Below are 128,239 nucleotides of genomic sequence, written 5' to 3'. Positions count from 1 at the left end.
CTCCTTGGGTGTTTAACTGAAATCTCAAACTTAACATGTCCCCAAGTGAATTCCTTATTTTTCCTCCAAAACCTGCCCCTCACTCTTCTCCCCTCCACAGCATATGGCAACTTCATGCTCCCACTTTCAGACTGAAAATCTTGGGACTCATCCTTAAGTCCTCTTTTTTTCCTCAGATCCCACATCTAATCCATCAGCAAACCCTGTCTGCTCTACTTTCAGCATCTGACCACTCCTCACCAGCACCCTGGTCCAAGCCAACATCATTTTCCTTGCTTGGCTAACAAATGAGCCACTCAGAAACTTACTGAGGTTGCAGCCTCGTTTTAATTTTTTATCTTTATGAAATTCTTCTGTGATGCAATATTGCAATAACCCCTAAGTAATCTCCCAGCACCCACCCTTTCTCCCTATATTTATTCTCTACACGGCAGCCGCAGCACTCGATCAAACCCTCCACTGACCAAACCCTCACGATGCCCTAGAAGGTCCTATGTAATCTGGGCCTGACTACGTTTCTAACTTGATCTCCTACTACTCTCTCCCTGGCCCACTCTGCTCCAGCGCACTGGCCTCCTGTGTACCCCTCACACTGGCCGCATGCACTCACCTCAGAGCCCTTGCATGGGCTGTTCCCACTGCTGGGGATGCTCTCCCCTAGACGTTCACACGGCCAGGCTCTCAAAGCCATCAGGTCTTTGCTGGAATCATTTAATAAGTGAGGCCTTTCCCAGCCCCCCTATCAAAACCTCCGCCATGCCTCCAGCCCCCCTGCCAATTTAATTTTTCTCATTGACGCTCAGCAATACCCAACGGACTACATATATACTCATTTATTGTCTGTCTCTTCTACTAAAATATGAGCCCCATGAGAGCAGGGATTTTATTCTGTTCTGTTCACTGTGGTGTCTCCAGCACCGAGAACCCTGTCTCAGCCACAGTGAGTGCTTAATAGATGCCTGTCATCAAATGAATGAATTCTAGGAGGTTAGCGATGTGAGGGGTGTGGAAGGGCACCAGGCTTGTCTCGGGAAGCCTTAGGCATCACCTTTGTTCTCTGGCTCCTTCATTTGCTGCTTTTACTCAGTCGCTCAGTAGAGGCACAGGGCTCTATGGAGGGTTAAGACATGAACACAGACAGATACTGCATAATTCCACTTCTATGAGAAACTCAGACTAGCCAAAGTCAGAGACAGGAAGCAGAATAGAATGGTGGCTTCCAGGAGGAGTGGGGAATGGGGGGTGATGCTAACAGGAATGGGGCTTCCTTCAGGGGTGATGAAAATGTTCCATGGGGACAGTTTCAGTATGAAATGATGAGAAAGTTCTGGAGATGGACAGTGGTGATGGTTGCACAACAATGTCAATGTAGTTCACACTGAACTTTACACTTAAAAATGGCTAAAATGGGGCTTCCCTGGTGGCGCAGTGGTTGAGAGTCCGCCTGCCAATGCAGGGGACACGGGTTTGTGCCCCGTCCCGGGAAGATCCTACATGCCGCGGAGTGGCTGGGCCCGTGAGCCTGGCCGCTGAGCCTGCGCGTCCGGGGCCTGTGCTCTGCAATGGGAGAGGCCACAACAGTGAGAGGCCCGCGTACCGCAAAAAAAAAAAAAAAAAAAAAAAGGCGAAAATGGTAAGTGTTATGTATATTTTGCCACAAAAAAAAGTTATGAACACAAATTACCATATGATCAATATTGTGGGTCATACAGGGTATCAGAAAAGTCCAGGGGAAGACAATTTTGGCTGAGGTAACTGAAGGAAACTTTCTAGAGTGAGAGACATTTGGGCTGGGCCTTGAAGGATAGGGAAAAGCTGGGTGGAAAAGGCTGGCAGGGGGCATGGGTGGGTGATGGGGACAGCTTGGGCCAAGGCCTGGAGGTAAGCTTGCCCCTGAGTGTGTATGCTTGGCTGGGGTACACAGGGTTCCGTGCTGGGAATCTTGAATCCCTGTCACTTCTCCCTTCCACCTGGCAGCCTGCGCATGAGCCCCCAGGAAGGCTTGTGGGGAAGCTTCTGACCAGAAGATGGGGGCAACCTGTGGAATCCAGGGGATCCTATCTCCTCAGGCCTCCTTAGTGGTGGGTTGAGGAACACCCCCCCCATAAACCTGGGGTTCTGGTCTCGATTGCTCAGCCAGCCAGCCAGGCCTCTCTCTGTTAGTGCTAAGGCCACAGCCTAACTAAGGTCAGGGGTGGAACTCCGAGCAGGACTCCGTCCTCCTGTTACCCTGTGGGCATCAGAGTCCAGACTATGAGGCACAGTCTCCTCCTGCAACAGCTGGCCTTTCTAGGGTCAGGTCCAGGGAAGCTAAGAATAACCACTTATGGAGTCCCTTCTCTGCCTGGCACATAAGGGCCTTCACGGGTGTAATTTTATAATCCTTAGAGGCAGGCGAGGACTATTATCCTTCCCATTTCATAGATAAGGACAGTAAGGGCTCAGAGAGGTTAAGTGCTTTGTCCGGAACCAGAGAGCTGGGCAGTGGCAGGGCTGACGTTAGACCACATGACTCCACGGCCCGGACTCTCAGCCCTTGGGCTACCCTAGGCCCTAGGCTTGCTTCAGACCAGGGCTCGCAGGGCCACTGTGCTGATGGCCTTCTAATCCTGGGGCAGCTCCTCCCCACAAGCTCCAGGAAATTTCCCTCTCCCAGGCCTAGATGCTTTTGTCGCCTGCTGTGCCGGCGGTGGGCGCGGCCCTTCCTACGGTGAGGAGAGGCAGGGCTGTACCAGCTGGATGGTGCCACAGGAGGCTCTCTTTGGTATAGCTCTTGGCACCTGCGCCAGTGTCTTGGCCCAAAGAGGACACGTTCCCCTTCTTCCAACTTCTCTTCCTTGAGAGCAGGGCGACAAGGTACTGCTGGGGGTTGGGCGTGCAGCCCCGAAGCCCATCAGGGCCTTCCCTGTGCACTCGCCACATGGCAGCCCCTTGCCCAGCTCAGGCCTCACAGCTCTGTGCGGGCAGCACCAGGACAGGTGAGGAACCAGAGGTTCAGAGGTAAGTCACACAATGTGAAAGCAGCGGGGTCAGGCCCAGATCCTGATTTCTCTACTACTTGTGCCATATAAGGAATCATAGAACACCGGAGAAGGGCCCTTAGAGGTCATCTAATCTACTCGCTGGGGTGGGGCTGAAGAGACCTGTCCAAGGTCACGCAGCTCGTGAGTGACAAGGAGTTTAGTTTCCCCATGACTCTCATTATAAACATGCTGGCATGTTGCCACATATCTTATTAGCTCCAAGATAAACAAAACTTGCATTTAGGATTGTGGTAGGCTTTTAAAAAAATGTGTTTGAGGCCAGTGCCTTCTACTACAATAGTTGTCAAAAAGCCACAGACACACAAAGGTGAGCCTGTCCCCCCAAAGCATGCTTGGCCCCTGCCGCCCCCCTCCTGGACAGTGGACAGTGGCTGGTGTCCAGGCAGTGTGCTCAGTGCAATGTCTTCTCAAGGACAGGACAGGGAGAGGGCTTCCTGGCTGCCTCCATGGCACCTTCTAACTTCAGTTTAGCTCTGGTCTAGAGCTGGAGAGAAACAGGAGCAAGAACTGGGCATTTTGTATTTATAGCAGCGTGACTCTTCCAGCAAGAGGTTACCCAGCTTGGACAAGTTTCTCTACCCTTTTGAGCATCAACGTGCTCGTCTGAAATGGGGTAACAGTGACGTCACTGTGGAGGAATTAGCAGGATCAGTCACGATGGAGGTAGAGCCCCTGGTACGATAAGCGGTGTAGACAACGACGGGGATGAAGACGGGGGGGCACAGAGCAGCGATGGCACTAACTGTACGAGTGTAAAGCGAGGGGCAGCCTCACTGAACGAAACTAAGTGTTCTGAGCCCCGCAGCCAATGTCTACCGCTCACTCACGTGCACCGCCCTCCTGACACGGCACCAGGGGAAAGGTCGTGGCTGTCGGAGTCTGACAGACCTGGGTTTGAATTTAGGCTCAGCCACTTCCCATACGACGCTCATCCCTGGGCCTCCAGCTAGTTGCCATCCAGACGGTAACCACTAGCCACACACGACTATTTAAATTAAAATGTAAAATTCGGCTTCTCAGTCACACTGGCCATGTCTCAAGTGCTCAAAGCCACATCTGACCAGTGGCTCCCGCATGGCACAGTGCAGAGTAGACCGCTTCCCTCATCACAGGGAGTCCTCTTGGACAGTGCTCACCTGTGCCCTGAATGTGGACGTGGCGCCTGCACGGGGGATGCTGCACACAGGGCCTGGCAGGGCAGAGGGCCACAAGGGGCGCTCAGCCCGTCCCTGCTGCGAGCACTCTGGCTGAGCCCTGAGTCTCCTCACTCCCCGGCCCCCGTTGTGCTCTTTCTTGCAGCGTGGATGTAATGCTGGGCCCAGCTGCTCTGACTGCATTTCTGCTGCTGACTCTCCATGTGACAAAGTGACGGCACCTCCTGGAACTTCAATTTCTTCATTTGCAAACTAATAATTCATACCCCTCCAGTCTCAGAGCAATGCTGCCAGTCAATCAAGTAAATGATGGCAAGTGCTCTGAAATGTGGGGACTATAGCGTCGCAGGGACAGCACAGTGAGATGGGGAAAGCCTCCATCTGGTGTCAAAACCGGATTGCAATCCCACCTATCACTAGCTGAGGACACTTAAGTCCTCAGAGGAGGCCGCGTCTAAATGCCTTCACTGTAAAAGGGTAACAATGAAGATACTGTAGACTTTCATGTTACTGAGAGGATCAATGATGTATCTGAAAGCAGCAGAGTGCTACTCAAGAGCAAGGCATCATGGGACCACTGCTCCTGTACAAAACGAGGGAGGCCCAGCTGAGCCAAGCATCTGCCACCTCCACTCCTTTCTGTGCTCCACTTGCCTGAGAGCCCTGCTCCCACCAGGTGAAACCTGTCCTGCTCCAGGCCAAGAGACCAGGTTGGGACAGAAATGGGGGCACCAAATGGGTCAAGACAGCCTGTTCTGCTGATGCCAGAACAAGACACCAAGCCTGCTTGGGCCACATGGCCAGGTCACATCTAGGAAGCCTGCTTCCATCTGTGACGTGTCCCTTGGGCTGCAGGATCTCGCTCCAGGTGGCTCCGAGGTCCCAGGCATCCAGAGCCCAGCGCTGCTCCTGGGTTTGCTGCTCACCAGTCACAGAGCAGGTGTTCCCTGGACACCAGACAGGTGCCAGACGCCAAGGAAATGGGGATGGAGAGATGGCTAATACCGGGCCCTGCCCTCCAGGGACTCTGTCCAGCTGGCCCTCTTTTTCATCTTCCACTCCCTCACAGAAGTCCACCCTACCTGAGCTTCAGCAGCACCCAGTGGGGTCTCTACACTGGGATAGGGACCACCTGAGGCTTTGGGTCCCTTGATAACATGAATGGTATTTTTATTGAGCACTTCCTACATGCTATGATCTACACGTGTCTTACACGTGTTCCTTTTTTTTTTTTTTTTTTTTTTTTTTGCGGTACGCGGGCCTCTCACTGTTGTGGCCTCTCCCGTTGTGGAGCACAGGCTCCGGACGCGCAGGCTCAGCGGCCATGGCTCACGGGCCCAGCCGCTTCGCGGCACGTGGGATCTTCCCGGACCCGGGCACGAACCCGTGTCCCCTGCATTGGCAGGCGGACTCTCAACCACTGCGCCACCAGGGAAGCCCCACGTGTTCCTTTTAATCTCCACAATTCTTGGAGTTTTTACTACCTCCAATTTACAGATAAGAAAAAAAAAATCAAGGTAAAGAAAAGTTAACGTGCCCAAGCACACATCTAACAAGGGACAGAGCAGGGATTTGAACTCAGATCTGAATACTCTAAAACAGGACCCTGAACCACTGCATTTTATATTGTCTTCTGATCCTGTATTCTCCAATGAAATGATTGCTGTTCTAGAAAACATTTTTTCCTTCAGGAGCCCAGGATAAGAGGAGAGATGGGGAAGGCAGAGAGGCCAAGATGCTTCCCTGAGCTGCCTGGTGGGGAACCACCCTCACCCACTTGGGCCAGGCCCAGTGCTGGGCTCAATGGGAGCCGAGGCAGGACCTGTAGCTGTCCTCTAAGGAAGAGCCCCACCCGAGCCGTCAAGGGTCGACTGAGGATGGGTGACACTGTGAGGGGCAGTGGGGCACCCAAAAGTGACAGTTCCTAGGCCACAAACAATCTAGTCCCCAAACAAGGCAAAGAACACGACTCTTGCTGCTACTGGACACATTTCCAGCTGAGAAAAGCAGAGTTTCAGGCCTGGCGGGCTGTTTCAGGCAGGATGGATAGAGGGGAAGAGGAAGGAGAGAGGAGCCTGGGAGACATGGTAGGTCCATGACAACAGTCCAGGTGGCACAGACCCGTGGCTGAAGGACTGGGAAGTACGGCTGCCTAGGTATTTTCCGGCTACCTGGGTATTAAGCAAGAAATGCTTGAATGTAGCTTGGTGTTTAAGAGCAAGCTCTGGAGTCAGGCAGCCTGGATCACATCCCAGCTGTGCAGCTCACTGGCCACTTAACTGTCAAGTGGCTTTTCTGGTGTAGGTTTCCTTGCCTGTAACGTGGGATAACAACAGTACCTACATCATGGTGCTGGTGAAATAAAAATTACATAAAGCTCTTTGCCCAGTATCCAACACGTAGTAAGCACCTAATAACAGTAATTATTAATTATGAGAGTATTTCTCAAAAATATTAATCCTCTCCCCAAAGAAAAAGACAAAAATAAAAAAGAAACACAGCATTTATAGATATTTAGGTCATGCGTTTGGACTGGCATGGTGTTTTTTTTTTTCTAATATTTATTTATTTGGTTGTGCCGGGTCTTAGTTGCGTTAGGCGGGCTCCTTAGTTGCGGCTCACCAACTCCTTAGTTGTGGCACACGGGCTCCTTAGTTGTGGCATGCGAACTCATAGTCGTGGCTTGCATGTGGGATCTAGTTCCCTGACTAGGATTGAACCTGGGCTCCCTGCATTGGGAGCATGGAGTCTTATCCATTGCGCCACCAGGGAAGTCCCTGGAATGGTGTTTTTGGTACTTGTTTCTCATATACAACCCTTGCCTGGCCAAACAGGTTAACAGTCCCCTAGAAGCAGACATCACACACTATTTTAGCTCAATATGGCCCCAACCTCTACAGCATTGGGCATGGGTCCATGCACATAATAGGACCTCAGAGACTCCAGAACTTCAGGACTAAAAGACACCTGCTGTGCCAGGCTAACTGTGTGTGTGTGTGTGTGTGTGTTAACTAAAAGGATAACGCACGGCTCTTGCCCTTGAAAGGGTCACAGTTTAGCGAGGGAGGATCTTAAATCATCCTGTGACAATCTAATAATCCCATGCTCCCAAATCCACACGCACTCTTACCTGACATCTCTCTCACCACCCCCCCAAGTCATGCATGCATGCACATTTCCCCTCAGTTCCCTGGGCTCACAGGTAGCTCTAGCCCTGGCCTCTCTGGAAATGCTAGCTTTGGTCTGGACCCTGCGTGGAGCACAGAGGTTTCAACCTTAAGTGGAGTGAAAAGCCATTTGGCCCCATGCCAGTCTCATGGGTCCCCTTCCCCACCCCTTGCCCATTTTTATCAGACACTCCTGATGGCAGGTCTATGAAATCTCCCCTGGAGAGGGCTGTGGGTCCCTGGACTGACGTGTTTGATCAGCTGTTTCTGGTCTGCGCTGGGGGAACCAGTGCAAGAGCCGGCAGGAGTGGTGTTTGATCAGAAAAGCTGGGAAGCTCTGGGCCCAGCTAGCTGCTGTTGGCCTTCTGCTATGCTCTCCTCAGAGGACAAAGAAAGGAGGATGTTCTGATGGACCAGCCCACAGGGAACTTGGGGAACCTGCTCGCTGGCCAGGGTGAGAGGTGGAAGTTGGGCTCTGCCTAAGCGCATGAGGGCTGGTGGGAGGAGCACTGCCCAATCCTGGCTGAACGGCAGCAACACCTACCAAGCTCCCCAGGCTCACTGTCTGGTGCCAGGTATGTCAGGGAGACAAGTGTCTAGTGGACGTGGGACCTCTGCTCTGGTAGCACTGTGTGACAGAGCAGAGGATGGGACAGATGCACAAGGAAAAGCCTGGAGAACATTCACCAGAAGGTGAGCGCAGCTTCCAAGCCCATGTCCTAGATCCTCTCTTCTCAGTGAAAGCGTGAGTCCTGGAGTGTTTCCCAACAAAGGTCTAGGACGAGTCCACACTGAGCCATAAGCTATTTCTCTTTTTTCACCCAAACACACGCCCGAGTACCAGCTCATGGAGGGGAAGATAAACAATGAATCTGAGAGCTCCAGAGGCAAGGTAGGAAGGCCGGAAATCGTCACAAACGTAGTGCTTCCATTTCCCTCGCTCTCACTGGATGTGCTCCTGCCTGACATCCAGTCTGTGTCTTTCCTCAGACGTGACCCCTCAGCTGTGGCACCAAGGAGCTCTGAGAGTCCGGCTCCAACCCAGGAGGTCCTGTCCCCCCTCATCCCCATCCACCCTGGCCTGGGACAGAGGCTCTGGGTTATTATATATGATGCAGCCCAGAGAGCTCCATGTGACCTTGGTCTGGGGCTCCCCTAGCCTCCACCCCAGGCCCTCTATCTTAGGGTACCTCAGGCATCCTCCTTTCCTGCCCTCTCTGCCCTCTTCCCTCAGGTTCTTTTAAAGTGTTAGAAACACTAACAGACACCATCTATGAAGCGTCTATACTGTTAGCCATTTTACAGATGTTGCCTATCCTCCTCACTGTCATCATTAGGGACGACTAACCCAAGGTCACAGTCTGCTTAAAGGGGGGCTGCGAAGCTCCCCAGCCCGTGCACTTTGCACCGCGCTGCTCTGCCCCTTGCAGCCAGCCCCCTGGCCCAGGCTTAGGATAACTACACCACCGGGGAATCGCTCGGCCCACTTCCTAACTCTGCTCAATTACTCCTGACCCACAGCAGCACTTCACCCTCTGAACACACACACTTTCATGGCCGGAGCCCAGCTGCCTGGGACACTCAGGATTATTGCTCCAGATATGACCGCTCCAGCCCCTCTCTCCAAAGACACCACTTAGACAGAAAGGCATAACTTCCTAAAGGCCCTGTGGGCTCTGGGCAAGGGTCAGGACTGTCCCAGGAGAAGTGAGCAGAGTCAACCCCAGCCCTGCCTCAGGGCGGACCTGAGCTTAGCGGCTGCAGTATATGATGCCCCCGCCCCTGGCCTTACCTGCAGGACTCTTACTGCAGAAAGTATGCACATCCTATCTGTGTGTCTGCCTCTCTTGTCTCCTTGTTGGCTGTCAGCAACATGACATTTTCAGCTGTTCACCATGAATAAGTTTCTGCTTATTTTATAGTTATCTGCTGAGCACTTTGTGCTTTGGGGGCAGTTGAGATTCAAGAGATAAATGAAAAGTGCTGTTATAAAGATCCCTAAGGATGCAGAGAGAGGAAGATGAAAGACACGTAAAGGTGCAGGAATGAACAAGACACGTAAAGGTGCAGGAATGAACAACCTTCCCAGTGCTAGAAAGTGTAGGGAATGGCTGACCTGTAGGTGAAGGACTTTGTTAATTACAACTAAAATTTTCAACACCAAATTTCAAACACCAAACATTAAACATTAAATCTAGGCTTTTAATACTACAATTCTGTGGGGTAAATACAATAATTTCCTCCATTTGTGAATGGGAGCTGGAAGGAGGGAGCTCAGAGAGGATAAGTATCTCACCAAGGTCACACAGTCATAAAGTGGCATAGTTGGGATGTACCGAGGTTGGACACCAAAGCCTGTCTCTGAAACCCTGCACCATACTTGCTCCCTGGGAACGAGGGTTTAGAAAAATGAGACTCCACACGACAGGAGAGTTTTTTTGTCCTTCCCAGGCCATGCTAACATGGCCCACAGGTACACAATAGCCCCTAGGAAACCAGGCCTATCAAGCCTGGTCCCATCTGACAGCTGCCCAGAACCAAAGAGAAAACAGGTTTATAGCATCACAGGCCATTTGAAACTCATGCGGCATAGTTTTTTTCAAAGTACATATTTTATTTACATATAGTGCAAGTTGAACACGAATAATGGTTTGTAATCCAATTTAAACAGCCACCGTGTGCTGGCTGACCTGGCCGGACATGTGCACCCTGTCCTGACCGCGGGTGGTAGCAGGTGTGACTGGCCTTTGTAAGGGAAATGATGCAACATTTCCATGATTTGGAAGCAATCTAAATTAGCCGATGGGATAAAATTTTTTTTTTTTCAACAATGTAATCCCCGAAGCACAGCAGCTTCTCCCTTCCTTACAGGCCAAGTCATAGGTGTAGCAAGTTTCTGAGTTCTGGCTGTGCTTCTGAGCTTTTGGCCCAAGTCCTACTAGCCCCAAGGTTTTCCATGGCAACAAAATACTCCTTTCAACCCCTAATTTTTCTTTCACTCCCACTTTCTCCCTACTTCCCAAGTATCCCTGCAATACACTAGGCCAAGCGGAGCAGGGCAGGGGCTGCTGAAGTCTTCCTTTGGGAGGACTGATTAAAGCATCCCAGGATTTTCTCCACCACTGTCCAACTTCCTAGTCCCAATTCAATAGAAATATTGCTTGTCCCCTAGAACCATGCTAGGTAAGGCTGGCAGTTCCTCCAACCCTTAGTCAATTCTTAGATCTCAGGCACATGAGAGTTAAATCCCCCACCCCATATTATTAATAAGTAATCAGCCTATGGTGACCGCAACATCACCTGGGGTAGAGAAACTCTTTGGGCCCATCTCATCTTTCTCCTCGATTTACACCATGAGCAGAGAACAGGGCCCTTGTCTCCCCCATTTACCCCTGTTTGACTGGATCTATTTCACCCTCAGTCCGCGACTCTCAGGGCTCTTCCCTGGGGGATGAAGCTGAAATACATTCCATGGCTGGTGGGAGGGGAGAGCCAGACAGCTTCCTCAGAGAGGACTTGAATGACCAGGGAACCTGGCATTCACACTGTAGACTGTGGCACTTGCTGGACTCAGGTTTTATAAAATAAACAAGTCTCTGCCCCTTTGCTGCACCTCAGGCTCTGCTCACACACTTGCAGTCCCATCTTCCCAGAGCGATCCTCGCTCTTGAGCCATCTACTCGCTGTCTGTCTCACTCACCAGGGATGGGCAAATGCCGTTCCGTAAGTGACCCCCACGGAATCAGACTCCAGCTTGGAATCTGTCTGCCCTTTCCTCCTCAACAGGTGTTTCATAGGCTCTGGGAGCAGAGAAGAGTTGGGGTCTTACCGGATAAATACGCGTTCCAACAAGTCCACAGACTCTACACCACTGCCAGCGCCCCCAGGGTTCAGCCCTGAGGCCACAAGGGCAGCACCATGGCAACAAGGCAGAGACCACCACTGCCACATGAGAGCAAGTGATGTGGCCAAGGGGACCCCGGTAACATGTCCTCCGCGGCAGCAATTCAGAAGGTCTCTTGGGCAGAAGTGGGAGAAGAGAATAAAATGGCCAAGTAGGGCTAGAAGAAGTCTTCCTACAATAAAATCCATGCTTGGGCGTCTCTAGGGAGCAGCACCGTAACAGCGCTGTTGATGCAGCAGCTTGCCGAGGTCCACTCAGAGCAGAGACGAAATTCAGGGCGGACCTTTCGCTCACGTTGACCAGAACCAGCACAGGCCTCGTGCTCCTGCTGGCTGTGCCACAGGGTGAGGGCGCAGCCAGCAGCATTATCTCACGGCTCTGTCTGCTCTTGGCAAAGTGAGTTGTGAGTCTGGTGATGCTGAAGAAAACGAGTGTCCCGCCACGATCTGGGTCTCCAGCGGAAACCAGAGAAAGGGTGCCTCAGTACTTGAAAGGATCTGGAAGTTGGGTTTAAAGCTTATAGCTTTCTTTATTCAGAAGACTTTTTAAAAAGAAAAATCACTTTCCCCTACAGGTCCTCAGCAATTAATTTTTAAAATTTTGTTTTTTTTGGCTGGAAGAAGTTCTGATAACACTGCTATTCCCACCCACCCATGCACTTTTTTTTTTTTTTTTTTTTTTTTTTTGCTGCACGCGGGCCTCTCACTGCTGTGCCCTCTGCCGTTGCAGAGCACAGGCTCTGGATGCGCAGGCTCTGGATGCGCAGGCTCTGGATGCGCAGGCTCTGCGGCCATGGCTCACGGGCCCAGCCGCTCGGCGGCATGTGGGATCTTCCCAGACTGGGGCATGAACCCGTGTCCCCTGCATTGGCAGGCGGACTCTCAACCACTGCGCCACCAGGGAAGCCCCACCCATGCACTCTTATCTGCCGGGCTTGGCCTCCATGCCCTGTAAGCAGGGCTGCTCCACTCTTTCAATGGGTTTTATCTGGTGCCAAGGGGAGATTCGGTGCCATCTCATCACTTGCTGATCAAGAGCAATCCTGGTCCAACAGCTCACAGAACTGAAAACCCTTAAGAAGACAGAGACGGCCGTGGCAGAAGCAGTGAGGGCCTCACAGGGAGGCAAAGTCTTAAAGGTTTGAGCACCATCTTCTGGTCAGTTATTGGCCTCTGAAAACTTCATTTACTTCAGAATGGGACAATCCCTGAGCTGACAAGCTCAAATGATTTGCACATAAAATGAGCACACAACTGGTGGCGGGGTGAGCTGGCCCAGCTGCCTGCACAGAGCAGGATGGACGCAGCAGACACACTGGCCAGTGTTAAGGTCCCACCTTCTGCCCTTCCAGCAACGTGTGATGGCAACAGAAGTAGCGACCATGACCCAGATCGACCCCTCCCCTGCTGGTACCTGGTGATGTGAAATGTGCTTAGAAAGAAGGGGTGGCCTTGTCTTCTGCCAGCCTGTATTTTGAGGGTGAGTGATCAAACTGGGCAGTACCTTCCGCAGGGGGTCAACCACACGAGGTGGCAGGGAGCCGTGCTGGGTGTGTGAACACGGCCCTAGCTGACTTCAACCTTCTGCCATCAGGGAAAGGAAGATAAATGCTAGTCATTCCCTCCATCTAATTACACTTCATAATGGATTCCATAAACCATTAATTATCAGATTATATTTTAGGAACTGAAGATAAAAAAGCTTTGTAAAATTCAGACTCCAAAGGATCACTGACCTGCACTCATAGTGGCAGCTGGAAAGAGCTCAGACAACAGGCTACTCACAGGCAAGGAAGACCCTGGCAGGAGGAAGACTCAGGGGCCACCATGGGCGCTACTCCACCTGGCGCTGGTTCACTGCTACGTTACATGTATCACGTGCTCCTCAGGGAGGGGATGAGGCCTCCAGGTTGGGTAGAAGCTTTAGGCTTTGATTAGGGAAAGGGGATTGAGGACACCACAGAAAAGCTATGGGAACCAGCCTCAGGTGCAGAATACCATGAAGAGTTTCCTGGAAAGGCAGAGACGGTTTGCAGCTAGATGGCCTCACACTGAACATTCCCAGAAGAAACACTCCAGAGGCTTCGTTTTGGGAATGGCTGACTATACTGACAAAGTGGGACTCAGCACGGAAATGAAGCCTTCCTGCGTCAGCATGCTGCCACCTGTCCTACCGCCACCATGAGAGGAGGCTGGAAGGGTGACAGACGTGAGGAAGGGGCTGAGTGTGCTCAAGGCTGGGAATCCCCAGATGGTCCGATGGTGCTTTTCTTTTTTTTTTTTTTTGCCGTACGCGGGCCTCTCACTGTTGTGGCCTCTCCCGTTGCGGAGCACAGGCCCTGGACGCGCAGGCTCAGCGGCCATGGCTCACGGGCCCAGCCGCTCTGCGGCATGTGGGAGGATCCTCCCGGACCGGGGCACGAACCCGCGTCCCCTGCATCGGCAGGCGGACTCTCAACCACTGCGCCACCGGGGAAGCCCCCTATTTTCTCTCATTTTTAAATGGCCAGAAGGCACTGGCAGTGCCTGCAGCCCCACTCTGTGGGCCACTGTCTTGCACTGAACTGCTGCTCTGCATGCTGAGGGCTGCCAGCACATCACATCGCTCTGGTTACTCTGGTCACCAGCTCTTATCTCACTGCTCTTTCAGGCTCCATTTCAGAAGCTATACTCCACTTGGGGATGGACAATGTCAGAGAAGCCACAGCAGCAGGCCTGCCTGCTACGGAGGGCGGTCGCGTTGGTGCTGATGACTCAGACTTGGTTTTATGAGAACCATGATGCTTCTGTCCGTTTCCCAAGTGAGACCACTTAGGTTGGTGCTAAGCTAAGATGCTCAATACTCAGGACATCGAGGGAGGAAGGGCAAAAGGCAAGTGCGGAGCATTCTCTCTACTGCAAACGTAGGACCCTCCACGATGAGCAGCCACTCACTTGGCCTCCCCACAGATTAGGGTCACGGTACCATCTAGCAAGTCCTCCACCGTCACTGCCACAAGCTCAGAGCTGGTCTGGGATGTCTGTGAATCTGGCAATGTCACAAACACCTGCGAACCAGCAAGCTGGGTCTCCTCCAAAGTGATCACCTGCTCCGTCTGGGCCACCGGCTCTGGGGTTTGGATCACCTGAAAGGGAAACACCGTGAGGCTGCTCTGGGCAGTGTCCACAGTTGGCTCCCCAGAATTTACATGGTTTTCATCTCACGCTGTAATGATATTTATGTTTTCACCTGAGGAGAGCAGTTACATGTGCTTAATGGGAAGAGGCAAGTCTCACACCAGTGATGCAAAAGAGAAGGCAGGCAAACAATTTAAGTAAGTCTGTGTGCCAAACTGCTATAATTTAGCTCAGTATGCCACCTCAGGGTGCCTGGACTCTGATTACACACCAGTGAACGCGGGCTCAGTTTCTCACACTGGGTTTTCCTGTCTTGAGGATTACACTGCAGAAGTAAGTGCCGTGCGAAAGGAATGCTACTGAATCAAAGTGGTTCGTGTCAAGCTTGAACCATGGAAATGGGAATGGTTTACCAGAAGCCTCGGGTTGCCAAAGGTGGCATGTCTGGACCTTGATCAGGCTAAGAGCCTTACTTGGAGGCTACGTGGCTACAGAGCTAATGGCTACAGGAAGAAGAACGGACAGACAAAATGTGGCTTCTGTCAGTTCCCTCACGCAGCTCACCAGGCTGGAGGGCACTGGCTTCTCTCCTCCACAGCCCACACACGCCCCTTCCAAATCTGCAGCATCTGTTAAAGATGCCTTTCCCATCTCAGGGAGAACTAGTCTGGTTAAGTACACCCAGTTCCTGCCTGAACCTCCGAGTTGATGTTTCTGAGCCATGGAGCTCGGAACAGCTGGATGTTTTCAATACAGAGCGCCCGCAGAGGGCACAGCAACCCTGGCTCTTGAGAGCTGCCGAGAGCAGCAAGCGCTTTCCACTAGACCCGAGTGGGCAGAAATGGAGACGCCAAGCTCAGCCACGTCTCTGCTGTAGGAGTGAAGAGACCAATTGTGATGTTCAATAAAAAAACACCTAGGATAGCAGTTTTCAAACTGTTTTTCTTTCTTTTTCTTTTAGCAATGGAATCTTTTTTATCGCCCCAAAGGACATCTTACCCAGAATCCTAATATATAAAAAAGATAAAAGCAGAGCTGTTCTCATTGAAATGGCAGCAGGATTGGCACCCAGAGGCCTGGCCGCCTGTCTTGCCCTCTGCTCCCCACAGAGGCCTGTAAGAACACGGCTATAAGGGGCTGCTCTACGGGACAGGACGGGGGGCAGCCCAGCCAGCTCACAGTTCCTCTCCCGTCCATTCACAAATTACTGTCAATCAACAGAATGGAGTTTCTTTTCCCTTCCTGCCCACCCTCTCTGGAGAAGACGGGAAGGCAGTAATAGAACTAGAGACACAAAGAGGGGCTGGAGCAAGCGTAGCCTTGAAATATCAGAAGAGGGGGGCTGTTCACCCAGGTAAAGGTGAGAAGCCCAGACGTTCAAATGTGCCCTGTGCCCAGCCCAGAGGAGCTACCAAAGCACTTCAGCTGAAGGTGGTCTCAACAAAGAGCTCATCTACCCTCCTCCGAGGTTTCCGGCAACTCTCACCACATCCCATGGTGTTCTGCAGAAGGTGAGGGAGTGTGTGAATTGGGAGGAGAGGCCAATGTCATTCTGCTTTTGAAAATTCTTGTTCCAGCTTCCCTCTACTCAGGGGCCATTTCACATGTAGTCACCAGGAGGCTAGAATTTTCTGTTCTGTTTGGAAAGAGGTCCAGAGACTCTTCTGCAAGATCCTCCTGGTCATGAATGCATCACTCACGGGGCCCTTTGAGAGCCCCGGGGAGAAAGGCTAGCTATCGTGATGGGACTGCCTCCAGAGAAGCCTTAGGAGCCCCGTGTCAGCACCCTCATATCTGATGGCCCCAGAATCACCTGCACCATCTGTGAGGCGGCCGCTTGGCTTTCAGTGCCCGTCACCTTTGGGTGTTCAGACTCCAAGTGACAGTCCAGCTGGGCCTGGGAGGTGAAGAGCTCCCCGCAGAGCTCACAGGGGAAGGTGCTCTCCGACTGCTTGAAGTGCTCAGTGGTGACGTGGTGCTGCAGCGCCCCGGGAAAGCGGAAAGTGGCTGCACAGTACAGACACCGGAATGGCTGTGACCCTGGAGGAGGGGGACAGAGGGAGTGACTGAGGGAAACGAGAGCAGGGAGGGGAGAGGAAGGTGCAAGGGGGGGCGAGGAGCACAGGCAGGTCCAGAGGCAGCTCTTCAGCTCCTGTGGGGCCTGGAGCGTGTACAGTTTGGGGAGCCCTCTCTAGGAAAACGGATACAAAATTACACATACAGGATGAGGGGCAGATCTTTGGAAGGGTCCCGCCAAGTGAAAGGCTCCAAGGCACAGCTTCATTAGCATCAGATTCAGGCTAAATCTGCCTCTGCCAAAGCCCATTATTCATTCAACTGTAATGATGCTGACAATGTTTATTTCGTCAGTTCTAAGAAGCACGTTTTAACGTCTCTGAAATGGGATCCGTGGCATCTTACTACTGTTACAGGCCACGGAGGTTGGGTGTAATTGTCAACAAGTGCACTTGCACGGACACCTAAAAGGGCAGCATTAAGACTTGCAGAACGCACGTCCACAGTCTGAAAGAAAAGCCCTAAGACAGGAGCACTGCATGTTTTAAACTCACAGGAAACGAATGGTTTAGGAGGGAGGAGGTGAGGGTTGGACGTTCAGCTACACTCCCAAAGCAGGAATCAGAAGACTAGTTTTGCTAATGCTCGAGACACCAAAGCCACCTTACCGTGCGCTCCATCACCAGTGCTCCTGACGGTGGAGGGCAGCACCACGTGGAATAACACTCACGCCAACAGTCTGAACTGAGAGCTACTTGGGAAGCTGAATTCTTACGTTAATCAACTTATTTCTTACGTTTCCTTTTTTTATGTATGCATACAAGAGTGCATAAAATCTACATCAAATTAAGTCCAAAGCAGCACTTAGGATAACCTGCAAACTCTAAGTGATAAGAAAGCATAGTTTAACTGGCAGCAGTTTTTCTTTCTTAACAGTTCATTAGAAGTGGTGCCTCTTATATACCTGGCATTTTAGATTTGGTAAGATATAGCAGGAACAATGATAATCATGGGTAACGCTTACGAGATGCTTACTGGCACCAGGCCTTAAGTGTTTTCTGTGTACTACCATATTCAACTCTCACGGTTACCCTATGAAGTAGGTACTGCAATCGTCCCTGTTTTGTAGATGAAGAAACTGAGGCACAAGTTAGTTGTTACTTAGCCTGGGCTGCACAGCTGCAGATGGTGGAGATGAGACCCATCCCTGGGCAGTGCAGCTCAGGAGCATCTTGGAAGGGGCACTGACCTGAATGCTGGCACTTGATGTGAACCTGCAGCAAAGCTGGCGTGGGGAAGAGCTCCTTGCACTGGTCGCATTCATGGAACTTCATATCTGCGAAACACACGAGGAAAGAAGTGGTGGGAAAGAACAAAAGGAAGATTCTCTGAGCCTGGGGAGTAACAGGGCTGGGGGCGGGGTGATGGCTCACACTTAGCGAGCATCTACGAAGTGCCAGGATCCTGATACCTATGCTACATTAGTGCAATCTGTGGTAAAGAGCGCCAGATCTGGATCCAAGTGCCCGGATGCAGAGGGTTTTTGTGAGAATTAAAGGAGAAAACACACACGGGTGCTGAGCATAGCGCCATGTACTCAGGAAACACTTCATAACTGCGAGCTGTTGTGATTATCCCCCAATTTATCTGTAACACAGGTATGAATAATTGACTTTCTGAAGAAAAGGAAACAGGTTCAGAAAGAGAAGTCACTTACCAAGGTCACACAGCTAGAGTTAGGAGTCCCACCCTGGCCTGTGTGCCACGCTTCCCATGTGACACGACCAATCACCACCGAGGCTGGCAGGAGTCACACTGCTCTACGTCTCCAGTTGCAAGAACTACTGCTACTCAAGCTAGTGTTACTGATGGACTGACGTGGCACCTGCCGGTGTGCTGGGGAGGAAGAGGCTGTCACTGCAGCACACCACACTCTAGCACTAGAAGTCGTGATTTAGGGCTGGAACCCAGGATGCTACGTCACCAAGCCCCTTCCACTCCTCAGCCCCCACTCCCAGTCCAGGGCACCCCAATTCACCTGCATGCTCTGCTTTGATGTGCTTCTTGTGTTCAATGGTGTTGGGAAAGGTTTTGTCACAGGAGCTGCACTGGAGTGACGAGAACTTGGAAGATCGATGGTTCTGAGCAGCAAACACGTCAGGGTGGTGGGTCCGATTGTGGTACCACAAACCAGACAATTGCTAAAAGGAATGTGGCAAATGTTAGGTCTTGGATGTTCTAGCAAGCTGGAGAGTTCACAAAGCCTCATGAGAGAAAAGCGCTCCCAGGGAAGCTTATGGACCTGGAGTCGCACCCTTACCCACCACAGTCAGTGCTGACACGCGAGGGGACGCTGGTGCTCATGGGAACAAGGCACCTGCGTATTTACTGAGGTCACCACAGGGCAGGGCCGGGGCCTTCAGAAACCCATTCCTCACAAGCTTAGGAGGGAGGTATTAGGCTCTTTCCAGTGACGTGGAAGCTGAGGCACAGAGGGGTGAAGTGACTTGCCCAAGGTCACACGATTAGTAAACAGGAGGACCAGGATTCACACCCTGGCCTTCTGAATGGAGAATCTGTGCTTCACCACCGAGCTGTCTTGCTGCCTGTCAGAGGCCCAGGGCACAGCAGGGAAACCCGCTGGAGAGGGGCAGTGCTGTCCCTACTCCATAAGCCCCTTCTTCCCGGGTTCCAGAGCAGCGCTGTAACACTCTCCGTACAATTCCATGGTTTCCTAGAGACCAAGCCCAGGTTTTACCCAGCTCTGTAACCCTAACGTCACAGCACAATGCTTGGAACAAAGTTAGCTCTCAATTTCTGTTGAGCTGAAATTAGCTGCTGGGTTTCTTTCTCTGTACCCAAATGCTATACATGCCAGCGAGGGCCATTCTTTTCTCTGTGGTCTTAGAGTTTCTCAAAGAAGTGGTTTCTTTTCAGATCTGTATGGGGTTTCCCTTCAATTACATAGCAAACTCTAAGGTAAAAAAGCAGAGCTCTTCCCCAGGAGTTTAAAAAAAAACCCCACAAAACACCAATAATTGTGCTAAACAAGATAATTCCAGGTAGCGTTACACACCCCAGTGTCATTCTCACATCCCTCAACACATGGGATCAATAGGTTCTAAAGAATGTAAATATCCAGGGAAAATGCAGGATTCAGTTCAGGACAAGGCTGAAATCTAAGAGAAGAAGTGCAAGAACTCTTGGCTCCAATTAAAGCTCCCCCACTGACCCCACTCTGACCAGGTCACCACAGAGGATCTGAATAACCTATCAGCTGCATTCTTCATGAGAACCAGCCAAATGGTCATATCCTGGAGACGAGGTGTTCTGCAAGCCACAAACACGGGGACCAAGGGAGACCAAAGGGAGACCAAAGGGAGAGTGGATGAGGGCCCAGGAAAGGTGCCCGCAGAAGCTGAGCTCACCTGGTAGGCCTTGTTGCAGATCCCACAGCTGAAGGGCTTCCCTCCGACGTGGGTCACCATGTGCCGCTCCAGCATCGAAGGGGCGCTGAAGATCTTCCCACACGTGGGGCAGGGGTGGTACTCCTTGGAGTGCACCTCGTGGATGTGCTTTCGGTGATCCTGCAGAGTGGGGAAGCTCATCCTGCATTTCTTGCAGTCATACGGATCTTCTATGTCTGGTTCCATGAGGGGAGGGAGGGGGACACCACAGGCAACAATCAGTGACAAGTGGTTTTCAGTGTGCAGCTCCAGAAGCAAGACTGTTTAGAGGTCATGCGGGGTGACAGACTCGAAGGGCCAGAAATCACCGCATCCATCACCTAACTACCTCCTACCTTCATCCTGGGAGGTGGGGTTCCTCTGAGGCTGCTGGATTAACCACCTCTGAGCATTAGTTTACCTCAATTCCTCATCTTACATCTTATAAGTTAAATTCCATCTTAGTACTTTCCAGGGAGTATCACCTTTGCTCTTCCCCTGCCTGCAGTGGGTGTTTTGGGGTTTTCTAATTCTCTATAGAGATTTCCCACATACTCCCCAAAGCATCACTATTTCCTTTTTTGTCAGTAGTACAATGCAGAGGATGAATGCTTCCTTGATCCCCACTTTAGATTCAACAACAAAAACATTTTCAGAAGTAATGTTTATTAAGTGCTATATGACATGCGTGTTTTAAGTGCCTACATATATTAAATCACTTAAAACTTCCAATAACCCTATGTGTAGGTTCTACTACCAGTCCTATTTTATAGATTAGGAAAATCAAGGTTTAGAGAGTGCCCAGTGGCACAAGTATGATATTGCTGAGCTGGGTAACAATCCCAGCTTTCACTCCCAAGGTCATGCCCTGAGCTGCATGCTGCATTGGACAAGGCAACTCCTCAGTGGGACCTCAAAAATAAGAACTAGCACTGATGAAGAATACATTTGCCATCCTGTGGCAGGAAAGTTCAGTCTTTTTCTGAAGGTAACAGAAAGTAAAATGTTTGAATAATAAAATCCTTTGCCCACAGAAAGGCCCAGCCCATCAGCCAATCTTATGTGTGCACTGATCCAGGTTAATTCAGGGATTCTGACACGCAGCAGCACTCGGCATCATTAACTAGTATCCCCGTGGACGTGAGCTCTTGAGATCTCAGTTTCACACTATCTTTTAAGATACTCTGAAGGAATTCTCCGTAAGCAATGATGTGATCCTATGAAACAGGCAAGGAACAGTCAATGAGAGAGGGGCCTGGATGCTGGGCCTGCTTTGGGTGATCCACTCCAAGTCATGGCAAAGTGTTTTGGGTCTTTTCTATTCTGAAAATTGATAATGTCTTCCCCTTTCCTGACTTCGTGTGATGCTACTGGGAAAAGGAGACTAAAGCGGAATGTCATTTAAAGAGATTGAGAGGACTTCAAAGTTGTGGCACTGGATCCAAGCCAAATCCCACTCACCTGGAAGTCTACTGCAACTGGATTTTCTGGACAACCTTGTAAACTCCTTGCGGGGAGTGGGGGGCAGCACTTTATGTTTTCCTGTATTGCCCAGTGCCCAGCCACATGCTGGGCACATACAAGCTCTGGCGAAGTGCCTCGTTGGCTGGCTGACAACAGGCTTGAATGTGTTGACAGAAAGCACATGTCTGTGAGATACTGTATTTGCCAACAGCTAGAAACTGGTGTGTGGGGAACAGAGGTAGGGAGGGGAAAAGGGAAGAAGGGTATGCAAGGTGCATGGCATGAAAAAAAAAGGCAGGCTCTTATGGTGACAGATGGCACTGGAGAAGGCTGCTCTTGTCACCAATACTCTCTGGCATTTATTGAGCATTTTCTATGTGGCAGGCATGGAGCTTCATGCTTTATGTGTGATATCTCTTTTATTCTCACAACAGCCCAATGTGGTAGTATTACTATTTTCTCTACCTTACAGAAGGGGCATAAGAGGCTTAAAAAGGTAAAGAAATTTGTCTAAGGCCTCAAAGAAGTAAATGGCAGAGTAATCAAGATTCAAGCCCAGGCCCGTGTGATTCCAGAGCCCAAGCTCTTAACCACCCTGCTGGGCTGTGCTGATCACACGACTGCTACAACAGAGCAGCTGAAGATGATGTGACGTGACCAGTGGACGCCTCCTTGGCGATTTCCTGATGATGTGATGAGGAATCACAAAATCTCTTCCTCCCCTGTGTGTGTTGAATGGAAGTGTGTTTTTGTCTGTATCAGTTCTAGTAGAAGGGGACAAAGATGGCGGCAGACACTACTAACTGAGTGAATACAAGGCATTTGGAAGAGAATGCTGGGCAGAAGGCTTTTTAAGGGAACATGACCAGGGACCACTCACAGTGGTACACATTAACTCAGAAAGTGTCCAGGCTACTCCTATGGGGAAAGGCAGGTTATGACCATAAGATGAGAGTGGGAGTAGGAAAAAGAAGCTCAGCGGACAAATGGAAATATGCTGGTGCTCTGCGAGCCTGTCTGTTATAGAGACGCTTTCCTTCAAACATAATGGGCCTCCGTCAGCCAAAAAGAGCCAGGTGGGCTAAAACGGAAGACAAGGAAACAGCCTGGACAGAGAATCACACAATGACACGTTAAAATGGGATTCTTCTTGAAATAGGAATGAGGGACTCTGGCTTTTGCAGGAAAATAGGAGAGGGGAAGGCATTGAACGGGGCCCAGCTCTGGTGGAGTGATGACTGTTACGACTGCTGCACGCCTTCCCAGCGCCAGGCCTGGTGCCGAGTGCCTAATACCCACAAACTCAGTACATACTGTGAAAGGTGTGCAGGTGGATGGAGAGGCCATTGGCTTGCCGGAAGCCCTTGCCACAATCTCTGCAGACATATGGCTTGTCCCCGGTGTGGGTCCTCACGTGGCGGGACAGCTCAATGGACTGGGCAAACACAGCATCACAGTACTGGCACGCATACATTTTTCCTGGAAATATACATGAGTTTCTTAGAGGCAGCACTAAACATTTAGGGCATTCATAAAAACAAAATCACATTCTAAGGCACAGAGCAGGGAAATATAATCTGGGAGATGACAGTAAAACACGAGGCAATTTGTAATACACTGGGTGAGAGGTCTGAGCCATCCTATCAGATGGTACCTCACAAACACAGTTGATCACACAGAGGGGGTATCAGTGTCTCCCTACCCTGAGGGATAAGGACAGAGTTCTCATCACACAAGACCAGCCATCTGTTAATCTGGCCACTACAAGTATGTAAGAGCTCATTCCATTCCCAGGGAACAGATATATCCTTGAGCCCAGAAATACGTGAGTCTGGATCCCGTGAAAAACACACGGGGCAGAAATGCAACTGCACGTAAAAATGACAGACATGGATTCAGAAAAGAATGACAGCTTTCTGCCAGTGACTTGCTATAAAGATTCTCTTGGCTTCTCTATTTTCTCATGCACTAATGAAAATACAACGACTAGACTGCCAGAGAGTATTAGAAAATACCGGTAAAGAGCAAGTCTGGAAAATCGGCATTTGTAAAAAAATGCTAGACCAAATGTACCTTCAATCTCCCTTATGGGCCAACAGAGAAATGGGAAAATCAATAAGGTGAGAGTCCAGACAGCCCAGATCCTAGGGCTGACCTCAACTAGGGCAATCTATCTCATTTTCATTTTTTTTATGTTACACTTCGGAATAAGATTTTGTTAAGAAAAAAAGGGTTTCTTACCATTTCCTCTAAGATCAGAACAAGACAAGGGTGCCCACTCTCACCACTATTATTCAACATAGTTTTGAAAGTTTTAGCCATGGCAATCAGAGAAGAAAAAGAAATAAGGAATCCAAATTGGAAAAGAAGTAAAACTGTCACTGTTTGCAGATGACATGATACGATACATAGAGAATCCTGAAGATGCTACCAGAAAACTACTAAAGCTAATCAATGAACTTGGCAAAGGATACAAAATTAATGCACAGAAATCTCTTGCATTCCTATACACTAACAACGAAAAATCTGAAAGAGAAATTAAGGAAACAATCCCATTTACCATTGCAACAAAGAGAATAAAATACCTAGGAATAAACCTACCTAAGGAGACAAAAGATCTGTATTCAGAAAACTATAAGACACTGATGAAAGAAATCAAAGATGATACAAACAGATGGAGAGATATACCATGTTCTGGATAGAAGAATCAACTTTGTGAAAATGACTATACTACCCAAAGCAATCTACAGATTCAGTGCAATTCCTATCAAACTACCAATGGCATTTTTCACAGAACTAGAACAAAAAATTTTACAATTTGTATGGAAACACAAAAGACCCCGAATAGCCAAAGCAACCCTGAGAAAGAAAAACGGAGCTGGAGGAATCAGGCTCTCTGACTTCAGATTATACTACGAAGCTATAGTAATCAAGACAGTATGGTACTGGCACAGAAACAGAAATATAGATCAATGGAACAGGACAGAAAGCCCAGAGATAAACCCACACACATATGGTCACCTTATCTTTGATAAAGGAAGCAAGAATATACAAAGGAGAAAAGACAGCCTCTTCAATAAGTGGTGCTGGGAAAACTAGACAGCAACATGTTAAAGAATGAAACTAGAACATCCCCTAACACCATACACAAAAATAAACTCAAAATGGATTAAAGACCTAAATGTAAGGCCAGACACTATAAAACTCTTAGAGGAAAACATAGGCCGAACACTCTATGACATAAATCACAGCAAGATCCTTTTTGACCCACCTTCTAGAGAAATGGAAATAAAAACAAAAATAAACAAATGGGACCTAATGAAACTTAAAAGCTTTTGCACAGCAAAGGAAACCACAAACAAGACTAAAAGACAACCCTCAGAATAGGAGAAAATATTTGCACATGAAGCAACTGACAAAGGATTAATCTCCCAAATACACAAGGAGCTCATGCAGCTCAGTATCAAAAAAACAAACAACCCAATCCAAAAACAGGCAGAAGACCTAAGTAGACATTTCTCCAAAGAAGATATACAGATTGCCAACAAACACATGAAAGGATGCTCAACATCACTAATCATTAAAGAAATGGGAATCAAAACCGCAATGAGGTATCACCTCACAGCAGTCAGAATGGCCATCATCAAAACATCTACAAACAATAACTGCTGGAGAGGGTGTGGAGAAAAGGAAACCCTCTTGCACTGTTGGTGGGAATGTAAATTGATACAGCCACTATGGAGAACAGTATGGAGGTTCCTTCAAAAACTAAAACAGAACTACCATATGACCCAGCAATCCCACTATTGGGCATATACCCTGAGAAAACCATAGTTCAAAAAGAGTCATGTCCCACAATGTTCATTGCAGCACTATTTACAATAGCCAGGACATGGAAGCAACCTAAGTGTCCATCAACAGACGAATGGATAAAGAAGATGTGGTACATATATACAATGGAATATTACTGAGCCATAAAAAGAAACAAAATTGAGTTATTTGTCGTGAGGTGGATGGACCTAGAGTCTGTCATACAGAGTGAAGTAAGTCAGAAGGAGAAAACAAATACCATATGGTAACACATATATATGGAATCTAAAAAAAAAAAAATGGTTCTGATGAACCTAGGGGCAGGACAGGAATAAAAACACAGACGTAGAGAATGGACTTGAGGACACCAGGGGGCAGGGAGGGGAAGCTGGGACGAAGTGAGAGAGTGGCAATGGACATATATACACTACCAGATGTAAAATAGCTAGCTAGTGGGAAGCAGCCACATAGCACAGGGAGATCAGCTCGGTGCTCTGTGACCACCTAGAGGGGTGGGAAAGGGAGGGTGGGAGGGAGGGAGATGCAAGAGGGAGGGGATATGGGGATATATGTATACATATAGCTGATTCGCCTTGTTATACAGCAGAAACTAACATAATATTGTAAAGCAATTATACTCTAATCAAGATGTAAAAAATAAATAAATAAAGTAGCAGTACAGCAGGGGGAAAAAAAAAGAAAAAAGAAAAACAGGGTTTCTTGAATCAAGAGTTGAAATTATTGAGAAGCCCAGGACTCAGCCTTTGGCCTTCTTCTCTGTCTCCACTTTCTAGATGATCGTATCTCAGAGCCTTACATTCCACCTGTACATTGCTAGCTCCCACATTCTCTCTAGCTCCCACATTTACATCTCTATCTCCCAGCTGTCCCTAAAACTTCAGACTTATATCCACTGCCTATCAGCCTAGTTGTCCAGCTGGAGGTCCAAGAGTAGCTCAAATTTACCACCATGCCAAAACAGAGTTCCTGAGTCCACCGCCACCACCCCTGCAACCCACCCACCTATACATACACACACACTCCAGTTTCCCCCGTTTCAGTAACTGGCAGCATCATTTACCTGGCTGCTCATGCCAAAACCCCCAAAGCCACCCTTAATTTCTCTCTTTCCCTCATATCCCACATCTAATCCATTATCAGTCCTGTCACTTCCACTTTCAACAACATATCCCCAAACTTGAACATTTTTTTACAACCCCTCCAACACAGCTTCGTAAGACCCATTCTGGATTTTTAACCTCCAAAGTGATGAGACAATACATTTGCGCTGTTTTAAGCCACTGTTCCTGGTAATTTTTTACAGCAGCAATAGAAACGAACACACCTCACATAAAAACCAAAGTCTTTACCTTGGCTTAGAAGATCCTATAAGATCTGGCCTTTTGGTTTCTTTTTTTAAAAATAAACTTTTTTATTTTTATTTTTTTTTTGCTGTATGCGGGCCTCTCACTGTTGTGGCCTCTCCCACTGCGGAGCACAGGCTCCGGACGCGCAGGCTCAGCGGCCATGGCTCACGGGCCCAGCTGCTCCGCGGCACGTGGGATCCTCCCGGACTGGGGCACGAACCCGCGTCCCCTGCATCGGCAGGCGGACTCCCAAAAACTGCGCCACCAGGGAAGCCCCAACTTGTTTATTTTTATTTGTTTATTTTTGGGTCTTTGTTGCTGAGCACAGGCTTCCTCTAGTTGCGGCGAGCGGGGGCTACTCTTCATTGTGGTGCATGGGCTTGTCACTGCGGTGGCGTCTCTTGTTGCAGATGACTTCTCTTGTTGCAGAGCATGGGCTCTAGGCACGTGGGCCTCAGTAGTTGTGGCACGTGGGCTCAGTACTTGTGACTTGCGGGCTCTAGAGCGCAAGCTCAGTAGTTGTGGCGCACAGGCTTAGTTGCCCCGCGGCGTGTGGGATCTTCCTGGACCAGGGCTCGAACCCGTGTCCCCTGCATTGGCAGGCAGATTCTTAACCACTGCGCCACCAGGGAAGTCCCAAGATCCGCCCTTTGGTGACCTCTCTGACCTTATCTCTCAACCCTTTTCCCTCATTCACTGTGCTTTAGCCCCTTCTAGTTGTCTTCGGTCCCTCCAACAGGTAAGTCTCATTCGTTCCCACTTGGAGGGGGGTGCTCTGCACTCGTGATGTTCTCCTCCTAGATCTTCCATTGGTTCTGTCTCTCACTGTGTTCAGGTTTCTATTCAAATCTCCTCTGCTCTCTCTGATGAGACAAATATTAATAAATAGTTCCCAATCCCCACCCCTGCTGCTTATTCTGCTTTATTTTTCCTCATTGCAATGACTACTACCTGAATTTATATTACACATTTTTTTTTTTTTTTTTTTGCGGTACGCAGGCCTCTCCCTGTGTGGCCTCTCCCGTTGTGGAGCACAGGCTCCAGACGCGCAGGCTCAGTGGCCATGGCTCACGGGCCTAGCCGCTCCGCGGCATGTGGGATCTTCCCGGACCGGGGCACGAACCCGTGTTCCCTGCATCGGCAGGTGGACTCTCAACCACTGCGCCACCAGGGAAGCCCTACACATTTTTATATGGTCTGTTTTACCCGCTGGAAAGTTAGCTCCGTGGGCTTGTGTATAGTTACACTATCCCTAGTGCCTGGAATAATGCTCAAGAAATTCATTCACTCAGTAAATGTTTATTGAGGACCTCCTATTGCTAAGTACTATTCTAAGTTCCACAGATATAGCAGAGGGAAGGAAAACAAAAGACGAAGAGCTTTACCCTCATGGAGCTTGTATTCTAACAGGGGGAGACTAACTATAAACAAAATAAATTAATACGTAGATGACAGATCCTATGATAAGTGAGAGGGAGAAAAATAATGCAGGGGAACTGGGGCTGGGGCACTGAGATTTTACACAGGGTGGTCAGGAAAGGCCTAACAGAGAACGTGAGGTGTGTGTAAAGACTTGAAGGCAGTGAGGAAGTGAAGCCTGGAGAAGTCTGAAGGGAAAGCATTCCAAGAAGAGGAACAGCAGGAACACAGGTCCTGCAGCAGGTGCCCTGCAGGTGAGAGGCCTTGCAAGGAGGCTGCAACGGGTAGAACAGGGCAAGCGAGGGGGAGAGCAGTAAGAGATAAGGTTGGAGAGGTATCGGGGACTTGATCATGCGGGGCCTGGCAGGCTACCCTTCAGATTTTACACTGAATGAGGTGAAAAGCTTTTGCAGGGTTTTGAGCAGAGATGACCTAACGTGGTTTAGCTTTAGAAGGATCACTTGGGCCTGTGTACTGAGGACACTGTCCAGAGAAAGGGTGAGAGGAGGAGACCAGTTAGGAGGCTACAACGACAATCCAGGCGAGATGATGGTGGCATTTGTGCTCACACATAAATGCTCCAAATGATGTACAGAATCCTCCGAGTAGCCTTCCCTGACAACACACCGCCCCCACCCCGCCCCCGCCAACAACTGGACTAGAAACCCCTACTTCATTCTTCTGTATCTCCCTGTAATGGTATTATTCCATATCACACCTCTGATCGATGACGCTGACCCTGCACGGTAACTGTCTCTATACTAGAGACACGCTGGACCGTCAGCTCTGTGATCCCAGGTATTCCAGGTAAATCATTTAGTGTCTGCCATTGCCTGATCCACAGCAGGTGCTCAACCAAGGGTTTTCTTATGCTTGAACTCCACCTCAAAGCCCAAAGAATTCCTGGCTTTATGTAAATTCTATAACTAGAAAGTCATAATATTATGTTAGCTAACCTCTCTTCAGAAACTCTCACCAAAAGCATTTTACATGTCTGTGCACATATGTATTCCCAGCAACTGTGCACCTAGAGAGTCCATGTCTGTTTCTGTTTTTGATCTCTTTGAGATATATATCACGCCTAATCCCAAATAGGTTTTTAGGCAGCTCACAGTGTGAAAGTTTGCAGGAAAAGTGAAGAAATTCTCCACACCTTACCTTCTGAGTGCTTCTTCTTGGTGTGGTAGGCCAGGGCAGAGGCCTGGGTGAAGGTCATGAGGCAGTGCTTGCACATGAACGGACGGTCCCCAGTGTGAAGGCGAAGGTGGTTCTTCAGGGTAGAATTGGCCGCAAACTTTGCCCCACACTCTTCACAGGAGAACGGCTTCTCGTCAAAATGCTCCGTCAGTTTGTGGTACTGCATGCCTAGGGAAGCCATGCCAGGGACCAGAGATGCTAGTGATCAATGTTATGAATTCAGCAGGAGGATACACCCGAGCACTGTCTCAGGCCAGGCCTCGAGAGGAAGCACAGCGTGAGCCACAGGACGCCAGGCCATGCTGCTCATCAGCCCGCCACCCAGCGCTCCAAGCCACCTTGGTCCGTTCCTGGCTGGGTCAGGCATCAAGTGTTCCGGGTTTATCTTGTCTATCTCCTCTCTCTCTCTCTTAAATAGGACCCAGTCACCCAGAAAGAGTGAAACAAAACTCAATTTTCTGTTTCATTAGGTTTGGGGCAACGGAAAACAATTCAAATTCTACATCCCCTGGTTTCTAGGACTCTTGTTTACTATCAAGAAACAAGTGATACATGGAAACCTAAGAGTCAGGTGTGAAATAGCTGACTATTATTAATAATAGTTTTTATTATTATTATGAATAATAATAGCCACAATTTACTGAGTACTAACTCTACTGAAGGCACTGTACTAGGTGTTCAGCTATATTATCTTAAATCTTCATAGCAATTCAAAAAAGTAGATGGTATCAGGGTGCCTATTTAACAGGGGGAAATTAAAATTCAGGGAGCTGATTCCAAAGCTCATGCTCTTCTCAAAACATTACCCTGCCTCTGCTCTATTTTCTAAGCCTTTCCTCTGCTCTGTTTTCTAAGCCTTTCCACAGCCCTTATTGCATACTGGAGGCAAGGCCTGGAATCCAAACTACAATATCTGAATTATCATCCTCTATTACTTTGCCTTCTTGAATGTACCTGAGGCATGAGCAAATTCTCTTCCACAGAGGTCACAGGTCACTGGAAGCCTCTTCTTCTTCTTCTTGGGGATGTCAGGCTCTCCACCTGTACCATGGGCCTCCAGCTGATGTTTCTCCAGCTCTTTCTTAGAGTCCTTGGTCTCGTTACACTCCTTACACTGCACCTGTTTGCTCTTGGCCACCCGACAGCGCTTCATGTGCACCTTGAGGCGGCAGTAGAAGTGGAAGCTCTTGTCGCAGGCCTTACAGACGAAGCTCTTCTTGGCAGAGTCTGGGGAGGCAGAAGTATCTTTCTCTTGTTGTTCTGGCAAGGAACCAGTCTCTCCTTGACCGTTCTGTCTCCCAGGCTGGCAGTTTTCTTCAGCTGGCTCAGCTGCCTTTCCATTCGCTTTGTCCTTGGCTTCAAGGTGAAATTTATTACTCACCATCCACCTTTCCTTCTCTCCCTTTTCCTGAGTAAGGAAACCTGCACAGGAGAGAGATCTGATGGCTCTGGGAATTTCCTATGTTTCTACTTTGCTTTCAACTTTGCTTCTTAGGGGAGAATGGAGACTACTTGAGACTGTCATCTTTACTCTCTGATAAACACAGATAGCATCATTGTACATCTATGTCTGTGACTTTTCTAAGCATTTGAGAGCATATAAAATAAAGCAGCGATGGGTGAACTCTTAAATGAACTGCCGCCTCTTCTCTCCAATAAGGAAACAACCTGGGGGCCTAAGAGGACCCCACCCACCCTGTTTCTTACCAGCATACGCCAACTCCTGCATGACAGGCTGCAGGCCTGGGAAAGATCTGTGGATGCTGCACAGGAGCTGACATATTTCAATGGCCGAGATGGATTTTTCCATGGCTCTGCTCAGCAGTGCTCTCAGGGAAGCTTCAGGGCTGGCTGTCTCAGAGGAAATGCTCAGAATCTAAATGAATACCATGAGACAAAGGTTTGCGGTTAATATCAGCAGATTTTCTCCATGGTTTTCAACGTAGGAAACAAAGCTAATTTCAGGGAGGCATTGCTCCATCTGTAACAAGTATACATTTCGTGCCATAAATATAGCGGAGAGCCCTCCTTCTCCAAGAGCAGGGAAATTAACAAAATTTTAACAAGGAGGCACATATGAGACAAATGTGCAAATATAAAGGTGCAAGCAAGGAAGCACTGAGGATTTTCTGTGAGAAGTATCTTCTCAGAAACCAGGAGTCTCCCAAGGGACTTTTCTAGAGCTTAGTATTATATGCTTGGAAAGCTATAGGACTTGGTTGTTGGCATTTCTGTCTTGATGATCAAGATAATTTTTCATAATATATAACTGTTTCAATGTTGGGAAGTAATTCTGCATGATCAGTGGCTTCACATTTTTAGATACTTAGATGTACCCTTTTAAACATCATTTTCTTTCATAAAGAAACTCAGGTTTTTAAAGAAGGTTCAAATAGGGGCTTTCAAGAGGCCAAGAATATTATTTCAAAGCCATCCTCTCAGAATTTTAGAGCTATCAGCAGAAAAGAGTCAGTACACTGAGAAAATAAAGCTAAACCATCCACAGATGGCCAAATGGAATTTTCATTTTGGAAGATATTTTATTTCTGCTCTTTTCAAGTCTATCTAAATAAACCTGATGTCCCTGGAGGCAGGCTTGAGACTAATTAGCGAGGCTAAAACTGATCAACGGCAGAAGCCCCATCTCTGAAGTGCGAGGCACGCTGGAGAGAGTCTAGCAGACGAATCTCTCCTCTGAAGCCCCACAGAAATGTGTGCCATCTTCTGCCCATCTGAGAGTCAGACCAAGGTGGGGCTGTCACCTGTGTGTACAGAGTTAGGACAGCCTTTCTACACACCACCCATGCCTACCTGGATCAAAAAGCATGACAGGTGAATCTGTAGTTTAATTTTATGTTCCTTTATAATTCTTTCCCACTCAAGATGCACATGATCCTGGGATGAACATCCGTGAATTCCCCCTGAAATCCCCACCTGGTTTTTCTGGGATGCTGGCCACACTGTGAGAAGCCTTACAGAAAATGAGTTGGCACTATTTGTTATCCCATATGGGCAAAAGCTTTGTTCTTTCTATGTTTATTTTGGCTCTTTCTAGAAGCCAGAATAGAGCATGTAATAAGACCAATTTTACTTTTCTTCCTCTGAAAAAAGTTGCTTCTTAGAACATGTGAGAGACGAGTATCATGGTTCCCTTTGAGTTTTCCTAGATTTAAACAAATGGAATAAATCTGGGTTTGAGTCACTTGAACCTGAGTTCCAGTCCTGGCTGCTTCGCTAACTAGCTGGTACATCCTAGATACATCACTGACCCCTCAGAGCACAAGCTCCCTTATCTGTAAAATGTGGGTGGTATCACCTGTCACCCAGAGTTGGGAGGATTATAAGAGCAAAAGCATGACAAGTACTGCTTAGCCTGGGCCTGCCCGCAGCAGGTGCTCCAAGGAGCTGGTTCCTCCCTTAGGAGTGAAGACAGTCCCGGGCATCAACGCTGTAAAACTCCCCCAAACACTGTGTTGTTATCCCCACCACACCTCTTTCACAGTCTCTGCCAGGAGCTCTTCCTCTGAGGCCAAGCACTTGAGTTCAGCCCTTTGCTGGATGGCCTCTAGGATCAACCTGTGATGCCTCAGGATGGTTTCGAAGGCAGCACTTTCTGGGGTCATCACTGAACAAAGAAGGATTGAAAACTCATTAGTAAAACTATGAGCACCATTTTTCCCTTTCATCTTTTCTCAACTCAGTTCTTCATAATGAGAATATACTTCATCTATCTCCCACCTGGAGTTGGGAGTGAAGAAGATGGCAAACATCACTGTAATCAGAGTATAATTAATATAAGCTTAGAAGAATTGCTGCACATTTTACTTTGAAAGGTTTACAAACTCCCATGTCCTTGAACAAAATTGCCAGTCCTTACTTCTACTGGTCAGGATGTGGAAGACTACTGTAAGAGAGCTGTTTTCTGCAAAGACTGACAATAATCTCTGGTGGGGGCAAAGCCAGCACAGAGGCCAGGCAACCTACCTGCCCGGAAGAAAGCGTCTGCGCCAGGCTCCCTTCGTATTTCCTCCGTGAGCAGGTTCAATGGGCAGGCCTTTGTCTCCTGAACCACCAGCAGCAGTTGCCAAATGGCTGCTGCAGAGAGAGTCTGCTCTTCTAGAACTGCTGACATCAAAGAACTGAAACCACCTGAACCAGAGTCACGTTTCACAAGCTTCTCCATGACCTTCAAGATGCGGCACAAACATACACATAAGGGACTTTCTAGCCACTGGCCCAGCTGCAGAGCTGCAAGTCTGAGCACTGGGTCGTAGTGAACGTATTTCTGGGGAGGAGTTTTTCAACAGCCTTCACTTCTTTCAACCTGAGAGATGTTTATACACGAGAAGGTTCTTCATTCCTCCTTTTGAATGCTTTTCCTTATCACTGCAGAAGTTACAACTATCCTTCTTGTCACTCTGCCTTAGAAATTGAATCACCTACTATCTCCTTCTCTGCTGACCCCTTAGCGTTTCTCAACATGGCTGTGTGTGTGCATGTTTATATAAAATAGAAATACATTAAAAAAATATATATGTTAATCTTTTTTCTTCTCTCTCAATTTTGCCCACCCTTCCTCCCTCTCTCTCTTACCTCTCTTTCTCCAGGGGCTAAATTCTTCACATGTGGGATCATTTTTTGTAACATCTGGTTGTCTGTGAAAATCTCTGAGAGGTTTTCGTGATACCGCCTCAATAGTTCAATCCCATAATCATCAGGGCTTGCTTGGACTGTAAGGATATTAGCAAAACAACAACAAAACCTCCTTAAGGCCTTTTCTACACGACATGAGGGGAGTTACAAATGCGGACAGAAGAACAGATCAGCACAGGAGCTCTCTCTTCTCTGGAGCAAAAGTGCAGCTCGTGGCTTGGGGCCTCACACATGTGTGCTCACGTCTCCTCTGGTCTACACTTAATCACTCAGTGTTGCAGGGTCACAAAACCACCAACACTTTGAAAGTTAGCGCCCAGTGGTAGAAACTAGTGATTGCTCAACCAGGGGGTAATTAGAAGGCTGCACTTGTAAGAGGTGCAGATGTAGAGACTCAAGGGATGTTATCCACCAGGCCTGAGGTAAAGGATCCATGCGGCGATCCAAAGTACAGGCAGGCACGAGTCAGGACAGCGGTAGCAAAGCTGACCCATTGTTCTTCTATTTATATGCCCTCTGAGCCAATCTGTTAGTTACTTTCTTTTAAGAGGTTATATTTATTTGAAAGTAAAGAAAAATCAAAACTATCAGGCATTCCCCTTAGCTTTGCAGATATTTAAAAATTTATTTTCCTCTCTGGCCCAGTAACTCCACTTCTGGGAATCTAGCCTTAAGAAATGATCTGAAGGCAAAAAAAAAAATCTGTGTACAAAGATATTTGCCACTGAGAAGCTTGTGATGATAACAACTAATATTTACTGAGTGCGTATTATGTGCTGAGCACTGTGCTCCATCTTTACATATATTATCTCACAGTAGCCACAAAAATGAAGGTGGAAGTTACCATTCTTACCAACATCTCACAGAGGAGACAATGAGGTTCAGAAGGGTTAAGTCACTTACTCAGGGTCACAGAGCTACCAAAGAAGTCAGGATGCAAATCCCAGTAATCTTGATAGTCTTAGCCATTATGCTACATGTGCCCCTAGACAAGGGCATGAGTAAGACAACGTAAGTATACTTATGATAGAAACTACATAGCCCTAAAAAAATAGAATTCTAGGGAGTGTTCTGAAATGTGGAGGAGAATGTTTGTTATATTGATAAGTGGGGGAAATGGTAAAATATGGTAGAGTATCTCAACATTGTAAAAATAATGTGATAGATAAAATATGTCAATGTGTTAATACTGAAATTATCAAGTGGTGGGATTTGAGGTTTTCTTCTTTATTTTTTAAACTGTTCAAGTTTGTATAAGTACATATTATTCTTACAAGCTAGTTAGAAAGTTCTCTCATTTCCCAAATAGGCTTCTTCTGAAAACCACTTCATTCTCAAACGTCCTGGGATGGGGGATGATTGGCTAGAGTTGGGTTGTTTTTCTAAGGGATAGTCCCAAACTGGCTGGACACGAGAGGTGGTTAATTCTGGGCACTGCTGGGACCGAACAGCACTCCAGTGGGAGTGGGGACGTCAGGACCTGAGTTCCTGCTGCTCACACGTGTGAGCGCTGTGCGTCCATCTGCTCCACAGGCGTTCACAGGTGGCACGTGACAGCCCCGGGAAAGCCACACTTTTAGACCCTGAACCACGGGAACATCACGGGGGAGCTTAATGGAGAAGAAATTCTTAGATTTCCGATCCTAACTCCAGAGATATCGAGAATCACTGATTTGTGACAGCTAGTTTCTCTTTCACAATGGTCTTTCTTAACATTGTCTTATCTCCCCAGCAAGGAGCCAAAAGGGTGTTTTAAGCTATAATTTTCTGTAGGAGTGGTTCCAGTCCAGAGAGTCAATAATTAACTAATACCTGTGGTGCTCGGCAAAGCAGCTAATTTCTGCAAATTCTCCAGCAGAAGGCCCAAGTTTGGGAACGTCATCTTCATAGCCTGAAGGAGTTTTACCAAACTCTCAGCGCTCAGGGTCTTCTCTTCAGCCATTCTGTGCAACAAATTTTCTATTGCCTCCTTGGGTGTTCCACCCTCACAGCAATTCAGAATCACCTGCAGTGGCAAGCAATCAACCCGACACCAGTTACTGGAAATTCTAAATGCATTTGACACACCACTGGAAAGACCAGCAAGACAGCATTACAAGCCGCCCCGACTCCAGGTCCTCTTCTGCTTGTCTCTAGCGCTAGTTTTGTCATAGTCTCTTCCTTATTCTGTTTCAATAAAAATCCAAAACATTCTCCAAACAAACAGCTCCATGAAAATCTTTCTTTCTCAATTGCGGGTCTGTGCATATTCTTTGCCTCTGACAGTTTGCATTTTGTGAAAATATTCTAACGCTAGGCCTATATGATAGAGCAAGCAGCTTACATCTAAGCTTTAGACTGAGTTTGTTCAGACACTAAGATTGCAAAACTGACTGGCAATTAATAAATACAGTTACAGTGTTTTTCATCTCTGTTCAGTAAAGTACATGACAGTGGCAGAGGCTGCAAGTTCAGAGCAATTCTATTACTTTACTTCCTTTTACTTTATTTGCATTGCAATTTGAATACCCAGATACTTCATACATTTGTCTGTGGCCTCCAAAATAATAGATTTAAAGTGCACTTCAGGATCATTTTTCTAGCGGATTCCTCATTATCTAGCCCTCTCCTCCCCAGTGGCCACATGCACCAGCTCCAGTCATCATCCCACAGTTCTTCTACCTGCTTGTTCTTCCCTGGTATGCTAGAGGGTTTTCTGAGTCAAGAGGGCACAGGCCTCCAGCAAAAGGCTGAAAAATCAAACATCTGACAGTTATTTTATTTTTTTTATTTTTTTCTTTTTGCGGTATGCGGGCCTCTCACTGTTGTGGCCTCTCCCGTTGCGGAGCACAGGCTCCGGACGCGCAGGCCCAGCGGCCATGGCTCACGGGCCCAGCCGCTCCGCGGCACATGGGATCCTCCCAGACCGGGGCACGAACCCGCATCCCCTGCATCGGCAGGCGGACTCTCAACCACTGCGCCACCAGGGAGGCCCCTGACAGTTATTTTAAAGATATTTTCCAATTACAATAGAACTAGCCTTAATGGACTGCAACTAAATATGTATAACTCGGCTCTTGTGGATAATGCAGGGGATTATTTCAATACATGTAATCTACAGGTTCACAGTAACTGAATTTTGAACTTTCCTTTGGGAAAATGCCAGCTCTCCGGAGAAAGAGTCAAGCAGATGGTCACGGTAGCATGCCAGAGGACGCTATTATCAAATTACTTCTGTTTTAAAATAATACATTTAGCTATAAAACCAAATTGGTTTTATATACGTAAAAGAAATACCTATATTACATACATGAAAGGCATGTGTATATTATAAATTAAGTTGTCACATACCTTGTCCATACAGAATATAGTCTTTCTCTTTGTTTAAGGTCTAATATATATTAGATTTCTATTAAATGAGCCATAATTTAAAACTTAAGGGCTTGTATCTAAAAACCGTACTGATTTCTGTGCTATCTCTTAGCTCATAAACAATAACCTGATACAAAACGAGGCAGCCAGATACTGTAAAGAGTCGGTATGAACTTTAAAGCCAGACAGGCCTAGTTTGAAACCCAGTTCTAAAATGTATGGCCTGTGTGACCTTGGGCAAGTTATTGAAGTCTTTAAACCTTATTCTTCTCATCTGCAAAAGAAGATAACAATACCAGCTCTTGCACTGTCAGTATGACAGTTCTCTAAAATGAAGTTGCCATTTGTAGAGCCGACATAACTCCTAGGACGTATGTGACTGTTAATAAATGATAGTGGTCATTGATATCATTAGGAAGGAGGATGCACAGTGGTTAAGAGATGGGCTTTGTTTACAAGTCTGGGTTCCAGTGCTGGCCCCAAGCAGCTGCGCCTTCGGGTATACTGCTTACCATTCTTAGCTTCTGTTTCTTCATCTTTAAAGTTAGGGTATTAACCATAACTTCATAAAGTTGCTGCGAGGGTAGGATTTAGTAATGCTTTAAAGGTCCTCAGCACGCTACTTGGCACACAGTAAACAATAAATAAGTGGCAGCTATAGCAATTACTATTTTTGTATCTGTTTCCAATCCTGAAGTGAAAAAATGCCTATTTATCCCCAGAACCCAAGGTATGTTTACAGAAGGGCCATGGTACCTATGATTAGCATCATTCCATAAGAGAGAAAAAGTTCCAAAAGGCCTGAGAGCATGTTCCACATGGTGTAAAAACACTGTGCCTATGCGATCAACATTCACCTCTACACTCCTACTTTATTATTTTGCTTCAATTTTCATGAGAAAGAGTAGCCTAATGAAGCTCTGGTGGAACCCCAATCCTAAGAAGTGGTTTTGTGATTTACAACTAATTTAAGTTTTTCTGCTTCAGCCCTTTCTGTCAAGTAAACTGAAAGTGACAGAAGAAAATGACAGCATGGTCTGCCTGGCTGCAGGGAATGGGGCTGAGTTTGGGCTCTACCTATAAATGCTATTTTATCAAGATAATGAAACAGTTCAAAGGACACATTCAATCTAGCTAATAAGGAAAAAGTTTGAATGAGTAATTGAATGAAATCACTAAACAAGGAATGAGATATTTCTAGAGCTATAAGCAACTTACTTAAACTGAGGGCCTGAAATTAAGCTTAATCTGAAGTCTAAGGAGAAAACAGAGGTTTAATCTTACTCTGTTCGTATATTATCTTTCTCAAGAAGTGCAAAGGAGTTAAACTTTCAAAAACATAATTTGCAAAATATAATTTTGAGATTAAAGGTTTTCCCATTTTATATGAAAAAAAGAGCAATATAAGATCGAGAAGAAGAAAATCTAGGATCCAGTCCTCACTATCAATCCAGTACTCAGCCATCACATCAGTGGTTTCTAAACATTTTCTCTCCTGAACGTTTAAGCCGCTTCCCACAGTTTGATACCACAAAAGTTCTCTGTCCCTGTTCCTTCCTTCCAGATATAAAAATATTTTTAGCACAAAGTTGAAACCAATAACACCAACAAATACAGTTATCTACTTGACCTGAGAAGTCATGCCAGCAGTTTTATGAGGATTTTAGCAGCTGGCTGGTGGGAGTGTAAATTGGTACAACCTTCCTGAAGGGCAATTTGGCAATATATATCAAACATTTGAAAAATTTTACTTTCTATTCCAAAATCTCACTTCTTAGAAATTATCCTGAGAAAATAATCTGAGAAGTATGCAACGATTTGTGTGTAAAATGTTCCCCTGTAACATTATTTATAATAGCAAAACACTAAATAGCAATAACTAAGAAACAAATGCCCCAAAATAATTAATGAATTATGGTATATCCATTAGACAATACAATGCAGCTACCAAAATCCGTATGTAGGTATGGAAATATATTCACAATATATTCAATTAAAAAATAAAGTTACAAAGCTATATGATAATCCCATCCCAGGATGATTCAAACGAGAAAAAGTGGGAGCACATGTTCCAAAATGTTAGTAGTGATCATTTCTGGGTGGTTAGATGGTGGAAGATTTGGACTTTTATCTTTCTGCTTGTTTTCCCAATTTTCTAAAGATGAACAGTGTATCATTTCTGTAAAAAGTGTCATAACAATTAGAAATGTGCCTAAACACTTTAACTCTTGGGGCAAATGTTTTATATCAAAATCCCACGGAGTCAGAGCAGGAATAGCCATCCATCCATGCATCTAAAGATGTAATGTCTGACTACAGTATGCAAGGCACTCAGCAAGCTGGTGCAGGGGATACACGGAGGTATGAAGCATGAACCTGAGCTTCAAGGTGCTTACTATGTAGTATGTGAAGAAATACTGCAAGGTAAAAAGTGCTCTGTGTCACAAAAGAGGTTTAAAACAAAGTGCTGCAGAAAGGAGGAAGAGATACTCGACGGTTACCCTTTTCTCAGAGCCAGTCAGGAATTCCTCCTCGCCTGTTTCCAGGAACTCCAAAATAGGTCTCAGCTGTGTTACACACCGAATCAGGTCCTCTTTGTGTTCTAGTAACAGAACAGACAAGGTCTTTCCCTCCTCTGTGCTCCCTGGGGGAGAAAGAGCTAGAGACGAATGAGAGAAGCTCGTCAATTTGAAGAAAATGACAGCATGGTTTGTCAAGAGAGATCTAACAGAATAGTAAAGTGATTCTCAGCCAATTCTGAGCACCCAAATGCAGAATCTCTTTTTGGAGAGGAAAATACTTTATTATTCTGTTTAAACTCTATGAAAGGAAAAATGTTTCATGTATCTGTTGAAACACAAAGCTGTAGAGCCAGCCAGAGGTTAACCTCTGGTTGGCAAGGCCACTGCTTTGTGTCTAACCCAAATGAGAGAAACTTCAGCCTTTAAGTGCTGTCAGCAAACCAGTTCACGGTGGGCACCCAAAACACTGATTTGGATGTGTGGCTTTCTGAAGGGCAGGAGAACACTGATGGTATTCTCCAACTAAAAGGTGTCAGATTAGTTAACTAGGGGGTAGAAATGAAGACTCAAAATCAGTTTGTATATATTAACATGCAGTCTCTGGAACTACAGGTAGAATTTATGTGAAAATCACTTTAACAATAACTAAGCCATTGAAGAAATGTATCACTGGAGCAAGCTTTACAGCATCTTCCCAGAATAAAATTCAGTCACTCAGGTGGATAAGGCTTCTCGTACCTTTTGGCTGCACTGCTTCTACAGCCTCTGGCTGTCTGTCTAACAGTGCTGTCTTTACCGCAGGATTAGAATCTTGGAACAGCCTCAAAAGGGACACGACAGTCTGAACATCCAGGCTTGCACTTCTCACTTTATCCAGGATTCTCTGGAATGCTGACTGTCCTTCACCCACAAGACATCCCATTACGGTCTGTAGAACACAAGTGCCCAGAAAGACACATTAGCCAGCCAAAAGAACTCCATGCTCCTTGGATTTGGCAAGTGGGCCCTCAACAGTTTGATCCCCACCTACTTGACCTTTCTATGGCATTTGACGGTACTGTCACCTCTGCAGCACAATTCTCCTCTGACTTCTTGACACCGAAGCATTTTGGGTAAGAACTCACCTTTCTGACCACTCTTTTTCTGCCTTCCTCACTGGCTCTTCTTCCAAATCCATAAGCAAAAGCAGTACCTAAGACTGATTTCAACTCTTTATTTTTTCTCACTTTATATACTCTCCTTTTGAAAAGCTCTCACACATATAGCTGTAACTATCACCTTTATGAAGACAACCCTGAAAACCAATGCACTAATCCTGAACTCTATCTCAATCCAGAGCCACAGTGTCTGTTAGATGTGCCTTATCCTCCAGGGGTCTCAGCACCATATGCCTAAAACCCAACTCCCTTCATGACTTTTCAAAACCTAGAGCATTAAAATATCAACAACTCCAGGGGTAAAATAAAACAACATTAGCATTCCTTTCTTCGGTCTGACAGAGCATCTCTCACACAAATGGGAGGGATGCCAACTGGAAGGCAGAATTAATATTTCTATTTCAGCAATAAGGAAAAATCTGGTAATCGAAACTTAATTTCATGAGTATAGTCTTATGTATAATCTTCATATTTCTACTTGGCAAAACTACAACTTACCTCTGATGTTTTTTAGTGTCAATACTATAAAAGAAAATAGTTTTCTCATGAGAGTCTTTAGAGAGCAAAAAGGTTTTCTAGACACACACATGCACACACAGACACATACACAACACAAAAGCATCTCTTGAATATGTACACTGGCAAAGTTCACCTAGACAGTTATTATATATTCTGACAGTAATTATATGTTTAAAATTGTTGTTTAGAGGGACTTTATCTTCTTCTCTCCTCCCAAATAAACAGAATTATAAATGAGTTAGACTTTGTGTTTCTTGAGTTTGTTCTAGCTTGTTTCCTGATCAGAGAGCTAAGTTAAACTTAAAAAAAAGGTTCCTATGAATTTTGGTCATCTCCAAAAGTAAACGTAGATAAAACACAATTTAATAATCCTTATTAAGTTTTTACTGGAATAAGTAACTTCCATGAACATAAGATAAACTCATTTTGTCTCTATTTTAAAAATAATAAACAAATGAGATAAAAATGTAAGTTGAATGCTTAATTCTCTTTGGTCACATTTATTCATCCTTTCTTGCTTTTATTAGTTGGCCTAAAATCTCTTTAGAATGCCTCTTCCCTGACAGCAGTAGGGACCTGAGGTAGGCAGCCTCAGGTTCCCAGTATGCCTCCAGGTTTTCATGCCCTTGAGCTGAACCTAATGACTTGCTTCTAAGGAAAAGAATATGGTAAAAGTAATGGGACACCATTTGTGAGGCTAGGTTACTGTGACTTCCATCTTGCCCATGTGTGGACTCCCTCAGTGTCTTTCTTTCCTCTATGGGATGCAAGGTGCCATGTTGAGAGGTACCCTATAGAGAGGCCCATGTGGCAAGGAACTCACATCCCGGGTCAACAGTCAGTGAGTGAGCTTAGAAAGAGACACTCACCAGCTGAGCCTCGACATGTCTGCAGTGCAGGCTGACACCCTGAGTACAGCCCTGTGAGGGACCCTGAGCCAGGGACTCAGGTAAGCTATGCCTGGATTTCTGACCCACAGAAACTGTGAGGTCATAAACACTTGTTCTTTTAAGCTGCTAAATTTTAAGACTAATTTGTTCAACACAGGAATAGGTATCTTATAAAGACCCACTATTGCTAACGCCCTTGGTTTTAAACCTGTTTTTTCCTCTTTATTTTCCATTTCTATCCTCCCTCCCTCCCTCCCTCCCTCCCTCTTGTGCACTTAACTGATACAGCATACAGCTATCTCATTCTATCCTAGGCCAGTTTTCTTCCACCCGAAGCTCTCCGAATACCCCAGATCCACCTTTCTCAGTATCCAATTTGTCTGGCATTATCGTTTGAGCCAGTGGGGAAGAGAAGCTTCCATCAATGGTGGCATCTGATGCGCTTCTCATTATCCTCTCTGCTGTTCCCTCCTCTGCAGAACTGCTCAGCAGTGAAATTAAAACATTTGTTAACTTCATTGCTCAGCAGTGACACCAGGGTGACCATCTGGGAAGAGAAGCAGGGGTAGGTTGATGAAAGGGCCAGGAGGGAGCAGACAGATGCCTGGAAAGCCCTGCTCTCTGCTCTTTCTTCCAGTACCTACTGGGGACCTGTACCAGAGCCAGTGCTGTAGCTTACTCCACCAGCCCCCTAAGCTGCCTGGGGCTCCACAGTGGAGTGAGCCCTTTTCTGAAATAGGGGATCTGACTAAACAGAAGGGTGTCACATATTGCAACAGGCTGGAATTCACTGATTGCTATCACGTAACAGAACTCTAAGAAATGGACAAAAACAGAGTTTTATTCTTTAACCAGACATTTGGAACTCCTTTGATTCTTAGAGTTAAAGGTACTTCAATAAATTTGTATCAATTCATGGTCACAGAAGTACTCAAAGTACTTTTATCTATGAGTGAAATATAGGTCAATATGTTTAAAGATGGGACAGTTTTCTTTCCCTCTGTTATATGTGAAAAAACCATTTAATCTTTCCCTTACACTCAGATCTTTTAATTGAATTTACTTATTTTCCCAACCATATGCCTACTGCCGCCTTTGGATTTGTCTTTGTTACACTATATTCTTGTTTGCTCATGCCTTCCTGAATGCTGAGGGCCAGGCAATGGTAATAATGAGACAGACCACAATAGCTCAATACCATCCCAGATACCGTGCATACTTGCCATCTACTTTACTCCTTACATCAGATCCTGGAGGCATTACTACGACTACTTAAAGGAGAGTCAGAGAGCTGAAGTAAGTTGCCCAAGTTTGCATGGCTAGTGAGCAGAATACCCGGATGAAACACTGAACTCATTCCAATGACCTGGCACGCCTTTCACCCAGTTCCATCTCCCAAACTTTGAGTGTAACCAAATCCATTTCACTGGATTTTATTGGACTTACTAGAATCAACATCACTTGAACACTGGGTAGCATTTAGACAATCTGTACCATTCCTCCTGGTCTCACTGATTAGTGAAGAGACTGGTATAAAATAGGTACTTAATAAATGTTTGTTTAACAATGAAATTCCCTTCCCATAAGACCACTAGCCCTTCTAGCTATAGCTGCAAATCTTAGATTTAATAATTAGCAGAGAGGAGATCTGAAAAAAACAACTTAAGTTCATCTCTCATAGACCTGTAAAGTGAACCCTATCCACTCACTTCTCAAGAAGGTTACCCTATACCGTGTCAGTGAACACAGTCCACAAAACACAGACCTACAGATCTTGACAAACCTCTGAAGTAGTAACACAGATGAAAAACATCAGATTCACGAATGTAAGAGCCTTCACTGTTGTTTGCCTCTGAAACAAAGTTGAAGGAAAAAAGGATGCTACCAGGTCTTCAGCTTTGGGAGTCTTTCTAGAACTTTAGATGAAAAGTGGATCAAACAGCAAGGAAATCAATAGTAGAAAAAGTTATCTCCTTACTCTAGTCAAACACTCACCTTGCTATCTACACAATTAATTAAAAGCAGGGACACGGCTAGGAATAAAGCAAGTAGACAATTAAAAGTTCTAGCATAAAAGGTGAAAAAAAGTATAAGTTTGCCTTTAAATACAGGTTTTTACTCAGCTCAGCCAGAGAACCCTCTTAGGTCGGTATCAGCTTTTTCTAATGGAAGAGATACTACACTGAGATAAAGACAAGGGAAAGCCACTTTCCCATCCCGGCACCCAGGAGATTTCTCCTTAATCAGTTTTGGTTTCACGCAATTCAAGCTGCCCAGGTTCTTCTCCTATTGCTGCAATCACTGCTCAGGGAATGGCTTTGCCACCTTTCATCATTTATCTCAGGAAAGAAAATAATCAGGACACTGGTTCATGATGTCCTCCCTTAACGCAATCCAGGCCAGGTACATACCTCATATCTGTTTTTAAGAAAAGGAACAGGCCGGTCCATCTCAATCAGAACATCACTCACAAGCCTTAACAAGCCTCAAAATTACACACCTAAGTGTAGATTATAGTTAACGTTGAGCCATCTTTTTAATTTATGATGATGAACCAAATAACAGCCAACAACAACAAAAAACATTCAAAGCTCTCTGGGAGCTAAAGATGTATAAACAGAACAGTGACAAACAAAACCCCCAAACAACCTTTACAACTGTAGCTGAAATGCAGAATGATGTTCCAAGTGAACAGTTCTAATAAATACATTTGACACTGAAGTCTTTTGGGGATTCCTGTAGTTGGGTGACTTCTGTATATACTTCCCCAAAAATTACATACGTGGCAGGATTTCTTTGCTGTCAAGACATTCTATAAGGATAGGGGTCCAGTCTTATTTATGTTTATTTTCCTAGCAACCAGCTCAATGCCTGGCACATACCAGTTGCTCAGTAAATATTTGCTGAATCAAGGAGAAAACAAAGAATAACACTTGGGAAATGGGTATTCAGCAGCTACTCAAAACACTGAGATCTGTCAGCATAGACACTGTGATATCTGCCATCATACATTAAGAATTTTGTTAAGCCATTAACTTCTCCAGCAATGCTTCTCAAAATGTAGTCTAGGGCTTCCCTGGTGGCGCAGTGGTTGAGAGTCCACCTGATGATGCAGGGGACACGGGTTCGTGCCCCGGTCCAGGAAGATCCCACATGCCGCGGAGCGACTGGGCCCGTGAGCCACGGCTGCTGAGCCTGCGCGTCTGGAGCCTGTGCTCCGCAACGGGAGAGGCCACAACAGTGAGAGGCCCACATACTGCGAGAAAAAAAAAAAAATGTAGTCTAGAGATACCAAAAAAGCAGTCCATGGGGAACTTGTTACAGATGGAGATTCCCAAGCTCTACCACAACGTAAGAATCAGACTCTGGAAATGCGGTCTGGAGGTGTATATTTTAACAAATCCACCATTTTAACAAGTGCATCATTTTTATATATACTGAACTGCTGTTCTAGAGACTGATGGCTTTGTACGAGACACCACACCTGCAGTTCAGGAAGCTACTTCCAAGGGTAACGGTACCTATTTGAAAGCATGACTTGCAAATTAAGCTTAAACATCAACAGCAAACCGTCTCATGTCAGAGTAAGTGACCACAGCACTAGGATATTATAAGGCATTAAGTGAAAAAGGAGTTTCAAGACTCACTGAGTCTAAAAATGATTTTTTTAATGACTTTTAATTTTTTATTTTTTTTTTTTGCGGTATGCGGGCCTCTCACTGTTGTGGCCCCTCCCGTTGCGGAGCACAGGCTCCGGACGCGCAGGCCCAGCGGCCATGGCTCACGGGCCCAGCCACTCCGTGGCATATGGGATCCTCCCAGACCGGGGCACGAACCCGTATCCCCTGCATCGGCAGGCGGACTCTCAACCACTGCGCCACCAGGGAGGCCCTGACTTTTAATTTTTAATAATATTTTTTAAATTTTAATCACTTTATTTTATTATTTTTTTCTTTCTTTCTTTTTTTTCTCTCTTTTCTTCTGAGCCATGTGGCTGACAGGGCCTTGGTACTCCAGCCGGGTGTCAGGCCTGAGCCTCTTAGGTGGGAGAGCTGAGTTCAGGATATTGGTCCACCAGAGACCTCCCGGCCCCATGTAATAGCAATGGCAAAAGCTCCCCCAGAGATCTCCATCTCAACGCTAAGACTCAGCTCCACTCAACGACCAGCAAGCTACAGTGCTGGACACCCTATGCCAAACAACTAGCAAGACAGGAACACAACCCCACCCATTAGCAGAGAGGCTGCCTAAAATCATAATACGGTCACAGACACCCCAAAACACACCACCGGACGTGGTCCTGCCCACCAGAAAGATCCAGCTTCACCCACCAGAACACAGGCACTAGTCCCCTCCACCAGGAAGCCTACACAACCCACTGAACCAACCTTAGCCACTGGGGGCAGACACCAAAAACAACGGGAACTACGAACCTGCAGCCTGCAAAAAGGAGACCCCAAACAGAGTAAGTTAAGCAAAATGAGAAGACAGAGAAACACGCAGCAGATGAAGGAGCAAGGTAAAAAACCACCAGACCAAACAAATGAAGAGGAAATAGGCAGTCTACCTGAAGAAGAATTCAGAGTAATGATAGTAAAGATGATCCAAAATCTTGGAAATACAATGGAGAAAATAGAAGAAACGTTTAACAAGGACCTAGAAGAACTAAAGAGCATAAAGCAATGATGAACAACACAATAAATGAAATTAAAAATTCTCTAGAAGTGATCAATAGCAGAATAACTGAGGCAGAAGAACAGATAAGTGACATGGAAGATAAAATAGTGGAAATAACGACCACAGAGCAGAATAAAGAAAAAAGAATGAAAAGAATTGAGGACAGTCTCAGAGACCTCTGGGGCAACATTAAATGCACCAACATTCGAATTATAGGGGTCCCAGAAGAAGAAGAGAAAAAGAAAGGGACGAGAAAATATTTGACAAGATTATAGTTGAAAACTTCCCATATGGGAAAGGAAATAGTCAATCAAGTCCAGGAAGCACAGAGAGTCCCATACAGGATAAATCCAAGGAGAAACATGCCAAGACACATATTCATCAAACTATTAAAAATTAAATACAAAGAAAAAATATTAAAAGCAGCAAGGGAAAAACAACAAATAACATACAAGGGAATCCCCATAAGGTTAACAGCTGACCTTTCAGCAGAAACTCTGCAAGCCAGAAGGGAGTGGCAAGACATATTTAAAGTGCTGAAAGGGAAAAACCTACAACCAAGATTACTCTACCCAGCAAGGATCTCATTCAGATTTGATGGAGAAATTAAAACCTTTACAGACAAGCAAAAGCTGAGAGAGTTCAGCACCACCAAACCAGCTTTACAACAAATGCTTAAGGAACTTCTCTAGGCAGGAAACACAAGAGAAGGAAAAGACCTACAATAACAAACCCAAAACATTTAAGAAAATGGTAATAGGAACATACATATCAATAATTACCTTAAATGTAAATGGATTAAATGCTCCCACCAAAAGACACAGACTGGCTGAATGGATACAAAAACAAGACCCGTACATACGTTGTCTACAAGAGACGCACTTCAGACCTAGAGACACATACAGACTGAAAGTGAGGGGATGGAAAAAGAGATTCCATGCAAATGGAAACCAAAATAAAGCTGGAGTAGCAATCCTCTTATCAGACAAAATAGACTTTAAAACAAAGACCATTACAAGAGACAAAGGAGGACACACATAATGATCAAGGGATCAATCCAAGATTAAGATACAACAATTGTAAATATTTATGCACCTAACATAGGATCACCTCAATACATAAGGCAAATGCTAACAGCCATAAAAGGGGAAATCAACAGTAACACAATAATAGTAACACCCCACTTTCACCAATGGACAGATCATCCAAAACAAAAATAAATAAGGAAACACAAGCTTTAAATGACACATTCAACAAGAGGGACTTAATTGATATTTATAGGACATTTCAGCCAAAAACAACAGAAAACACTTTCTTCTCAAGTGCTCATGGAACATTCTCCAGGATAGATCATATCTGGGGTCACAAATCAAGCCTTGGTAAAATTAAGAAAATTGAATCGTATCAAGTATCTTTTCCGACCACAACTCTATGAGACTAGATACCAATTACAGGGGAAAATCTGTAAAAAATACAAACACATGGAGGCTAAACAGTACACTACTAAATAACCAAGAGATCACTGAAGAAATCAAAGAGGAAATCAAAAAGTACCTAGAGACAAATGACAATGAAAACATGACGGCCCAAAACCTATGGGATGCAGCAAAAGCAGTTCTAAGAGGGAATTTATAGCAATACAACCCTACCTCAAGAAACAAGAAACATCTCAAATAAACAACCTAACCTTACACCTAAAGCAATTAGAGAAAGAAGAACAAAAAAACCCCAAAGTTAGCAGAAGGAAAGAAATCATAAAGATCAGATCAGAAATAAATGAAAAAGAAATGAAGGAAATGATAGCAAAGATCAATAAAACTAAAAGCTGGTTCTTTGAGAAGATAAACAAAATTGATAAACCATTAGCCAGACTCATCAAGAAAAAAAGGGAGAAGTCTCAGATCAACAGAATTAGAAATGAAAAAGGAGAAATAACAACTGACACTGCAGAAATACAAAGGATCATGAGAGATTACTACAAGCAACTCTATGCCAATAAAATGGACAACCTGGAAGAAACGGACAAATTCTTAGAAAAGCACAACCTTCCGAGACTGAACCAGGAAGAAACAGAAAATATAAACAGACCAATCACAAGCACTGAAATTGAAACTGTGATTAAAAATCTTCCAACAAACAAAAGCCCAGGACCAGATGGCTTCACAGGTGAATTCTATCAAACATTTAGAGAAGAGCTGACACCTATCCTTCTCAAACTCTTCCAAAATAGAGCAGAGTGAGGAACACTCCCAAACTCATTCTACGAGGGCACCATCACCCTCATACCAAAACCAGACAAAGATGTCACAAAAAAAGAAAATTATAGGCTAATATCACTGATGAACATAGATGCAAAAATCCTCAACAAAATACTAGCAAACAGAATCCAACAGCACATTAAAAGGATCATACACCATGACCAAGTGGGGTTTACCTAAGGAATGCAAGGATTCTTCAATATATGCAAATCAATCAATGTCATAAGCCATATTAATAAACTGAAGGACAAAAATCATACGATCATCTTAAAAAATGCCAAAAAGGCTTTCGACAAAATTCAACACCCATTTATGATAAAAAACCCTCCAGAAAGTAGGCATAGAGGGAACTTACATCAACATAATAAAGGCCATATATGAGAAACCCACAGCCAGCATTGTTCTCAATGATGAAAACCTGAAATCATTTCCACGAAGATCAGGAACAAGACAATGTTATCCATTCTCACCACTATTATTCAACATAGTTTTGGAAGTTTTAGCCACAGCAATCAGAGAAGAAAAAGAAATAAAAGGAATCCAAACTGGAAAAGAAGAAGTAAAGCTTTCACTGTTTGCAGATGACATAATACTATACATAGAGAATCCTAAAGATGCTACCAGAAAACTACTAGAGCTAATCAATGAATCTGGTAAAGAAGCAGGATACAAAATTTGTGCACAGAAATCTCTTGCATTCCTATACACTAATGATGAAAAATCTGAAAGAGAAATAAGGAAACACTCCCATTTACCACTGCAACAAAAAGAATAAAATACCTAGGAATAAATCTACCTAAGGAGACAAAAGACCTATAACTATAAGACACTGATGAAAGAAATTAAAGATGATACAAACAGATGGAGAGATATACCATGTTCTTGGATTGGAAGAATCAACATTGTGAAAATGATTCTACTATCCAAAGCAATCTACAAATCCAATGCAATCCCTATCAAACTACCAATGGCATTTTTCATAGAACTAGAACAAAAAATTTCACAATGTGTATGGAAACACAAAAGACCTGAAATAGCCATAGCAATCTTGAGAAAGAAAAACGGAGCTGGAAGAATCAGGCTCCCTGACTTCAGACTATACTACAAAGCTACAGTAATCAAGATAGTATGGTACTGGCACAAAAACAGAAATACAGATTAATGGAACAAGACAGAAAGCTCAGAGGTAAACCCACACACATATGGTCACCTTATCTTTGATAAACGAGGCAAGAACACACAATGGAGAAAAGACAGCCTTTCAAGAAGTGGTGCTGGGAAAACTGGACAGCTACATGTAAAAGAATGAAATTAGAACACCCCGTAATACCATACCCAAAAATAAACTCAAAATGGATTAAAGACCTAAATGTAAGACCAGACACTATAAAACTCTTAGAGGAAAACATAAGTAGAACACTCTATGACATAAATCACAGCAAGATTCTTTTTGATCCACCTCCTAGAGTAATGGAAATAAAAACAAAAATAAACAAATGGGACCTAATGAAACTTTAAAGCTTTTGCACAGCAAAGGAAACCACAAACAAGACGAAAAGACAACCCTCAGAATGGGAGAAAATATTTGCCAACAAAGCAACTGACAAAGGATTAATCTCCCAAATATACAACCAGATCATGCAGCTCAATATCAAAGAAACAAATAACCCAATCCCAAAATGCGCAGAAGACCTAATAGACATTTCTCCAAAGGAGATATACAGATTGCCAACAAACGCATGAAAGGATGCTCAACATCACTAATCATTAGAGAAACACAAATCAAAACTGCAATGAGATATCACCTCACACCGCTCAGAATGGCCATAATCAAAATATCTACAAACAATAAATGCTGGAGAGGGTGTGGAAAAAAGGAAACCCTCTTGCACTGTTGGTGGGAATGTAAATTGATACAGCCACTATGGAGAACAGTATGGAGGTTCCTTAAAAAACTAAAATCAGAACTACCATATGACCCAGCAACCCCACTACTGGGCATATACCCTGAGAAAACCATAATTCAAAAAGAGACATGCACCACAATGTTATTGCAACTCTACTTACAATAGTCAGGACATGGAAGCAACCTAAGTGTCCATCGACAGATGAATGGATGAAGAAGATGTGGTACATATATACAATGGAATATTACTCAGCCATAAAAAGAAACAAAATTGAGTTATTTGTAGTGAGGTGGATGGACTTAGAGACTGTCATACAGAGTGAAGTAAGTCAGAAAGAGAAAAACAAATACTGTATGGTAACACATAGATATGGAATCTAAAAAAAAAAAAAAAACGGTTCTGGGGTTCCCTGGTGGCGCAGTGGTTGAGAGTCCGCCTGCCGATGCAGGGGACAAGGGTTCGTGCCCTGGTCTGGGAAGATCCCACATGCCACGGAGCGGCTAGGCCCGTGAGCCATGGCCGCTAAGCCTGTGCATCCGGAGCCTGTGCTCCGCAACGGGAGAGGCCACAACAGTGAGAGGCCCGCGTACTGCAAAAAAAAAAAAAAGGTTCTGAAGAACCTACAGGCAGGACAGGAATAAAGATGCAGACATAGAGAATGAACTTGAGGACATAGGGAGGGGGAAGGGTAGGCTGGGATGAAGTAAGAGAGTGGCATGGACATATATACACTACCAAATGTAAAACAGATAGCTAGTGGGAAGTTGCCACATAGCACAGGGAGATCAGCTCAGTGCTCTGTGACCACCTAGAGGGGTGGGATAGAGAGGGTGGGAGGGAGACCCAAGAGGGAGGTGATATGGGGATATATGTATACATACAGCTGATTCACTTTGTTATACAGCAGAAACTAACACACCATGGTAAAGCAATTATACTCCAATAGAGATGTTAAAAATAAATAAAATAAATAAATAAAATAAATAAATAAAAATTAAAAAAAAATAAAAATACTGAGTTAATGTATCAGTCACCTACTGAGCTCCTTCTATGTGCCTGGCGTTTTAATGTGAGTTTTACATAAATCTTAATTTCACAATGACCCTATGATGTAGGTGATAACACTCCCAAATTTTACAAATTAGGAAATTGAGGTTTTCAGAGATTCAACTGCTGAAGCTAACAATACTAGTAAATGGTAGAGCTGGATAAATAAATGGTATATCCACACAATGGAACCCTGCTCAGCAATAAAAAGGAATGAACATGCAACAACTTGGGTGAACCTCAAAATAGTTATGCTGAATGCAAGAAGCCAGACCAAAAGGAATACAGATTATATGATTCCATTTATAAAATACTCCAGAAAATGCACATTCATCTAGAGAGAGAGAAAGCAGACAAGTGTTACCTGGGGAAGAGCAAGTGAGTGGAAAGGGGCAGGATGGAGGGATTACAAAGGGATGTGAAAACATTTTTAGGGGTGATGGATATGTTCACTATCTTGATTGTGATGATCATTTCAGGTTTCAAAACTTAGCAAGCTATAACCTTTAAATGTGTACAGTTTGCTGTACATCAATCATACCTCAAGCTGTCTAAAATAGAGTGAGAGAGAAAGAGAGAAGTACAGGCCTACATACAAAGCAGTACCTCCTAACTATATTTAATTTAATCTTACGTTCTTAAAGTATTTTTCCCTTTTTCTTTCTGTAGCTGAACAATTTATTATAGAATAAAACAGAATCAGTTTTAAATATAGCTACCAAGTGATCTGTAGTGCTCTTACTCTGACCTCTAAAACCGAGGAAGAAATAACATAAGCCTATAATGATCACCAACAGTGAATCAGTGTTATTGCAAAGTACTATTAACGTTATTGCCATCAAATGATCAGGACAAGCAGTGGGGGGGAAATGCTGAATGAATCCCTGTACAGCAAACATTTCTTGAACACCTGTTATGTGCCAGACACTTTTAGGTACCAGTATTAGGAAAAAAAATGCATAAGACACAGTTTAAGTTAGTACAGAGGTGACACTAATAATTTGAGTATTGCTGATCTAAGGAATGATGTTGCTCCTCTGTAACCAAAGTTAAGTGGAGAGGAAGTCTTAAGAGAGAAAATGAAGAGGTGTGTCTATAAGCTATTGAGGTAACAAACTAGTGACAAAATGATGGATTGAACAGTTAAGAGAACATCCAAGTGCAAAAATATAAAACCATAATGTCCTTCAGCATAATCAGTACAAAGAGTACCAAGGATTTACCACTTGAAACCTCCCCTAAGAGAGTCATCAGGGTCAGCCCAGTCTTGTAAACAGCTTATCTCTCAAAAAAAACAATTTATAGCCAACTGTCGATAAACCATGGTTAAAGTAAACACTTGACCCTGAATTTGTTTTTTTTTAAAGTAACCTGCTATGAATCAGGGAACTATTTAAATAGTAGAAGGCATTTATTGCTTGGATTAATAGTAACTAACAGACACTAAATTGTCTACAGCAACATGGGAGGCCTCCCCACACTACCCCCTCAGTCAGATGAGCAAGCCTACAGGGGCAGTGCCCGCTCACTCTGCCAGCACCTCTCAGAATGGGAGGCATGGCCGGGAGAAAGGGGAAGCAAGGGAGTCCTCAGGTGGCAGGGCAGTCAACCCTGCAGCATCCAGTGTGAGGAACTGGGTAGTGAGGGAGCCCACAGGTGGGGATGCACCTCACTGAGATAATGAAAAAAACAGAAAACGTCAGCTAAGAAATAGAGCATGATAACCATTTGACAGTTTTCTGTCAGGTGATGCCTATGTACGTTTATACATACAAGACATACACGTATCATTTTTACCCCTTTGGGAGGCAGTAACTCAATGTGTAAGAGAACAGCTCTAAAGTCAGAATGCTTAGGTTTGAATTCTTGCTCAGAGTTTAGTTTTATGAGCTCTGCAACCTTGGCCAAGTTACATCACCTCTTTGAGACAGTTCTTCTCATCCATAAAACAGTGATAAAAAATAATAAAATAGTATCCACCTCAATGATTTTTGTGAGGATTAGATAACATTTGTATTGATACCAAGTGTATCAAAGTAAGTATTCAATAAGTGTTCACCATTATTGTTTTTATGTCTGAAAATGACCACTGTATTCCTAAACACGATGCAATTTACTGTGTGAGTCCATATTAAATCCTTTTCGTACCATGTTTTGAGTATTTATTGTTGTTTGGTTTTTTGTTTTTATTACTTGATCTCTGATTTGGGGTTATCCATGACTACCTTCTGCCCCATTTTATTCCTGATTAATCAGGAGGAAATGGTAAGCCCAGTTAAGTATCCTGGATCAAAACCGGTTATAAGCTGGGATCCACCTAGTGATCAAAATAAAATTCGTTTTGAAAGTCTCTTGCCTAGCACTTTTGCATGACTGTCCTTTAGGGGATAAATGTCAAAAAAAAATTTAAAGTTTGAAAAAAATTGAGACCCTGATAACTGATCTGCTATCCTGAGAACATTAAACCAGCAAACAAATAAAACTCATGGTACCTACCTCCTTCTGTGTACCTTTAATTTCTGAACATTCTTCTAGTCTTTTTAAAACATCCTGGGTAATCAAGAGTGCATCTGCGAAGATTTTTTCATTTTCTAGAAGAAAATTCAGCTGGTAATGTTTCCCCTCATACTCTGAATGTAAAACAAAACAAAATTTTAAAAAATCAGTGATTGATTACTTGAAATGATTTTTAAAAGTTTAAGCTGTCTGAGAACCGTTAGGTCATGTACTGCATTTGTAAATAACAGCTAATGTATCAGTTATGAGTAATAGCAAACAGCATCTCTAATAGCTTCCTCCTTTGTGCCATCATCATCCTGGTTAAAATAATGGTAAGAATCAAAGATGGTACATGCTTATTTCAATACTGCTTTTCTGCTCTGTGGTTCATCTTCAGGCTTGCAACACTTAAAACCACAGACACTTTTAAAAGAAAAATGTCCTAGTACAAGTATTGCATTGGATTTTGGTTTCCAATCTAACAGTGGTCTTTGATAAATTTATCAGTGAAACAAACAAACAAACAAAAAACTCATAAAGATCACTGAATCTAGTAACTGACAACAGGATAGATTACAAAACAACTATTAAATGAATATTACCTGGTTCTGGGCTTGCTTCCTTTGCCTCACTAAAGGTTTGTACAACAGGAGAAGGGGAAAAAACTTCAGCTGTCAGAGGAGTCTCCACTGGGGTGTCTGCATTCCCCTGAATCCCCTGGGCAGTGGAAGGATCCACACTCATTTCTTGCACGACTGTTTGGATCACTTCCCCCATCCCGGCTTTCACAGCGCTCCCTGGAGGGGTGGAAACCTCTGGGGAAGAATGAAGCTCTCCAGCACCCTCGGAGGAAAGGATTTCTACTTCAGGCTTCTCCAACTCCTTCCTGGATGACTCTGAGGATGGTGTGGAGACATCCTTCACCACCTGACCCTGAACGGAGCAGTTTACAAGGCTAGTTAGAAGATTTTTACAGCTAACAGCCACATCAAACATCTGTAGGCTGTCGGCTAAGGAGATGATTTTGGAGAAGTTGTGCTTGCCCACAGGTAGTTTGCCAGTGTACATCATTTCTAACAAGAGGGCAAACTCCTCAGGGCTCACGACAGATGCATCGATGGAGATGGTGTCTGTGTTGTCCAGCAGGGTTTTGAACAGGAGGCTGGCAGCAGCCAGGACAAGTTTGTGGGCCCTGAAGTAAATGGTACCAATGGAAATGGTGCAGTCACAGAACTGCTGCTCCTTGCACAGCGTGTAGAGCTGCTGCAGCAGCTGCCGGCTATAGTTGGGGAGCTCCATCGCATCAGCTCTGTCTGAGGACTTCCTTTCCTCTCTTCTTGCAGAATCACTTTGTGAAGATCAGCACTAGATCCTGGAGAAACCCCAAAAATGTCATGTTAATACTTCATAAGCACATAGGGAAATGCCCTGAATGAAATATTAAAATGAACAGGCAATTCATTGGTTCATTCAGCAAATGCTGCTGAATAGGAAGGGGTACTGTGCCAGGTATACTGAATTAATCATGATAATAACTGGCATGGGTTTAACTGCATGAACAGGACTATGCTTAGTGTGTCATCTGGATGATCTCATTTGATCCTCACAAAAACTCACTGGAAAAGTACTGTATCCTCCCCATTTTATAGATGAGACTGAAGCTCAAAGAGACTGAGAGAACCAGCTTAAGGAAAAACAGTCATTAAGTGGCATGCCCATGTCTCACTGATTTCAAAGCTATAAGTAACTACATTGCTAAATGCATTCTGCTCTCTAGTTCTCAGCCAAATGAAGGAGACCTATATATATAAACAGATTTATAATACAATGTCCTCCTATTACTTGACCTATCTGCAGCACTGAATACAGGTCGTCATTCCCTCCCCTTTAAAATGGAGTTTTCACTTGATCCTGCGCTCTCTGGTTCCTTTGCTGGGTTCTCTGCATCACTTTGGCCTCTAAAGTTTGCTGTGCTCCAGGACTGTCATCTCATTTCTCTCTCATCTGCTTCCATGCCTTTGAAATATCTAAATGTTAAGAGCTTTCAGATTTATATTTCCAGCTCAGCCCTTTCCTCTGAACTGCAGACGCACACTTCCAACTACCTACTGAACATCTCTAATTGGAGTCCTGTTAGGTTTCTTAAACTTAAATCCAAACTCCCCTGCCATCTTCCCCACTTCACAGCAATTCTGTCCCTTCTAGTTGTTCAGACCAAAAACCTAGAAATCATCCTTGACTCCTGTTTTTTCTCATATCCCTTACCCAATCCTTTACAAATCCTGTTGGCTCTACCTTCAAAATATATCCAAAACCCAATCACTTATTTACTACCTCCACTGGTTCTACTCTGGTCAGCCCAAGCCACCATCACCTTTTATTTGGATATTGCAACAATGTCCTAACTGGTCCCCCATGCCTCCACCCCTTCCTAGCCCTACCCCTACCCTACTCTATCTTCAACCCAGTAGTCAGAGTGATCTTTTTAGCACGTAGCCATATATGTCACTTTGCACAAAAGCCTCCATGGTACCTGGTCTCAGAGTAAAAGCCAAAAGCCAAAATTCTTACTCTGGCTGTCATTAGCTCTAAAACCTCATCTTCTGCCTCGCTCACCCATTTTGCTGTAAGCACCATGCCCTCCTTGCTGATTGTGGAACACGCTAAGCATATTCACCTGTAGGTTTCTTCACATGTGTGCACGGCTCACTCTCTCACTCCCATCAGGACTCTGCTCAATGGCCACATGATCAACGAGGTCTTCCCTGACCATGTTCTTTATTTTATTTATTTATTTTTTAATGATTTAGAACATTTAATCAAATCTGACCATGTTCTTTAAATAGCAACCTCCTCTCCAACCTCAGAACATTCCATCCCTCTTACTCTATTTTTTATCATAGCTTCCTGACACATATTTTTACTTACTTATCATGTACCCCCTTCACTAGAATATAAACTCCATTAGGGAAGGAACTTTTTTTTTCGTCATCTGCTGCATCCCAGTGCTTAAAATTCTGCCTGACACAAACACTGTTGGTTAGTTGGTGGAATGAATAAATGAATGGCAGGAAATGTAATGATAGAGATTTGTACTTAGAAGCCCAGTTTGGGGAACAGGGATATCCAAGAGTTAGAGTAAGGTTTTTGTGGAAGAGCTAACAGCTAACCTGCCTTAATAAATGAGCAGGCACTGATGAGGTGAAAAGAGTGGGAGAAAAAGGCACTCCAAGCAGGGAAGTCTGCGTGAGGCACACAGATAAGAAAACATCACATGGCAGGAAGGAGGCTTAGGAGGGGGGGATTATAAGGAGTTCAGTGCTACTAGAACATATAGAAAGGGACAGGGAGTGTCAGGAGATGAATCTGGAGAGGCAGGCAGAGGTTCTGGCCACAGAAAGATGCATGGGCCATGCTTAGGAGCTTGGATTTATCCTAAAGACAATGAGGAGTCAATGAAGGGTTTGAGGGGCTTTAAGCAGGAAAGTCACATGGTCTTTGACATTTGTCAAAATAACACTGGTTGCCTTTGTTACCTTTCCACTCCACCACTATTCCTTATTTTCCCACATTTGAAACTGACAAATAAAAATAAAAATAAAAATGAAAATATTTCCGAGTTCTGGTTTCCAGGTTTCTGGTCTGGCATGGAAGGAGCTTAAAAGTCACCATTCTAACTTGGCAGGTAAAAAGGTAAACAGATGGAAAAATCAACAACTCTTCTTAGCTCTGTCAGAGAAGTGAGGTCACAGGGCAAAACTACTGCTCCCAAAATTGGAGCAACAGGCAGAGAATCACAACTTCTCAGAGCAGAAACCCACCAAGAGAAATCCATGGGAAGCAGTGCCAGAATAGGAAAACTAAACCTAAGTTAACAAATTGATGGAGGCTCAGGGTGGACAAGTCTGAGAGTTAAAAACTCCAGAGGGACAGAGTCATAATTTTGTGAGTTTTAACTCCAGGAGCTCTACTGGGTACTCACAGTGAATACTGGGGGAAAATTCCCTTCTGCTTCTGGCAGGAGGAAGGAGAAAGTAACCATTTTAAAATATGATAGAGGATTCTGTTCTTCTCAACAAGGCCTAGAATCAGAAGAAACTATTTTACCAGCGTCTAACCTAACTGCAGGAAAGGAAATACCCAACGTCAGTCCACTCTAGCCATCCTGTAGCACTTAAGGAGGTGGGGAGGGGGAGACTGAAAAGTATCAGTGAAGTTCACAGTCCAGGGGCACAGACTTACCAAAAGACTGAGACCTAATAATAGGTCTATAAAACACACTTCCTCCCTTCACACCTTACCACTCCATCACTATAGGCATATTTACCACAGTTCCTTTTACCCAGTACTTTATGTCTACCTCTAAAGAAAAAACTACAAGGCATATATTAAAAGGCAAAAAACACACTTCAAAGAGACTGAACAAGCATCAGAACCACAGTCAGATATGTCAGGAATTATCAGACAAGGAATTTTTAAAAAAGGATTAATAAGATAAGGGATTTAAAGGAAAAAGTAGACAACATGCAAAAACAGATGGAAATGTAAGCAGAGAGATGGAAATTCTAAGAAAGAATGAAAAAGAAAAGCTAGAGGTTAAGAACACTGTAACAGAAATAAAGAATGCCTTTGATGCACTTACTAGTAGACTAGATATGGTTGAGTGAAGAATCTCTGACCTTGAGGATATAACAATAAGAAACTTCCAAAACTGAAAAGCAAAGTGAAAAGGGTCTGAAAAGAACAGAACCAAATATCCAAGAACTGTGAGACAACCACAAAAGGTAAAACATATGTGCAATGGGAATATCTGAAGGAGAAGAGAAAAAGAAATAGAAGCAATATTTGAAGCAATAATGACTAAGAATTTCTCCAAATTAATGTTAGACACCAAACCACAGGTCTAAGAAGCTCAGAACCCCAAGCAGGATAAATGCTCTTAATAACTATACTTAAGCATATCATATTCAAACTATAGAAAAATCAAAGTTTAAAAAACAAATCTTGGGCTTCCCTGGTGGCACAGTGGTTGAGAGTCTGCCTGCCAATGCAGGGGACACAGGTTCGTGCCCTGGTCCAGGAAGATCCCACATGCCACGGAGCGGCTGGGCCCATGAGCCGTGGCTGCTGAGCCTGCGCGTCTGGAGCCTGCGCTCTGCAACGGGAGAGGCCACAACAGTGAGAGGCCCGCGTACCGCAAAAAAAAAACCAAAACCAAAAACAAATCTTGAAAAAAGCCAGAGGATAAAGCACCTTTCCTTCAGAGAAGCAGATAGGAATTACATCTAATTTCTCCTCAGAAACCATGCAGGCAAGAGAAGAGTGGAGTGAAATATTCAAAATGTTGAGAGAAGAAAACAAACAAACTACCAACCTAGAATTCTACCCTGAAATTTTTTCCTTTAACAGTGAATGTAAAATAAAGACTTTCTCAGACCAGCAAGATTGAGGGACTTGCTTGCCAGTAGACCTGCCTTCCAAGTAATGTTAAAGAAGTTACTCAGAGAGAAGGAAATGATAAAATACAGAAATATGGATCTACATAAACTAATGAATAGCACTGAAGAATGAATAGGTGAAGGTAAAACAAAAACTGACATAGATAGCAGTTTTATTTTTTATTCTTAACTGACATAGATAGCAGGTTGTTCAAAATAATAACAGCAACAATGTATGTGATTATGTATGCTTATGTTTATACAGGTAACCCTTGAACAACACAGGTTTGAGCTGTGAAGATCCACTTACATGTGGATTTTTTCAATACTAAATACTACAGTACCATGAAATCTGCAGTTGGTTGAATCCACAGATACAGAGGGCTCACTACAAAGTTATATGCAGATTTTTGCCTGTGCCAGGGGTCAGTGTCCCTAACCCCTGCATTGTTCAAGGGTCAATTCTATATGCTTATGTATAAATGAAATGAATGACAGCAATGATACAAGGGAGAGAAGGGAAGGATTAAGATTACGTTATTATTATTATAAGGTACTTATAATACATGTGAAGTGGTACAGTGTCATTTGAAAGTGGATTTAGATTAGTTGTAAATCTATTGCAAACTATAGGACACCACTAAAGTAAGTTTTAAAAAGAAGTATAACTGATATGGTAAAAAGAAGTGAAAATGGAATCACGTCAAATGCTCAATTAAAACTACAAAAGAATGAAACAGTATGTTAGACAAAAGTAGGGACAAAAAACAAGGGCAACATATAGACAACATTAACAACTATGGTAGATCAATGCTCTAAATATACTAATTAAAAGACAGATTGTCAGAGTGGATCAGAAAACAAGACCCACTCTCATGTTGTCTATAAGAAACCCACCTAAAGATGTATATAGATGAAAAATAAATGCATGGAGAATGATATACCATGTTAACAGTAATCAAAAGAAAGCAGGAGAGCTGTATTAGTTTCAGATAGAGCAGACTTCAAGTAAGGAAAGATACTAGGGATAAAGGGGAGTTACTTAATGAAAAAGGGGTCAATACTCTAACAAGACATAATAATCCTTATTGTGTAGGCAACTAACAAAAGAATAACAAAAGAACATCAAAACATGTAAGGCAAACTGAAAGAAATACAAAGAGAAATAGGTGCATCACTATTATAGTTGGAGACTTGAAACACCTCTCTATCAGAAATGGATAGAGCCTGAAGGCAGAAAATCAGTAAGGACACTGGTGAAGTTAATAGCACCATCAATCAATTGACTATAGATTACTTCATCTATAGCAGATTACATATTCTTCTTAATATCACATGGAACATTCAACAAGATAGACCACATTCTGGGCCATAAGTTACCTTTCACAAATTGAAAAGAATAGAAACCATACACTCTGTTCTCAGACCAGGATGGAATTAAACTAGAAATCAATGACAAAAAGATAGCTGGAAAAATCTCCAAATACTTGGAGATTAAACAACACACTTCTAAATAACACATAAGAAGAAATCTTAAGGCAAATTCAAAAATATCCTAAACTAAATGAAAATGTAAATACAACTTATCAAAATTTATGGGATGCAGCAAAAGCAGTGCTTAGAGGGAAACTTATAGCACTGAATGCATACATTAGAAAAGAAGAAAGATCTAAAACCAATAATTTAAGCCTCTGCTTTGGGATACTAAAACAAGAACAAAGTAAATCCAAAGTAAGCAGGAGAAAAAGAAAATAGTGGACAAATAAATGAAACTGAGAAAAGGAAATCAAGAGAAAAAAAAACAAACCTAAAAGCTGGTTCTTTGAGAAGATCAATAAAATCAATAAGCCTCTACCAGGCTAACTAAGAAAAAAGAGAGAACACAGATTTCTAGTATCAGAAATGAGAAAGGGGACATCAGTACAGATCCCATGCACAATAAAAGGATAAAAAAGGAATAATATAATAATATGCCCACAAATTTGGTAACTTTAATGAAATGGATCAATTACTTGAAAGACACAATCTGCCAAAACTCACACGAGGAGAACTAGACATCTGAATAGGCCTAATCTATCAAAGATACTGAGTCAATAATTAATAACTTTCCAACACTTGAAGCAGCAGGCCCAGATAGGTTCACTGGTAAATTCTACGAAACCGTTTAGGAAGAAATTATACCAAATATCCACACTCTCTTCCAGAAAACAGAAGCAGAGGGAATACTTCCTAACTCATTCTATGAGCCTAGCGTTACACTAACAGCAAAACCAGACAAAGACATTATAAGAAAAACACAGACCAAAATACAAAAATCTTCAACAAAATATTAGGAAATCAAATTCAACAATAATAAAAAGAATTTAACACCATGACCAAGTGGGATTTATCCCAGGTACTCAAGGCTGGTTCAACCTTTGAAAATCAGTAAATGTAATCCATTATAACAACAGGCTAAAAAAGAAAAATCGCATGTTCATATCAATAGATGCAGAAAAAGCATTTGACAAAATCCACAAAATTCATGATAAAAACTCTCAGCTAACTAGGAGTAGAGGGGAACCTCCTCAACCTGATAAAGAACAGCTACAAAAACCAACAGCTAACATTAGAATCGAAGCTTTCTGCCTAAGATCAGGAACAAGGCAGGGATGTCTCATTTCACCACTGCTTTTCAATATCATTCTGGAATTCCTAGCTAAAAGGTATACAGACTGGGAAGGAAGGTGCAAAACGGTCTTTGTTCACAGATGATATGACTGTGATGAGATATGTAGAAAATCCAAAAGAACTGACAACAAATTTAATAATAATAACAAGCAATAGCAGCAAGGTTGCAGGATACAAGGTAAATATGAAAAACGTAATCGCTCTCCTGTCTATCAGCAATGAATAAGTCGAATTTGAAATGAAAACATTACCTTTTAATTGGCACCCCCAAAAAAGAAATTAAAAATGTGAAAATAGGGCTTCCCTGGTGGTGCAGTGGTTGAGAGTCCGCCTGCCGATGCAGGTGACACGGGTTTGTGCCCCGGTCGGGGAGGATCCCACATGCCGCGGAGCAGCTGGGCCCGTGAGCCATGGCCACTGAGCCTGTGCGTCCAGAGCCTGTGCTCCGCAATGGGAGAGGCCACAGCAGTGAGAGGTCTGCGTACCGCAAAGAAAAGCAAAAACAAAAACAAAAAACAAAAAAAAAAGTGAAAATACTTGAGGATAAGTCTAACAAAATACATACAAGATGTATATGAGAAAAACTACAAAATTCTAATGAAAGATATCAAAGAAAAACTAAGTAAATGGAGGGATATTCCATGTTCATGGATAGGAAGACTCAGTAGTGTCAAAATTTCAGTTCTTCCCAAATAGATCTATAAATTCAACACAATCCTAATCAAAATCCCAGCGAGTTATTTTGTGGATACTAACGAACTGATTCTAAAGTTTATATGGAGAGGCAAAAGATTCAGAATAGTCAAATCAATATCAGGGTAGAGGAATGAAGTAGGAGGACTGACACTACTCAATACTCAACTTCAATACTTACCTACAAAGCTACAGTAACCAAAACAGTGTGGTACTGGTGAAAGAATAGATAAATAGACCCACAAAAGTACAGTCAACTGATCTTTGATAATGGAGCAAAGACAGTATTTTCAACAAATGGTGCTGGAACAACAGAACATCCACATGTAGAAAAATGAATCTAGACAAAGACCTCATAGCCTTCACAAATTTAGCTCAAGTTGGATCACAGACTTAAATGTGACTTAAAAACACAACACTATAAAACCTCTAGAAAATACAAAGAAGAAAACCTAGGTGACCTTGGGTATAGCAATGACTTTTTAGATACATCTCCAAAGGCATGATCCCTGAAAGAAATAATGGAAAAGCTGGACTTCATTAAACTTAAAGAACTTCTGCCCTATGAATGATAATGTCAAGAGACTGAGAAGACAAGTCATAGACTGGGAGAAAATATTTGCAAGAGATATATCTGTTAAATGACTATTATCCAAAACATACAAGGAATTCTTGAAACTCAACAATAAGAAAACCACCTGATTAAAAAATGCACCAAAGACCTTAACAGACATCCCACCAAGGAAGAGACGCAGATAGCAAGTAAGCATACAAAAAGATGTTCAATGTCATATGTCATATGGGAATTGCAAATAAAACCTATTAGAAATGACAAAACCCAAATCACTAACAACACCAAATGCAGGTGAGGATGTATAGCAACAGGAACTGCTATTCATTGCTGGTGAGAATACAAAATGGTACAGCACTTTGTAAGACAGATTAGGAGTTTCTTATAAAACTAAGCATATCCTTATCATACGATCCTGCAATTGTGCTCCTTGATATTTACCTAAAAAAACTGAAAACTTACGTCCACACAAAAACCTGCATGCAGATGTTTATAGCAGCTCTATTCATAATTGCTGAAATGTCTTTCACCAGATAAATGGATAAACAAACTGTGGTACATCCAGACAATAGAATATTATTTAGTGTAAAAAGAAATGAGCTATCAAGCAATGGGAAGACACGGAGAACACTTAAATGCATATTAGTAAGTGAAAGAATCCAATATAAAAAGTCTCTATATTGTATGAATACAACAATATGACATTCTGGAAAAGGCAAAACGATGGAGATAGTCAAAAGATCAGTGGTTGCCAGTGGTTGGGAGTAAGGAGGGATGAATAGGTGAAACATGGAGGATCTTTAGGGCAGTGAAATTATCGTGTATAAAACTACAATGGTGAATTCATGTATCATATACATGTCAAATTCCAGAGACTGTATGAAACCAAAAGTGTACCCTAATGAAAACTATGGACTTTGGGTGACAATTACGTATCCATGTAGGTTCACTGATTGTAACAAATGTATCACTGTGTTGTGGGACAGTGGGAGAGGTTGTGTGGGGACAAGATTATATGGGAACTCTGCACTTTACTCTCAATTTTGCAGTGAACCTAAAACTGCTATAAAAAATAAAGTTCATCTATTAAAAAATTTTTCCTTTTAGGAATGTAAATTTTCAGTACTAATCACCCCAAACCCTATCTATACCATGGTATAGATACTAAAAACATGGTTATAAACTTGAGCAATAAAAGGAGAATGGGGATAGTTAAGGCAGAATAAAGGTTACTTAATGAATGTAAGCTGGTAAAGTTGAAACTTGAAATTTTACTGAGATTAATAGGAATACTAATTAAAGGAAAGACTTTTGGCAAAATGGCACACTGAACTGATGTAAATGGACCTTTTCCTCCTACTTCACACACAGAAATGCTGGATAAAATGTAACAAAAATGCTTTAAAAATATATAGTCAAGCTAGGGCTTCCCTGGTGGCGCAGTGGTTAAGAAGAATCCTCCTGCCAATGCAAGGGACATGGGTTCGAGCCCTGGTCTGGGAAGATCCCACATGCTGCGGAGCAACTAAGCCCGTGCGCCACAACTACTGAGCCTGTGCTCTAGAGCCCGCGAGCCACAACTACTGAAGCCCACGTGCCTAGAGCCCATGCTCTGCAACAAGAGAAGCCACCGCAATGAGAAGCCTGAGCACCACAACGAAGAGTCACTCACGACAACCAGAGAAAGCCCGCGGGCAGCAACAAGACCTAACGCAGCCAAAAATAAATAAAATAAATTAAAAATATATATAGAGAGAGACAAGCAAAAAAAAAAAAGGGAATCCCCAGGCACCTGAAATGGAAGTGACATCAAAATCAAAGCTGAAACAGTAAAGTGGGCGTTCAGACCATGATGGCCCATAGGGGTTTCAAACTCCAATACAGGCCCTAGGCTTGGAGGAGAAAGCATTAATGCTCACATGGAGACTGGAAGTATAGCTTCAGGCAGGTAGAAGGTGGGAGAGTTGGAACTGAGACCCTTGCACAAAGCACAGAGCCTCAAACAACTATCCCTCCTTTATATGCAGTCTGAAAAATCTCTGCTCACTGGCTCAGGGAAACAGAATAAAAGTTGCTAATTATCTGGGCCTTGAGTAGAAGAAATGGCACCCACAAGAAATCTAAAATGTAGGCTTATGACATACAGAGGTGAAGGATCCAAATTTATATATTATATCATATAAGAATCTTGGGCTGAGAAATTAACATAAAAATTGGTCTTTGACATGCAGAAGAAAAAAACAGAATACTTTCAAAACCCAAGGCACAGAGACTCTCACAGGAAAAAAGAAAAACATAGAAAGAAATGAGCTCACTATTACAAACCATATGAGGAAGACCTGAATGTGAAAGGTAAATTTATAAAAGCTAACAGTAGAAAATGTCAGAGGGTATCTTTGAAGCAGGGGTTGGGAAACTTCTTAAACATTGCCCCAAAAGCTTAAAAAAAGAAAAGATGAATATGATTATACTGATATTAAAGGTTTCTGTCAAAGAACTCTATAGTCTATAGATATGATTAACAGACAATGGACAAATGGTAGAACCAGGAGATATTTATAAAGTTTAAAGACAACAAGGAGTTAATATCTTGAATACATAAGAAATTCCTGGAAACCTTAGGGAAAAAAATCCAATGGGGAGAAAAATGGGCAAATGACATAACTAGGCAATTCAAAGAAGGAGAAGCTCACTTAACTGGCTAACGAGTAAGAGTAGTTGTTACAACAGCAGTAAAAGCAGCCAACATTTATTATATATTCAGGAAGTGCTTATTATATCCAGGAATATGCTTTACATATATTAACTCATTTCATTCTCTTAACAACTTGATGATGCAGATGCTGTTATTATTCCCTTTTACTGATGGGGAGACTAAGGCCCAGAGAGGTTAAGTAATTTCTCTAAGGTCTTACAGTAAAATGTGGTAGAACATAAATTTGAATCTAGAGTAAAACTGGTGGTATATAAATTGATATAGCTATTCTGGAAAAACACTCTGGTAATATTTAGTGAAATTTTCTGTGCATATATGCCTTGTGGCCCGAGAATCATATTTCTGTGTACATTTCCCAGAAAAGTTCTCACATAGGTTCATAAGGACACATGGCCAGAAAGATCATTGGGCCATTGTTTTTGGTAGCAGGGAAATGAGAGGTAATTTAGATGTCCGTCACAAAAAGAATTTAAGTAAATATGCAGAATGTATCCTATAGAATATAGTGCATTAGAAAGAAGCAACAACTGACTATTCAGACAGAAACAGGGACAGATCTTAAATACCCAGTTGAGTGAAACAATAACAACCAGAATGAGATCTAGAGCATAATGCCATTTATGTAAGTTAAAAACACAAAAACAAAACAATGAATAACAATAAGGTAAAGCTACATTGTAGCAAAACACATTTTATCAAATACATTAGAGTAAGTGCTGTAAAGGGGAGGGGAATAGGAGTAGGGGTCGGAGGTGAAGGAGGAAAAAAAATCAAACGAGAAGGGCCTTGCCAAGATAGATGCTAGAGTGTCTCAGATGAGGAGGATTCCTGTGCCACCCCCAAAAGGCAAACAGTAAAAACAAAAAGTCACATGAAGAAATGAATCACCACAACGGGAAGACATTAGATGCAAGAAAGAGCACAAATAGCATCTACAAGATTGAAAACCCTAAAAATTATGGAATACTATGAAAAATGCTACCAATTAATTGTTTCATTTTAATAAACAGGCAAAATGAAGGGAAGCCATAATCAAAGAAAAAGATAATATGAAAAAAGAATAGGCAGATGTGAAAAAGAACCAAAAGAACTTCTAGGAATAAAAGCTAAGTCACTGAAATTCATCTATCAATGAATTAAACAGATTAGATACAGCTAAAGAGAAAATGATTGATTAGGAAAAGAAGTCTGAGAAAATTACTCAGAAGGTAGCAGAGAGGTAAAAAAACAAAACAAAACCCAAAAACAGAAATATGAAAGAGAGGTTAAAGGACATGGAAAACAGAATATGAAGGTTTCACATGCATCTAAATAGGTGTTCTGGATAGAGATAATGAAGAACATGTGGGAGAAGCAATTTGAAGATATAGTATCTGAGAATGTTCTAGGATTAAAGTCAGACATGAGTCTTCAGAATAAAAACTTTGAGGTATCAACAACACTGAGAAAAAGAAATTGTAAGCAAACCAAAAGAAAAGATTATTACTTAATCAAAGAAGACGGTTTGACTGGTACAGACTTCTCATTAATAACAATAGATATCAGAAGAAAATGGAGTAACAGTTTTCAAATATTAAGGAAAATAACAATCAACCATGTATCTATATACAAGTTGAAACAAAATCACCTTCAAACAAAGATAAGAGGCTCAGAGACTGTCACTGAAAGAATTACTATAAGAAGCAAATTGAACCAGAAAGAAAGGATAGAATGTAAGAAAAAATAGCAAGTAGCAAGCAAAGAAACTCCTAAACATATCCACTAGAAAAGTTAAAATCAGAAAAACTGATAATACCAAATGTTGGTGAGGATGTGGAATGACTAGAACTTGCATACATTACTGCTAAAAGTGCAAAATGGTACAACTACTTTGAAGAACTGTGTGGAGGTTTCTTATAATAAAAGATTAACCATCGATACAAGCAACAACATGGATAAACCCTAAAAACGGTGTGTTAGGTCAAAGAAGCCAGGCACAAAAGAGTACATATATATGACTAAATCTATAGGAAAGAGACCTACAGAAAAAACTAATCTACAGTGATAGCAACCAGGTACTGTAGTGGTTGTGGAGGCTGTGGGGTGGTGTGGGGGAAGGGAATTAAACAGGAAGAGACACAAGGAAACTTCTCGGGGAACAGAAATGTTCTGTGCCTTATTTTGGATGGTGGTTGAAGAGTAGATATCTGTCAAAACTCTTCAAATAGAATTCATCAAACTGTATGTTAATTATATCTTAATAAAAAAGAAATTAAGAAATGTGTTTTAAAATGCACTGGCTATTTTAAGATGGATATGGGAAGTGGAGGTTAAAAACAAAGTAGAATAATGACAACCATAGTAGCTACCACTTATTTAATGCTTACTATGTGCCAGGCACTGTTCTAAATGCTTTGCATCTATTAACCATTTAATCTTTTCAACAACCCTGTGAAGTAGGTACTCTTATCATCCCCATTTTACATATAAGAAAATGTGGCACAGAGAGGTTATATAACTTACCTAAGGTCACACAACTAGTGTGTGGCAGACCTGGGCTCCAAACTCAGGCAGTCTGGCTCTGAGGTCTATATTCTTAAAAATCCACTGCCTCTCTGAAATTAAACATCAACAAGAACATGGAAGATGAGAGAAGGAGAACTAGAGTTAAGATGTTCTAAGAGTCAAGGGGATGACAAAAATAATGATTAACTTTCGCTTTTAGCCTAAGTAAAGTATGTATGTTCACAGGTAAGGATATAAGGGAACAGAAACTGAACAAATATTTGCAAACAAGAGGTATAAAAGGGAATTAAGAAAATGCGATTAATACAATAGCAAGTGGAAAAGGGGGAAAAGAAAGGCAAAGAAAGTGTGGTAAATAGAAAAAAACTTAAGACCGTAGAAATAAGTCCAAATGTATTAGTAATCACAATAAAGAAGCAGATTAAACTTTCCTGTTAAATGGCAGAGATTCTCTGATTGGATTCTTAAAACAAACAGCCATATGCTACTTATAAGAGAATTAACGGGTAGGTGTGTTTACGCTTCAAACAGTGCCTAGCACATAGTAAATACTGTATGTGCTAGCTGTATTATTATTACCAAGAAAGACTGAATTTCCCTCATTAAATGGTTTTGAAACTAGCCATCTGACATGACAGCTAAAGTACCTACCCGTAAATAAACAGTTAAACTATATAATCTTTGTAGACCACTCTCAGGTACAGAATACTGTTATTAAATAAATCTAATATATAATCATGAGGTCTACATTAGTGACTTGGGGGCTACTGAAACGTACTATAGAGGCTAAACTACACTTTGTTGATCGCACAACTAAAATGTGAAAGACTAACATATATTTTACTGTTTCCCTCTAACTCCCTTTGTAAGGAAGTTAAATGGAGGGGAGAGAATACAGCGCTAAATATAATGCCACAAAAGCATGCTTTTCGGAGTTAAGAAACTATAGTGGAACACAGCATGTTGGCATCTTTAAGTGAAGTCCTGGAGATTCCTGTATAGAGGCAACCTAAATTATGTTATTAAGCACTTAACTGGAATCACTAGGCTTGGGAAAACTGTCAAAGGTCCCAAGGGAAGAACATTTAAACAACAAAAGAGCACCAGAAAGATGGATGTTCCTCAAAGCAACAATATTTTTTTTTATTAGTTTCTTCTTTATAACAAAGTGAATCAGTCATACATATACATCTGTTCCCACATCCCTTCCCTCTTGCGTCTCCCTCCCTCCCACCCTCCCTATCCCACCCCTCCAGGCGGTCACAAAGCACCGAGCTGATCTCCCTGAAAGCAACAATATTAAAGCCTCAAGAAAAGACTATACTGATATAGAATAAAGATACTTAGAAAGAAAAAACTTAATTGGCTGAACCAAGTGCTGCATAATGACCCAAAACACAAATGGGAATTCAACACAAAGTGGAAACTAGGCCAGCTTTCTAAAAGAAGCACAAAGATTTTATTTATTTATTTAAAATTTTATTTTGTCTACTTCCAAAAAGAATCTGAAAGTTTGAGGATTCTCTAAGTTACAAAGAAACAACAGTTACACACAGGGGAAAAAACAAAACAAAACCAAAAAACCAGAAAAAGCACAAGTGAGAACTTAAGTCAGAGCTGGTAAGAAACATGGAATCCCTTCCATGAACAAGAAGGAAAGTAACACTAAAGACTTACAGTCTCTTATATACATCAGTTAATTAAATAAAGTAGATGTTCTGAAATCCACAACTGCTGGCAAGGTCCTCAGCAAGACACTCAAACAAAAGACTTTGCTACCACTGATGAAGGGTAAGAAACTTTTTTCTGGGCCTCAGGAACTGGACCTGCCATTCCCCAATTTACTGTACTTATTTCCCCATAAGTCTTCAGCCAGCAATACACACATGTCAATTAACAACTATTTATGGGTCAACTGCCTACCAATTACTCAGCCCACTGCTAGGTGCTGTGTGGGAGCCAAGTGAAATATAAAACAAGGTCCTTGTTCACAGAGAGCTTGCAATAAAGTTGACTCAACTTATTTCAACTGGAATGACTGAAAACAGAAGTCTTAGAAGGACTCAATACACAAGAGCAAGAAGAGGGAAAGGAAGAAGAGAGAAGGGAAAAAAACAGATTGATCCCAGTGAGTGGAAAGGAAAAGGGAAGGACTGGAGTTGGTAAATGCAAGTTAGGTACAATTTCAACAGGTAAGGGTGAAAAGGGAGGGAGAGTGCTCTGGAATCATGTATGTGCACAGGCAGTTAGCACTGGACCCATTGGAAAGGCACTGGAAAGCCCTCCAGTAAGTTGCTGCCATCATTATTATGGACACTGGGCTGGCTAGGGTGGGTCTCCAAAAATACCCATGTAAGAGGAAATGTGGAACACTAGGCTGCCTAGGTTAGGGAGGCCAGAAAATGAGCAGAGGAATTTAACCTGCTTTGAGGGAGGAGCTTCTGAAATACAGCACAATTAAAGCAGAGCTACTCCAGTGACAGATGGCATGGTCTAATAGAGAAAAGTGACTAGCAATGGGAAGGAAGAACAAGCATCCTATATATATTGTCTAATAATAAATAAAGCTCCATAGGAGCAGAAGTTGGACACACATCTGCTTAGATTTCTATATCCCAATACCCAAGAAAGAAAAGCCATCCTAATACTTGATCAAGGGTCCTCCATTCCAGTTCTCCTAACAATTCTGCACTCTCCTTTGGGCACATCTATCTCATAGTCTGAGACATCTCTCATATGGCCTGGCTCAATGCAACCTTATCTGCTTAAAGTCTGTTTTGTTTTTACTGTTGCTATTGATAATCCCTATCTCCAGAATATAATCTTTACTTCTGTCTTGATTTCTGGGCTCTGCTGGAACCAGAGAGCTGGGAAGGACCTTGGAGAGAGCCCTATTCATTGCTTTCAGCAAACAGAAGTTCATTACTTTATCTATCACGTACTCTTGTCGAATGACCAAATGACCTTAGTCCAATCCCTCCCTTTTTTAACAGAGGAAACTGAGGTCCTGAGAGGCTGAGTTGCTCTTTGATCCGAGTCAGCTTTAACCCCATGGCTATTTAGTATCTCACAAACAACCAGAATCAGGTGAAATAACAGGCACTCTCAACATAATTAGAGCAAAGATCACACACTCAGAGACAAGAAATGGGGCATTTGCTACACACAAAAAGATGATTTAAAATGTAACATATCTAAGGAATCAGCTAAGTTAAAAGAGAACCACTAGCAATTATTTCTGAGAATGCAAGGAGGATTGGTGAGGTTAGAAAAGGGTGACTGTAGCTTTTAGCAGGCCCACATTGCTCAAGTTCAAAAGCAGCTGTCATTTGGTTTCTTCTCTTACACTGCGGGCCTGAAAGGCAGCAATATATAGTGTAAGGGATGGAGATTTTTGTATTTGATACTCCTGGGTTCATGGTAGTACCTTTTTATATGTATTATCATTGTTGTTTCTAATATTATTATCATCACTATCATCATCATTCCATCCCAAATGCTAGTCTACTACTGTTCCAATCTTTGAGATTTGTAGCAATACCTGAACGGCCTGTGTGCTTTCCTAAGGTACGTTCTGGTCACTGGGAAATCCAGGTAGCCAGAACAGCTCTGAAGAGTTTCAGATTCTAAGAGTCACCTTTGGGGATTTGGGAAGCTGTCTACCGAGCTCTATGGTACATATCAAGTAGGGATAATACCTTGCTATATTCGGGGATTTACACCTCATCCTTCCATTTACCTTTGTTTTACAGATGAAGACTAAGGCTCAGGGATGTTAAATGGCTTGTTAAGGGCCACAGAGCTAACAAGGGGCATAACTCAGCCCACGTCTCAATCCTCAAGCCATAGTTCTTTTCTCTATAATATGAAGGCCTCACTGGAGGCCAAGACTTAGCTACCACTTCTGCAGATTATTCTCCCTTCCAAGAGCTCAGCAGCCATTAAGAAGTACAGCCGTCAACTCTTGGTTACTTTACAAGTACACTTACAGTCTCACCCTGAGGGGAACTGTTTAGTGAGCCAACCACATCCACTGGCCCATCGACTCAGGAGACTGTACTTCTCTCAATTACCAATTCATGTCTCGTGAACAGAATTAGCTGTAATGGTATCCTGCTCTCTCTTTTCATATTCTATTAAGGATATTATTTATCAAATAATCACAAATAAGAGCTACTAATAAGCACATTTTACATGTCACCCCCTTTAATACTAATAACCCAGCAAGATAGTTAAACCCAATTTATAATTAAGTCCCAATAGTGGAGAGGTTAAGGAACAGGCCCAAGATCACATACAAAATCAGTAGAGGAACTGAGATTTTAATCCAGTCTAACTGAGTCTTTTAAAGCTCATGCCCTTTTACCCACTAGAACAATTTCTCATACTTTAGTGTGCATAAGAATCACCTGGGGATCTTGTCAAAGAAAAGATTCTGACCCAGAAGGTCTGCAGTGGGATCTGAATTCTGCATTTCTAATAAGCTCTGGGTTGATTCAGATGTTGATAGTCCAAGGAATCCTCTCTGAATAGCAAAGCACTATACAACATTGCCTGTTCTCAAATCACAATTTTTCACATCTAATTATTATCAAATATGCTTTAAGCAACCCTTCACCTCTAAAAAGTTCCAAGTCATCCTCAAAACCTTCCCTTTTGCACCTGCCCTTGCTCCAGTCAGAACAGCTTTAAGAATAAAACCTACAAAATACGGAAGATTCTAATAACCAGGCCTTAGGTGAATAGCTCTGTGGCCTGGCACCAACCAAAACTCCTTTAGAATGCATTCCAGCAACCCGGACTTCCAGGGCTAGACAAGCTTCCCTGGCTGCTGCCAAAGTAAATGGAGGTCAAACTGTTCCTGATCTAGAGTAAAGTGGTCACCTGAACCTGGTTAAGCCTTGGCAGGTCCTAGGATGGTACAGCCAATCAATAAATGTATGCTGAACTGGACACAGTGAAGAGATCTGGGCTCATGACACTATATATGACCTACTGTGACATTTCCATTCTAACTACTATGCCCATCTGTCTTCCCCCACAGAACAGGACAACTCTGCTTGTCTTCCATAGCCTTCCATACCCAGATCCCCTAAAAGCCGTATCGAACAGCATTTCAAGGCCTATATTCTCTTTTGTGGTATAAAGTCTAAATAAAGATGTGCTGCCTTGACAGCTGGTAAAATCAAGAAGGCCTCAAATGTCCTAACCACAAATTCCAGTACCCATTCCGCTCCCGTGGACAAGGTCCCCTAGCCAAACAATCCTCCTTATCAGAGGGGCCAGGAACTGTTCCTATTTATTCCTGGGTAGTGGGTTTCAGTTCCCTGCCAGCCCCCAAAATTATTCAAACAAGCCAATCGCATCCTCTGGCATAAACCAGAAAGCACCCACCTTCTTGATACTACAAGCCTGCCTCCCACAGCCCCTGGCTGTTAACTCTGCTCCTGAGTACACCTTCTGTGTCCTCCTCTGGGGCTGTGAGTATAACCCGCTTTCAGTCTCATCTGCCAGTGTCCAGTGTTGTGTGCTTAGCCATCCCCACAACCTTAGGGTAGGAATCCCTCCCTCATCAACGAGGTGAAGAGGAGGTGATTAAAACATCGTTTTTTGCCCAATCCACTGATCTCTGCTCTTTTTCCTATCCTTGAATCTCCTGAATGCCTTTAGTAAGGTCATTAACTACTCTATGATGGTAATGATGTCCAGCATTTGTTCTAAGCTCTGTCCATACATTTTCCCACTTAATTCCCCAAACATCCCTATGAGGTAGACACCATTATTATCCCTAATACACAGATAAGGAAACTAATGTCCAACAAGGTTATGCAACTTGCCCAAGACCATACAGGTATTGAGTGAGAGCAAAGCTCAAATGCAGATCTACCTGGCTCCCTGTTCTTAATTACTACCTTAGTCTTGAGAGGATTTCGGGGCTCAGTGCTATCATTCCTCAACTCCTCTCACAGACAGAGATGTGTGGCTAGATGCCCTGACAGGATCACCTGCATTTGAGATGCCATGGAAATGCATATCTGGGAAACAGTGCTATTGGAACAGGCCAGCTGGCTTGCCAGGAAGAGACTGGCAAGAGACTTTCCTCGACGGCTTAAACTTAATTTACTAAAGGTCTAGTCTGGTTATCAACCTCATAGATACAAACACCCTATCCTGTAAAAGTCTCAAAATTAATCAGACTTGGGGAGTTTGGATAGTACTGTCTAAACTTATTGTATAAGAGAAGAAATATAAATCAGAAAGTCAATTTATTAGTTCATTTATTAGTGAAATATGCCTACTCTCTGCAGTCATCTGTGAAAAAATTCCAGCAGCAAGGTCAAGTATAATCAGAAAGCCTTTTAGGAATCACAGAAGAGACTACATCTCTCAACATTCAGTGGTGGCCTGGTGCATCTATTTTTGTCATGGAAGTAAATGCTTGGGCCCCAGACTGGGCAGGTAGAGTTTGAGGGTCAATGTCCACTGCATGGGCACTGCCAACTGACATTCTGTCTCGTCCCTTCCAATACCAAGTTCCTGGACTCTTCTGCGGCTCCAGCCTCTCTTCTGATACAGTTAAACTTAGCTTTGTCTTTGAGGTGACCTTGTGCACTTCACTAATAGCACTGACCACATGCTAATTTTTCAGTCTCTCAGAATGTAAGGAGTGCCCTCTGGTTGCTCCCGCCCTCAGGCTTTTCTTCCCGTGCTCCAAACCTCTATCCATAGCAGATCAGAACTATTCCTCCTTCAAGGAGCCTAAGCCCAATGAAGCGATCAACTCCGAACTTATCCACCTTCTAACTTCCATCTGGGTCATCTGCCTGACACCATGGTACCAGATTCAGTCCTTACTCCTTTTCCCTTGGTCCGCTCACTTCCTCCTTCCTTCCTCCCATGCACTTCTTTCACCTATTACTCTGCATTCCTTCAGGTCACTCTGCCACAGATCACTAAAACTTAAAAAAAAAAATTATTTATCAATCACAAACATGAATGATTCCTGATCAGAAGGATAATAAAAATCCGAGAATTTTGCAACTAGAATTATCTGTAGAGACTATGTAATTCAGCCCACTCATCTTCCAGATGAAGAAGCTGATAGAAATTCAGTGACATGGCAAGTCACATATCTAGGCAATGGTAGGGCCAGACCCAGGACCCAGGTTTCTGGCCTTTCAAGCTAGCACCTGAACCAAAGTACCAAACTCCTAAGTATATACAACAGGCCGTCAGTAGGGAGGGCTTCCTATGTACCTGACAGACTGGCAGCCACTAGCACCAGGCGTGTTATATAGTTTACTATCTTTTTCTTTGAATGTTGATTAAATATCAGTCATTGATAGATCTTTCAATGAGAAAATATTTATCCTCAAGCCATAAAACTGCCCAAAAGTATCTTAGGGAATATATATGATGGCAAATTTCCCAATCCACTGTCATTAGTAGAACTGTAAGGGAGGTTTGTGACTTAACAAAAACAACAAAAACAAGGGAATTCCCTGGCGGCCCAGTGGTTAAGATTTCACCTTCCAGGGCAGGGGGTATGGTTTGATCCCTGGTTGGGGAGCTAAGATCCCACATGCCTCCCAGCCAAAAAACCAAAACACAAAACAGAAGCAATATTGTAACAAACTCAATAAAGACTTTAAAAATGGTCCACATCAAAAAAAAAAAAAAAAACAATTTAAGTAACTATTTAAGATATTTAAAAGATAATATATTCACGAGTAACTTAACTGAGGTCAGGATGGGGAAGGCCTTTCTATGCATAAAGAAAACAATAAATTTACAAGTGATCAATAGATTTGACTATATATAAATGAAAACTTCCCAAAAAACCACCACTAACAAAATTAAAAGATAAATGATAAACCAGTGAACACTTCATGTCATATGAAGTGAAAAATAAGCAGTTAATATTAGAATAGAAAGATGATACAAAAATAAAAAAAAAAATTAACATTTAAATTTTTTAATGGACAAAGAAAAACAGATAATTCATAAAAGAAATAAACAGTCAATAATCCAATAAAAAGTTCACCCTGATGAATAAAGAAATGCAAATCAAAACATTAATACTATTTAGGGGCAAGCAAATTGGAAAAGTTTTCAATGACAATATTTCATTGGGAAACAGTGGTTTTAGACCATGGATTCTGATTTAGCAGACTTTGGTTTGAAGCCTAACTTGGACATTTACTCAGTGACCCTGGGCAGGTCACTTTAATCACCGTGAGCCTTAACGTCTTTACAGTTTTGGTGTGAAGATGAAATGAGATAATGCATCTTAAATGTTTTAGCAAAGTGCCTGTCAACAGCAAATGCTCAGTAAGTGTTAGCTATTATGATAAAAATAATATTTGCATTAATAAGGCAGGGAAGGGAGCAATGAGGTACCTACACAGTGCTGATGGGAGTGTAAACTGGTAAAAATCATTCAGGGAAGTAATCTAGTAAGTAATCTGCTCATGTAGAGCTATAAAAAATGTCCTTGGAGAGGGACATGAGAATTTGGGGGGATTGAGGAGGATATACTTTACGTGCACTGTTTGAATGTTTTACCAGGATGTGTTTTACAGAATATATCTGTAATATATATCAGTTGTATAATTACAAATTAAAAAAAGAATGAGACTCCTATGATATTAGAAGAAAAAAAATTGTTAATGTTTATTCCTTTAGACCCACTTCTAAGTATCTATCTATAAAGAGATAATAATTAGAGATATAATAAAATATTTATGTACACTGTATTCAGAGCAATAGATTTTTTAATGGTAAAAAACTGGAAACTTAGATGTATGAGATTTTTAAAGTAAACATGGTATATGGACATATTATAGAATATCATGTAACCATTAAAAATCAGGCTCTCTATATGGTACCTACAGCACAAGTAACCAAAGGAAAAAAAATAAATTGGACTTCATCAAATTTAAAAACTTCTGTGTATCAAAGGACACTATCATGAAAGTAAAAAGACAATCCACAAAATGGGTACAAATATTCACAAATCATATATCTGATAAGGGTCTGGTATCCAGAATATATAAACACAGTGTATCAGAATAAGGTATTCCGAACTCTTACAACTCAAAAATAAAAGGACAAATATGCCCATTTTAAAATGGGCAAAGGATCTGCACAGATATCTCTCCAAAGAAGATATAAAAAATGGCAAATAAGCACATGAAAAATGCTCAACATCAGTAGTCACTGGGGAAATGCAGGTCAAAACCACAATGAGATACCACTCCACACCTACTAGGATGCTATAATAAAACAAACAAACAAACAAAAAATACAAGCATTGCTGAGGATGTGGAGACACTGGAAATCCTATACGTCGCTGGTGGGAATGTAAAATGGTAGCCTCACTGTGAAAAATAGTTTGTCAGTTCCTCAAAAAGTTAAATACAGATGCAGCAATTCCACTCCTAGGTATATACCCAAGAGAAATGAAAACATATGTCTACACAAAAACTTGTACACTAATGTTCACTGCAGCATTATACATAACAGCCAAAAAGTGGAAACAACTCAAGCATCCATCAACTGATAAATGGACAAACAAAATTGTGTTTATCCATACAATGGAATATTATTCAGTCATAAAAAGGAATGAAATAATGATAGTGCTACAAACACGGGTAAACCTTGAAAACATGCTAAGTTAAAGAAGCCAGACACAAAAGGCCACATAGGGTATGATCCCCTTTATATAAAATGTCTAGAATAGGCAAATCCATAGAGACAGAAAGATTAGTGATTGCTAGAGGTTGGGAGGAGGACTGGGGAGTGAATGCTAATGAGTATGGGGTATTTTTCTGGAGTGATGAAAATGATCTAGAATTAGAAAGTGGTGATAGTTACACAGACTTTGAATTGTATACTTTAAAACAGTAAATTGTATAGTATGTGAATTATATCTAAATAAAAAAATTTTAATTAGGCTCTTGAAGATTTTTAACAATGTGGTGAAATGCTCTCAACATACTAAAAGGAAAAAAAAACAGGATGCAACTGTATATATAATTCCAACTTGGTTTAAAAATATATGTACATGCATACATACATTTGCATTGAAAAAGACAGAAAATATATTAAAATGCTAATGGTGGTTATCCCTAGGTAGTATCACTATGGGGGACTTATTTTCTTCTTCATATATTTCAAATTTTTTCTACAGTAAACATGCATTATTTTTATAACCTGCAAATTAAAAAACCCAGGTAGGTTTGTTTGGCTTCAAAGCTAGTGTCATTTCCAACATACTATATACTCATAAGACATTTATTTAGCTCCTACCATGTACCAAGCAAAGTTAAATAAGATATAATCTCTGCCCACAAGGAATTTACTTAACTCTAGGGTGGGGTCTGATCCCAAGTCCATGGACTGGGAAGGGGAAGAGGCATCTATAATGCTCTTTAAATTACTGGACACACCGTGTTATTCAACTGCACACTTTCTGGGAGACAGGTCATGAGCAGCAGTGTAGCTCAGTGGTTAAAGGCCGGAGCTAGAGCCAGACTACCTGAGTGTGAAGCTTAAATGCCCAATTACAAAGTGTGACCTTGGGAAAATCGCCTAAACTCCATGGGGCATAGTTTCCTCATCTACAAAATAGGGGTAATAATAGTACCTCTCTCACTGGGTTGTTGGAAGATTAAATGAATTAACACAGCTAAAGCACCAGCATTATATGCTGGGGACACAGCAAGTGCTCAATAAACTGATTAGCTGCTAGCTGCTAGCTGCCAGCATCAGCGTCAGCGTCATAGTCATGATCAGCACTACCACCACCTCACCACCATATTCTCAAGGAGGTAGAGACAGGAGATTAAGGACCACTAGAAACGTTGATTTTCACGTCTCAAAACTGGCAGCTAGCATCTGATTCTTGATAAGCCTATAATAAGCATTACATTCAACTAATTTCTTTTTCCAGATTCTCTCAATCTCTAATGAAACTCTTCTTTTGAGGTGTTCAAAACAATGAGGCAAAACATCAAACTGTTTGGCATAACAAACTGCTTGTGTCCTCTTATCTTTTGTCTAATTCATAGAAACAAGCAAGTTTTCAAGGCTATTATAATGGAAGGAGGCTTTGAGAGACTTATCTGCCTTTCCCCTGCCTTTCCGGGCCATGCTGCTTTGATCCAGTAGTTCATCAACGATGACTCTTCACAGGCCAAACTGCAAAATCTCCTGAGCAACGTATTCATCTAATGAGTGGCTGGGGATTGTGACTGCGTTACACCTAAGGCCGACTCTTCCATCCTGCAGTCAAGACTCTCAACAAGCAATCATCACTTCAGTGCTTTCACATTCAACCTCTTAGGTGTTACAAAAGACCCTTGGCTTCATCACTGACACTTCTGTCCTGACCTGAAAATGTGGATGAGTTCTGCGTTTTCACCAATCTGATTATGATAATACACTTTTCTTCAGGGGGGAATAAATCTCAACCACACAGTAGCAAATTCCAAAATCAAAGGTACCCATCTAATGTAAAAGTAAAGAGCTCAAGCAACTGAAGAATACCAAAACAGGCCTTGTGACTCCGGAGGCTGTGTGTTTAACAGTAAAGGTTTAGGGCACAGGCTGTAGAGACAGCTCGCCCGCGGGTGAATCACAGCTCTGCCTCTCTTACCAGCTATACAACTTGAGGCAAGTTGCTTAACTCTCTGGGCCTCAGTTTCCTCATATGTAAAATGAGGATAATATTAGTTTTATCTCATGGGGTAGCTGTAAGCATTAATAAGCCTCTGTTAGTGAGTCAATGCACATGAAAGGCATTTCCTATAACATTGTAAATATTCATTAAATGTTAAAAGGAAGCCTAAAAATACACCTGCCAAAATATTTGTTTTTACAGTTTTGGGCTGTGTGATCAGTTCACAGATATACTGTTTTTCATTTTTTAAAATATTTATTTATTTATGGCTGTGTTGGGTCTTCGTTGCTGCACATAGGTTTTCTCTAGTTGCAGCGAGCGGGGACTACTTTTTGCTGCAGTGTGCAGGCTTCTCATTGCAGCGGCTTCTCACTGTGGAGCACGGGCTCTAGGTGCGTGGGCTTCAGCAGTTGTGACACACGGGCTCAGGAGTTCTGGCTCGCAGGCTCCAGAGCACAGGCTCAGTAGTTGTGGCGCACAGGCTTAGCTGCTCTGCAGCATGTGGGATCTTCCGGATCAGGGATCGAACCCGTGTTCCCTGCATTGGCAGGCGGATTCTTAACCACTGACCACCAGGGAAGTCCGATATACTTGTTTTTAATCACTCTGCCTCATCACTTATATAAGTTACATATGTATCTTCTATATACTGTATGTCAAATATTACATAATTTTTAAAAAAGAATTTATAGACAATCACATTGCAAGTTTCACAGCTGAGCCAAGCTAGGAAAGGGAGAGGGTTAAGCCTCTCATAACAGCATGCTGGACTATATAATCTGAGAGATTTCACACAAAGCCTTTAACTCACTGAAATTTAATAGGAGATACAAAGAACTTGTGAAATCACCTGCTCCAACTCCCTCATTTGTAGATGAAGAAACTGAGGCCCCGAGAAGTGTTATAAGATCTTCCAGTTCACTGATAACAGAAATCAGACTCTTCTGTTAACTATGACTCAGATATATATTTTTTAAGTGGAAAGTAATGAGGAAGACATTATGGAAAGGGGGAAAAGAAAGACATAGTTTGGAAGGGTTAAGGTAGCAACCTAACAATGGGAGCTAACATTTTATGAAGATTTATTATATCCCCGACACTGTGACAAGCATTTTGCATAGGTGCGCCTATATAATTTTTGCAAAATCTGGGAGGTAGTTAATATTATTAACTCCACTTTAACTGAGAAAGTGGAGACCTAGAGAGATTAAATGACTTGCCCCAAATCATAAAGCCAGTGAGCAGTAGTCAGTAAATGAACCCATGCTGTCTGACTCTGGAGCCGGAACCTTTACCACTGGATATTGCCCAAGCTTAAGAATTTAGAAAGCAGTGAAGCGCTTGATCCTTGAGTCGTTCTCCTACATTTTTGTTAACTTCTCTGTTCAGAGGCAGTGCAAAGATACACAGTAAATGAAGTAGTTTTTAAGGAAGAACAGATGACCTTGATTTAGAGCCTACTTATTCCCCGCTATATGAGGCACCATACACATTACTCTGGCCCCCTGACTTGTCCAAGGCCATACAGCTGCTAATAGTGCCACTGGGGGATGTGGAGCCCATGCCGTCCCAGCAAATCTCCAAGACCCATTTCCCAGCCTAGTCAGTGGACAGTGTGTGCTTGTCTGTCCAGCAGATCTTTACTGAGCTCAGCCAAATGGCCTTAACTGACTTGAAACTACACAGAGAAATCAGCATACTCCCTGCTCTCAAGGAGTTTATGGCACAGCTGGGAAGGAGAGACCACTTTCAGATTAAAATCCTTCTTTTCTTCTACATTGTAGTTTAAGCAGCAGAAGCACTGAAGAGTCTATGGAGCCCCAACTTCCTGTGAGACTGTCCTATTACCCTACTCAGATCACCCAGCCTTCAGGACACTTCTGTGTATATTTCATACATGAACTCCATTCTCTTCTCCCCTTAGTACTGTAAGCTTTTCCTCTTGCCTTTGAAGAAGTGGGAATTATTTCATCTCTATCTTTCTCCCATCCATCACCAGGGATTATGACAAGAGGGTTAAACTTAAGAAACTAACATCAAAAAAAAAAAGCAAAAGATGATAACTTCTCTATTGTCTTTAACGTTTGGAAAGAGACTATGGGATTCCATAGTATTTGCTCAAAAATGTTCAAAGAAATACATGGAAAACTTCATTTTCTGCCGCCCAGGAAAAAAAAATCCAGAACTCTAGGGACTAATTATTCTGCTGTCTTGGACTTTGACCTTAGAAAGTCTCCCTCTGGTTTAAATCTGACTGGAACTGAGGGCAGTTGACAGCAGAGTACCAGCTATAAGAGCAGCTTGTGTCTAGGTGGCCAAATTTAATGACTGCCAGGGCTTCTGAGCATGATTCAGAAGTTATAGTACCGTACCAAACCTACGGGCTAAATGAATAAGAGCAGCAAGTTTCACTGTTGTTTAAATTTATACGTTCTTACTACTTTCCCAACATCATGCTAGGAGCTGGGTACTCAAAACAGTGACAGGCCTTTAAAAATGAACTAAGATCAGATTGAACTAACAAAACTCTAAGATAAAGAGAAAGCAGAGCAAAAGCAAAGAACATAAGAGAAGCAATAAAGAGGGAGAGAGAGGAGGGTTTACTGTTTGCAAACAGTAGAAGTGAGGGAAATATTTGTGATGTGAATTAGAAGGGAAGACTTATATAATACTACTACCAGTTACAGTTTAGAAGAGTAGCTCTTGACCATCCCCCTTGCTTCTGCTTTTCCCTGGCCAGCTGGAGTTTAAAATTTTAAAAACAGGGGCTTCCCTGGTGGCGCAGTGGTTGTGAGTCCACCTGCCGATGCAGGGGACGCGAGTTCCTGCCCCAGTCCAGGAAGATCCCACATGCCGCAGAGCGGCTGGGCCCGTGAGCCATGTCCACTGAGCCTGCGCGTCTGGAGCCTGTGCTCCGCAACAGGAAAGGCCACAGCAGTGAGAGGCCCGCATACCGCAGAAATAAATAAATAAATAAATAAATAAATAAATAAATAAATAAATAAATAAAATTTTTTTAAACAATCTTAATAAGGAGCTAAAAAGAGTTGGGTTCTACACCTGACTTTAGCTCTGTAACCTTGAGTTACTTAATCTTTCAAAACCTGTTTTCTCAAGTGCAAAATGAGTGAACATGTATATGGGAGCTCATAATGCTATTCTCACTTTTATGTTTGAAATTTCCATAACAATTTTTTAAATGGGGATAATAGTATCTATTGCTTAGTTGCTGTGAGGATTACAAGAAATTGTGTAAAACACTTAGTACAGTGCGTGGCACTTTTTAGGTGTTCATTAAATGCTAACTATTATTATCAACATGGTATTTTTTAAGTTCTGAGATGGGGATAAGGAGGAGAGCAAAATGCTATGTACCAGTGAATTAAGGCTACAGACTGCAGACTGAGGAACAACTGTGCAAGGAAAACCTTCCCAAATATACTCTTATAGGCTTCTCACTCTTTTATTAACTTTTTCCCCTTACTGCTTTATTCATTCCATTCAACAAACATGTACTGACTGCCTACAGTATGCAGGACACAGAGCTAGGTATTGAGAATGGGAAAGAGAGGGAGACAGACAACAGAAGGGGTTTGGAGGGGACAATATAATGGGATGGGCTTTTGGAGGAGGGTATCTATGAACCACCAGAAACCATATGCAAAAATTTTTGAGTACGTGGGTGTATATAACTTCTCTGAGAAGTTCTGGAGGGATTCTTAAAGGAATTATTTATTTTTTAAAAAGTTAAGAATGAAAGTCTAATAAACTGAGCAAGAAGCAAACAAACTTTATATAAGGAAAAACATAAAATACTCTTGGAAAATCACAAAAGTAGCCTTGAGCAAATGGAAAGACAGACCATGATCTTGGATAGAAATATTCAACATCATAAAGATGTCAGTTCTCCCTAAGCTAATTTATAAATTTAGCATAATCTCAATAAAAATACCATCAAGTTGTTTCATCCGGAAATTAGACAAATTTATTACAAAGCTCATATGGCAGAATAAACAAGCAAAACAGCCAGGAAAACTCTGAAAAGGAGCAATATGAAAAAACTAGCCCCTCCAGACAGTAAAACAAATTACAAAGCCTCTAAAATTAAGATAGTTTTGTAATGGCATATGAATTGACAATCAATGGAACAAAACAGAAAATCCAGTAGGAAACCCAAATGCACATAAGAGTTTAGTATCTGCTAAAGACAGCATCTCAAATCAGTGGAGAAAAGATAAGAGCTTTTAATAAGTAGTGCTGGGACACCTGGCTGGCCACTAGAAAAAAGATAAAATTGGATCCTTCCTCAAACCAAATGCCAAGATAAATTCCAAATGGATCAGAGTCTTAGATACTAAAAAAAAAAAAAGAAAAAAAAAAGTGAAACCATATAGGTACTAGAAGAAAACACTAATGAATTCCTCATAAATTGAGAGTGGCGCAAACTTCCTAACTCTGACTCAAAATCTAAAGTAATACACTGAAAGACTGATCATTATGACTATGTAAAGATGTAAATTTCTGTACAGCAATAACACTACATATGTAAAGTCAGACACGTGACAAACTGGAAAAAATATTTTTGAAACTTATACCACAGACATTGGGCAGATATTCTGTAACTCATAAAAGGAGAAAATAAAATTAAACTATACTGAAATATTATTTCTTACCTAACAGACTGACAAAACCCCAAAACTCTGGCAGCAAGACTCAAGAGAAACAGAAAAGAAGGGTCAGGCATGAAATAAAAACTTCTATGAATACACCTTGCTGTACAGTTTTGATTTTGGAACCATGTAAATGGTTTTCATAGTTAAAAAAACAAAATTAGATTTTTAAAATCAATTCTTAAGTTTTAAAACAAATGGGTCTGTTTATCAAGTTGGTGGCATAACCACATAGAGAAAATAATTACATGAAGTGACTTTGGGACAATGTTTGACTATACAACTCAAATAGCATATATTCTAAGGACAAAAGGAACCACATAGAAAACTAAAACAACATTCAGTAATCTAATGGTCAGGACAGACAGCAGCATTGCTACTTGCCTGGTTAATAACATGGCCAGGGAAATCCAGAGAGAAGGAACAGCCCGGAAGCCCCAGAGCATGGCCCACGGTCCAGGAAGGGTGAAGTTCCATGTTGCCCATGGAGTGTTAATGACTGACGCTCAAGTAGAAGGGTAAGAGGGGAGTGGAGAAAGCGCTAAGAGTTGAGGCTTGAGGTGGGCACAGCCAGGGCTTGAGGGCAGCCCAAGCCATGCCAAGGAACCACACAGAGGGCAGGCAAGCCATCTTGGAGTTTTAGCCTGGAGAGTACCGTGTTCCCATCTGTGCTTTATAAAGATCACTGGCAACAGTGTACAAAATAGATTGGATCGGAACAAAGGTGGAAAGCTGGCTGGCCAGCTACAGACTGCTGCCGCAGTAATCCAAGACAAGAGATTACAGCGGCTTTAGCCAAAAGAGAAAGGGGACATCAACAGGCTTGCAGTCTAAAAAATGTGTGCCATTTGTGGGTGGGGAGTGGAAGGAGGTGGAGAGTTGAGAGAAGGGGAAGAACACTGGATGACTCCCGGGTTTCTGCCTCTGGCAGCTCCGTGGTGCCATCCACTGAGACCAGGAACCCAAGAGAAGTACCAGATGGAAGAAAACTGCTAAGTTCACTGCTGCCAGAGCCCCTCGTGGGGGCAGGGAGCTAAGGGAGTCAAGAAGGAAGACCCAACTGTCAGGCCACAGTCCTAGAAAGTTGAGAAACAGATGAAACTGCAGAGTTAGATTACCTCTTGTAAGATTTTCTCAAAGTCAAAAATAGAATCATATACTGTTCATTTTTGTTTTTTATATTAAAAAAAGTCAAGTAACCAGTATTTGGAGCCTCAAAAGCTATTATTCACACTTATAATCCTTTGTTTCTAACCTCCCTCAACCTAGTTGGGCCCTTTCCTTCATAAAACATGCCCTATTGTATGTCCCAAAACCAGATTCTAGAGCTTATAGCAGAAGTCACTCATGCAAACACCTTCAGGGGTCAGACAGATGTAAAATCTCTCATGTTTAAATGTAAGCAACTAATTGGTAAACACAACACGGGCCAAACTCTGGCCTAAGCCATTTTCTATTGAGGTCCCATTTTTACAAAATATCCTAACATAAAGATTTAAAAGATATTTCCTTCCTTTTTTTTTTTTCCTTTCGGGTACTAATAAAACCAGAAATTACATCACAAACTGACTTTTTCAGAGGTCCTAATATTAGACAAGTTCTGAGGTAAGTTTGGTTTCAAAATAGCAGCTCTACTGTCACATATACAGAGGGTCTCCAGGACAAATGCAGGGGAAGCATCCTTGCCTCCTGTCTCTGCTTCCTTGAATCTATCCCTCTCCTCCTCTCTCCCTTTTAACCCTACTTTCCTAACCCTGAGGAACTGACTCCACCTGCAAAAAGTTGATGCCTAGAGCCAAAGTACTGAGCTTCTACTACTCTTCCTTTCACCTGTCAGAAGAAACAAATACGTTCATCTGCTAACCAGGTTGTCAAGACAACACGTCCCCATTTCACCAGTCTCATGTAAAATAATGACAATGATCTCTAAGGTATCCCTGAAGCACCTCACTGGGTGAATGTCCATGTTATACACAAACATTCAACTATGTTTGGCCAGTTTAGACAGGAAACAAAGCAAGAAAATATACTTTTACATCTTTGAGGTCATGGTCCCAGAACAACAGAAAGTACTAGTTTTAGGGGGATTCTCCTCACTGTTTCGGGTCAGTGGTGTTACATATTCATTGTTGGCTCAGTACCTTTTGAAGGGTCAAGGACCCCTCTGAGACCTGACTACAGGTCATACCTCATTTTATTGTGCTTTGAAGATAGTGCACAATTTTTACAAATTAAAGGTTTGTGGCAACCATGTGTTGTCAGATGATGGTTAGCATTTTTTAGCAATAAAGTATTTTCTACGTGACTCGCTTTATTACAATATTCACTTTACTGCAGTGGTCTGGAACTGAACCTGCCACATCTCCAAGCTATGCCTGTAATGGGCTCTCTTCCCAGAAAAAAAAAATGGCATTCACACAAATCTGCAGGCAAATTCAAAGGATTCATGGATCCCTTGCAACTTGACCATTTACCCCAGATTAACAAGCTAATGTGGATCAGCAATAACATGTTTACTTTATCTATGGAAGAAATGAAATACTTGATGTCATGATTTTGAGGATATGGAGTTAAATAACAACATTAGGGAAATGTAAGGAAAGATAGCTTTCTTTCCCTACCTTTCTCTCCCTTGAGAGCTGTAGGAGTCTTACAACTGCACACTCTCTGCGAATGAAATACCGCACCCTCTGCATGACTTAAAGTGACAACCTCATCTCTGAATTTAAATGCCCTTAATATTTAATTATTTCCTCTATAGGTTATAGCTTGCTTTCTCCACATTATCAAGATGATGGCTTTAGAAGGCAGGCTATTGGAGATCCAGAAAACAATATATCCCAATTCAGTTTCCTTGTGAAGATCAAAGAGCTCACTCTCTTGAAGAGTTGAAAGAGGCTGAAGGGTCACCGCTTCCCCCCAGGGTGCTGGTACAGGCAGTACTCCAGAAGGGTAATGTAAATACTCAGTATGAGGCAACAGGGCATACCAATTTGTTTTTCAATCTGTTTTATTTCAGCTCAAAGCACCTTTGCAGATAGATAGTCCAGGAAAATAAGCCACATTTTGGTTATACTCAGTCTTCCTCAATCTCCAAAAGCAGGTGAGTATTGCCAAAGTGTGGCTTGTTTCCCTGCGCTGCCTGTCTGCAATGATGCTTTGAACTGAAATAAAATAGACTGAAAAACAAATTGGTATGCCCTGGCTCTTCCTGCAGTTTTATATTATCCTTCAAAGCTAGTGTTACCACCTACTCTTTACTGGAATCCAACAGACCCAAATCACAGAGTAAAACTGCAATACTTTAAATGTGAAGGTCCCACCCAAACCTAAAATAGCAATTTAATTCAGGGCTTGTTGGTTAACATTGCATTAACATGCCACTCTCCGTCCAGTTCCTTGCTCCATTTGCTGGGCTGGATTACATCTTCTGATGACACGTGCAATATGGTTACTGGATACAGTTTAAAACAAAACTTGACATTGCTGATCTTCCTATATGGTTTGCTCAATTTATTACTGCCTCTGTAATTTTTCATGTTCATGAGCCCAAACATCATTTATTTTTACCTATTCAAAAAGTCTACCGGCTTTAAAGCATTCAACATTCTGCTTAAAGTATGCAACATTATTTTGAAAACTTTTAGAGGAAACCCCAAATCATTTGCAAACAAATTCTAAAATTACTACCAACTAGAAGAAGCCTATCATTTTCTTAGAATGAAGGAATGCAAATAGTTTCAAGCTTAAAACACTAAAATGATGAAAAACGCTCTCCACAGACAGTTGTATAATTTTGTTTAAAAAATTAAATCCTATTTGGAAAAGATCCTCTCTTAACAAAACATTAAGAAAAAAAATAAGATCTGTTCTCCTCCCCCCAAAGACAGAAACACACACACACATACCCATGCACACACACCCCCCACACACACATGCTCATCTGTAACATACTTCTGAATTTTTGTCATTATTTATCACTTTAAGTAAGTTTCCATTTGGGGTCAAATTTGGTTAGTTTTCTCTAATTGGAATTCAGCAATATGTGTGTAACAAAAAGAAAACACACAAGAATCCTTTGAGAAGGTACCATTATCCACATTTGACAAATTAGACAATAACCTGTAACTGGCCCAAGAGCATGCAGCTCTATCAGCAGTAAAGCTGGGTACAGGGCTGGGACTCAGAGCACAAGACTGTGAATCACAACACATTCACTGGCTTCTTCCAGTTCTGTAACTCTCCAAGTTCTTGCCATCTCACAGTCTCTGAACCTACTGAAAAGTTCTTCCTCTCCAATTCTCTCCCCTTTCCCTTCCTTTGGACTGGATCCTTGTCACTCAACAAGTTTCAGCTTAAACTACCCAGAAGAGAGGTCTTTGGGGACTATCCTGGTAATAATAGGTGGTCTCCCAGGTCAACACTGTTTTGTTTGCTTTATAGCAGTTGCCACAATCTGGAGTAACTTTGTTACCTCTTTACCGTGTTAAGACACTCGGTTTTGGGTCCATGTTTCACCCTGATAATCATAGCCACAGTGGTGCCTGGTAAATAGCAGACACTCAAATATTTGTTCAGTGAATAGCCCGGCTTTATTTACTATTTACCAAATACCAGGTTGTGGGCACTGGCTAGCAGCTGATACAAGAAGAGGTGAAGTGTGGTCCCTGCCCTTCAAGACCTCCCAAGTTAGTAGGAAAGATAACAAACAGATGGAATAATTCAGGGTGGTCAGTGTGATCAGTTTAGGTTCAGATCGCAGCTCCCTTATGCATTAGCTATGTAACCTTGGTCATCTCTCCTGACTCTGTTTCCTCATCTTTAAAATGGGAATATTAATACTACCTATGTCATAGTGTTGGTATGAGGATTAAAAGATAAACCATGGAAATAACGCACATAGTGAAGTCCTTAGCACACAGGAATCACTCAGTAAATATTAACTACTGATTTTATTATTATGATGCAATGACAGCTATATATGAAATTATCTTTGTTTACCTGTATGCCACCTGTCCAAGCCCCTACAGAATTTAAATTGCATGGAAGGGCAGAGATTACATTGATCTTGTTCACCACTGTATTTTCAGGGATTTGAATCATCGCTAGTATATTCTAGGTGCTCGACAAATACTGAATGATAAACAAATGTATGCATGCAAGCATGGGTGCTCTGAATCTATTTGTTAGTTAAACTAGTGATGAATAGTTAGGTTTGGGAACAACTCTTATAAAAGAACAACGTCTACTAAGTAGACATGTCTCCAAAGAAGATATACAGATTGCCAACAAACACATGAAAGGATGCTCAACATCATTAATCATTAGAGACACACAAATCAAAACTACAATGAGGTATCACCTCACACCGGTCAGAATGGCCATCATCAAAAAGTCTACAAACAATAAATGCTGGAGAGGGTGTGGAGAAAAGGGAACCCTCTTGCACTGTTGGTGGGAATGTAAATTGATACAGCCACTATGGAGAACCGTATGGAGGTTTCTTAAAAAACTAAAAACAGAACTACCATATGACCCAACAATCCCACTACTGGGCATATACCCTGAGAAAACCATAATTCAAAAAGAGTCATGTACCACAATGTTCATTGCATCACTATTTACAATAACCAGGACATGGAAGCAACCTAAGTGTCCATAGACAGATGAATGGATAAAAAAGATATGGCACGTATATACAATGGAATATTACTCAGCCATAAAAAGAAACGAAATTTGGAACTATTTGTAATGAGGTGGATGGACCTAGAGTCTGTCATACACAGTGAAGTAAGTCAGAAAGAGAAAAACAAATACCGTATGCTGACCCATATTTATGGAATGTAAAAAAAAAAAGTGGTTCTGAAGAACCTAGGGGCAGGACAGGAATAAAGATGCAGATGTAGAGAACGGACGTGAGGACACGGGAGGGGGAAGGGTAATCTGGGACGAAGTGAGAGAGTGGCATGGACATATATACACTACCAAATGTAAAACAGATAGCTAGTGGGAAGCAGCCACATAGCACAGGGAGATCAGCTCAGTGCTTTGTGACCACCTAGAGGGGTGGGATAGAGAGGGTGGGAGGGAGGGAGACGCAAGTGGGAAGAGATACAGGGATATATGTATACGTATAACTGATTCACTTTGTGATACAGCAGAAACTAACACACCATTGTAAAGCAATTATACTCCAATAAAGATGTTAAAAATAAAAAATAAAAATAAAAACAACGTCTAAATTAGAAAGTGGGGAGTGGCAGAAGTTTGATGATTTAGCCAAGTAGAGAAAATTTTCAGTTGAGGCTGTAATTAAATCTCCACAAGCCATACAAAGATTTGGATTCGATTCCAAGGAAGAACCAATAGTCCCAGTTTGAGAGATGTGAAAGAATGAAGTCCAAGCAGAACAACATGGGTCCCCAGGCAGGGCGCTCCCAGGGAAGAGCTCGATTTGCCAGACCTATACTCTATTACACTTTTAGACAGCTTAACCTCTCAGAACCTGGGCTTCCTCCTCTTACACAAAACAGACACGGACACTTCTAAAAAGTTGTTGGTACAAAAAACCTGTGTATGAAAATAAATAAGCAACTGGCTTACCGTAGGCGCTCGGTAGAACGGTATTATTGTTATTCAAAGTAGGAGAAACAATTCCATTTTGAATAATACACCAATAAGACCAGAAAAGGTAATGGAAGCCAGAGTGGTTGGTCAAATAAAGAGCTCTGGGTGCACAGGGCAGTTGTAACTCGAGTTTCCCACTCCGTGAGAAGGGACCTGAGGAATCCCTGAAGGACAACACTGACCCGGTCTACTTGCGTCTAGAGCTGGGGCCGCCACAGTTTTTCTGTGAAAGGCCAAAAACATTTTCGGCTTCGTGCGCCAAGGGATCAAAGCCATCAGATATCTGTTGCAACTACTCAACTTTGCTGTTGTAGAAGGAAAGCTGTCATAGGCAATACATAAACCATGAACACGGCTGTGTTCCAATAAAACTTCATTTACGGACATGAGAATCTAATTTCATACAACTGTCACAAATTATGTGAAATATTCTTCACAGCCACTGAAAAAAATGTAAAACCTTCTTAGCTCCCGGCTGACAAAAACGGGGGAGGGAGGAGGGGCGGATTTAGCCCAAGACCCTAACTTGCTGGGGCCCGGGGTCGGGATTTGGCGGGAGGGGAGGAGGGATGAGAGTGCGAGAAGCAGCTGCGAGGAGTGGCCTCCGATCGCGCCGAGGAGCAGGCGGCGAGGGTTGAGGGCAGGTCCCAGGCGGAGAACAGGCCCCAAGCGGGGACTAGGCCCGGCCGAGCGTCCCGGCCGGGACCCCGTGGCCTCTCCCCGCCACAGACGACAGCGGAGCCTGCGCTCGGGGTGTAGGCCGCCCCAGGGCTCCACGTCCCGGGGCGGGGAGAGACGGCCGGGACTTGGCAGAGCGCAGCGGACTTCGCCACGCCGAGGGGTCTCTGTTCGCCCCTCATTCGGGGCGCCTCTTAGGCCACAGCTGCAAAAGGGGTCTCCACGCTGAGTCCCAGCCCCGTTTCTATGGTTACCTGTTCAGCACCGATTCAAACTGCGGTTCTTTATTGACAGCGCCATAAAGGACACGAACACTCCTGCCCGAAGGGAACAATAAAGCTTTCTCCATTCAACAGCGCCAGAGACGCCAGCAGGCGGCCATTTTAAGGCCGGCGCGGAAGAGGTATAAGCAAGGAAGCGGCAGCCCGGCCTGCCCCGCGCGCCACAGTCACGTGCTGGGGGCGGGCCTCACGGGGGCGGGGCACGAGCTCTCCACCAATGCTAGCACGCTGGGATAAACCCGCTGCTAGCCGCTTCTCTGACCTCTGACCCTTGACCACTCCTTACCCTCCCCACACTCCCTTAGAAAAGTTCTAATCGGTTTCTAACGTCCCTCGCCCGGGCAGCACTAAAGTTGAGATCTTATCTCAAACAACGGCAGAGAATTAGGCACAAAAGATTTCTTTCCATTTTTCCCAAACAAGTTCACGTGCAAGGCGGAGACGTGACGTGAGCCGCGCCCCAGACGCATTCTCATTGGTGGAGAGGCTTGGCTCGGACGTAATAGGCTAACAGACCCGTATCAACCAATCGTGGCATCTTGAAGGCATTTTGGTCCCGCCTCTCCTTCCTCCCCATTTTGGGATGTAGAGGCTTGTGGGTAAAAGCGTTAGTTTTAGTTGTGCTCGGTTTTCTTGTCACGCGCTCTCGCCTGTGCGTTCCATGTTGGAATTCCTCTTGCCACCTTCACACAGCCAAACAAATGAAGTCATATCCATACAGTATCAAATTAAGTCACATCGGCTCTGGCCCACTGAGCCTCACAATGTCTGTCTGTCCCTGACAGTCATGCCGCCCAAATCCAGTTGTCTCAGTACAAAGACAAGTTCCCTCTTTGGTTACAGCTGTTGCATCCACAGGGTCGATAGTGAGTCGTTCTGAGGGATGTCATTGTCGGACTGACTCCCATCACCGTTTTAATCACAAATTCAATCTACTGGGCAAAACTGTCATTTGCATTGTTGCTGTCATCCAGTTCATTATTTTTTTTACTGTCACTGTCCAGTATGCGACCCCTCTCCATAACCACAAATTTCAAACAGTTCTGTACAATATAGCAGTTGGAATGTGTGCACAGCTGTCACCCTTTCAGTTGATTTCACCATCATTATCACTCTACTTTCACTGCCACAAAATCAAGTCAATATTAGTAGACCCTAACAGGGTAAACAGCTGTCCTTGTTACCATTTAGTCACTTTCACTATTATACTCACATGTCACTGTCACATTCAGGGTCAAATTTACTGTCGGTAACAGTCACTTATGTAGTCACTAGAGTCACACCTACAGCTATTGTGTCTCCTAATCACTCATTTCCACCATCTCTGCATTCTCCTTTAGTGGGAGCCCTCAATACCGTCTTGACAGATTTAACAAACAAACACATAGAATGGTGCTTGGTACATAGTAGGTGCTCAGGAAATATTTATCCAATCAGTGGATTTTTGAAAAGCAGTATTATTGCCAATGTACTGTATGGGAATGTGGACGGCTTGATGCTTATCATTCTTAAACAACAGGAATAAGTGCAGACACCATCTGTCCTCTCTATTTAATTTAACAAGACTCTGCATCTTATAGGGACAAGAAGGAGAAAGCAGGAGAAATGTGGATACGCTGAATTCCTGGGACCATGGTTATAAAGAATTGGATGGTTTTTTTGAAGTTTTCATTTCTTACTTTAAAAGGAATATATGTTTGTTGTAGAGTATTTAGAAAATATAGGAAGGACTTTTTCTTTCTAAAGGATTGTTTTATTTTTTTTAATTTTATTGAAATATAGTTGATTTACAATGTTGTGTTAATTTCTGCTGTACAGCAAAGAGATTCAGTTATATATATATTCTTTTTCATATTCTTTTCCATTATGGTTTATTACAGGATATTGAATATAGTTCCCTGTGCTATACAGTAGGACCTTGTTGTTTATCCATTCTACACATAATAGTTTGCATCTGCTAATCCCAAACTCCCAATCCATCCTTCCCCTACCCCCACCCCACCCCTTGGCAACCACATATCTGTTCTCTACATCTGTGAGTCTGTTTCTGTTGTACATAAGTTCATTTGTGTCATATTTTAGATTCCACATATGAGTGATATCATATGGTATTTGTCTTTCTCTTTCTGACTTACTCTACTTAGTATGCTAATCTCTAGTTCCATCCATGTTACTGCAAATGGCATTATTTCATTCTTTTTATGGCTGAGTAGTATTCCATTATATATATATATATATATATATATATATATATATATATATATATATATATATATATAATATATGCCACATCTTCTTTATCCACTCATCTGTCAATGGACAGTTAGGTTGCTTCCATGTCCTGGCTATAGTAAATAGTGCTGCTATGAACATAAGGGTGCATGTATCTTTTCAAATTATTGTTTTTTCCAGATATATGCCCATAAGTGGGATTGCTGGATTACATGGCAACTATATTTTTAGTTTTTTGAGGAACCTCCATAGTGTTTTTCATAGTGGCTGCACCAATTTATTCAATACATTCCCACCAACAGTGTAGGAGGGTCCCCTTTTCTCCACACCCTCTCCCGCATTTATTATTTGTAGACTTTTTAATCATGGCCATTCTGACCGGTGTGAGGTGATACCTCATTATAGTTTTGATTCGCATTTCTCTAATAATTAGCGATGATGAGCAAGCATCTTCTCATGTGCCTATTTGTCATCTGTATGTTGAAGGATCGTTTTAGACATAACAAAGAATGTCATTCCCCAACACACTCACACACAGTCAATGGAAAATGGCTGCAGTTCCCTTGTAATTGTTCACCTGAGGTTTTACATTATTAGAAATTCTCCTGGAAATGACTTGCCTACAGTCCATGAAGAACAGCAGAAGGTGATGGAGAGCAATGGCCCTGGCTTCTGGCTAGCCATCATATGGAAGAGTAAGAAACCAATGGTGAGATGCAAGAGGGAGGAGATATGGGGATATACGTATATGTATAGCTGATTCACTTTGTTATAAAGCAGAAACTAACACACCATTGTAAAGCAATTATACTCCAATAAAGATGTTTAAAAAAATCGAAGGAAAAAGAAAAGAAACCAATGATGGACCCTCTAAGCACCTCATCTCTTGGGAGAGTCTCAAGAGTTTTGGAGAAATAACTTGTGCTTCCCAATCACCAAAAGGAAGGACCCAACCCTTGACCACGAGGGGGAAGGTGCTTGAGGTCTTTTCACTCTTTTTTCTACCTTGACAAAGAATATTCCCAGGCTGATGCCTGAGGTGGCCCCAGCTAAACTACCAACTGTTTCCAGAGTGACTACTACATGCCAAGAACACTGAAGTAAATAGAACATGATCCTTGCCCAAGAAGGAAATAACACAGCCAGGACCACTTCTACTGCTAGTAGTAACAGTCATTATTTATCTCAGTCTTACTCTCTGCCAGGTACCATGCCAAGCTCTACCTAGATTATCTCATTTAATTCCCATAACCACCAAATGAGGTAAGTAACATTATTACCCCCTTTCTATACAGGAGAAAACAGACTCAGAGGAGGTAAATAATTTGCTCAGGGTCACATAGCTATTAATCAGTGGAGTTGGGGTGAAACCTCGGAAGTCTGACTCCAGAGCCTTCACTTTTCCCCCCATAATAATGACTTGTGGTTTTTACAAAATATTTGTGCTCATTATAAAGAATTCAAGGATTACAGAAAAATACAAAGAAGAGAGTTAAAAACATACTCACTATAAATCCGACCACTTAGCAATAACATATCATTATAGATGAGCATTTCTCCATCTCTGGGCAAATATATGTAGGTAGGTAGATTGGGAGATAATGATGGTAATAATGACAGTTTCCCTTCAATAAGCACTATGAGCTGGATACTGTTCCAAGCACTTTCCATGAATTAACACACTTAATTTACTCAGAGAGAGATGGTTAGACATAGTTTTATTAAAATGAACTCATTTAACATATTCAGTGTTCATATCAGCAGCTAACCACCTGGTGATGTTTTTCCCCAAATCTGGTTCTTTCGTCAGTCTTTGCTGTCTTGACTCTGCCTTCCAATCAAATCCTAAGCCTGGAGTCCTTGGGCTGCAAAAGCTGAGTCTTTAAATAGCACTCTCTGCACAGCTGCTGCCTGGTCAAATGTCTCTGCTGTTCCCCAAGGCGGTGGTGTTATTTGTAGAAGTGAAGTTTGCTAGAGGCTCAGCATATGCTTTTCATCTGCTAGGGTAGATATCTGGGCCTTAGCATTCTTCTTCCTGGCTTTCTAAGTGTTAGACTTTCCCTACCCTTTTCTCCAATCCAAATGAAGCTTGGTCTTCAGATCTTGCCCAGTGGAGGCCAGAGAGTCTCAGATGAGGATGTTGCTGGAATTTGCTAAATGACTCAGAAAGGTCAGCTTGCTCATCCATCTGAGATGGCAAAAGACCAGGAGAGACTGCCTCGCTCCGAAGGGGCTCCCAACCAATCAGAGTCTCGGGTACTTCCGTGGGGTCTGGTCCTACCAATATCTTGTATTGTGAATGAATCTCTTGCCCCAGTTTCCCCTGAGACAAAAGGCTCTGCTGCATTCAGAATGACAAAATCAACATCTTTGGAGATGGCTCACAGCCCATCATAACCATCTAATCCAAAACAGAAGCTGTAATTTTCCGGCCAAACCTGCTTCTCCCCTCCAGCTCCTCAGCTCAGAGAGGACAGCCCACCCACCACTCTGCCTGATTGCTGCAGTTAGACAGCTGGGAGCTGTCCTTGACACTTCTGTCACTCGCCCTCGACTAGTCACCAAGTCTTGTTGATTTTACCTCTAAATATACTCTCTCTATTTCCACAGCCAAAGTGCAAATGACTTTTATCCCTCACCTACTGTATATCCTCCTCCTGCAGTCTCTTTTATTATCCTTTAGTTTGTTCTGCAAACAGCAGGCCAGTGTAATCTTTCATCTCATTTAGAATCAACTTTATTAAATATAATTTACATAAAAGAAAATGTACTAATTTAAAGTGCATTTTGGCAAATCATACACCCATGTAACCACCACCATAACAAGATATAGAATATTTTACTTTTTAGAGCAGTTTTAGGTTCACAGCAAAATTGAGAGGAAGGTACATAGATTTCCTGTGATCCCCTGCCCCAGCAGTCCCCACCACAATGGTGCATTTGTTACAATTGATATACCTACATTCACAGATCCTTATCACCCAAAGTCCATAGTTTATGTTAGGGTTCACTCTTGGTGTTGTACATTCTGTGGGTTTGGTCAAATGTGTAACATGTATCCACCACTATAGCATTATACAAAGTAGTTTCGCTGCTCTAAAAATCCTTTGCTGTACACCTGAAACTAACACAACATTGTTAATCACCTATACTCCAATGTAAAATAGAAAGTTAAAAAAAAACACGAATAGGGTCTTCCCTGGTGGCGCAGTGGTTGAGAGTCCGCCTACTGATGCAGAGAACGCGGGTTCGTGCCCCGGTCCGGGAAGATCCCACATGCCGCGGAGCAGCTGGGCCCGTGAGCCATGGCCACTGAGCCTGCGCGTCCGGAGCCTGTGCTCCGCAACGGGAGAGGCCCGCATAACGAAAAAAAAAAAAAAAACCCACAAATATATGTACTGTTAATAGGATTTTCTTCAAGGGAAAGGAATTTAATTGCTGGAAACAGGGAAGGAAAGAGACAATTTTCCCTATAAACTACTTGGTAACTTTTGAATTTTGAACTATTTGCATATATTTCCTACTCAAAAGTTATTATAAAAATGAAAAATTATAAACCCATTAAAGTGCTTAACAAGCTGTATATAAGGCAGAGAATGAGATTTGGGGATGGCTTTTCACTTTTCTGCTATATATTTGGTGATATTTGAATTTTTCTAACAAATGTGTTCACATGCTATGTTTATAATTTAAAATTAAAGCTAAAAAATCACTTGACAAAAAAAATAAATAAAAATCCTCTGTGTTCTGCCTATTCATCCTCCCTACACCCAAATCCCTGGAGGTTACTGACCTTTTGACTGTCTCCAAAGTTTTGCCTTTTCCAGAATGTCACATGGTTGGAGTCATACAGTATGTAGCCTTTTGAGATTGGCTTATTTCACCTAGTAATATGCATTTATTTCTTCCCGGTCTTCTCATGGCTTGATAGCTCATTTCTTTTTAGCACTGAATAATATTCCATCCTCTGAATATACCACAGTTTATTCATCCATTCACTTACTGAAAAACATCTTAGTTGCTTCCAAGTTTTGGAAATTATGAATAGAGGTGTTATAAACATCTGTATGCAGGCTTTTGTGTAGGTGTAGCTTTTCAATTTGTTTGGGTAAATACCAAGGAGCACAATTATTGGAGCATATGGTAAGAATATGTTTAGTTTTGTAAGAAACTGCTAAACTATTTTCCAAAGTAGCTGTACCATTTTTCATTCCCAGCAGCAATGCAAGAGAGTTCCTGTGGCTTCACATCCTCACCAGCATTTGGTGTTGCCAGTGTTCTGGATTTTGGCCATTCTAATAGGTGTATATCAGTATGTCATTATTTTAATATGCATTTCTCTGATGATGTATGATGTGGAGCATATTTTGGTATGCTTACTTGCCATCTGTATATCCTCTTTGGTGAGGTGTGTGTTAAGGTCTTTGGCCCATTTTAAAATCAGGTTGCTTTCTTATTGTTGAGTTTTAAGAATTCTTTGTATAATTTGGATAATAGTCCTTTATCAGATATGTCTCATGCAAATATTTTCTCCCAGTTTGTGGCTTGTCTTCTCATTCTCTTGACTTTGTGTTTTGCAGAGCAGAAAAGTTTAATTTTAATGAGCCCAGCTTATTGATTCATTCTTTCAGGGATTCTGCATTTGGTGTTGTATCTAAAAATTCATCACCATGCCCAAGGGCATCTAGATTTTCTCCTATGTCTTGCATTTTACATTTGGGTCTGTGATCAATTTTGAATTAATTTTGTGAAGAGTAAGGTCTGTGTCTAGATTCATTTATTTGCATGGGAATGTCCAGTTGTTCCAGCATCATTTGTTGAAGCTATCTTTACTCCATTGTATTGCCTTTGCTACTTTAGTCAAATATCAGTCGACTTTATGTGGGTTTATTTCTGGGATCTTTATTCTGTTCTATTGATCTATTCTTTTGCCAATACCATAGTCTTAATTACTGTAGCTTTATGGTAAGTCTTGAAGTTGGGTAGTATCAGTCCTCCTACTTTGTTCTTCTCCTTCAATATTGCATTGGCTATTTGGTCTTTTGCCTCTCCATAAAAACTTTAGAATCAGTTTGTCAAAATCCACAAAATTATTTGCTGGGATTTTCATTGGGATTGCATAGAACCTATAGATATGTTGGGAAGAACTGATATCTTGACAATATTAAATCTTCATATCCATGAACATGGGATATCCCTCCATTTATTTAGTTTTTACTTTTTATTCACTATTAGTGGGTGAGTTTATTTTTTTAATTTTTATTGGAGTATAATTGCTTTACAATGTTGTGTAGTTTCCATGGTATAGCAAAGTGAATCAGCTATACATATACATATATCCCCTCTTTTTTGGATTTCCTTCCCATTCAGGTCACCACAGAGCACTGAGTAGAGTTCCCTGTGCTATACAGTAGGTTCTCATTTGTTATCTATTTTATACATAGTATCAATAGTTTATATACGTAAATCCCAATCTCCCAATTCATCCGACCCCTCCCCTTCCCTCTTGATATCCATACGTTTGTTCTTTACATCTGCGTCTCTATTTCTGCTTTGTAAATAAGATCATATATTTATTTAGTTTTATGATTTCTTTTACCAGAGTCTTGTAGTTTTCTTCTTATAGATCTTGTACATATTCTGTTAGGCTTATATTTAACTATTTCATTTTGTGGGGTGTTAAGATAAATAATATTGCATTTTTAATTTCAAAATTTACTTTTCATTGATGGCATATTGAAAAGTATTGACATTTTTGTATTAATTTTGTATCCTGCAACCTTAATATAATTGCTTATTAGTTCTAGGAGGTTTTTATTGGTTGATTCTTTCAGAGTTTCTGAATAGACAATCATGCCATCTGTAAACAAAGACAGCTATATTTCTTCCTTCCTGATCACTATACCTTATATGCCCTTTTCTTGTCTTATTGCATAGCTAGAATTTCCAGTATGATGTTGAAAAGCATTAGTGAGAGGGGAAATCCTTGCTTTGTTCCTGATCTTAGTGGGAAATCTTCAAGTTTCTCACCATTAATTATGATGTTAGCTGTAGGATTTTTGTTGATGTTCTTTATCAAGTTGAGGAAGTTCCCCTCTGTTCCTAGTTTGCTGAGAATTTTTATCATAAATGGATGTTAGATTTTGTCAGATGCTTTTCCTGCATCTATTTTTATAAGCTTTTTAAAAAAATTTATTTATCTTTGGCTGTGTTGGGTCTTTGTGGCTGTGTGTGGGCTTTCTCTAGTTGCAGCAAGCAGGGGCTACTCTTCATTGCAGTGCAGTGGTTTCTCATTGTGGTGGCTTCTGTTGTTGCAGGGCATGGGCTTTAGGCGCATGGGCTTCAGTAGTTGTGGTGCATGGGCTTAGTTGCTCCACAGCATGTGGGATCTTCCCGGACCAGGGCTCGAACACATGTCCCCTACATAGGCAGGTGGATTCTTAACCACCGTGCCACCAGGGAAGCCCTCCTGCATCTATTGATGTGATCATGTGATTTTTCTTCTTTAACCTGTTGACGTGATGGATTACATTGATTGATTTTCAAATATTGAACCAGCCCTGCATACCTGGGATAAATCCCCCTTGGTTATGGTGTATAATTATTTTTATTCATTGTTTGATTTCATTTGATAATATTTTAATAAGGATTTTTGCATTTATGTTCATGAGAGATATTGATCTGTAGTTTTCTTTTCTTGTAATGTCTTTTTTTTTTTGGTATTAATGTAATGCTGGTCTCAAAGAACAAATTAGGGAGTATTCCCTCTGCTTCTATCTTTGGAAGAGATTGTAGATACTTGGTATAATTTCTTCCTTAGATGTCTGGTAGAATTCATGAGTGAAACCATCTGGGTCTGGTGCTTTCTGTTTTGGAAGGTTTCTAAGTATTGATTCAATTTCTCTAATAGATACAGACCTATTCATTTTGTCTATTTCTTCTTATTTGAGTTTTGGTAGATTGTGTCTTTCAAGGAATTGATCCATTTCACTTAAGTTATCAAATTTGTGTGCGTAGAATTGTTCATAATATTCCTTTATTATCCTTTTATTGTCCATGAGACCTGTAGTGATCGCTTTCATTTTTGATATTAGAAATTTGTGTCCTCTCTCTTTCTGTCTTAGCCTGGCTCAAAGCTTATCAATTGTATTGAAGTTTTTCCCAAAGAACCAGCTTTGGGTTTTGTTAATTTTCTCTATTGATTTCCTCTTTTCAAGTTCATTGGTTACTAATCTAATTTTTATTATTTCTTTTCTTCTGCTTACTTTGGAATTAATTTATTCTTCTTCTTCTAATTTCCCAAGGTGGAAGCTTATATTATTGGTGTTTAACTCATTCTTCTTTTCTAATATATGCATTCAATGCTATACATTTCCTTCTAAGCCCTGCTTTTGCTGCATCCCCAAATTTTTGATAAGTTGTATTTACATTTTCATTTCATTTAAAACATCTTTACATTTCTCTAGAGATTTCTTCCTTGGCCTATGTGTTATTTAGAAGCGTGTTGTTGGGGTTTCCCTGGTGGCACAGTGGTTGGGAGTCCACCTGCCGATGCAGGGGACACAGGTTCGTGCCCCGGTCTGGGAGGATCCCGCATGCCGCAGAGCGGCTGGGCCCGTGAGCCATGGCCGCTGGGCCTGCACGTCCGGGGCCTGTGCTCCACAGTGGGAGAGACCACAGCAGTGAGAGGCCCGCGTACCACAAAAAAAAAAAAAAAAAAAAGTGTGTTGTTTAATCTCCTAGTATTGGAGGATTTTCCAGCTATGTTTTTTTTTTTGTCATTGATTTCTTTTTTGATTCCATTGTTATCTGAGAGCAGAGATTGTATGATTTCTATTCTTTTCAATTTGTTAAGGTCTGTTTTATGGCCCAGAAATGTGGTCTATCTTGGTGAATGTTCCATGTAAACTTGAGAAGAATGTGTCATCTGCTGCTGTTGGATGAAGTAGTCTATAGATGTCAATTATATCCAGTTGATTGATGGTGCTGTTGATTTCAACTATGTCCTTACTGATTTTCTGCCTGCTGAATCTGTTCATTTCTGATAGAGGGGTGCTTAAAATCTCCAACTATAATAATAAATTCATCTATTTCTCTTTGCATTTCTTTCAGTTTGCCTTACATATTTTGATGCTCTGTTGTTAGGTGTGCACACATTAAGGATGATTATGTCTTCTTGGAGTATTGACCTTTTCTTCATTATGTAATGCCTCTCTTTATCACTGATAATTTTCCTTACTTTGAAGTCTGCTCTGTCTGAAATTAATATAGCTTCCTCTGCATACTTTTAACTAGTGTTAGCATGGTATATCTTTCTCCATCCATTTACTCTGATTTATATGTGTCTATATTTAAAGTGGGTTTTTTGCAGACAACATAGTCATGCCTTGTCTTTTGATACACTCTGAGAATCTGTTTTTAAGAAAAGCCACTTTATTGAGGTATGGTTGACACAAAAACTGTGCATATTTAATGTATACGATTTGATGAGTTTGGAGATAAGTATACAGCTGTGAAACCATCACCACAGGCAATGCCATACACACATTCATCACTAACAAAAGTTTTCTCCTACTCTCTTTTATTATTATTGTTGTTATTATTATTTTGTGATAAGAATACTTAACATAAGAGCTATCCTCTTAGTGAATTTTTAAGAATACAATACAATATTGTTAACTATAGTATAACTACTATGCTGTACAGTAGATCTCTAGGAGTTATTAATCTTGCATAACTGAAATTTTGTACCCTTTGACCAATCCTCCCTTATTTCCTTTTCCTCCAGACCCTGGCAACCACCACTCTCCTTCTGAGTTTGGCTATTTAGATTCCCCATATAAGTGCAATCATATGTCATTTGTCTTTTTGCATACAGCTTATTTCACTTACCTTATATCCTCTAGGTTCATCCATGTTGCTTCAAATGGCAGAATTTCTTTCTTTTTAAAGGCTGAATAACATTTCATTGTATGTATATACCACATTTTGTATCAAATTAAATGTTTGATACAAATATTTACCTGTTTATGGACATTTGCACTACTTCTACGTCTTGGCTATTGTGAATAATGATATAATGTACAGAGGAACGCAGGTATCTCTTCAGAATCCTGATTTCAATTCCTTTGGATATAAACCCAGAGTGGGATTACTGGAGCATATGGTAGTTCTGTTTAATTTTTTGAGGAACCTCCATACTGTTTTCCATAGCGGCTGCACTAATTTACATTCCTCCCAAGAATGCACAGGGGTTTCATTTTCTTCACATCTTTACCAACACTTGTTATCTCTTCGTTTGGTTTTGTTTTGTTTTTTGTTTATAATAGCTATCCCAAGAGGTGTGGGGTGACCTTTCATTGTGGAGTTGAGCACCTTTTTCATGTATCAGTTGGCCATTTTTATATCTTCTTTGGAGGAATGTCTGTTCATTTCCTTTGTGTATTTTAAAATCAGATGATGATGATGACTACTACTACCACCACTATGGTTACTATTATTGTTGTTGTTATTTTACTATTGAGTTGTAGGAGTTCCTTACATAGTTTAGATATTACGCCCTTATCAGATATAGAGTTTGCAAATATTTTCTCATTTTACAATCAGGTTATTATTTTGCTATTGAGTTGTAGGAGTTCCTTATATGTTTTAGATATTAACCCTTTATCAGATATATGGTTTGTAAATGTTTTCTCCCATTCTGTAGGTTGTCTTTCACTCTGTTAATTTTTCTTTTGCTCTAGAGAGCTTTTTAGTTTGATGCAGTCCCACATGTGTACTTTCACGTTTGTTGTCTGTGCTTTTGGTGTTGTATCCAAGAAATCATTGCTAAGACCAATTTCAAGTAGATTTTTTTCTCTATGTTTTTCTTTTTTTCTAGGAGTTTCATGGTTTCAGGTCTTGTATGTAAGTCTTGAGTTCACTTTGAGTTGGTTTTTGTGTATGGTGTAAGACGGGATTCAATTTCACTCTTTTGCGTGTGAAAATGCAGTTTGTCCAAAATCATTTATTGAAGAGACTCTCATTTCTGTGCTCTCAATTCTGTTTTATTTGTCTATATGTCTTTTTTTTTTTTTTTTTTTTTTTTTTTTTTTTTTTTTTGCAGTATGCGGGCCTCTCACTGTTGTGGCCTCCCCCGTTGCGGAGCACAGGCTCCGGATGCGCAGGCCCAGCGGCCACGGCTCACGGGCCCAGCCGCTCCGCGGCATATGGGATCCTCCCAGACCGGGGCACGAACCCGTATCCCCTGCATCGGCAGGCGGACTCTCAACCACTGCGCCACCAGGGAGGCCCTATATGTCTTTTTTTATGCCAGTACCATACTGTTTGTTTACTGTAGCTTTGTAATATATTTTGAAATCGGGAAGTATGATGCCTCCAGTTTTGTTTTTTGCTCAAAATTGTTTTGGGTCTTTGAGGACTTTTGTGCTTTCACATGAATTTTAGGATTGTTTTTCTGTTTCTGAAAAAAATGGCAGTGGGATTTTATAGGGGTTACATCGAACCTATAGATTGTCTTGAATAGTATGGACATTTTAACAATATTAATTCTTCCAATTCATGAACACAAGATGTCTTTCCATTTATTTGTGTCTGCTTTAATTTCTTTCATCAGTGTTTTATAGTTTTCAGTGTATAAGTCTTTTACCTTCTTGAATAAGTTTATTCCTAAGCATTTTATTCTTTTTGATGCTCTTGTAAATCAGATTGTTTTCTTAATTTCCTTTTTGAATAGTTTCTTGTTAGTGTTTAGACACACAACTAATTTTTGTAGGTTGTTTTGATCTCTTTTAGTTGGTGCATTTAAATCATTGATATTCAAAGTTATTATTATGTAGTGGGATTAATATCTTTCATATCTGTTACTGTTTTCTATTTGTTGTCATTTTTCTTTTTTCTTAACTTTGTCTTCTACACCTTTTCATTCTTTTTGTTGTTTTAATTGAACATTTTATATTATTCCATTTTCTTTTCTTTTTTGGCATATCAGTTATACTTCTTTTTTTTTTTTTTTTTTTTGTGGTACGCGGGCCTCTCACTGTTGTGCTCTCTCCCATTGTGGAGCACAGGCTCCGGACGCGCAGGCTCAGCAGCCATGGCTCAATGGGCCCAGCTGCTCTGCGGTATGTGGGATCTTCCCAGACCGGGGCACAAACCCATGTACCCTGCATCGGCAGGCAGACTCTCAACCACTGCGCCACCAGGGAAGCCCTCAGTTATACTTCTTATTGTACTTTTGTTAGTGATTGCCTTAGGTTTGTAATATACATTTATAACTAATCCAAGTTCATTTTCAAATAACACTATACCACTTCACAGGTAGTGTCAGTACCTTATAATAACAAAATAATCTTAATTCCTCCTTCCTATTCCTTGTATCATTGCAGTCATCAATTTCATTTATACATAAGCATATATAAATATATATGTACTTATATATATTTATATATATTATATACTTATATAATCAAACACATTGTTGACATTATTATTGTGAACAAACCATTATCTGTTAACTCAATATGAATAAGAAAAATAAAAGTTTTATTTTACCTTCGCTTATTTCTTCTTTGATGCTCTTTGTTTTTTCATGTATATCCAGTTTTCTGACCTATATAATTTTCCTCCTTTCTAAAGAACTTTTAACATTTCTTGCAAGGTAGGTCTACTGGCAACCAATTCCTTAAATTTTTGCTTGTCTGAGAAAGTCTTTATTTCTTCTTCACTTTCAAAGGATAAGTTTTCAGGGTACATAATTCTAGCTTGGTGGGTTTCTTCTGCAATACTTTAAATATTTCACTCCACTCTCTTTTTGCTTGCATGGTTTCTGAGAAGTATGATGAAATTCTTATCTTTGCTCCTCTAGAAGTAAGGTGGGTTTTTTTTCCCCTCTTACTTCTTTCAAGATTTTTTTCTTTATATTTAATTTTTTGAAGTTTCTATATAATATACCTAGGTTTGTTTGTTTGTTTGTTTTTTTAGTATTTATCATGCTTGGCATTCTTTTAGATTCCTGGATCTGTGGTTTGGTATGTGTCATTAAATAGGGGACGTTCTCTCATTGTAGCTTCAAATATTGCCTTTGTTACTTTCTCTGTTTCTTCTACTTCTGGTATTTCCATTATATACCTGTTACCCCTTTTGTGGTTGTCCCACAGTTCTTAGATATTCTGACTATTTTTTTCAATTTTTTTTTCTCTTTGCTTTTCAGTTCTGGAGGTTTTATTGAGATAGCCTCAAGCTCAGAAATTCTTTCCTCAGCCATGTCCAGTCAACTAATATGCCCATATAAAAGGCATTAGTCACTTCTGTTACATTGTTTATGATCTCTAGCATTTTGGACATTCTTTCTTATGATTTCCATCTCTCTGTTTGCATTGCTGATCCATTCTTGCATGCTGCCTACTTTATTCATTGAGCCCTTAGCATGTTAGTCATAGTTGTTTCAAATTCTCAGTCTGATAATTCCAATGTCTCTGGTGTATCTAACTCTGTTTTTGATGCTTGCTTATCTCTTCAAACTGTGGTTTTGCTTTTTATTATGCCTTGTAATTTTTTTGTTGAAAGGTGGACATGATGTACTAGGTAAAGGAGTTGTTGCAAATAGGCCTTTACTGATGGGGTGGTAAGGTATAGGGGGAGGGAAAGTGTTTTGTAGTCCTATGATTAGGTCTCAGATTTTTGACGAGCCTGTGCCTCTGGACTATGAACTTCACCAGTGCTTCTCATCCCCTAAACATCTTAGGTGGGACAGGATGGCTAGAGTGGGCTGGAGTTGGGTATTTACCTTCCTCCATGTCAATTAGACTCTGACAAAACCCCAGCAGGTTAGACTCTGGTTAAATGGCTTCCTGTGATGGAAGACCTTATTCTTAAAAAGAATAGAATGCTCTGGTGTATTACAGAATGGTTCCTTTCCTCCTCCCCTTGCCAGAAGCACTAGGGGATTTTTCTCTGTTATTCACTGTGAGAACCTAGTAGAGCTCCAGGAGATAAAACTCACAAAAGTGTGGTGTTTCCCCCTTTACCACCCACCCCCTATGACTCGGTCCCTCTGGAGTTTTTAACTCTCAGACTTGTCCACACTAAGCCTCTAGCAATGCATCAATTTCAGTTTAGTTTTCATATTCTGGTGCTGGTTCCCATGGAGGTTTCTGTTGGTGGGTTTCTACTTAGATGAGTTGTGATTCTCTGTATGAGCCTATCTGTCTCTTCAATTTTGGGAGCAGCAGTTTGACCTGTGACCTCACTTCTCTGATGGATGTAAGAAGAGTTATTGATCTTTCAGCTTGTTAAGCCTTTTACTTCTTGTTAGAATGGAGTGGTGACCTCCAAGTTTCTTACGTGGCAGACTAGAAACCAGAAGTTCTAGAACACGTTCATCACCTGAAGAAGTTCCCTTGTGCCCCTTCCCAGTTCAACTCCTCTTTTCCCCCTCCCAGTCCCCCAGCAACCACTGATCTACTTTCTGTCAGTATAGATGACTTTTTATCTGTTCTAGAATTTCATATATTGGAATTATGTAATAGGTAATATTTTGGGCCTGGCTTCTTTCACTTAGCATAATGTAGTAGAGTTTCATCCATGTTGTTGAATTTATCAGTACTTTATCCCTTTTCTTTGCTGGGCCCATGGTTATAGATATACTACAATTTGTGTATTAATTCACCTGTTAATTTGGATATTTTTAATTTTAGGATATTAGGAATAATGTTGCTATAGATATTTGTGTGCAAGTCTTTGTTTGGACATATGCTTTCATTTCTCTTAGGAATGCAACAGCTGGGTCATATGGTGGCTATTTACATACCTTTGTAAGAAACTTCCAAACAGTTCTCCAAAGTGGTTGTACCATTGACACTCCCAACGTCAGTGAATGAGAGTTCTAGTTGCTCTACATCCTCATTAACATTTGGTATTGTCAGTTATTTTATCCTTTTTTTTTTTTTTTTTTTTTGGTGGTACATGGGCCTCTCAGTGTTGTGGCCTCTCCCGTTGCAGAGCACAGGTTCCGGACGCTCAGGCTCAGTGGCCATGGCTCACGGGCCCAGCCACTCCACCACATGTGGAATCTTCCTGGACTGGGGCACGAACCCGTGTCCCCTGCATTGGCAGGCAGACTCTGAACCACTGCACCACCAGGGAAGCCCATGTCAGTTATTTTAAATGTAGTCATTTTAATGAGTGTGAAGTGGTATCTTATTTTGATTTTCTTTTGCATTTCCCCTTGCATGTTTATTGACCATTAATATTTTGGGAGAGGGAGAAGTTTCCAAATATTTTAACATTGCTTTTGGTTGAGTTGTTTTTCTTCTTATTATTGAGTTATAAAAATTTTTAAATATATTTTGGATACAAGTCCTGTATCAGATATATGTATTATGAATTGTGGGAAACGGTCAGCCTTGAGAGCAAGCTGCAGACATGCCAGGCATGCCGCCGCTGCTCGAAGGGACTGTGCCTACTTGTTCCCCTCCTTGTTTCATTCCATGGGAGATAAATTACCAGGGCCCAGAGATCAGAAAGAATGTAAAATGAGACAAGCAAAGCTGTCTCCCCCCTGCACGTGCAGGTTATTTTGGATGATTCTGGGTTTATGAGTTTTCTCCCAGGGAAGTTAACCTTGAGCCGAGACAGTCTGTAGATAATGTAAACCATCAATTGGCAACCTTCCTTTTTCTAGTCTATATAATCTGCAACTGTAGCATAATAAAATTTGCCTTGCAACCATCAGTTGTCTTGGTCCTTCTGACCCCATTTGTCGGTGCTACTTCAGTTCCTTACCCCTTCCCTTCTGTCCCTGGGCAGCGAAATCCTCTTTCTTCGGCTGGTCTGTGGCAATGAATATTTCAATCTATGGCTTGCCTTTTCGTTTTCTTGGTGGTGTCATTCAAAGAGCAGAAGTTTTGAATTTTATGAAAACCAATTTATTGGTTTTTAAGAGGAAAACTATTAGCATGGTGCATCTATTAAACAGGGAAACCCTGATACATTCCTTCTAAAAGTTAGGAACAACACAATCATGGCCGCTTCACCACTCTTTTTTTTAAACATTAAATTAGATATATTACTCAACACAATAAGATAAGAGAAAAGAGAGATAATAGAATTATATACCTGGAAAACCCTAAAGATTTGATTGAATAACCTATTAGGAGAGAAAGAAGAGAGAGAAGGATGGTGGGGAGAGGGAGGAGAAGGTGGTAAAGCAAGGTGGCGCCAGGGAATTAAATAAATATACAGGAAGCAGTTAGTATATAAAGGCCCCAGGACTTGGGCTGGGAGATCCAGCTCAACTCCCCCAGTTCTCATGCCCTTGGATTCCGACTGAATTATACCATCGGCTTTCCTGGTTCTTCAGCTTACAGATGGCAGATCATGGCAGATCTGTATCTATAATTGCAAGCACAAATTCCCATAATAAACCTTTTTTGTAGCTATATGTATCCTTTTGTTTCTGTTTCTCTGGAGAACTCGACTAATACACCAATGTATAAACTTTATACAGAAACCGGGTAGAGGAGATAATGGAAGAAAAGACCATATATACAATAGCAACAAAAAATAATCAATAAAATTTAAGTATAAACTTAAACTATTGGTGAAGAACACAACAGAAAACTTGAGTGGAAAGATATATCATTTCTTAAATATCAAGAAGACTAAACATCATAAAAATGTTAATTCTCAGCAAACACACTAACAGAATTTTTTCTGCAACTGGAGAAGCTGATTTGTAAAGTTCAAATGGAAAAATAAACAACAAAGAATATGGAGAACCAGACCTATCAGATATTAAACTGTATTCTAAAACCTCAACAATTAAAATAGTAATTAGCACATAAACAGACAAACCAATGGAACGAAATAGAAAGTCCAAGAATAGACCAAAATTCATACAGAAATTTAATATATTCTAAAGGTGTGAGAGTAAAGATAAACTTTATAATTAATGGTTTGGGGATAACTGGGTTATCATTTGAAAAAGGAGTTTTATCTATACCTCACATGTTATGCTGGGATAAACTAAAAGTAGATCAAAGATCTAAAGCTAAAAAATTGTAGACATTAAAGTACTAGGAAAAAATGAGCAAATTTCTTTATAACCTTGAGGTGGTGAAGGACTTTCTAATTGACTCAAAATCTGAAAACCAAAAAAGAAAAGATTGATCAATTTAACCACATTAAAAAAAAACCCATAAACAAAGTTTAAATACAAATGGCAACCTGGAAGGATTTATTTACCACACATATTATAGACAAAGGACTAATTTCCCTAATACATGAAAAGCTTCTAGAAATTAATAAGAACAAGACCAAAAGTCTTCTGAAAATCAAAGAAAAAAGAGCAAAGACATGAAGAGGCAGTTCACACACACATAAAAAGGCATGAAAGGACTTCCCTGGTGGTCCAGTGGTTAAAACTCTGCCTTCCAATACAGGAGGCGTGGGTTCAATCCCTGGTTGGGGAACCAAGATCCCACATGCTGTGGGGTGCAGCCAGAAACTTAAAAAAAAAAAAAAAAGACATGAAGATGACCTATAAACACACAAAAATATGCTCAGTCCATTCATGATATGAGCAGTGTGAATTAAAACTACACTGAAATATCTTTTTTTCAACGTATCAAATTTCAAAAAATTTTGGAAGTTGGACAATGAGATGGTAAACAGGCACTCCATTGCTTATTGGAATGTAAATTAGTACAATCCCTATGTAGATTAACAATTTTTATCAAAATTAAAAAATGCTTTTTCCCTTTGATCAATAATTTCACTTCCAGGTATTTATTTTGTATATATACCTGCAGGTGTACAAAATGGTACATATACAAGGTTATTCACTGAAATAATCCTTGAAATAGGAAAAAAAATGGAATTTAAACCAAAGGAACAAACTTAAGTATATTGTGATGTGTCCATTCAATGGAATATTATACAGCTTCAAAAAAAAGCAGAATGAGGAAGCGCTAACATTCTTATAGGGAAAGAACTCCTATATATATTGCTAAATTTAAAAAGCAAGATATAAAACAGGGATCAACAAAACTTTTTTTGTAAAGGACCAGACAGTACGTATTTTCAGCTTTGCAAGCCATGCAGTCTCTGTTGCAACTGCTTGACTTTCACCTTGCCATTGTGGCATGAAAGCAATCAGACAACATATGGCTGTAGACAGATTTAGCTATATTTGGTCTGCTAGCAGTAGTTAGTCAAACTTCTGCTCTGTATACATAGTTTGTTATTTTTGTGTAAATAAGTGTGTGTATTGTGACGGGGGCAGGGGGTAGAGATAAGAATATATATTTGTATTTGCTTATACTTGCATAAAAACATTAGAAAGATACGTATGAAAAATGGAATGTGTATCATTCACAGGTCAATCGGGAGACAGAAACCATGGAAATTAGAATAAGAAATAATATAATTATTAACTAGTAATGTAACTAGTATATTAATTTATACAATGTAAAGAATTATTCACTAATAAAGGAGACTAACTCCTAAGAGAAATAGAGAGGTTGCTAAAGCAGCACTGTCCAATAGAACATTCTGCAATGATAGACATATTCTACATCTGCACTGTCCAATGCAGTAGTCACTAGCCACATGTGCCTACTGAACACTTGAAATGTAGCTAGAATGACTGAGGAACTGAATTTTAAAACTGACTTTATTTTAATTAATTTATATTTGAATCTAAGTAGCCACATTTGTAGAGTGTCTACCACATAGGACACAGATGTAGGGAGTAGCTGCTACCTCTAAGGCTGAGGAAGTATACTCAAGGAAGAATAAACTTTGAAGAGTCCCTCACCCCAAAGCTGAGATTCACACTTCACTGGAGAAGGTATGGCTATAGGCCATGGGATGCTGGAATGTGTGTACCACTGGGTTTCCTGCACATCTTTGACAGAGAAGCCACCAGCTAGCAAGGAAGCCATCTGCTGGCAACCACACTATAGAAGCCAGAAAGAAAAGCACCAGAATCAAAAGATAAGCCCTTTCTTCTTGCAGCTTCCTTCAGCCCCCTCTGCTTGACAAGGTCTAGTATTATACCATCTGCCAAAGGAGATATGTTGACAGGGTCTAGTTCCAGTATCACAAAGCAACATAAAGAGGGTGAATTTAGAACTGGGAGGTGATAAATTGATGACGGGCATACAGTGGATGGAAACTGGGTAGGACCACAACCTTTCACTGTATACCTTTACACATCATTTCAAGTTTGAGTCATGTAAACGTACTTTTGAACAATTAATGGGCTTAAGCTAATATATATATATATATATATATATATATATATATATATACACACACACACACACACACATATATATACATACACACGCACACACACACACACACACACAAAGCCAGAATACAATTCTCAAAATCACATGAAATGTGGAAAAATGGATTATATATAGTACTAAGCTACAATGATTAATAAATTCCTAAGGACGGACATCATATTGAACAGTTATCTAAATCAAATGCAATAGAAGCAGAAATCAATAACAAAACAGAGAACTGAAATATTTCTGAAAATTAAAAATCATGTCTCTGAATAACCCTTGGGGTAAAGATGATATGACAAGGAAAATTAAGAAATATTTAATATTAAAGACAAAGATATATAAAATCAGTGAGCTGATACTAAAACATTTCTTATAGAGAAAATTATAGCTTCGAATACATTTCTTAGAAAACAAAAAAGTGCAAATAAAATGAGGTAAATATTAAAGAAGCTGAAAAATGAAAACAGCAAAGTAAATCTCCCTGAAGAGTAAAGGTAATAGTATGTATAAGGGCAAATATCAATGTGATGAGGGGAGGACGGGGACAATTAACAAAACCAAAAGTTGGTTTTTGAGGGAAAAAAACCCTAAAGCTAAAGTAGACAAATTCTTGGGAAAGACAGAACAGATGAACAAAATACATAATAAAAAAGAATAAATTAGTATAGCCACAGCAGAAATAGAAACTTTAACTTTAAAGCTATTAAAATAAAACCAAAGAACTACCCAAAAAACTGTTGGTGATTTTTGTTGTATCAGGAGGCTCTGGGCTGCAATCAATAAAAAAAGAAATCTATCTAAACTGATTTTAAGAATAAGAAATTTATTACTTTATATAACAAGAAACCCCAAAGTAGGATAATTCAGGGATGGGTTAACTGTACCTTCATTAAGTCATCAAAGTCAAGTTTCTTTCTATCTTTCTACTTTTCCATCCTGAGTGCATCAGACTCATCCATAGACAAGCTCCCTTCCTGGACACAAGATAGCTGTAGCAGCTCCAGGCTTCACACTGTCACAGCTACATTCATAGGCAGAATGTTTCTTTCTGTGTTTCCCATTTTGTCAGAGAAAAAAAATATTTCCCCATATACCTTCATCCCCTACTATGTACTCTTTTGCCCCATTACATCATAATCTCATGTAATCTCTCATCTCTCATAATCTCTCATCTAAGCAAATCACTGACAAAGAAAAGGGGACCACAATGTTTAGCATAGGCTAAACCTGGGTCAGTGTCCAAGTCACTCTCTAAGGCTGAGATGGACTGTACTTTCCTGAAGTATATGACCGAGTGGAGAAAAATAGAGGAGTAGGGAAATGACTACTGGGGAGGTGGTCAATAGTGTCTGCTCTTGTTATGAACAATTTTATGCCAAAAAACTGAAAACCTAAGCAAAATGTATACATTCTTGGAAAAATAAGAAATGCCCAAAATGGTATAAGAAGAAGAAAAATATTTAAATAAAATATTCATTTATCCAATTAATAATTATGGAGTGCCTATTAAGTGTTGAAAAATGTGATAGTAAGTGCCACTACCACTCTCCCTCCCCCACCCCAATTCCCACATCCAATAAGAAAAATCACCAGACCAGGATGGTTTTGCAGGTAAATACTATCAAACTTTTAGAGAACAGCTAGTTTCTACATTAAATTATATTATATCAAGTTTTCCCAGAGAAGAGGGGAGGGAAAATTGCCCAACCAGCTAAGGAATCTAGTTAAACCTTGATATTATAACCAGATGTGAACACTATGAGAAAAAATAATTACAGGCCAGTTTTACTTATAATTATAGATGCAAAATTCCTAATTCAAAAAACCCCAAGTAGGATTTAGTTTAGGAATGTAGAGATGGCTTAGCATCAGATGAGTCTGTCAAGGTGTTTCAGATTAAAGGAAAAAAGTCAATATTTCAATAGATACAGGAAAAGCATCTATTTGTGATTAAAGTAGCTTTCTTAACCTGATAAAAATTCTCTGTCAAAAACTTATAGCAGACACTATATTTAATGAAAAAACCCATAGATTTCCAGTTAATATGGAAACCACATATATATGTCCCAATACCACTATTGTTCAATGTAGTGCTGGGAACCTGGTATACAATGGAGATGGTATCACAACACAGTGAGGAAAGAATGAATTACTGTTTAATAAGTGGTGGTGAGAGAATTGACTCATAATATAAAGAAAGTGGAGGTAGCCTCCTAAAAAAAGTCAAAATACCTCCTGATGGATTAAAAACATGAGAAAGCAAACCTATAAAAAGTATTAGAACAAAAGTGTACGCAAATATCACTGTGACTTTGGAATCAGCAAGAATTTCTTAAAGGAGAAAACAGATGGATTTGACTAATGAGATTTGCTTATATCAGTTAAATTTAGGTTTAGCTCTGAGAGAAGTAAGCAGTCTAGAAGTAAGAAGTCCAGGGTTGGCATCAGGGACCCAGTCCTCCTATCATGGTTTTCCCATCCTTAGCACATGGCTCCCAACTCATGATCCAAAACTCCAAATGGTGAGAAGGAGAAAAAGAAAGAATGGAGCTCTTACTCTTTAAGAATATTTTCTGCAAATTTCCCATAATACTTTCTCTTATATCCTATTGGCCGAATTTAGTCATATGGCCACACCTGCAAGGTGTGCTGGGAAATGTAGTCTTTATGCCAGGAAGACTTGTGTCCAGTTAAAATCAGAGTTTGTTTAAATTAAGAAAGGAAAGTTGAGCACCAGAGACTGAATTAATGCAATTAACAGACTGGAAGAATATGTTTTTAACATATATGACTGACATTAATATCTGAAATGTAAAACCTAGGGGAAAAAAAAGGAGGAGGAGAATTTTATATAAAAATGTGAAAAGGAGAGGGTATGGGCAAGCAATTCACAGAAGAGGAAACCAGAGAACAGAATGGCTAATAAACAGATAAAGAGATGTTTAACCTTATTAATGATCAGAGAAATGCAAAATAAAGCTAGAAATACAAACTACTTTACAGCCAAAGAAAAAACATGGGCTAATATCAAAGTGCCAAAGATGTGGGGAAAATGTAACTTTTATGCATTGTTGGGAGAGTGAAAATTGGTGCAGTCATTTAGGAGAGCAACCTGGGGGTATTTAGTGATATGGACAAAATGCATATTACTTTATGCTGCACATCCTGTCTTGTGTATAAATCCCAGAGAAATTCTTGATTAAGTGCACAAAGGGCTATATATGTTCAAGGATGTTTATTGCAGCATTAGTTTATAATAACAGAATTAGAAATAAATTTCTTTTTTTGCCTTTAAAAATTTTTTTATATTGGAGTATTGATGATTAACAATGTTGTGTTAGTTTCAAGCGTACAGCAAAGTGATTCAGTTATACATATATATGTATTTATTCTTTTTCAAATTCTTTTCCCATTTAGGTTATTACAGAACATTGAGCAGAGTTCCCTGCTATACCATAGGTCCTTGATGGTTAAATATGGCAGAGTGTATATGTTAATCTCAAGCTCCCACATAAGGAATTACTAAATAAAATATGTGTAAATGATGGAATATAATGCAACAGTCAAAAAGTAGAGGACTAGATCTACATTAATCAGCATGAATAGATCTCAAAGAAGCAGAATGAGATATATAGCAATATATCACTTATGTACATTAAATATGCAAACATAGCAATATCATATCTTGTTTATATAAATGAATTTATAAGTATAAATAAAATGGACAGAGAACCTGAGAACAGTGCCTATGGGGAAATGGGAATGGACTGGAAATGGAAGAAAAATTAAATTGAAAAATAAAAATAATAATAAATAAAATTAAAATAAATAATAAAAATGTGCCAACCTGGGGCAAGATTAAAACCCCGTAAGCTAGATTTGGGTTCAACTAATCTTTCAAGCCACAAAACAATCACTCAGTTTTACAAATAATCGGATGTTCCATAATGTTTCTTGAGTGAATGGATGACTATTTCCCAAACAGAAAATTGCTGAGTCTGATGTGCTACAACATGGGATTTGTGTAATGATTCATATGAATATCTTCCTTTTGGGAGCTTGCATCATTTGCCTCCAACTGTTTAAGCTCATCAAGCAGCACACCCACAATTTCAAGTTATTTCTTGTGAGGCCATTATCATTGCTGGGTTTTTTTTGTTTTGTTTTTCATTTGGAATTGTGTTTCTAAAGCATCTATTTCCCTGCAGGTTTTGAGACATCTGTGATTAAGGAGGTACTTAAGATTTCATAACAATGAAAACAGATTAACTAAAGGTTTGCCTTTCATGTGGAGTAGGTTTCTGTTCAACTTTCAGGCGATGCACTACAAAGAGTCTTTATTTTGTTTCAGTAGATTGAAAATGAGGCCTAGGTACTGGATGAAATGCATTTGTTCTCTTTTCAACTATTTCCAAGTGTGGAAAGCTCTTCCCTCAGATATCCACATGGCATCACTCATGTGTCTGCTCAAATGTCATTTTTTGGAGAGGCTTTCACTATTTATAACAGCATCTCCATTACTCCCTAAAATCTTTCTTCTGCTTTATTTTTCTTCATAGCTCTTATTACTATATCATATTATATGTTTATTCATTTATTATCTGTCTCCCCACACGTGAATGTGAGCTCCATGAGAAAGGAGATCCTGTCTCCTTTGTTCATTGCTCTGACCCCACACCAGGAACAGTGCCTGGAACAGAGAGAGCCCTCACTAATTGTGCACTGACTGCACAAATGAGGAATTTTCTCAAGAGTTTTATAAAAACTTCTCTATTATGCTCCTATTGAGTCCAGTATATATATATATTTTGTGTGTGTGTGTGGTACGCGGGTTTCTCACTGCTGTTGCCTCTCCCGTTGTGGAGCACAGGCTCTGGATGCGCAGGCTCAGCGGCCATGGCTCATGGGCCCAGCCGCTCCACGGCATGTGGGATCTTCCCGGACCGGGGCACGAACCTGTGTCCCCTGCATCGGCACGCGGACTCTCAACCACTGTGCCACCAGGGAAGCCCCAGTATATTTTTTATAATGAATCCAATAACTATTTTTCCCTTCTGGTGTTCATCTTTCCACCCTGTCTATATAGTCGTTCTTCCAAAATTTATTGAGCTCTTACTATGTGCCAGGTACTGTGCCAGGTGCTGAGGGATTCTGTGGCAAATGACACAGACTATGCCCCATCATTTTTGGGTTTTGCTCTCAATGATGACAGTGGCCTAAATCAACATTCACTTATTAAAAGTTTACTCCATGCCAAGCACAGAGTGAACTTCGTTACATCCATTATTATTATTATTTTTTTTTTTTGCGGTACGCAGGCCTCTCACTGTTGTGGCCTCTCCCATTGAGGAGCACAGGCTCCGGATGCGCAGGCTCAGCGGCCACGGCTCACGGGCCCAGCCGCTCCGCGGCATGTGGGATCTTCCCGGACCGGGGCACGAACCCGCATCCCCAGCATCGGCAGGCGGACTCTCAACCACTGTGCCACCAGGGAAGCCCAACATCCATTATTTTTTTCAAACGTCACAACAATCCTATGAAGTTGATATTATTAGCGTGTCTCAAAATGTCTTTCCCCTAAGCATGCAGTTTATGAGCAATAAATGAAACAACAGAATTATCTTGCCCCAGGTAGAAGTTTCCAGAGAGTGGCATACAAGGCACCACTACAAGGAACAGGTGCTGAGCCCCTGCAGAGACCCCCCACTTCTAGTCCCCCCAACCTGTTCCCCAGGGGCCCTTGATGCTCTTTGCACATCAAGCACTTGTTCCCTTCAACCTCACAGATTTATTTAGTGACTATCTTATCACTCTAGGATTTTATCCAAAAGAAACGTAGACAAGCATGGTCAGGAGGGCTCTAAGACATATTTGAAAGTGATCTCAAACATGTTTATATGAATTGCCTTTTCCATCCCATGCTCAGCGCTGCCCCTTCATGAGAAAGGACTTTTGAGACACCTTAGTATTTTTTACATCATTTTAGAGACAAGGAAATTGATGGTCAGAGAGGTTAAGAAATTTATTCAAGGTGAGTAAGTGGTCAATTCAGGATTCATACCCAGGTCTGTCTCCCAAACGCATGTTCTCGTCCATTGAACTGTGCCCAGTCCAGTGGGACCATTTTTACCCAATGATGCCTCTGCCAGCTTCCCTTTCCTATTTCCCACTAACCTGGAAGACAGATCTAGATTCTAGTTCTGACTCTGCCCTTAATTTACTCTGTGACCTTGGGTTGTGTGTCTTCCCCTCACTGACCTTCAGTTTCCTCATCTGCAAAATGAGAGGGGAAAGATGAGCAGTTTTCATATTAAAAAAAAAAAAAGCTCCTTTCTTCCAATGAAATCACGTGTAGAAATACAATATGCAAATATGTAAAACGGGTGAACATGGAGCTTCTCTAGTTGAATCTGGAGTTGGGGGTTCTGAGCTCTGTCCACTGGGGAGAGTTGTGGATGTGCTTCAGGGAATCTGTGAACATCCAAAATTGTGGGCTGAATTGTGTGTGTACATGTGCACATTTTCATCCACCTCAAAGGAATCCTGATCCCCATTAAAAAGTGATGATATGATGATCCCAAGCATAGCTGACAGGCACCAGGGGCCATGCTAAAGCATGTTATATGCATAACTCATTTCATCTTTACAACAACCTTATGAGTAGGTATTAATGATAGAATCTCCATTTTATAGACGATAAAACAGAAACAGAGTGGCTAAGTCAGCTGAGGAAGGTTATATAGCTAAAGAAAACTTTCCTAAACATCTCCTAGGTTTTTGCAAGGATGACCTACCTACTCTCTTTGGCTAAGTTTTATACACTCAGAAAATGTTATACTGTTTCTTATGGGATATTGTTTTTCATTAACTATGATATTTTGCACTCAAGTTGTTGCTCTTTTTTTTTTTTTTTGCGGTACACGGGCTTCTCACTGTTGTGGCCTCTCCGTTGCGGAGCACAGGCTCCGGATGTGCAGGCTCAGCGGCCATGGCTCACGGGCCCAGCCGCTCCACGGCATGTGGGATCTTCCCAGACCAGGGCATGAACTCGTGTCCCCTGCATCGGCAGGTGGACTCTCAACCACTGCGCCACCAGGGAAGCCCAAGTTGTTGCTCTTTTTAACCAGACTTTACCCAGGACACATCTCATGTAGCTCTGAGCCCCTACTTCATTCAGGTCTCTATTCAAACATCCCTCAGAGAGGCCTTCCTGACCATCCTAGAGAAAATGGCCATTTTCTCCATCAATCTCTACCTCCTCCTCTGCTTTATTTTTCTTCCTAGCACTTACCACTACTTGACATCTATCACGTTTACTTGTATATTTCTTGGTACACATGCACTAGAAGGTAAATGCTATGAAGGCAGGGGCTTTGTCTGTCTTGACATATTCCAAATGATATAATAAATAATATTTGGCCTGTGGTGGACCAAATATTATTTACTGAAGAAGTGAATAACTGACTGAGTGAATGAATGAATGACTTGGAGAGTTTTAAGCAGGAGGATGCTATTCTAATTTCAGAGTCACCACTCTAGTCGTAGAACTGAAAATAGATCACTATGGGATAGGACTGGAGGCCATCGGGCAGGCTGCTAGGTGGCTAATATGGTGCACAGGTTTGGGACAATGGTGGCTTTGACCAGAGTAGTAGTGAGTGGTGGTGGAGAAAGTGGGCAGAGAGAGGTCTGGAAGGGAAGTAGCTCCAAGACTTGATGACCAGGGGGCGCTGAGGGACAGGTAGGAGTCAAAGATGGCCCCCATAGTTTTTTTTTTTTTTTTTTTTTGAAAAGTTAAAAATTCCTTAATTTTTTATTCCTGGTACCACTACCACAATTTACAGGGCAATATACCTGATGTAATGAAAAGAAAAAGAAAAAGAAAAAGCTACAACAGATAAAAGACCTCAGGAATGTACATCTAATTGACACTACATTGCATTAATCAATAGCTGCACTTTTTGCAAACTGTGGCTATGACAGTCCTGAACAAGAAGGGTTTCCTGTTTAAGCTGCAGTAACTTTTCTGACTATGGATCATCGTTCCTTCTGTGGCAGATTTTTACAGTTCCTCTAATGCATTTGGGACGACTGTCTCAAAGTAACCTGCAGCTTTCCTGACAACTCCTCGCTCTCTCTCCTGCTAAGAACTGTAGCCCTTTTCTTCTGAGTTTTTAGAACCTTCTGCTACCATATCCACCACTTCCACCACCAGATCCATAACCACCACCATAGGGACTTCCCGAGCTTCTTCCACCAAAACTGCCCCCCTTCATGGGTCCATAATTTGATTGCTGTTGTCCACTATAATTTCCAAAATCATTATAGCTCCCACCACCACCATAGTTACCTCCAAAATTTCCTCCTTCATTGTAACCATCATATCCTCCACCACCGCCACCATATCCACCACCTTGGTTTCCATATCCTGGTCCACCATCACCATAGCCTCCTCTACTACTGTAACCAGGACCACCGCCATAGTTACCACCGTCGCCTCCAAATCCATTATATCCACCATCACCTCCTCTGTAACTACCTCTGCTGCCACCACCTCCACCACCATAGCCTCCTCTTCCACCAAAGTTTCCCCCACGGCCAAAGTTACCTCCACCACCTCCAAAGTTTCCTCCACGACCCATAAAGTTGCCAGATCCACCTCCACGACCTCTTTGTGATCCAGCAGATTGCATTTCTTGTTTAGAAAGGGCCTTTTTCACTTCACAATTATGCCCATTAATAGTGTGGTATTTCTGAACAACAATTTTATCAACGGTATCATGATCATCAAAAGTTACAAAAGCAAATCCTCTCTTTTTTCCACTCTGCCTGTCTTCCATAACTTCTATGGTTTCAATCTTGCCATACTTTTCAAAGTAGTCTCTCAAATTATATTCTTCTGTATCTTCTTTAATACCACCAACAAAAATTTTCTTCACTGTTAGATGGGCACCAGGCTTTACAGAATCCTCTCTAGAAACAGCTCTCTTTGGTTCCACTACACGCCCATCAACCTTGTGTGGTCGAGCACACATTGCTGCATCCACCTCTTCAACACAAGAGTAAGTAACAAAACCAAAGCCCCTGGAACGTTTTGTTTGGGGGTCTCTCATCACCACACAATCTGTAAGTGTGCCCCATTTCTCAAAATGTTCTCTTAAGCTATCATCTGTAGTTTCAAAGCTCAGACCACCAATAAACAGTTTTCTCAACTGTTCTGGTTCCTTTGGATCATGGCCCTCCATTTTGAGACCGGACTCGCCTCTTCCAACTCGAGTTCAATATCGGCCCCCATAGTTTTGACTTGGACAACTGGCTGGCTGTGGTGCCATTTACAGCTTGTAGCTATAACCCACCTTCAGCCGCAGATGAAACCTCAAGCCCACTAGAATGATGTGGGTGTAGCCCTGGTGACTCCAGAAGACACTGACTAAGTAAAGACTGATTTCACATTCAAATCCACCTCCTTCTCTCCTAGGGAGCGGAGGTGGGGATGACTCCCAGTAGCAGAGGGGGGAGCCCCTGCAGGGGAGGGAGCTGCTGGGCATAGATTATGGGCAGTGGTTTTAGCAATGCAGGCATTTCAGACTTCCTGGCATTCACACAGTTGAGGCTCCCTTAGGATCCTGGAAGAAATATCATCCAATAACCAGCAAATACCCCTGGCCCCTCAGGGTTGCAGTGCTGCCAATGACCTTGGTGGTGATGACATTCAGAGGAAGGTCCAAGTGAGCACAAAGCCATTTGGAGGAAGCTCTGCGACCCGGGGGCTGTAGCCACACCGACTTCAAAGTGCCAAGCTGCCCGCTTCTCTGACCCGATAGCAATTAGAATATTTCTTCTGCATCGAGCATGTCAAGATGAAACAAGTAGAGATTTGCTGAAGATCTGCCTTCAGCTGACACCCAGCTTTTATTCTGATGACTGTTTGGATGTGATGTGATACCTGGCCTCCATCCCAGTTTCATTAACCCAATGGGGGATGAACTCATATTCAAAACAGCACAAAGGGCAAACCCAAGCCCATATCCAAGACAGAGTCTCTCCTTAAGTGCCATTGATTTGGGTCCTGCTTAGCAGTTTGGGTGAGCAGTGGTTTCTTTATGACATGAGAACATCTTTGGCTTGGCTGCTTCTTCACCATGGAGCAGCCATCCCAGAGGAGGGAACTTGTTACACTGCCCGGTCAGGACAGTGTGGGGAGCGTTTGGTTCACTTGGATATAACTCCGGTCTCCTTGTCATGGGTCACGCAGAGGATGGCATGTTTTGGGGTCTGGCCTCTAGGCTTTGGCATAGGCTGTTCCTCCACCCTGAAAGGCCTTTCCTGCCCCTTCTTTACCTGGCCAACCACCTTTGTCCTGAAGGGCCCAGATCAACTATCACTTGTCTCTCCATCTCTCCCACCTGCTGGCCAGGTGGCCCTCCTCTGACCTCCACAGGCCTTGGGCTCGCCACTCCTGGTGCTAAGCACACCAGTGTCTCTTGGTATCTATTTGCTTTTCTATCCTGTGTGCCTAACACAGTGACTGGCATGTGGCAGCCACTCAGTCAATGTTTGTGGAGGGAATGAAATGAACTTACACTATTGTATTGGAGAAAAAGAACCAGAAGATTTAAATTGTGTGAATGACCTCAGAAGCAGTAGGATTCCTTTGTACCAACTGTCATGGGAGAAACTAGGATCGGAAGATCTAGGATTGGGCTCTTCCCTACCACCTGATGCTGATTCCACTCTTTCCTTCTTTTGAGGCGGACATCACCACCTTCAGTGTGGAGACCTGGCATTGAGGCTCAGCTTGGCCACTCACTTGCTGTGTGACCCTGAGCAAGGCATCTTCCTCTCTGGGCTTCGGTGGTGTCCTTTATGAAGTAAAGTGTGCGGACTACATACACAGAGCTGTTATACATATTTTTTGGGTGCTTGCAAGTGCCTGGCACTGTTCTAAGGGCTGTACGTGTATTACCTCATTTAATCCGTATAACAACCCTAGTATTTCCTCATATTCTTAATGAGGAAACCAAAGCAAAGAAAAGTTAAATCACTTACCCATGGGGACTTTGCTGGCAGCACAGTGGTTAGGAATCCACCTGCTAATGCAGGGGACATGGGTTGGAGTCCTGGTCCGGGAAGATCCCACATGCCGCGGAGCAAGTAAGCCCATGCGCTGCAACTACTGAGCTTACACTCTAGACCCTGCGGGCCACAACTACTGAGCCCACGTGCCACAACTATTGAAGCCCACATGCCTAGAGCCTGTGCTCTGCAACAAGAGAAGCCACTGCAATGAGAAGCCCGTGCACCGCAACGAAGAGTAGCCCCCACTCGCCGCAACTAGAGAAAGCCCGTGCACAGCAACGAAGACCCAATGCAGCCGTAAATAAATAAATAAATAAATAAATAAATAAATGTTTAAAATATCATTTTCCCAAAGCCTTCCAGCAAGTGACGAATGGAGCTGGGCTTTTACCCAACAGTGTGTTTCCAAAGATCACACTTTAGCCCCAAAGCTCAACTGCCTCTCAGGTGGATGATTTATTAGACCCTTTCTTGTTTTTACAATGGAACCTCTATTAGTCTCCATTGAGGATATTTACATTTGGTGCCTTCAGAGACAATTTTAACTGGCCACTTCCCCGATAGAACAGAGGAATTCAGTCTTTTTTTCCCTCTGTCCCTTGTGTTGATTAGAGAGGAAACTGGTGAGGTTCCAGATTCAGGCTCTGGGCAGAAGCTGGATTGGAATTACAGCCCCTCTGCTCACCTGCTGTGCAACGTGGGCAAGTTCCTTCACCTCTTGGAACCTTGGTTACAATGCAGGTTAAAGTGAAGATGGTTGCAGAATCTTCCTCCTCAGGGGCTATAAGGATGAAATAATACAGATTAGGGCTGCCAGATTTGGCAAATAGAAATACAGGATGCTCAATTAAATCAGAATTCCAGGAAAGCAAGGAATAATTTTTTAGTATAAGTATGCCCCATACAGTAAATTAGAGATACTTATCCTAATAAATTATTCCTTGTTTATCTGGAATTCAAATTTAACAGGGTGTCCTGCATTTTATCTGACAACCTTACGCGCAGAGGAAGCACTTAGCATCGTGCCTATCCCTTTGGACAGTGCTCAGTAAACTTTAGAAAGATCTCTGCTGAAACCCACTGCCTTGCACTTCTGGGGCCTCATTTAGGAGGCCTGGACTGTGGTTAGAATCTGCATTCACCCATGTTTGGATGCACTGGACTGCTCGTAAGTGTGCACCCCTGATTAAGCATGTGGCTCGATTGTCTGTGGATTTGAGTGGACTTTCCTAAGATTTCACTAGAGGAGACTTGGAAGAGCCTCTCTGAAAGACAGCCCTTCCTCACCAGAGGCTGGGTGGAAACTGCCGGTCACCTTGTCTGCTGTCCTGCCGGTCCCCAGCCTGCTCCCCCCACCACTCCAGTCGGCTCCCTAGCCAAGGGCGCCATCTTGTGCCAGCATCTGGATTGCCAGCCTGGCAAGCAGCTCTGAGCAGAGGCTGGGACACGGGGAGGGGCCCAGAGGGGCCTGGACTGTCTCGTCATGTTCTGTCTTGTCCTGATGCCACAGAGCAGGACAGAGCCTCCCTTCTGAGTTCCCCAATCGTCCTGTTTTCTCTCCTCCCATTCTCCTCTGCTGACACTCCCATCAACCTACTAAACAATACTCCTGCGACACAACACAGGGTCTCAGAGAGGCTGCAGGTACGCAAGAAACAGCACAGATCAGGAGTCAGAAAAAGGTAGGTTGGGACCCAGGATCACTTCCTAGCTATATGACCTTGGGGGTATTCGCCTAACTCCTCCGAAGCTATTGCTTTGTAAGGTTGTGATAATAACCCCTGCCTTGCCTATCTTGAAGGACTTTGGTGAGGAAAAATTGGTTGTGCATGCAAAAGGGCTCTGAAAACTGTAACATGGCAGGACAATGTAAGTAACATTATAGTATATTCTTACATAGCATCAATAATAATAGAGTATGTTATGAATAACAGTAATAACAGCAACATTTCCTGGGCACCCTAATACCCTGGTTCTGAACGCCTGGAGGCATTTGTGCCTCCTTGCCGCTATTGCTTTCAACTTTCAGACCCAAGATTCCCCCTTTGGGGTTTGTCCATCTGGGCTGCATTAGGTACCATCAGCATCTGGGGGACAGAATGGCTCATGCAGTAGTAAGGAGCCGGGCATCTGCTGGTAGTTACCCAAACTCCCTATGCCTCAGTTTCCTCATCTATATAATGGGGATGATAGACAGCAGCCTCCCTCCTTGTGAGGATTAAATGAGATAATAACTGAAGCACCTGACAACTTTAGCAAACTCTAAATAAATGCAGTTATTATTTTCTTCGGGTTCTGGCTGTTATTCTGACCTGCCCCCTTTTTAGGAAGCATTGTGGAGAAGTGGAAATTGCATGGGGTTTGTAGCCAGAGAGAAGTGACTCGGAATATCACCTATGTCACCAGCATCAGCATGTGTCTTTACCTCTCTAAGCCATCTTCCCTTCCTATGAACTGTGGAGATAGAATCTGTCTCCATGGTTGGGGTGAGGATTAAATGACGTCATTTTTTTTTTGCGGCCATGGCTCACGGGCCCAGCCGCTCCGTGGCATGTGGGATCTTCCCAGAACGGGGCATGAACCCGCATCCCCTGCATCAGCAGGTGGACTCTCAACCACTGTGCCACCAGGGAAGCCCTAAATGACATCACTTTTTAAAGTGCTCTGCCTGTTTCTATCACTGCCTAATTATCAGATAAATGGCAGCTCTTACATATATTTTCCTCCTTTTTCAGTCACATCCATTCATCCTTCCATTTAAAAAAAAATCTATTGAACTTCTGCTACGGGCCAGATCCCATGCTAGTTGCTGGGGATACAAAGATAAATAAGACATGAGTCTTGGACCGTAGGAACTTGCATCTTGTGGGGGGTGGTATTAAAAAGAATCACTTCCATTTCTTGAGTAGCTACTATGCAGCAGACACTATGGGAGGGCTTTACTCCCATCCTTTCAGTGAAGACTCACAAAGACCCAGGACTTAAGCCCAGGTCAAATGACATGACCCTAGGGGCCTTGGTCTCAACCAGTGTTCTCTCCTGTGTTCTGGGATTGACTGGTCGGGTGAGAAAGGCCATCACAGAGGTCTGAGAGAGGCCAGGGGGGCCCAGAGGAGGGAGTGCTCAAGTCCATGAGGGGAGAGTTGGGGAGGTGGGGGCAGTTGGAGGGCTTGCAGAGGAGGTTTTAGAGGGGGATGCTCTGCGTGGTTGGGGCAGTGGACAGAGGCTTACAGGTACAAAGTAGCAGGATGTTTTCAGGGGACCTGAGTGCTTTGGGATGGCTGGAGCAAGGGAGTGGGGGCGTGGGAGGAATGATGCTGGGGAGGTGGGTAGGGGCCTCTCCGATCCTAGGGGGCCTTGGGTGACCCAGCTCTGCTGAGCGGGGACTCCAAGCTGCAGGGGCATGTGGGTTACAGAGTGAACATGGGAATGGAGAGGAGGCGATGTAACCACCACGGCGGCAGTGCAGGAGGTGGAAGGAGGAACGACCATAACCTAATCCTGGATCAA

At 42.0% G+C, this 128,239-nt stretch overlaps 2 protein-coding genes across 4 annotated transcripts; both read right to left on the bottom strand.

Annotated features, from left to right (window-relative positions):
- Positions 1-11,867: 11,867 nt before the first annotated feature.
- On the bottom strand, positions 11,868-93,223 carry ZBTB40 (zinc finger and BTB domain containing 40). 3 transcript variants are annotated; one of them, XM_082613996.1, is made up of 19 exons: positions 93,090-93,223; positions 69,175-69,266; positions 55,187-55,956; positions 54,582-54,715; positions 40,369-40,558; positions 39,610-39,767; positions 35,570-35,762; positions 33,698-33,834; positions 33,089-33,290; positions 32,596-32,729; positions 30,812-30,980; positions 30,059-30,526; positions 29,066-29,272; positions 22,626-22,790; positions 19,830-20,044; positions 18,440-18,602; positions 17,651-17,737; positions 16,199-16,425; positions 11,868-14,393 (listed from the first exon to the last, which is right to left on the bottom strand). In XM_082613996.1, exons 3-19 carry the CDS (start codon positions 55,881-55,883, stop codon positions 14,199-14,201), a joined length of 3,741 nt encoding a protein of 1,246 aa, XP_082470122.1. In that variant the 5' UTR covers positions 55,884-55,956; positions 69,175-69,266; positions 93,090-93,223; the 3' UTR covers positions 11,868-14,198. The 3 variants fall into 3 exon arrangements, with proteins under 3 accessions (XP_082470122.1, XP_082470121.1, XP_082470123.1); XM_082613995.1 differs by lacking the exon at positions 69,175-69,266; XM_082613997.1 differs by lacking the exons at positions 69,175-69,266; positions 93,090-93,223 and adding an exon at positions 92,134-92,176.
- A 28,285-nt stretch (positions 93,224-121,508) lies between these two features.
- On the bottom strand, positions 121,509-122,929 carry LOC309799905 (heterogeneous nuclear ribonucleoprotein A3-like). The gene has a single exon (XM_082613553.1). It carries the CDS (start codon positions 122,893-122,895, stop codon positions 121,825-121,827), a length of 1,071 nt encoding a protein of 356 aa, XP_082469679.1. The 5' UTR covers positions 122,896-122,929; the 3' UTR covers positions 121,509-121,824.
- Between the last annotated feature and the right edge of the window lie 5,310 nt (positions 122,930-128,239).

Source organism: Mesoplodon mirus (genome assembly GCF_964341445.2).
Source record: "Mesoplodon mirus genome assembly, chromosome: 3".
Lineage (NCBI taxonomy): Eukaryota > Metazoa > Chordata > Mammalia > Artiodactyla > Ziphiidae > Mesoplodon > Mesoplodon mirus.
Note: the sequence above shows the minus strand (reverse complement) of the source record. Positions and strands in the feature narration are given on the sequence as shown.

Coding starts and splice junctions, on each gene's coding strand:
- ZBTB40 (XM_082613996.1), bottom strand. CDS start 55,883: ATGGAGCTCCCCAACTATAGCCGGCAGCTGCTGCAGCAGCTCTACACG. Junction 22,791..29,065: donor CAAGAAGAAGCACTCAGAAG/GTAAGGTGTGGA, acceptor GTATATTTCCAG/GAAAAATGTATGCGTGCCAG. Junction 17,738..18,439: donor CATCAAAGCAGAGCATGCAG/GTGAATTGGGGT, acceptor TGTGTTTCGCAG/ATATGAAGTTCCATGAATGC.
- LOC309799905 (XM_082613553.1), bottom strand. CDS start 122,895: ATGGAGGGCCATGATCCAAAGGAACCAGAACAGTTGAGAAAACTGTTT.